At 37.9% G+C, this 135,784-nt stretch overlaps 7 protein-coding genes across 8 annotated transcripts in view; 4 read left to right on the forward strand and 3 right to left on the reverse strand.

Annotated features, from left to right (window-relative positions):
• LOC109041460 (sodium-independent sulfate anion transporter) overlaps positions 1-637 on the forward strand; it is a 57,944-nt gene extending 57,307 nt beyond the window's left edge. The window contains exon 12 of the mRNA XM_019057824.2: positions 365-637. Within this exon, the coding sequence (XP_018913369.2) occupies positions 365-408 (44 nt within the window). The 3' untranslated portion in view covers positions 409-637. The remainder of the gene's footprint in view (positions 1-364) is intronic.
• Positions 638-2,908: 2,271 nt separating this feature from the next.
• LOC109041468 (uncharacterized) lies at positions 2,909-87,304 on the reverse strand. 2 transcript variants are annotated; one of them, XM_019057831.2, is made up of 3 exons: positions 86,693-87,304; positions 9,748-9,927; positions 2,909-7,771 (listed from the first exon to the last, which is right to left on the reverse strand). In XM_019057831.2, the coding sequence occupies exons 1-3, from the start codon at positions 86,757-86,759 to the stop codon at positions 7,476-7,478; spliced, it is 543 nt and encodes a 180-aa protein (XP_018913376.1). In that variant the 5' UTR covers positions 86,760-87,304; the 3' UTR covers positions 2,909-7,475. The 2 variants fall into 2 exon arrangements, with proteins under 2 accessions (XP_018913376.1, XP_018913377.1); XM_019057832.2 differs by lacking the exon at positions 86,693-87,304 and adding an exon at positions 74,580-74,790.
• A 4,911-nt stretch (positions 87,305-92,215) lies between these two features.
• Lrr47 (Leucine-rich repeat 47) lies at positions 92,216-99,613 on the reverse strand. Its single transcript, XM_019057811.2, has 6 exons — positions 99,127-99,613; positions 96,773-97,063; positions 96,176-96,409; positions 95,548-95,660; positions 94,289-94,474; positions 92,216-93,245 (listed from the first exon to the last, which is right to left on the reverse strand). The coding sequence occupies exons 1-6, from the start codon at positions 99,292-99,294 to the stop codon at positions 93,002-93,004; spliced, it is 1,236 nt and encodes a 411-aa protein (XP_018913356.2). The 5' UTR covers positions 99,295-99,613; the 3' UTR covers positions 92,216-93,001.
• Positions 99,614-99,720: 107 nt separating this feature from the next.
• Positions 99,721-103,471, forward strand: Srp19 (signal recognition particle 19). The gene is made up of 3 exons (XM_019057813.2): positions 99,721-99,884; positions 101,008-101,264; positions 102,902-103,471. Exons 1-3 carry the CDS (start codon positions 99,838-99,840, stop codon positions 103,039-103,041), a joined length of 444 nt encoding a protein of 147 aa, XP_018913358.1. The 5' UTR covers positions 99,721-99,837; the 3' UTR covers positions 103,042-103,471.
• Positions 103,472-104,687: 1,216 nt separating this feature from the next.
• hoip (NHP2-like protein 1 hoip) lies at positions 104,688-110,922 on the forward strand. Its single transcript, XM_019057814.2, has 4 exons — positions 104,688-104,831; positions 105,807-105,924; positions 107,642-107,779; positions 108,534-110,922. Exons 1-4 carry the CDS (start codon positions 104,829-104,831, stop codon positions 108,656-108,658), a joined length of 384 nt encoding a protein of 127 aa, XP_018913359.1. The 5' UTR covers positions 104,688-104,828; the 3' UTR covers positions 108,659-110,922.
• A 704-nt stretch (positions 110,923-111,626) lies between these two features.
• Alg1 (ALG1, chitobiosyldiphosphodolichol beta-mannosyltransferase) lies at positions 111,627-118,166 on the reverse strand. The gene is made up of 6 exons (XM_019057812.2): positions 117,836-118,166; positions 116,998-117,340; positions 114,798-115,000; positions 114,155-114,310; positions 113,444-113,558; positions 111,627-112,922 (listed from the first exon to the last, which is right to left on the reverse strand). Exons 1-6 carry the CDS (start codon positions 118,035-118,037, stop codon positions 112,721-112,723), a joined length of 1,221 nt encoding a protein of 406 aa, XP_018913357.2. The 5' UTR covers positions 118,038-118,166; the 3' UTR covers positions 111,627-112,720.
• Positions 118,167-118,427: 261 nt separating this feature from the next.
• Positions 118,428-133,458, forward strand: MED16 (mediator complex subunit 16). Its single transcript, XM_019057830.2, has 14 exons — positions 118,428-118,746; positions 119,183-119,329; positions 119,811-120,009; positions 121,925-122,162; positions 122,554-122,709; positions 123,273-123,460; positions 124,353-124,514; positions 125,268-125,445; positions 126,443-126,790; positions 127,591-127,763; positions 128,076-128,274; positions 129,540-129,649; positions 130,410-130,558; positions 131,814-133,458. The coding sequence occupies exons 1-14, from the start codon at positions 118,676-118,678 to the stop codon at positions 131,947-131,949; spliced, it is 2,454 nt and encodes an 817-aa protein (XP_018913375.1). The 5' UTR covers positions 118,428-118,675; the 3' UTR covers positions 131,950-133,458.
• The last annotated feature ends 2,326 nt before the right edge of the window (positions 133,459-135,784 follow it).

Below are 135,784 nucleotides of genomic sequence, written 5' to 3' on the forward strand. Positions count from 1 at the left end.
TTTGCGAAGCACGATTTTCAAAAGATGAAGTGCCTTCAAAAACAGATGATACCAACACTCCCACTTCTGTAAATATTTTCCGTGGAGATCCGTCTTTCAAATTAGTCACTCCTGTTTCTGACATTGATCTCATCTTCCGACCAATGCCGCCTCTTTTTCATATACTTTTTTATTCGTAGGCAAAGGTTTACATGATAGTTACTCTCTGAAAATGCATCCTGTTGAAATCAATTTCTTCCAATAGGGAATTACAGTATACGGATACCTAAGTTCAAAATTCCTTCAATTTTATTTCCATTCATGCGCGATTTTTCTGCTGACACTATTCTCTCATAATTACCCCATTTCCTTTTGTTTGTTGCAGATTACTGCTCGAAGAGTCATATCAAGCCACACAACAGGGTGTAAAAAGTGTATCATAAGTGTACAGAAGAAGCTAAACTAACTTCTAGGCTAAGCCGATAGTTCTTGCGGACCTGATAACATAATATTAACTGACTTATGATTTTTGTGTAATTAGTGCGTAATTTTAAACGGTTTGATATTGTATTTAATTGTTTATGAAACTTGTTTTAGATATTTTAAATTATGACCGTGTATTTAAAAAGCAATAGAACAAGTTTTCAATTTTGTTTAACTCATGTTTTTTCTTTGGCTTCGCCTTCCAGACCTTTTCTTGCTATAACATTAATTCAATTCTCATTACAAACTTTAATGCAAGCACGTGCACAAGTATTTCTAACCACTCACGTGAATTCTGTCAACTTTTTATACAACTTGGAATCTAGTTTGAGTGTAAAGTTTTATTTTCTGAACTTACTTACTCTATCTCTGAATGAGGTTACTTAAACTCGAATTCCCAACCTACCTATTGTGACTAATTGTCGTAACTTTGAGCATCTTACCATATTTTTTTATGCTTTTTCAGACAAACTTCGACGATGAAAGTCAATTTGTAACGTAAATCCTTTGAACTTCTACTGCATAAAATGCACACATATATAATTTCAAAGGCAATCATTTCAGCCCGAATGGTGACATTTTGCCGTCATTTGTATTGAAAATACGTGAATGTAAATTAAATAATTGCTATCGAATAATTTTAAATCTTTTTTAACCTTTCCATGTCTACTTCATTTTTATGATGAACATCATGCATGACGGCACTATATTGACGATGAAACGTTCAAAACACGAATCTCGTTTGCGGTGCTTACAAAGTTTCGCTCCTGTTTCATTTTTTTAAAACAGAACAATTCAACATCACACCTTGTAGTTTCCTCAGAATTTGCCTCACACAGAGAGGAACATCTTGGAAGATTTTAAGAATTGACGTTACGTAGTTCTCCATTCAAAAATTTAAGGATGACAGGAAGTCTGCAACGTCGCGTCGCAAACCGAGATTCTGTTTGGTAGTTCCATCATCGACATGTGATGAACTCAGGCATAGTGTGCCTCAACGTGGAAATTTAAATTGTTCATCGGGCTCAGCGAAAAACCCATGTTGGGTGAGATACATAGGATTTCAGCTTCCAGGGCAACGTTCCTTAGCACGGCAGAGTGGGTCAATTTTTGGAATGTTGAGCGTGTGTGCTTTTTAATACTTTCAAGAATACCCGCTCAATTTCAAGCCATAATTTGCATTCATGTTATAAATGTTTGAAATGAATCGTTTCCAAAAGCAGCAACAGCGCAGACAAGCTGTAACTGCGTTCTTCTCCAATTCTCGATTTATTCTCATTCTTTGACTTCGAAATACTTGCAATGCTGCTAAGGAAGAACGCCGTATGAACCTTCAGGCGTCGCCAAATTGCCTTTCATAGAACGCGAATTTCCTGTTAAATTTATGAATATTTTCTTCCGAATTTTTCAGATAATTTAGTTCACAATTTTACCAAGATTTTGAAAATTTGAAGGAAAAATATTCACAAAAAATGAACGTTTTATCCGGGGCAATTTGGCAACTCTCGAATGTTCATACGGCGTTCTTCCTTAGCACGGCAGAATGGGTCAATTTTTGGAATGTTGAGCGTGTGTGCGTTGCGCCAATAGATGCGAAATTACCTCCTCTAAGCGGTGATATAGTTATTCCACTTTTATTTAATTTTGTTTCACCCGGAAGACCATTCACCTGTCCTCATCACAAACTTTACCAACGTTTATATTAACTTAGAAGTTGGGTCATCGAAACTGACAGGAACCATTATTGAGTCAACACACACGCACGCGCACTACAACACTGCCGTGCTAAGGAAGAACGCCGTATGAACATTCGAGAGTTGCCAAATTTCCTTCGATAAAATGTTTATTTTTGAGGAAAATTATGAATATTTTCCCTTGAAATTTTCAGACGTTGTAGATCAAATTACAAACAAAATTATCGGAGAAATTGGTAGACAAACATTCAACAATTTTCCTGTGAGTTAGTGATTTGCCAGGGGAAATTTGGCAACGCCTGAAGGCTCATACGGCGTTTTTCCTTAGCACGGCAGAACACACGAGGAAACACGAGGCCAGAGTATCGAAAAAGGTCAATAATGCTGTTAGTATCTCGACTGACGAATACTGCTCCGAGTTGGTTGTGGCGCCTTCATGCAACTATTCGTGTTCCGCGGGTGTGAGTGTTGCATGCTCATAAATTGAAGGCACTCGTGTTTCTCTCACTTTTTCAGAAATACACGGGAGATGCCGTATGCCGTTAGTTACAGCACTAGAATACCGCAGTGCCTATGCAGAGATGTTATTGCCTTCTCAGTCTATTTACAAAAAGAAAGTGTCGCTTCCTGATTAGTTGACAAATTTAGGTTTTTGTGAATTTTACAACTTCCAGCTTTTGAAATAAGTTTTGAACAACCTTTGAATGATATTTTCATTGAGGAGAAAAAGAAATATAATGAATGAGAAGAAGTTCATAAATAAACTATATATTTCTATTTATTTACACTAAAACAATAACAATTAGCAAATTTACACGATTAAAAGATAGTAGTTCTTTGTGTCCGAATGCACGCCATACTGGAGAAAAGGAACCGTTTAGCAAGAGGCTCCTCTTTACCAAATGACGTAAATTGTCTTGTTATAATTATCACAGATACAATTACTGGGCATATTCAGGATGCTCAGTTTTAAAAAGTACAAACTAATATTATAGTGTTACAAAAAACGAAATCACACGATGAAAAACAGAGTTTCAACAAAGCATATTTTCATGAGCAAAAAAGATTGTCTTAGTGAAAGTCAAAACCAAAAAGGCATGGAAAGTGTCCTACTACCTACTGTCGGTGATAGTACACCCAATAAAATGGGCTTTATTAATCAGAGAAAATGTATTTACGAAGATAGTTTTAAAAAATAGCGGATAGTTCGGACATAATGCTCCGCTCGATATGAGTTTTTTTTTTTTTTCAAAACTTCTTTTGAGGATAAATACTTTCTGCTTAATAACGTATTAATTTTAGTTAACAGCTGATTGATACGGGAATTAAAGCAGCGATTAACCAAGAGCACAGGTTCATCTTATCTAAATTGCTTGACTAAGCGCGATAAAACCGGTGGATAGTTAAACTTGCCATCGATGGTTCATTTCTCATATTTATCGGAGTCAGGATTTTTAATTTTTTGAGAGAGCTTACTTCTTCGGAGAATATAATACGGGTACTATTGTCCAGAAGAAACAGAGTTACTTTCACCTTTAACTGGCAGGGTGAGGAAATTTTAAAACATTATCCGAGTGTATGCAGTTAGCGCGACAAATATTTAAACCAGAAGCGAGGCGTGAGTGATTGACTATCGATATTTCCCCATTTAAAGCTGCGGTAAAGAATCGATTATTCAGGTGTTCGGTGCAAACACTCTGTTTATCGATCCTTTTTCATAGGTTTAAATGGCAGATCAATCGATGCATCGCAAAGCACGCCTCGCCACTGAGCAGGGTGTAAATTTGAAAGATGTGCGGTTCTTGCAGAAATCGAGTGCCGAATCCGGGATTGGCGGCAATGCGATAAATCATCCGCCAAAACGACCCCCCCCCCCCCCCCCCCTGGTTAGAGAGGAGAGGATGCGAAAAAGACCAACGATTAAATCATCAAGCAATGCAATACACAACAATAGGTTTTATGATTTTAGAACTGGACGCATGTCTGAGTCAGAATGGTCTCGAATCAGTAAAATACAACAAAGTTTGGAGTGTGTTAACTTGAGACTAAATATTTCATCTTGAAAAAGTACCGAGAAAGTTGACATTATTTTCCAGTCACACCAGCCTTAAATATTCATTCCGTTGGGTTTTCGACTGATGTGAGGTTAAAGTGATGAGTAGATGTTATGCCTTCGGGGAGCATGCACGCAAATGTGAAGTATAGCTAGTTGCCTTACGCTTATTTGAAGGAGTTTTTAGTCTTCGTTAACGCAGCCAATGCAAATTATCTGTGACTATGAGCCGATCTTTTGTGTGTGGATCACATCATTCACATCATCGGTATATTTAACTGATTTTCTTTTTGAACTGCTTTTTTAGTGAATTGTACATGAACAAAAAACAGAGCATTAGGTTCTTTTTTACAATTCATGTTCGGGCATAATTATTTGTAGGGTGTTTCTTTAAACCAGTAAGTGATGAATAGTTTTTGTCGTACATACAGTAGTTGATCACCTTAAACTTAGAGGTGCTTCAAAATTTCATTACATAAAAATTGATTCCTTTATTTTAGGAATAGTATTTTTTTTTAAAATAAAAACCAAATTATAATTTATATGTTCTTTTCAAATAAGAATAGAAATTCAAAGCATAATAAACACCATCAAATGTTTCACAGATTCTTCTTCCTCATTATACTTACAGGAGGGATTTTCTTCACGATATGTATTTCGCATTGGGAAATTAGGTCCCGATTTAAGTCTTGATTTTAAAGAAAAAGCCATGACACTTTGGCTGGAAAAATTTGTCAAATGAGCTGGGAGCTACTATTTGATGTGGGAGCTACTTAAAACTTGACAATGAAAAAAGTTTTGGATTTTCATTTTTAATTCAGGGATTAAAATATAGCCCTGCTGTTTCAAGGGTCATAATTTCCTTAATATCCTGAACTAGTGTTTTGACTTGAAAAGATTTCTTCAGGCAGTTTTTGTACACATAATCACTAACAAAATAATGACATAAAGATAAAAAAAAATCCAAAAGAATATGTCTCTCTCGAGATAGAGCATTCATTGTCATGACAAAAATAAGAGAGGAGAAGAGAACTTTCATTGCAGCATTAAGATTTTACGTAACTGTGAGACGAGTGTTTGAAGCGTAATTGAAGCATTAAAAGTCCTACATATTGGAATTTAATTGTACTTTACCGAAAAACACTATAAAGCAAATCGGAATTATTCACATTAATTATGGTGATCAGACTAAGAAATAGAGTTGTCGTTCCCCTGAATTTTACATTGTCGAAAATAAATTCATTTCGGGTCTAAACGCCAAATTGAGTGAGATTGCATCTTGCATAATTTAAATAGTAGAAAATAACTTTACAAGTGATAAAAAAGGATAGTATAAATACACGTTAAGGTGAGAAAGTTGATGAAAGGGTCACTCAAAGTCCTTCAATCTGGCTAATGATGAGTTGATAAAGAAAATTTCGAACTTTGACGTTTGCACAAAAATAAAAATAGCCCATTGCAAATCTGAATCCAGAGATTACGTCGTATGAGTAATCAAATGCTGCCAACATTTTCTCCACTTTTATTTTTCTGAGAAAAAAGTTATGGACATTTCATCTCTCAGTTTTTACGAACGCGATTGAATTCTTCACTGACTTACGAAGAAATTTGTATCATTCTCTCGGAAAATTCGTGATTAACATATCAAAAAAAGTCTGGGAGCGTTTGAATATCCATAAGGCGTTCTCTTTAAGCACCGTACAGCAAGTGACCTCTAACACGGATTTATGGAACAGTTTTCCTTAACACGCATTGCTACTTGTGACGCGAAAATGCATATCTGAGGCTCATCTGTTTTATTTTGTAAGTTACCCTCGCGTTATTTAATTACTAAGTAAGGTTTCTTTCTAATTTTGTTTTTCATTAATCTATTTTATTTACTTATTTTTGTTGGGGAGGGGGGATTTACGGGAGTCCTTCAATAGAACTTGCATACTGAAGATGCCATATTCTCATTGCATAATTTTCAAAATGAAGGAGACTTTAATTCTACACGTCAGTTGAGTGAAACAGAACAGAAATACAGAGCTAAATAATTGTGCAATCCAATAATTTCTCGCCTACTCTAGAATCAGAAGGAACTTTTTCTGTCATCCGCGGTTTCTAAGAAAATTGACTCAAGCCAAACTTTGCAGCTTTTAATGGCGCCTAAGTACGATCAACACGTGATTTTCAAGCAGGTAGTCGGTGTATTTTTCAGCCTTCCTATACGCAATCAGTATAATTTCCTCTGTGCATTTTGAGCATATTGAAAGACATTTCTAGCACTTGCCACTTTTCCCTCGAAAGGTTTGAAGTCTCAGACATATTTAGCAACCCTCACTATTACGCATCGTGAGTTTTTAAGCAGAGAAAAAATATTTCAGAAGCCCATTACTCTATGCTCCCAACATGTTTTTCGCTTGGTGACACCTGATGACTGATGAGTGACATGAGAGCAACGCGTTCGGTAAGAAGGATCTAGTTTGAAAAACTTGCCTCGCGAGCTTTTCGATCATTAGGCCAATACTGCCGTGCTAAGGAAGAACGCCGTATGAGCCATCGGGCGTTGCCAAATTTCTTTTGGTAAATCACGAATTCTCAGGAAAAGTACACATTTTTCTTCCACTTTTTCCACATAATTTTGTTAGCAATTTTACCTAAAGTTCCCGAACATTCCAAGGCAAAATATTCGTAGCTTTCCTCAAAAATAGACATTTTATCAAAGGAAATTTGGCAACTCTCGAAGGTTCATACGGCGTTTTTCCTTAGCACGGCAGTATAGTACGAATTCAGGGCGCAGGTCTATAAACTGCAGTTTTGTCTATGAATTTCAATAATCGGCCGGCTGCGGACTGATTGCTAACATTTGTAGACAAAACCATAGACAAAGAAGACAAAAAAGAAAATGGAGGGACCCTACTGGTAGAAGAAAATGCTTGCGATGGACAAAGGAGGTAAGTAATAGACTAACTAACGGAAACCTACAAGAGACCTTATAGTCAATCCATCATTTTCTCCCTTAGTCTATAAGAACCACCGTCGGATTGCTCCATAAATCTATGTCTTCTTTGTCCATCGCTTTGGCTATCGATTTCAACAATTAGCCCACGGGTCTTTCTACAAGGCGACTCAAACCTTGTCTAGTGGCCGGCCCAACAGCCTTTTCCATGGATGAAATCGCATGGAGAGATGGTGAGAGGTCTGTATAATATTTGGACTGTATTTTGAACACTGTGCGGTGGTCAACTAGGACCGAAAGACTTTGGTAGGATCTAGACCGGAGGCTATCTGAGGCTCCGGATGTACTTGACGGCGTTGAAGACTATGATGACGGCCATGGTGTCCGTGTGGTGGAAGCCGGTGCCATACTCCTGCGTGGATTTGGCGCTGTTGCAGAGGTTCGTCGGGCAGTAGCAGTACTCCGTCGTCGGGGTCTTCAGCCCCAGCTGCTCCGCGGGGTAGCAGCCCGGTCGGTAGACCTTGTCCTCCACCGCCTCTTCCGCGTGCCATTTCCCGTCGTAGAACGACTGATACTGGTACTTCTGAGAGGCGCAGCCCCGCTCCACTGCGTTCACCGTTTCTGAAAAATAAAAAAATAATAATCAAAGCTCCGGTAAATTAAACTCTTCAGGTGATACCAGGGTGATACCCTACCCAAGAAGCAGTGATCGAGATAAGAGGCCGCTCAAGTATTACGTAACGGACTTGGGGCGGGAGGGGGATCAAGCCCAGCGTTGCGTAACAAATCAGAACCGGGGGGAAAGTTCCTGAAAAAAAAACGAGCAAAAAGTTGAAAATCCGAATCCCGAGTAAATCTTTTGAAAATGGGGGGGGGGGAGAGGGAGTCAGGCAAGCGTGACGCAATTCAAAAGGGAGGGGTGTAGGGCTGCGTTACAAGGGGGAGGGGGTAAAAAAATCAGTGCGTTATGTAATACTTGAACGGTCCCTAAGTTGCGATTTGATTGGAGAATGTATTGCCATTTTACCGACGTCGATTGATTCCAATATTATCGGATAAAAAATTGCGATGATTTCATCGCATTTTGCAATAAAATCAGGATTTTATCGACGGCGTTTTATCGCAATATTATCGAGTAAAAATTGGGCAAAATTAAGATAAAACTTGGATTGTATGGAACGCGATTTCATAGAGATAATGTTGCGACAAGATTGAGGATAATCGCTCAGATGTTGATGACGTTGAATCTTTGCGGTTGCTTCTATATTTAGGCCGACTCCGTATAAGCCTCAATACCTATAATCGACAAAAAAAAAAACCAGGCACGAGTGGCATGGATCACCCTCCTAAATTTTAAGAGATCAACATATTAGCAGCAGTTTACCCTCGGTGCTTTATGACGACAATGCTACTCGTCGGAACAGTCAAGTTCCGAAAAATTGGGGGGAGGGGCCGGCAGGTGTTTGTAAGTTGCTACACAGTTTATTGTGATAACGAGAGCGGCATGTGTTCGAGGGGCCAAACATTGAGCAAAGATTGCGTACAGCCAGGTTATTTTCCAGCTGTTTGATCGATTTTCTCGATCAACCATATCCATATCATGGTTGAAAAACATGCATGCAGCAGTTGTTTCTTATTCCCATGAGGATCGCAACACGAGAGAATAATTGGACGTATTTCTGCCAAACAAAACTATGTGCATTATGACGTGAGCCCTGTTATGAATATATTCTTATGGGTCTCTGGGCTCATGCACATAGTTCTGTTTGGCATAAATACGTCGAATTCCATGTAATGCGTGAGTACGGAAGCAGACTTAATGACAAACACGCATAAACAAGACGACGCCCGATATCTATGAGACCCAGCGACCATTAGACAAAAATTACGCTCGGAATTCAGAACTGTCTGATGGGCAGCTACACGCATGTCATCTCTAAAAGTTGACATACACGTTCGAAACAGTCGATATAGAATATTGCTGTAGTATAAAGCCATTAGTGTTATTAGGATCCTTCTAATTGCTGTTTTCAGCACGGAAAATACGAGTGGAACTTAATGGTAAAAAGTTAGATTAAAGTCAATTATTGTTATTCACGGTGGAAAATTTTACAGAACATATACGAGTATAATCACGTCTTGATAATATATTCCTTTCCGGATTTCTTTCTGAGACAGCCAGAATCTCATAGAGACTACAGGAATTTCATCTTCCGGCCAAAGTATCACAAGGGACATGGGACGTTTCAAAATTTCCGCCGCCATTTCATTTTTTACAGAGAAATTGTTTGTTGAATCTGTTTGAAAATTTCACTGACTTTTATCGGCAGCACAAAGACAATGCAGTGAAATTTTAGGACAGCTTCATTGAACAATCTCTCTGTGAGAAAATAAAATGGTGGCGGAAATTTGGCGCAGGGCGCTTGTGATACTTTGGCCGGAAGGTGAAGAAATGTTACGAAAGAAAATGTTGCATGCCCGAGGGTGGCTTTTGCTTCAACCCTTTGAACTAAAGAACTAATGTGAATCTCAACAGGATTTTTATCTTCTCCAGCTAATACAGTACGGGAAAAAAGTGGTTGAGGAAGAATACTCACTGCCATCCTTAAGGTCCAGCTTGAAGGACCGCCTCATGCAGAAAGTTGAGTAAGGGCACTCGACTTGGAAATGGGCCGAGGCGTCGAATTTGGAACATAGTCTAGCAGTCTGATTGCTGTGAGAGCTCGGAGGATGCACTGTGCATTCGTAACAAACTAAGTAACTTTCAGTCAAGGAAGCTGAAACAAAACGAGAAAAGAAAGTCTGTTAAAACGAGAAAGTAAAAATGGTGTGATAAGAAATTTCAAATTTACGGGAAAAAAAGCTGGACCGCATTAACCAGAACTTTTTTTCAACAGAACTACAGAACTGTTTTCACTTTTCTACGCGAGCAACTCAGCCGAAGCAAAATGAGGGACATTGTCGAGCCTCCTTTTTAAAGCTTTTCTCCCGAAGAGCGGCACCTCATTGGCAGAGCATGCATCGCGAGTTCACGCCTCGCGGTATCGCGCCTTCAATTTTGCAGATGCAACACGGACATCCGTCAAGCGCGAATAGTTGTATCTCTGCGCCGTCATCAATGCGCATCCTTCCCCTCGCTCTAGTTCCATTGTAAGCTTTTGGTTAGCGTGTTTGCTGGGGAAAGAGGGAAGAGACGGTACGAAATGGACCGTGTTAAACAGAAAGGAACCAAACCACACCAGTTATTCTTAAATTTAACGGGGCAACTTAATTTTTTTCATGAAAACGGTTGTGCGGATTTTTGTGCGAATTTCCGTGAATAGTCTGCATAGTACAAAGCAAATTCATTAAAAATTTCAAAGGTACCCGCACAAACGTTCTTTTGTAAAAAAATAAATTTCCCAGTTAAATTTGGCAATAGCTGATGTGGCTTGGTTCCTTTCTGCTCAACGCGGTCCAACTGACAAAATAACATGAAAATAATCTTCCTTGAAAATTAATACCTCGGCTGATTAAAAACAGGCAACTCGTTATACAGACGAGAGGTTTTCCGATTTGAAAAACGCTTCCTCCACATCTTATACTTGCTTCATTTGCGATGGTTCATTCAACAATGGAAGATGCAAATTAGACATGATTTAGAAAAATTGACCTTGATCGCGGTATCCGTTTCGTCGACCCCTCAGACGTAAATTCAAATACATTTTAATGCCAAATTTGGCAAATTTCATTTTTGTTAAAATGTTTCCATTGTTTTCTGGTTGCACTAAAGAAGACCCTAGTCGTTTGGGTCGAGACGTCTGTTGTAAAGAAATGTTTTAGTGAATTGTATTTTCATCTTTTCCTTGTTGTGTTAACATCATGTAGGTAGTTGATTACGCTGAATTATTATTTTCTTTTTTGACTTTAAGCTCGTTTGATACATCATTTACTATGTCTTAACTTTAAACTGAGTCCGAATTAGTTTACTAAAAATGTACTCTGAACATAAGTAGTATGAATTGTCTTTAAACTCTGGTGATAAAACTAATTAACCAAGAAATCGGGATCATAGAGGTGAATGAATGACATATATTCTACGGATAGACTGTGATGAGCATGGCACACAATCAGTAGTTTTTGTGTTGACAATATAAGCTTCTTGGCTATTTAGGGGAAAAAATTAAAATAAAACTTAAGGTTAAATTTTCCTATTTTTATTCATGCTACTTCATGACAGAATGTAACTGAGATGAGCAATTTTCCGAGGCATGGCGCACAGTTGATCGAGTCGATCAAAGAGGGCGGACATGAAACTTTTAACTAAAACCGTAAATTTTGCTGTATAATTCGTCACATTTTAAATTTTAAGGGGTGCCGCTAACAGAAAATTTCACGAGGAAACCAATGGAACCACTTTTAAAACCTCTAAGTTTTGTACGAACGGAGTTATAAGCTTTAAATAAAGTTTCCGAATTTTGTCGGAGCTCTCCCATTGATTCGATCCACTGTGAGGCGCAGTCTTTTCATATTGGAGGGACTTATTTAAGGACGGTCATCATTTACTGAGCATGTGTAATGCGGTGAATGGAGTTCGCGAGAATTAATACGACTGGCTCAGGGCAAACACAGAATGACGATGAAACGAATTTACACTGTATATTTCCCTCGTTAAAAAGACAGCTCAGGCGTTGATTTTCGTCGGAAAGTTCAACGAACCCTGTGCGTAACTGTTTGACTGTGCCGCATGCGGCTACCGTCAACAACTTCACTCCGTGGTGCAGCGTGACCGGAATCAAGACGGAGCCGTCATTTGCCATCCGAGACAAAATATTCCAGGAACCTAGCGCCAACTATTTTCAATTCAGTCTTGAATAATGCACATCCATGGGATTTTAACAGTATAACTGTTGAGATTGGATTGGCGATTGATGTGCTTTAGGCATTAACGTAATTAATAAAAATCAACGGAAATTACATTTTTGAAAAGAGCTCACAAAAAGCAGCTAAACTGGCTTAAGCTCCACAAAAATTTAACCAAAAATAATCCATACCTAAACTGGAAAATGCAGAGACAAGAGACCCTCCACTGGCCTCCTAGCGACAGGTGGAAGCTTTTACTTTCGGGGTTTCAACAATTCCTTATGGACAATTATTAGGGAGCAACAGTCATCACCCTAGTTTCGGCTGTTGACTTACCTACATGGTCGATGATGAGCTTCGGATGACGTCATGAGCCAAACAACTTTCCCAAACGTCGGCCATTTTCGGCTTGTTTGCGAAACGAAACTGCCAACACGTTGTTGAACATCAACCATGTAGGTAAGTCAACAGTAGAATGATGAAGTCCCGAAAGTAAAAAGCTTCCACCATGGGCAAGATACTAGTGGAGGGTCTCTTGTCTCTGGGAAAATGGAGGCAGGGTCGTTCAAAGTTAAAGGAAAAAAAAAACAAACAAAAAACCACTCAGTTCAATAATGAGCATATCGATGGTAAAACTGCAGAAATGCGCATTTTGGTTTGCGGCGTTGCAAACTTCCTGTCACATATTTTCTACATGGAAAATCACTGAACGTCATTTTTCGAAAATTTCAGCAATTTTTCTTCTCTTTAGGTAGAGTTTTCTGTGAAAATTTCAAGCCATGATAATGGTTCGGTCTCCGTTTAAAAATGAAATGGTGGCGGAGGTTTCGAAACACCACAACCGAGACTTGCATTTTTGCAGTTTCACCGTCGACATATAGATTTGTCCGAAAGAGGGTGATTTGCGAATTTAAAATGGTAGCAAAACCCTCTAGAGCGGCTCGATAGTCCATCGACTAGTTGACAACTTCTAAATTTCAAGACTCTCTCCCAGAAATCCCCGAATGTCACGTCATATTGTGGTACGTCAAGTATTCATACCCCGCAAACAGATTTAAGTGATTCCAAAAAAAAAAAAAAAAAAAAAAAAAAAAAAAAAAAAAAAAAAAACCTAGATACGGAGTGAATACCGTAAATCGGAAGACGAAACTATTTGCAATATTCTATATGCACTTTCGGAGTAGTACGAAGTATTTTTCTATCCAACTTGCGTTTGCATTTACATGCACATGACGTACTACACTGTGATTTGGGAGCTCTAAAATGTTTTACACAATATCCGAAAATAAAAAAAAAAAAAAAAAATTATCAATCGGTTTATCGACTTCAGAATTTTTTTCGAAAGTGCTGTAAATTTATCTGCATAATTCTGACATCCCCCACCTTAAAGTCAAATGTTGTTTTTGGTTAAAATATTTATGAAACTTCCGGCTGCTGCTAATACTTGTATTTTTCTCAAAATAATTGATATTTGCTAACTTCTTTCTAAATGAAGTAGATGCACGTTGACCTAGCCCAAACAGCTACTGCGGTTGACTCCTCTTGAACAATTTTTATAACGCCTATTATGAATTTATTGGTCTTGAAAAAACGAAGATTCATTAAATTGAGCCCGGGATCATGTTTCAACGCGATGAAGCTCATCAGCTCGACTGACAAACTCAAATAAGAGAGAATCATAACAACGGAACATCAATTATACCCCTTCAAAGAAGAGTAAGTATAGCGATTAGCTACGAATCTACCTTCATTTGCACTCGTCGAACACGAACTGTTGTTACGGTTTTATTATCATTCATTACAGAAAAGTTTTCAAGGTCAGTGTAGAATTTAAAGAGCTGTAATTGGAGCCACGTAATGACCACTCTTATCGCTGCAAAAGTAACTAGACTAAGACAAGCGTACTGGAAAAATTCAAGCTTTCGACCGATTTTCGACTCATAAACTTGTCTTAATTTCGTAGTTCCTTTGGGCATCACACCCATTTGGAGTTTTCTCAACTCTTGAGAGTTCATTTTATGACTCCTTCTAAGGTCAATCTGCCTAAATATAAAAATGTTGGTCGTCCATTCCAACTCATGTTTCCTCCCTGATTCGAGTTTTGGAGCGTGGATGCTTCGAAGCGTCCTTTGACGTGACGATTAGATTCGCGAAGAATTTGTTATTTTTAACCTTCTATCTCTTGCCCCCACAAGTCAACTTTACATTAGAACCACGCCTCTCAGTGTTAAAAACTTTTTAACTGTTTTAAAATGCAGAGCGTTCCCCCATCGGAGGAAATCTTTTCCCTAAAATTCTAAAATGGAAATGAGTGGGAGAGACCGTAGATCAGCGGTGACCAAAGTATGCTCTGCGGAACAAAATTGAGATGGAGAGCAAAAAAGCGGTGACAAGTCACTTTTTCCGGATTTTCCCTTTTTGCCACAATTTGTCTCATTACTTTTCTCTGCTTAAATTTCATCTCAGAAAAATACAGTCTAAGATGAATATTCTACCGGTTCTTTCCCTATCCGGTCGTGCTGATTTTTTCCTTCATCCTGATTGGCAAAAAACCCCGCCAAGATGAAAAAAGGATTAAAAAAAAAAAAAAAAAAAAAAAAAAAAAAAAATACGCAACAAAAATAAGTAACAATGTAAAAGTCGAAAGCAACAAAAACGAAACGCCCTGAAATTCCTCTGCGGCAACCACAGATTCTGAGTGATAGTAAACGAACGCTTTTCCTACAATTTGCATAGATTTTGCTCACACAGAGAAGAAAAATCAGGGAGGTTTTCGAAAGATAACGTCATCTATTTTTCCATTCAAAAAGTATTGTATGACAGTAATTATGGAACGTTGCAAACCAAGATATCGTCACCTTCCGGTCATAGTATCACAAGCGCCATGCGACGTTTCAAAATTGCCGCCACCAATTTAATTTTTTTACAGAATTGTTGGTTGAATCTGTTTGAAAATTTCAGTGATCTTATCGGCAGCACAAAGAAAATTCAGTGACATTTTAGGACAGCTTCGTTGAATAGTTTCTCTGTGAAAAATAAAATGGCGGCGGTAATTTTTAAACGTCACATGACGCTTGTGATACTTTGGCCGGAAGGTGACAAAATGCTTTCCTGAAGTTTCACCCTTCGAAATGTGACAACCTACAAATTTTACCGGTTCGGTTTTTTATTTCTATTATTTGTTGACGGAAGAAACATTTAGCCCCTTTGCTTCCTCCGGCCAACCTGGCTGATTGTTGAAATTGATGGACAAAGCTATAGACAAAGAAGACAAAAGGTATATGGAGGGATTCTATTGGTTAAAGTGGGTGCTTGCAATGGACAAAGAATTAAGTATGATAGACTAACGAACGGCAACCAACGAGAGTTACAGTTAGTTCAATACTGCCGTGCTAAGGAAAAAACGTCATATATTGAGAGTTGTCTTTCCTTGAATAAAATATTTATTTTTGAAGAGAATTACGAATATTTTCTCTTGAAATTTTCAGATAATTTATATCTAAATACGAAGAAAATTTTCTAAAAAATAGAACAGAGAGTATTCAAAAGTTTTTCTAAAAATTCGTATTTAATCGAAGCAAATTTGGCAACATACGAAAGTTCATACGGCCCCCTTCCTTGGCACAGTAGAGTATTTCCCCCTTAGTCTATAAGAACCGCCAATTTCAAGCAATAAGATAGCTCCATACTCCCCATGTCTTCTTTGTCTGTAGCTTTGTCTATCAATTTCAAAAATCAGCCTGCAGTCACCTTCATGTGTTCCGCCAATGGCAAGACGATCGCCATGAAAAACCTATGACATTCCGTCTCAGGACCATCGCGCTCTGACGTTCGGGTGAGTTGTCGCTTGCTTAGCACCCCATAACTCAGGTCATTAAATGCAGTCCGGTGAATTTTTCGAATAAAAATGAGCCATGAATGAATGTCTAATAAGCTGTGCGACCGTAAAAGCACACTGCAGCTCATGCATGGGTAATTTGCCGACAAAAAAAGGCCTGGTCAGGTGTCGGACGATAACTATACATACCGCCATGCTGAGGAAAAACGCCGTATGAACATTCGAGACCTTGCCAAATTTCTCCCAACAAAACATGTATTTTTGAGGAAAGTTATGCAGATTTGTCCGTGAGATTTTCGATTTGTTGGATCATGTTGCGAGGAAATTCATCAGAAAAATTCGAAAAAAAATATTCAAAATTTTTCCAGTAAATACGATTATCAGTAAAGGCAATCCGGCGACGTCTAAAGGCCCATACGGTGTTTTTCCTCAGCACGGCAGCATAGTCGGACTGCGGACATAATGAGACTAGCTTTTAAAGCACTGTCTGGCGCTCTGCGATGCTCAATCGCCACAGGCCCCTAGCTTTCTGAGGGACAGTATCCTATCAATTAATCTTTTTGTTTAAGACCATGATGATAACTTTTCACTAGGCGTCCCTTCGCGTCAAGCGTATTTTTGGCAGTCTTCGTAAGTTCGTACGGCATTTTTTCTAACTGCCACTGTTAAAAAGAAAAAAAAATATTCCATACTAACTAAATACGAGGACTGGGTCAAATAATTTTTAAAACTCGAAGTTCGTGTAAAATTGCAGTTTGATAGTTGAGTGAATTTACGCATATTAAAAAAAGATACTCGAATACTCGTATAATGAAACATTACACACATTGTTGCTTGGGATCACCAATTGGTTTTACTCTATTTTTTCTTTTCTATTATTTAATAAATACAATAATATCTAAGCGGCTTGGGTTGAAAACTGTCCATTCTTTACATTTCAACCTCGTGAGAGTTTAAACTTGGGCCTGATTTTCAAAGAATTAACGCATGTAACATCTGAGGCTGACACATCAACGGGACAACTTTGTGACGGAGGGTCCCTGTGTAACATCAATGGGACGAAGAATGATATTAATTCAAGTTGGTGGCAAAACAGCTGACATCAGTTTTTGTATGGTGGGCATGCAGTGTTCTGTCGTTTTCGATGAGAGAGCCGTGAATCGATTGAATTGTGTCAAATTTTTTTGGTGAAACATTTTCTCGTATAAAAAAAAAGCACCGTTGGACATTTAATTCCTCTCACTGACTTCATCTTAAAAAATGAGGAGCTTACCTCAAATGTTATTATTAAAAAAAAAACCGTGTGATTCTTTCGTTGAAAAACGTATTGCATGATGGAAAACTGAAACACTGCATGGTGACTTATGACTCTCTTGCTGAAGATGGCAGATGTCAGCAAAAGTGACGATGTTATTGATTGAGCGCTAAAGATGAGGAATTGCATTGAGAATAAAAGCACGTTCAGCTTGATAAATTTGCATAAACCAAAAGAAACAAAGAGAGGGCGGTGCGTAGAGCATCATCGACTGAAGGTCTAAAATCGGACATTCTACAGTCTTTGATCTACAATGTTTCGTTGGAACTGTGGGAATTTCAAGAAAAATCACGAAAAGACTTCCGCCCTGGTTATTGTAAAAGTATTTATGATGAAGGGGGGCATTGCAATTTTTACAAAGGTCGTTTCATCATAGCCTTTAAATGTTCTCCTAGAAAAAGGCCAAATAGCTGGTTTGCCCACGTTGTTACTAACAAAATATTGTGTTAAAAAATGTGTGAAGTACTTTATTCATTTAAAATTTCAGTTTTTTCCTCGGGAGTATTCGCCGGAAAAAAGTGACTTTGATTTAAGATTCTGGATGCAAAAAAAAAAAAGAGTGCGGGAACTTATAAAATGCTAAATTACCCAGCAGTTAGTTTTACATCTTAGCAGTGCTGAAGTAACTACAATAGCGGATAATTCAGCATTTTATAAGTTCTCGCTTGCGAAAAATAATGAAAATCAACCCGGTATGTAATTAGAACGAACTGTGACAAAAAATGAATATTTAAATTGTTTAAATGGAAGGATACACAATTTTATCACACATTATAAAAATATCTAGGTCATACTTTCAAAACCTGAAAAGCGCAGGTTCACCTATAGAGACTATCACTCGCCGATCGCTGTAAAAATAAAGGAAAATCGGCTTAATAGAACGGTGGGACAAACAACTGTCACGAAAAATGAAAATTTGGGGGCTCAGAGAGCTTATAGTAGTGATAGAAGAATTGTTTTTAAAATATAAATTTTAATAAAAAATTAAATATTTTAAATTTTTATGAATTAAAATGTTTAAATACTCATACATTAAGTATGCTAAAGAGTTAAAAATTGAAATTTTAAATATCCATAAATTAAATAATATACAGTTTGTCAGGAGATTTCCAACGCTAGACATGAAAAGACTCTTTCTGCTGAGACTCTCTCATGAAAATGACTCTTTCTGGTTCAACAAGTCGATCAGAGGGGTCGGACATGAAATTTTTGTCTGAAAGAGCAAATTTTGATGATTGTGTCGTCACATTTTAAATTTTAAGGGATGCTCCCGGAAGGAAATTTCGCACGGAAACCAATGGAGCCACTTTGAAAACTTGAAAGTTTTGTATAAATGAAGTTATAAGCGTTGAAAGTTTCCAAATGTTGTCCGATCTCTCCTGTTGACTCGATTCACTGTGCAACGACCAAGCTCTTTTTTGCATGTTAAGATTCATTTGATAGTGAATCGATACGCGGCGCGGCGCCCGTCCGTGTGGCCGCATGTCCGGCTCCATTCAAGCTCAGCTGCCGCGGTACTTTTTAAATTCTCGAGTGGACATTCTTCGGACACACAACATCCACAACCACACAAAAGCTCAATTCCCTCTTCCAAGTGGCAACAGAGAACGAGGTCAGTGCATCGCGGGTGACGCGCGACTATGCACCCGGACGGACCTGACGATGAGTAATAGCGATGGTGCGAAAATGGGGGCACTAGCCCCCTCCTCCTCCCCCGATCCAAGGTCCACCCTCGATGCGCTGGACGGTGTTTTTGAATATCGTGAATACGGAGACGGGTTTAATGGCCGAGTAAAACCCTTGTTTATTCCCTCGAGTTGAGACAGGGGGTGAGCGGTGTAGGTGCATCTCGGCCATGTGTCGTGGTTTGCGGTAAATCGATGCATCTGATGTTTAAAACTATGAGAAAAGAGCGATTCTCGCGATCGGAGCGATCGGAAAATATCAATAGCCAATGATTTACATTTCGCCCTTGTTTTTCATATCGATGTTGAAACTAGAAAAACATGTGCTAAATTCTCTCTCTTACTTCTCAACAGAAAAAGGGTCGTACTCATAGTCTCCATATTTGGACCGCGTTAAGCAGAGAGGAACCAAGCCACATCAGCTATTGCCAAATTTAATTCGACAATTTAAGTTTTTACACCAGAACAGTCGTGCCGATTTCTGTGCAATTTTCAGTGAATTTTTTTTACTGCACGAAGCAAATTCTACAAAATTTTTAAATGAATCCGCACAAAAGTTCTCTCTTAAAAAATTAAACTGTCCGGTTAAATTTTGCAAGAGCGAATGTGGCTTGTTTTTTCTGCTAAGCGCGATTCAATTTAAAAAATAAGCGATTTCTTGAACCAGTGAGTTCTGGATATCTATCAAGCCGATTTTCATTGATTCTTCTTTCGAGTGGAGCGATGCGTCTGAAGGTTTGTCAAATTCGATCAGATTCGAGTCTTTGGAATGCCTCAATTTTTTTTTAAAAAAAAAAATAAGAAAGAAATCGTTTGCGTGCATGTGATACAGTCTGGGTTTCTCTTTGTTGCTTTGCGCGATCATTCGCTCTCTCGCCTCCGTTCCTGTCGAAGTCGTAAACATTTCTCGGGTCGCCTCCCCATACTGCCGTGCTAAGGAAAACCGCCGTATGAAAATTTGAGAGTTGCCAAATTTCTCCGTGTAAAACAAGTATTTTTGAGGAAAGTTATGCAGATTTGTCCGTGAAATTTTCGGATTTGTTAGATCATAGTTGCGAACAAAATCATCTAAAAAATTCGACAAAAAAAATATTCAAAATTTTTCCAGTAAATTCGGTTTTTAGTAAAGGCAACCTGACAACGTCTAAAGGCTCATACGGCGTTTTTCCTTAGCATTGCAGCATATTTTCGAGACCTTGTGAAATCCACTTGCGGCTTCAATGAATGATTCACATTCTCGATCGATCCTTTTTTCGAGGGAGGGCTTCCTCAGGCTTGGCTGTGGGGTAGGCCTTTACCTAGAATTTTATCCACGATTTTTAGGCCGGCTTCTTTTCAATATACTTCAACATTGATTCGTTTTTTTTTTTTTTTTTTTTTTTTTTTGAAGTAAGTCTACTGGTGCTCCGATTCGATGATCCTGTAGCAATCATTAAAGTTAAAAAGGAATGAAATTTCTCCTAAAAATACTGATTCATTTTAACAATTACGACATGTATACTGCCATGCTAGAACGCCGTATGAGCCCTCAGAGGTTGCTCGTAGCATAGTAGCGCCTTACGAGACCGCAGGATACTTCATGCGTTGCGTGTACAGCACGGTGCGCGCAGCGCATTGAAGCGCCTTACAAGTCTGCAGGATACTTCATGCACTGCACGTATGCCACGGTGCGCGACCAAGTCGATCGCACTATTTCCGAATAGTACACACCGCGAGTTTGCAATCTTAGGATTACAGGACTGTAGAGATTTTGCAACCTTGTAAGTTTTCGGGGTAAATATGATATACGAGTGATATAAAATTCTTTAAATTGGAATGCTGTTACGTTCTCTCGTCCTTGGCTAACTTCCAGGGAGAGAAAGTGGACATTTTTTATCACAAATGTGGTAATTTCCAGGGAGATATATTCTTGGTATCACATTCACGCAAAAATGAACTCTGGCAATCTGACTTATCTTCGGAAATTTGTGTGAAATAACGTAGGCACGCCTATGGCTGGTATAGAAAAATTGGGGGGGGGGGGGGGGGGGACCGCGGCACCGCGATGGGGCCGATCTGTTAGCAATTTCCCGGTTCGCTTTGAGGAGCCAGACCTGCATGGCGACAGGAATATTATACAAGTTGCTTTTTAGCACCTGGATACAACTTGTATAATATTCATGGATGCCCGTGTTGCATAGGCACGAAAGTGACGGCGTTTTGACTGCCCATGCACTCACCGCTTCACTCGCGGCCGGCGGCGCATGCCATCGACGGGTTTTACTGCGATCAAACATGAATTAAACATTCAGTGATGAGTTAAGTAAAATATGAAATATTTTGTGAAACTTCTTCAAAGAATTGGGGTTTTATATTTTTTAAATTAAAATATCTTGCTTTGAATTTCAGCAAAATGACAACGAGGAAGAGGAATATGCCCCCCATGAAAACTCTCTTGAGCAATTCAGACATGGCGACATTAGGGTTTTTGCTTCTGTCAAACGCGTTTCTAAATCGTGTTTGAGAGTGTGACTCTGCATATGTTCATGAGGGTGTATTTGTGTATGTGAGTTGGGTGTTTTAGCACAGAGGACAACGCATTTATTGCGGCCTTTAAATTACATTAGTCTGACTCCATATGGCGAATTATTGGCCGGCGCATGAAATATGCCGCTTCCTGTGACATAGCTCAGCCTCTAACTTGGCTGTCCATAGCTGCCGTAATGGCTAAGATACGGCTATAATAGTTCATATTCAAGCACACAAGTTTGCGAGAACCGTAGAAAAAAAAAAAAAAAAAAAAAAAAAAAAAAAAAAAAAAACAAAAAAACAGGAGGATATTAGTCTACCAATAATTTGATATTTTAGTTTCTCGAATATTTTGTAAATAAATTTTGTTATGGACTGTATTATGAGGGGACGTTCTAAGTGCCATAAAAAGTGATCGTCTATTTTTGACTAACCTCGGTAAAAGGAGCCTTGGTCCTTAGAAACTCAAAATTTAGGTAAAGAAACCAGAATACAAGTTTATTTAAGTTTTCTAGGAAAATCATGCGACAAAAAACGCCTAAAATGTCAAATCAAAGCGGATAAAGACGGTTCAAAGTTTACGTTTCAAAATTGTTTTTCCCGAGAAAATTATTAAAAATTTTACTGTGCCATATTTACGACACAAAATTGGCGGATTAAAGTGCAATTATACGTCCTCTATGAGGAAAAGAAGGACTTAAACTGCTCTCATTCTTTGTAAAATTCTGAGAGGACCTACAAACATCAAAATTATCGACTGTTAACTTTGTGCTTGAGTAAATTCGTTCACAAGGATGCACCTACAAAAACTAAGAAAGTACCTAATTTCGATGCCAAATACTACTTATTATAAGTAATTCAATTATAATTTGAGCCGAAGTCTTAAAATAATGAAGATGATTAATTGTATAATTTGACACGCAAAAACAATTTTCGAGAACAAATAACTTTTAACCAATTTCAATTGCCAAAGAAGGAACTTGCCCTCTTCGGGCACATGACCCAAATTCTCTTCTCTTGTAACGATTGGTAACATAGATTCCAATGCCCCCCCCCCCCCTCCCTTAAAGTGCGGTACCTACGAAAACACAACTTTTTGGCACTTGAGGCACGCAAGTAATTTTCGGACTGTCAGTTATTCATTCATGCCTATTATACTTCTGATTTTTTTTCTTCGTTTCCTGGTTGCAGTTTGACAACTCTGATAAGTGGTGAAAGCCGTGGAGGCTGGGAGACCTTTGAATGAGGTCTCTGTCAAGTTGATCAGATCCCAACGCGTTTCAAGGTCTGGGAAAGGACACAACATACAGATCATAGGATCATAGACTCTGAGTTACAGCGCAGTGGGTGTGAATGGGCTAAAAAAATCATTACATGAGTCCCTTCATAGTGGAAGTATTTAGTAAATTGCTTACGTTCCGCACAGAGAAACACATCCATATTGATGCGGACGATGAACATAGTTTTCAATTATTACTACTCGTATTATTTAGATACTCAACACATAAGAGGTGAAATGCATTTTGCTGGCTGTATCACAAATAACTGGGCACGTATACTTTGAAATAGAAAATAAATAATATAATAAATCAAGGAATCAACTTTATTGGAGTAGATAAAATAAAAAATCTAATTCATTCAAGTTTTCCACAAATTAAAATTAAATGATTATTAAAGAATATTAAATGACTATTAAGTATTAGTATGTATAAATTAGGACTCTTTTTCAGCGAATGGTGATTTACGCCTTTTTTTCCGGAGAGTGCTCATTCTGAATTAATGTTACGATGCTGCGTGTCCAAAAATAAATACATTTCAATGAGGGAAATTTTCGATGTAAGTACCAGTGAACGACGCTTACCGCATTTTTTGATTAAATAAACATCGGTAAGATTTTTTTTGTTTTTAAAGTACCTACAATCTTTTCTATCAAAAGAGTTAAATTGTTGTATAAGAACAGTTACACATTAAAAATTGCGTTATGCAATTTGAAGGTTGTTTAAACATTATTTTGAATTTTGGGTGTGTGATGAATGACTCCAAATACGACCGCTAAATGTCAATATTTAAGCAGACGACTAGGTGTCGATTTCAATCGGTCGGACAGATGAAAAAGAAGGTGACAAAAAATTGATATCTTGTCATCACTACATTTTTTAGTATCGAATGAAAGCCCGAAATTATGCAACTTAGGAATGAAATTAGAGTACTCATTTTTAAAAGTTCGATCGTGGAGATGAAGATGTTGAGAGTCTTATGACGGGAAAAGCTCCAATCAACATGTATCAACCGACTTGCACATTATGTAAGATCCGCATTTTTTCCTTCATTTTTATTCTCCTCTTAAATAAGTTAAAAGAGGTTTTTCACCTCACCCTCACCCTCTTTTTTCCTCTAATTTCACCAATTTTTTTTCCACTTTTCTCTTCTCCTTTTTTAGCCGAGATCCTTTACTCCACCATCAGAGCAAAACTCACAGGTCGCTTTCCCTTCAGCTCAATTTTGCTCATGTCACCTGCTCACAGAATGCATGGCTCCACTAACGAACGAATGAAGAGATTAATTACCTATGCGAAAACGATATTCGCCAGATGGGAAAAATCGGTGGAAACACCTAATGACGATGATGTCAATATTAAGGTGATTAGCGTTAATTGACCTTCGATGAGTTGACCAGGCAGTCCAGTTTACCAGCAGTGGTTGGCCGAAACGCCAGAGAATTGCCAGATCTCTGACAAACAGGGAATTCATATTTACATCTTTGATTTTTTAGAGCTGTGCCTTTTTTTGGAGCTATTATCTCTATTTTGTTCCGTTATGATCTCCTCCCCTCAAAAACATGAAATGATTAAACTGTCAAATCCGAATTTTGAGTTGATCTTGAAGTGTCTGGAAAAAGCTCAGCAGACCCATAACTCATTGACACGGTTTTTTTTTCTAAATCTAAGATTTTCACGTAAGCAGCGTTTAAATGAATGTTTGATACCCACGCTTATGATTTCATAAAATTCTGATTTCACTTCAAATTCTGACTAATTGTAAGTAATTTAAACCAGTTGCGCATTTTACATAATCGTGTTTTGTAGTGATTCCATGTTTTGTTGTGGTTTGGATATGTAGGTGGTGCATATGGCAAAAATTAACAGGATCTACTCAAACCCCAGATTCCAGTATCTATAATTATTACTATTTGAGCGATTGATTATCCATAGAAACGACATGTGCGGTTTGCAGCCGTTCCGATTGTAAAAATACGTACAGATTATTAGTACGGAAAAATTAGTTAAAGTACAAATTACATATTTTTTGGGGTGAACTTATGGTGGGATTTTTAATTTGTCACCTGTGAATGATACACCAAGTCGGGTGATCTGAGTGGCACCGAAGAGCTGATAAGTTGTTTCTACGAAGAATGCTTGATTCAGTTGTCACTTTTTTTTATCTTTTTACCGAGGAACGCAGGAAATCCTATGCAAATTATATTTTGCACGCATTTACGAGACTTTCGTAGGTAACATCGTAAGCACTAAAGTAATGAATGAAGTCATCCACTGCAGAGATTTTGATAGGTCACGGCTACACCTTGTTAAATTCGCATTATTTTTCACTAATCATGGAGCGTAATCATGAAAATCCAATTGTTTCACGCGCGCACCACCTCTGGAGCAGTGAAAATTTTGTGGCACTGAAGTCCATCATACAGCTCTATATCTGAAGAGGGTATAAGCGGCAGGTGCGGTGGCGTTGGTGACCTTGAGCCGAAAAATAGCAAGTAGAAAAAGGATGGCACCGGAGACATGCAGTTGGACCTCATGAAAATTCATGAACAATCGATTTCCAGATCAAGGTGACGATCTGAGAAGTGGACACAGTTTCGGATGCACCTGCCTAGGATCCATTCGGGTCGAATAAGGAATACAATCAGATTCGCCGAAGTGACCTCGGAATATATTCCGATATATTTTTAGCACTCATCAATTGAAGGAAAACATGAGATGCAATAATCTGCAGAGGTGCCATGATGGCAGTTCAACGAGAAAAATATACATATAGAGCTAATTGCTAGACATGGTAAGAAAAGAAGAGCAATATCCCCTTTGGAGTTTTCCTAAAAAAAATCTCACGATGAATACATTGAATATTTCTACGCGTAAGAGGTGATATTTTTTCCACCTACGCAAATTTGTAATGTCCTGTGGACTGAGTACTGAAATTGATGGACTAAGCGATGGACATAAAAGATAGAAGGAAAATGGAGCGATCCTATTAATGGAGGCAGGAAGCTCCAATGGACAAGAGGGGAAAGTATTGGACTAACGGTAACCGATAAGATGTCTCATAGTTGGTTCATCATTTTTCTCCCTAGTCTATCAGAGCCACCAACCTATAAGGTTCCTCCATACCCCTTTTGCCTTCTTTGTCTACAGTTTTGCCTATTAATTTCGACAATCAGCCCTCTGTCCATCAAGAGGTAGAGTTTACTTGAACCGAGCTACGAAAGTTAGGCACGAGTACTGACTTAATTTTACCTTCCATTCTCCCGATTCGGTGTTTTTTGGCAAATTATAAGGTATCTTGTTTTCAGGAGGGTCTTTCATTTCGAGAACATTCAGCTTAAAAAATAAACATTTACATGTACCTTGAATGACTTCAAAATTTTTAGCAGAATTATGCTTTCAAAATAAAAACTGAAATAATTTTAAGTACAGATTTTAGACTAACTTGACTCAAAATGATCAACATAGGTAATACTTTAAAAAATTCCACAAGCTATGTTCATGCAGTAGACCCTCAGTTAGACAGATAGCGAATACAGGAGGAAGGAACCAAATTATATGTGTTATAAAAGGAAATTTAAAAAAAGAAAAAAGAAACAAAGAAAAAACCCATAGGTTAATGTAATAATTTTAAGCTGGACCGTAGGTAGCTTACTTCCTCCCGCCCCCCCCCCCCAAAAAAAAAAAAAATATTAATAGTTGAAACGTCCACTTCTATTTGTAGTTCATTTTTCATTGCATTCCACTGGAAAGAGAAACTTCAAACCCCATAACTAACCAAGTCTTGGCTTTTTCACCGCTGTGATCAGCCCAATCGATGGCCCATATCACAGGTCTAAGTGTGGTGTGAATATGAGGGATTATTCACCCCATAGCCCATACACGGCCATTAAGGTTTCAGACTTCAAATCTTAATAGAGGGGGCATTCGCCTTCGGAAATCAATCTTGGACGGAAACTAGAGTATTAACCTCCTCTTAGCCCATTATAAATGATCGGATCGTAAATTATTCATGGTCATTGGGTAAGCGCTACGCACACACAATTGGTGAGCACCGAACCGTTCGAGTCGTTGATTGATGTATGTAGAGTAGTGGACTCCCGAACTGACCCTCGATCGCAACATATACTGTCATGCTAAGGAGGAACGCCGTATAACTCTCCAGTCGTTGCCATATCTCCTTCAATGAAAAATTAATTTACTGGGAAAATCGTGAATATTCTTATTCAAATTTTACAGAAAATTTTGCTTGTAATTCAATCTTAACGATCTGCAAATTGCAAGGGAAGTGATGGAAAACCTTCTTCAAAAATACATATTTTATCCGGTGAAATTTGGCAACTCTCAAATGTTCATACGGCGTTTTACCTTAGCATGGGAGTATACTGACTCCTTGTTCCACTGGATCTTTATTTCCTCGCTTTATAGCTTGCAATAATTGTCGATTCTATCGAACGTCTTGGCGAAATTCTATGCGAAAATAAAACTCCTGTCAACGGATCTGAAAGTAGGTTTATTGAGCGTGCCTTTTTGGTGAGTTTGGGCGAGATTCTCGATTTTATTGACCACGATAATGTCGAAAAAGAATCATACTTTTCGGCGCAACACGTTTTATCGCTCTTCGGGTACCGATCATTGAGAGCTTGAGGTAGGCAATTAGTCCAGCGTGCGAACTTCACGATTATTGGTATCGATTGTGCAGAATATTTTCGATTAATTAACATCCGCCGTGATGGACCAGTGGGCTTCTTTGCCGTCCTAAGGAAGAACGCCGTATGAGCCACCAACCATTTCCAAATTTCCTTTGATAAAACACGAAATTTCTGGTAAACTTATGAATATTTTCCTACCAATTTTTCAGATAATTTTGTTCGCAATTTCACCTAAAGTCCCTGAAGATTTCAGGGGATATCTTTCCTCCAAAATAAACATTTTATTGAAGGAAATTTTGCAACTATCAAATGTTCATACGGCGTTCTTCCTTAGCAAGGCAGTATGAGTCTCCAGGCGCTACAAAATTTCCTTTGATAAAACAACTTATTTTCAGGGAAACTTGTGTAAATGGTTTTCTCCAAATTTTTCAGAAAATTTCATCCTCAATTTAATCCAGAGTATCTGAAAATTTCAAGGAAAAATATTTGTAAAGTTTTTGAAAAATGCATTTTTAAAGGGGGGGGGGGGGGGGCAATCTGTGTGTTCGCACGGAGTTTTTCCTTAGCACGGCAACTAACTTGTGACAACTTTGAGGTAACTCGTAAATATTTTTCATTCAAATTATATGAAACATTATACATAAAACTGTACCGAGTTCATCAGAAGGGAACCAACCATATTGAGTTGAAACTGAGAAAAAGAGGTTCAAAGTTTTATTCCTCCATAAGGTTCAATGTAAAAAATAAACTTTAGCCCCTCTTCACAAGAGAATTTTTGTTTTTAGTCTTTTGTCATCATGGTAATATGATAATGCTTCAACTCAAGTGCCGCATTTTTTGGAATTATTCTAACAGTTGAGGAATATTAGAGCCTACTACAAATCATACTTAAATTTTGTAGTTTGTAAAAGCATTATGATGCCTTCTTAAGCGAAAGACGTAATTGCCAGCTACCATCCGAATTACATTTATTGATTCTGCGTAATAAAAGAAGATAGTTAATAATTATTTTTAGAAATTTAAAAAAGTGAAAAAACGAAATTACTAAACTCTTAAGAGGAAAAGATCGTTAAAAAGTTGTCTATTCTGAATTCAGTTATAGTGTTCCTGATCAAAATTTAATGCAGAGCCCACTGAACTCATTAAACATTACTAAAATTGTCTACGAAGTGAGATTTTAGCGTGTATCGTTCACATTAAAATCAGCCAATTCCAAATTCTCGGACCCAGAAAAGCAAGCAGCCCGCAGCCCCTCATTAAGACAAAGATGATCGAATTCTCTGAACCCACCAAGATGAGCGCACTTGAGACTTCATTACATCTTGGATTTGTTCTAATGGGAATTCCACGACATGATACTATCTCATCAAGAGGTTACTGCACTCAGACGGCATGGCACAGAATACCGGAGGGGTCTTCAAGAACACACTTGAGTTATTATTCATGCGGCTTACGGCTGAAGCGAGGAAGCAGGCATTTTCGTCTAACGCTCTCTTCAGTTGAATCGAAGCTATTTTGCGTTTGGCTGATCCGAGCAAAGACCAAGTCAGTCTAAAAACCTCGCAGTTCCTGTCAAACCAGTGTCAACAGATACCACTATTTTAACTTGCAGGAATGCGTGTTGCCTACAGCGTTTAATGAAGGCAAAAAGAGTTACTCTCTAAAAACCTGGCAGTCCCTTTCAAACTAGTGTCATCAGAAGGAAATACAAACAAGTACCACTTTTTTGAATTAAAGGAATGCGTGTTGCCTAAAGCGTTTAATGAAGGCAAAAAGAGTTACTTTTCAAGCATTGATTTTAATGAGTACTCTTAGAAACACTTAGTTATTTTTTGAACTGCGCGACCAATACAAATCATTAGGAAGGAGGCAAGAGGCAAAAGGACGTGACGGGTTCATTTATCTTATTTCTTAACAAAGGATCCAATCGTAAATCATTACTTTGAAATCAGCAATAGATTTAAAATTATCAAGATCAAATTACTCTGTGGGTAGGATTGCAGAATTTTTGTAAATTTTTTGAACTCTCATAAGTGCAACCGTTTATAGACATAGTTACGAACATTCAAAACTTGAAAGATAATTTTTTTCAACACTGTTCAAGTGCCCGACTTTTTTCGCTTTTCTCTGACTTCCAAAATTTCCATTTTGTATTACTTTCCCTAGCTTTCGATCAAAGGGGCCTCCTTTTAGATTTTTTTACTTAAACTACGTTAACGACACATGTTTAATGGTTAAAAAAGTTTATAATTGAAAAAAAAAAAATCATATAACACAAGTGAGCGGATATCGTTGTTTTCAAAAGATTAAAAACTTTAAACGGGGAATTTTAAGTCAATTCTCTCTATAAACGCGAGTCAACTACAAGAACTAATTTTAAAACAGGATTAATTAATATTTACGGCCACAATGATGAATGACAGTAACGATTGAGTTAACTAGACCTGCTGCACGCGCACGTATAGTATTATGTTTTGTTGTTTCGTGTGAAAAAGTGGGCCTCACCTGCAACAGAAAACAAAACAAAGAATTAATAATGAATGATCCATCCATACAGCCAAGCAAAATTTGTTGAAAATCCACCTTTTAGGCCACCCACAAAACACTTGGCGCCATTCATACCGTATCAAGTACATTTAGGTGCTGGTCGATTGATTCGATTTTGCGTCTCGGAGATACGTAGAATTGAATCCATACGATAGTTTATTCGAATGTTTGATCCTTTTAAGATTTTACCGCAACCCCCCCCCCCCCCCCCCCAGATTAAAGGACTCGAGACATTTACAATTTATGGTCAATAGATGTAACGTATTGTTAGACTGAGTAAATGATACCCTAAACCAAAACAAATTTAGGCCTTGGTAATACTAGAGATTCCGTTTTGGTGTCTATTCTAGAGTACTAACGAACCAGATGCGATCTTGGTAACAAACTTGGAATGTTTTTGGATGTTATGAATGACACATTACACGATTTCTAGTTGATAGAGCAGGGCGGCTGAATACCAAACTTTCCCGAAGTGATAAAGTTTAAAATCCAGCGACGTTAGCCGTTGCAGAAATGGGGCCTGTGAGTTGGTGTGGTGAGTTCGCCTTCAATTTCGAGTAATACTGTGCAACGCTCGGGTGGTCGAATAGTTGCATCGCGCTCTCGTGCGCTAATTATAGGTCGCGTTCGTTTTTATTGTCATTCTTTGAAATCCAGCGATTTTACCCGTTGGAAGGTTTATTGTTAGACTGAGTATCCTTCAAATTTTGAGCGTTCATGAAAGAAATGTCCTCAAAGTTTTTGAGCAAAATTCAATCCACTCCACATATACAGTAAAAGCTCGCTAAGTCCAATTGTGTAGGAACCGAAAATAAGATACGACTACAGCGGCTTTTTTTGTCATTTGTCTCAATCGATTCTCCTTTAACACGAATAATCTCGACTTAGGCGTAAGAACTGAGTTTTAATGTTTAATTCAAATAAAATTCAGCAAAATTAAAATTTAAAAAAGAATCATAAAAAATTAAGTTTTAAATTTCTTATCGTATTTCTTAATTCGTAAATTTCTTAATCGTATAGGATCAACTAATCAATGCAATCTTGCCAATCAATGTTTCTGATGGTGTTACAACATTTCACAAATTAAAAATTTCAATGATAGCGTAACAACTGAAACTATATGTTTCATATAATCCTGGAAATACTTTTCGGCAGTGATGCCACGAATCCCACCGGCACAGTCGTAGTTGCAAAGCTATGCAGAGGACACGTCAACCCAGTTTCTAAACTTGAATGAATGTAGTTTGCGAGCATCCGAAACGAATCTCTGCAGGTTCCGAGAAAATTGGGTCAGTGGTGTTTGATCGTAAGCACGGAATCACGACAAATCTTCGGAATCGGTTTCTAAACCGGATTTCCGACTTTGGCCAATCAAAGTATCGGACAATGATGAGAAAATTCCCCAAGGTCTCGTGCCTCAAAGAGACAGTTTTTTATTGATACTGCTCAATAATTTACGCCCTTATTTATTTTTTGCTCAGCTTTTTAACTGGCCTCGATTTAAAAATAATTTTATAAAACTTGAAACTTGAATCTTATGCCTATTTGCAACTAACATTAAATCTGACGAATAAGAATGTGTAAAAAATATATCTTAAATTATAATATAGGTACTCAAATAGAGTGATTAGCTGTTTCAGTCATGCGATTCGAATTAATTTTAACAATTCACCTGTAAGCATACGAGTATTACAGCAGCGTACAAAATCTTATTACATGATCGAAATCGTTTAACTACCTAAATCAAGTGAGCTAACCTTGATTTCGGAAAAAGTATCTCTGCAGAAGGATGGAAAAGATAATGCTTGAATAATACAATACATAAGAACTCAGTTTTTTTTAAGGTTTGGTTTTTGGCAAAATCATCTTTCGTAAGCGAATTTCTGTTTAAAACAGTTGGAAATCGTTTTATGTAATATTGTATTATCTAAAGTGAGCTTTCTTTACGCTTCGTGAGACGTTGTGTTTTTCACTAAAAGGGGAAAGGCACTATAAAAGAGTGTGTTCATGTACATGAGACTCCACGTGATATGCAAATGCACAATTTAGAATTTTAAAGTGATGGGAAAACAAAGCAATGACGTAAGGTCGAGGAGAGGTATTTCTCACTGCATGATGTGAGATTCGCTTCAAAACGCACTTTCTTTAAAACGTAATTTTAGCTCCATCATTTTCTTTCTACGGCTGCAATCGTAGCGAGATTCAACAAAATATAAACTTGAATGATAATAATGATAAAAATATGGTTTCGGGGGAGGGGCAAAAAATACAGAAACATATTTACGATGATTAAATTCCTGAATAATCTAGACTCCGAATATGAAGAAATAGGCTCTTGGAAACTTGATGCAGGTAGTTTAGGTAACTGCAGATTCTCATTTCAACTATTTGATCATCCGATGATGGGGATCTTATCCTGCGAGTGAATTTTAGTTTCTTTTGTGTAGAAGAGCTATTACTCTTGCATGAGCCACTTACAATTTACTCAATTCTTGGTTTCCTAAAAATTTCCTTCGACCTTCAATATCATCATCAATTAACCCGATTCTTCAGGTATGATGCAAGCTCATTAACCATTTTGAAGCCATACACCTTTTTAATTAAAGTAAAAATGAAACATTCGACCTTGTTCGACATAGACGCGAAGATACCATCCTGAGACTCTAGCTCGAATATCCTTTGTTGTGTTTTCTATTTCATAATGGGAACGTCGCCGTTAAAATTCATTTTTTGAATTAACCGCGGAAATAAATCTTAAATGTCTTTAATTAAATTTTATTTTTTTGAAGCTCTCGTATTGACGTCATTCATAGGTATTTCTTTCTCCAAAGGTTCTGTTCTTAAAATCATGACCTGTACTGCCGTGCTAAGGAAGAACGCCGTGTGAACTTCCGTGCGTTGCCAAACTTTTGGTAAAAATATGCATTTTCAGGAAAACTTGTGAACAATTTCCGCCCAATTTTCCAGAGAATTTTCTTCGCAATGTGATCTAAATTATCAGAAAAGTTCAAGTAGGAATATTTATTATTTGTCTCAAAAATTAATCTTTGAGGAGGGAAAATTTTTGCCTCGGATTTTCAAACGGAATTTTATTTTAGAAAGGCAGCGTACTCATCGGAGGAAAATGAGTGTTGCCGACCGATGCATTTTCTTGAGGAAATGCAATTGTACATGCCAAGGCCAACAAACCATAACAGCTTTCGCGTAATAACCATTATTGCAGAGGCGACGAAACGCAAGATCCATATCTTGCCTAATTTAGCTGTTCAATACTTGCGGGCGAAGACAACAGAATCGTCGAAAAAAGAATTTGTGACTCAACATGATAGTGACTTCACTCCGCATGCCGAAAAGTTTGCATTTTTTCTTCGTTTTCCCTCACGAACGAGCGATATGCTCGATAGATCACGGTTGGCAGAATATCCCATGGAATGTCATAAGAGATCACTCACACTCACCGTAACGAGAAGACGTGTTGTTTAATGGGATAAAATTCAAGGTTGTGCAATAAAGTCGTTGGTCGGACTACTTTTTTGCGTGAAAATTAACGGTAAATGAAGAGTCTTCAAGCTTTGAAGAACGAAAGGAATTCCCCCGCCCCCTCCACCCGCAAGTAGCAGTGTGTGGTCGAGATCTTGTGCTTTTTTTGTCAGTTCTAGATGATAACTGATTAATTACTCGCAATATTTCAGCGAGGGATGCCGCGAACTTAATGAAATATAATTTAATTGAGCTTGTTTATCGCTCACTGATGCCTCCGTTCGAGGAACTTTCAAGGTTGGTCAGAAGATAAACGCCTTGCGCAAATTTTACAGTCGCCTGATGTTTAAAGTCGACCGAAATATAGATCGCTGAATGAACTAATGCTGTCCAGATAGATTTTCAATTTATCTCTTAAATGTGATTCTATGCTTTACTTATTTTCCTACAAGTTTTCATCCGTGAACTGACCCTCCAATATTCACTTAGTTGTTTAATTTAACCGACTAACAAAGTCCATGATGTAGAATTATTTCCATTTTAGAGAGGTGCTTTTACATATAGACATGCGTGAATCTAAGTACATGGAGGTCATTTTTAGACAAAAAAGTTTATTCTCTCCCTCTTCTCCGTCTCACAAGAGAGTAGCTCACGAATTCATGAAGTTTCGTGTGATTTTATCTCGCAATTCAACATCATTTTCCGAAACTTCCACACGAGAATTTTTTCAGGTGATACTTTATTGAGAAAAATACTACGAGAGCGGATGTATTGGAGCAATCAAGGTAAATGCGTGCTCCTAGTTTCATTTCCCGAATCCCGATCAACGAGTCACAGATAGTCTCTTACATCTGAGTTTTTAGTCTCCAAAAATGTCGGGAGATGACAGTTTTCTTCGTCTGAATTTCATCTACTTCACTTAGAAATCGGGCTATTCATATTTTAAACTGATGCCTTTTTCATTTTTAGCAGCTCTGCGGGCTGATTGTTGAAATTCATAGACAAAACGATGGACAAAGAAGACATAGGCAGTATGGAGCGATCATCAAATCATTGGTTGAAATGGTTGGTTCTGAGACTGAGGGAGAAAATGATGGACTTGCCGTTGGGTAGTCCCAACCTTCTTGGGTGTCTACCTTCTTTGTCCATTGAAACCACCCACTTTCACCAATAAAATCCCTCCACACTCTTTTTGTCATCTTTATCTATAGCTTTGTCTATCAATTTCCACAAACAGCCTGCTGCGCGACTATGAAAATAATCACTACCTGGCATCACATCGTTCCTCTTGCGTTGAACTACTTCCAGACAAATTTTACGGACCGGTGACTGAGCTAAGCCAACCAACGCCCAAACAAATGGACAGTGTTAATAGACGGAATTTCATCTACATCTAATCATGAGCTTTGGTGATGTTTTACTCCTATAAGGCTGAGGATTCATATCAATGTAAGGTTAGTATTTTTTCGCCAAACCAAATGCATGTCTAAGTGTAATCAAAGACAACGACAACGACGAAGCATATTTCCGTGAGAAGACTGCCCGGTCTTCAACTATTGTTTTATTTGAAAGACTGATATAGTTCCCTTGTATGATGTTGCGTTGCAAACCAGCTCAATCGTGCTGAAATGATTCTTGCGAGACTTCCTTCGATTTTCATCTTATTAAGTTAGTATCTGTCGACACAGATCCCATTGTGAAGTTTCGTTTCCCAAAGTGGTTTGATTTCTGAAATAGTTTTCCACGTGGAAGGGTTCGGATGAGCGCGTGGTCATTAAATACCATAAAAATTAGACGAATGAGAGGACAAGGATTGTACGCGGCGAGCACTGGATCAGGGTAACGACCCATGGAAGATTATGAAAGAATTAGAGGGGCCATTACTGAGGCCAATTTGGCTATTTTCGCACAAAACAACAACTGGATATACATTCTGATCATGGGTGCGCATGTAATGAAACTGTGGAGGAATTTTCAGGCCTATTTTAAGGTTGAAAAGCGGTCAATGTTTTTTATGAAACTGGAGATTTCCTTTTTTATCGATGTATTCTTAGTCTAACTTCGTCAACACTTAACTAAGCGATTCCACCGCTGATTGTGAGAGAAAATAAGAAAATAGAGACTGCTCACTGTTCAACACTACTATATTTATATTTTAGAAATAAGGCATATTTTTGTAAACCTCTAATCTATTAAATTATTCAATAGATCTGCATGTTCATGACATGTATGATTTATGATACCTAAATTATGAACTTACTTCATAGAACATATTATTGAGAGAATATATATAGTATTAAAAAGTACAAGAATTGTCCTCAGAAGCTCTACGCAGACACAACCATACGCTTTTTCAATAAATAAAGTGAAATACAGCATAATAAGTTGAAATAAGTTCGTTAGTGAAGTGAGAGGGATTGGTAAAAGTAAATGACAGTAAGTGTGGCAACGGTAGACAATGCTCCATGATGATGTTAGATGATGCTCACAGGATGGCCTCCATTTTAGCAACTTTTAAACTCAAAGGGTCGCTCAGCCCAAGTCAATTCATCCATCACAAAGCGTAAAATTACACGGTGCCAAGGCCCTCTTCTCATTTTCTGATTGGAAATTTAGAAAATGCAGAATTGACGCCAAAGGATGCAAAGGTCACGCGCGGACAGCATCGCTGTTTCGCCTTCAATTTTTGATCTAGGCCAGAAAACACCCTAAACATGAATGTTTGCGATCACAACTAAATTCGGGGTCAGACCTATGATATGGGTCCATGGGCAATTACCGCACCAAAGGTGCCATATTTTTTGGACCACAAAATAAACGAATTGCACATAGCACACTGAATCCAACGCGATTACGGTCTTTTTAAAATCGTGCAACCTCTTCTTTGCTTTAGAAAATACTATATAAATGTGCAATAAAAAAATTGACACCATTTCCCTTAAAATTAACAATATTTCAGTAAAAAAAATAATAATTTGCTATTTTAGGCATTTTTCACGGATGCAGAAGAAGATGCACGATTGGTGCACGATGCATGATTAGAACAACCCTGCAGTGCTTGTACCTAATCGCGTTGCTTCTCCTCTGTTACAGTATTGAAGAAATTGGAGTGAAATTTGGTGCAAGGATCTATATACACCGAAAAAAAAGTGAAAATGATTTAACATACTGGATGTAAAAAAAAAATGTGTGAGAACTCATAAAATGCTGAATTACCCACCACAGCAGTTACTTTATCAATGCCAAGATGTAAGACTGACTGCTGTGACGAATAATTCAGCAGTTTATAAGTTCTCGCATGCATTTTTTACATCCAAAATGTTAAATCAACTTCACTTTTTTCTCGGTGTAGCGCCCAAAAACCCCCGAAAGATATGAACACGGAGCAGAACCTACTCTCCTTACGGAATGACACTATTACGGGACGGGATCTACCCTTTTTTCGGAGTGGCATGCGCTTTTATATAGTGCCAATTTCACTTCGCATTCATATCACTCGGAGTTTTTGGGCGCTATATGTAGAGACTCCCGCACCTTTCACTCCTCAAGTTAGAACAGTGTCCCTAAATGCGAGGCAAGTTACAGTTTGGGTCTTGAAAGGAGGCAGTAAGGACGTCATGGGAGGGTGGGAGAGCCCATGAACCGAGATCCCGAGAGAGTGCCTTCCCGTCCCGACGAGACGATCGCGATCAGACCTAAGATCAATTTATGGTAAATCAGTGGTGATTGGTGCCAGGCGGCTTGAGGCATGACTGGGGCATCATGCCGCGCCGGCGGCGCTGCACACACTTCTGACCGAGCCAAGAACAAGGTCAGGGACGTATCATGGCTCACCGTCATTGCCACGCTGCTTCTTTTCATTTCACCATCCATGGATCTTCTTGAGATGAATCCTCAGCTTAGGTGCAATCCATCCCGGGCAAAACCGATATATCGATGGCCAAGTGCGAAAAACGTGTATCTCCATTCCGAGCTTTCAAAATATCCGCTCCTATTTTATTTTTTCCAAGAGAAACAAGCCAACTTAATGGCTCCAAGGGAGGGGAATCGCTGAGGACCGTATTCGGGCCCACCCTGAATTTCCTCAACTCTACGATTTTTTGCTCATGAAGGTATGCATTTTTCGGAATGCATCATAATTTGGTCATTTTCGGTCTTTTTTCGGATCTAATAATTCCCAATAATGGGTCTGAAGGCCGATGTTGGCGAAAAGTGCGGGTTTGTACTGCCGTGCTAAGGAAGAACGCCGTATAATCATTCTGGAGTTCTCAAATCTCCGCTGATAAAATGTTTATTTTAGAGGATAGTTACGAATGTTTTCGTCTGAAATTTTTAGATAATTTAAATCTCATTGCAAATAAAATTATCTGAAAATCTGGCGGAAAGATATTCACAGATTTCTTTGAAAACCGTATTTTATCACAGGATCTTTGGCAACGTCTGAAGGCTCATACGGCGTTTTTCCTTAGCACGGCAGTGTGGCTGAATGAGGAAGAGAAACTAAAAAGTCCGATGACCAAGTGGTGTGGTATGGGGAGAAAGTCACGGCTAATATCATATTTGGAAAAAACCTCTCCACTCTGTATGCTACCCACAACCCAGTCTGCATTTAAAATCAGGCCGGCTCAGAACCTATAATTATCTAGAGTTCAGAAACCTTTCGACTCAGCACGCCTCCAAGCCTCATCAAACAGCGTATTCAGGGTACAACATGGATTCATGATTTTTGTGTGTTTCGATATAATTCATTAAAAAAGAAGAAAAAAAAAGAAGTTCAACCATGTCGTTGCTTTATTCATTCATGAATTGAAAGTAAGCAATCTACATCCCGAAAATCTACTGATTTGCCGTAAAAAATTGCAGAAACTTGATATACCAGGTCGATGCACCCACTCGTTGAATTTACCAACCAATTTCGTGAGTGCAAATGTGTAAGAATCAATATGCTATAGTCATTTTGGGTGCATTTATTTTTCATGAAACAATAATAATTTCAATCCCGAAAAACCATCAATTTTCCGTATAAAATCGAAAAAATCAAAATATGTCGACTCCCCGACGTGAAAATTAGATTCTACGTGTATGTAAATACTTATGTATCGATATGCTGAACAGAAACTATGTGTGGACACAGTCAGAAGCCCGCGGCAACATTAATTCAACAGAAAAACTGTAAAAATTAGATGATTTAGCCGCTTGCCCGCCTCTCCTCGTTACTTACAACAAACCGTTCTTATACTCATCTCAAAATTTTTCTCAGAGCTTTGGGTTATTATCAGCTTCCATTTAAACTCCGGTTCGATGGCCGAATCGGCTGCCAAAAAAGCAAGCCACTGTTGAAGGGTTCTATGAGAAATTCGTGATATTATCGGCTCTCAGGAAATCACCCCATGGCTAAAATTGGTGGTATAAATGTTTAAGTGCTTAAAATAATCGTATTCAAGAAACTAAGGAATTAAACTATGGAGTCAATTTCTTTTTAATAATATAACGAATTTACTACCGGTGATTTAGCTATTATAGCCCCAGAATACTTTTAAAGCGCCTTTGCGTTCCAGAATCTCGACGGAATTTTTTTTTTTTTTTTTTTTTTGCTTAAACGATTCAAGAGACATTGTAGTTAAAAATATAAAGATTTTTCGATTTGGACGTATGAAAAATGTTTAACTCGTTCAGGCACACCGTGTATTGTATGGAGTACTGCTGTTATTCGACCGTTGTCTTCAGGTCAAAATTCTTACAAAGAAGCCCCTTGCAAGAGGCAAATTTTTTGTAATTTCTCCCAGTTTTTTCAGCGTTAGGTATATAAATGAATTGTTTGTCAAATTTTGAGGTCAATTATATTTCATTGTAATTTATACTTTCTTTTTTTCCCCTTCATTTTATTTTTCGTATCGAGGAGTCGAGGTTTTGTTGATTTCTTCGGATTTCGATTACTGTAACGTAACTTCTCTTCTATTCGGCCGATTTTTATGAATGAGGTCTCTTTTTATTTGTGTTTTAACGGAGAGTAAGGAAAAAATTGCTAAATACACGCGAAACAATTTTTTTTGAAAATTGGATGAATCCTAGCGTGACGGTGAAATGGTTAATGAAGCGTGAGTAATTGGGGTACGGGTATCGGCCGCGTTGGGACCCAAGGGCCCAGCCATTGTTCTTCGTGACGCCGACGCAGTGATCAGGAGCGTGGGGACGAGAGGGCTTAGTGGACTCCTGTATGAGCCACGTTTAGCAAATGGTCTAATGAGTCTCGAGGCTCATCACAGATTGCACTTACCAGAAAAAAGAATACTGGGAAAAAAGAGGAAAAATGCGTCGTTGAACTTGATACCTGATCATCAGTTCAGCAGTACAATTTGTTGTTCCACATTTTCTTTGAGTACATATCAATTATGTAAAAAAAGAAGAGGAAAAATTTGAAAAATTATTTATGAGATTTTCTAAACCTGAAACAAACATAATTTAGGAAATACCTCCTGATAACAGTCCTATTTGCATTTTTTCGGATACCATGCAATCTTCGATTTATGCTGTTCGCTCACAAGAATTGACGATCAAATTATTAAACGAGAAAGGTAACTGACCTGGCGGTGTAATATTTTGAAAGAGCAATGAACTCTCTCGAAAAAAAAATCGGTACGGACAAGATATGATAGAGACAATATTTGTGCATTCATATTGACTCTGCCAATATATCAACGAGGAGTGACCCACTTATCGCCCGCCAATTTCCTGGGGGTCAAAACTTTCGTTTGATAAATGCTGATAAAATTTTGATAAAATTTCCGTCTGCTGTATGCTTAACTTCCGTTTTCAGTTAAATCCGCAGATAAAAATATTGTGCTCCCCGGAATTAGAGTTTGACCAGTGGTGGCACGACTGCGAGACTCTAGCGTGAAGTAAAATTGAGGCGTTGGGTGCAGAAAAAGCACTTCTCGGTTGTGGTTTTTCCGAAACTCAATTGCTGATTCAATGTTTAAAAAGGAAATAATTGGGTAAATTTTCAAGGGGGGGAAAAAAAATTAGAGCATTGTAAAATCATGGAGGACTACAGTAAAAGATTTAGCGAACGTACATCATTTGCTTTGACTGGATGGACGTTAGCGGGGACTCTGAGATATCAGAACGAAGAATAATGGAACCAACGCTTCAAGCGACAGATATACCTGCAAGTTACAAGCGCTTCTTGAAACTGAAACACCAATAGGAAACCAGGACTTCGATCGGTCGACGTCAAGCTGTCTAAATCCTTGTTGCTTATTGGTATTTCACTTTCAACAAGCGCTTGTAACTCGCAGGTGTACCTGGGCCTTTAATTTGGAAAACCCGAGCTAATGACGTTGATTCCGGATTTAAACGAATTCTTCATGACGTAAGTTCAAAATAGTGAGGTTAATCATTTCACCCTTCAAAAGTTTTCAACAATCAATGAGCGAGATCGAGCAAAGCATTCCGTCGGTGCGTTGGCATTGCATGACAACCCCGAATTCAAACTAGAATAAAAATGAGCAATCCGGGTTCAAAGTTGAATCTAACTTGGACTGTTACTAAACTCAGGAATCATTGCTTCCATCATAGAGGTTACTATTGCATTGGATTTTCTTACAGGTACGCCGCTTCCGTAACTTCAAGAAGGCATTGGCCTCCACATCACACCATTCTTTCAACACTGAAAATTTCACGCTGTTTTGTATTCTAATCACTCTCCCGGGCTATGAATTAATGAGCCGAGGCTGACAATAGAAAATGGTCATTCCTTGTGAACACTCGAACAGGTACCTCAATGTCGACTCATTGTTGCCCGGGCGTTTTTTGACCTCTGGGTAATTGGAAAGATACCCGCGAAGGGTATACCATCGAGAGCTACGTTAGATCTACATTTTCATCTTCTGTTTACAAGGTCGTGGCCGAAAACGATCAAGGAATTTGAACAGCAAGACGAAATTCACTCAAGGTTAAAATTGGTTTCCAATTGGGTGCCTCTCATTGCACGTACACCAAAAATATCAACTCCAGTGAAAGCACCTCATGACAGTTAAAATGATCCATTATTGCGGGATAAAAAGTGCTCTAAAAATATATAAGAATTTTAGCTCCAAAGGACTTTTACGGCGACAAAATTATAACACGCAGGACATAATACAATGAGAATTTCCGAAATTGATCCATACGCTAAGAAGTAAGTGCTGGAGTGCTCACTGCTCCGGTAACAACAAAATCAGCGTTCAGGTTGTTCAAACTTCGCCCTCGCAAAAAATCTAGACCAATGTAAAAGAAATTCGCTATTGGGGAGAAACGTGTCATTTGGTAAATAATTAGTTTCATGCCTGAAGTATCACACAAATTTTCTTCCTTCCCTGGTGCTGAAAACTTAAACTTGTCCAAAAAGTTTTAGCAGGACTGAACAAATGTTTCAACGTGCAGCAAAGTCCACAAGTCAATTTGATCGCATTTTTTTTTTTTTTTTTTTTTTTTTTTTTTTTTTTTTTTTTTGTGAGTGGGATATTGAAAAAACTTTTATTCTTAGGTCATTTGATACACATTGAATCGGGGAGATAAATGGGGTTGCATAGGATCGTGGGAACAGCGAATGACGCTTCCAAGGTTTTAAATTTTCACTTCTCATTTGTTCAAATCGCAAATTTTCTCCTTTCTTGCAGCAAATTCGCTGCTGAAAAATGTATATGAACTATGAATCCTGTATGTAAGTACGCACTCTATAAGAAAGTGTAAAAATGTTTCGGTGCTCTATATCAGGGGTGCAGAAACTTCCAAGGGTCTCCCCAAAAGAAAGTTGGGTTCCCCTATTTTAAGTTTTCGCAGAATTTTGCCCGACACGTAAAGTAACGCGGTCGACAGTTGGGTTCCCTCAAAACAGCGCGGTCAACAGTTTGGTTCCCCCAAAACAGCGCGCTTGACAGTTAGGTTCCCTCAAAGTAGCGCACTCAACAGTCAAGTTCCCCCTAACCCCTAAGAGAAAAAAAAAACCTCGCAAGGTTCCCCCAATTTTTGGGTCCTCACATGGGTTCCCCCATTTCACGCGAATGGCACGCGAACGACCGGAAGTTTCTGCACCCCTGCCTATACAATACCGGTGAAGGATTTAATAAGTTTTCTAAAACTCATAAAAAGGTTAAGGATGAGAAACTCTGTGGACTCTGAGCGGCATTTAAATTTGTACTTATGTAGTAAGAGGTCTCATAGAGGCTCCAAGGAGCCGTTCAGTCCTTTTTCCTGATGACCGTTACAAAGCCGAGCGGGACTCCTCATTCCGCGGTGGCCGCGCCGCGCCGCGCGGGTAGCGTGTCTGGGATCGGCCATCACGGGATCGACCCGCGTGCCCGCGTCCCGCAACCGGCAGAATGCCGCCAGACCTAATAACAGGTTCATGCACAAGTAAACACAGGTTAACCTTCAATTCACACCTTGTCGTAACGCTTATTCATAGATTTCCACCGTCACGTCTTAGTCGATGCGGACGAGATACGCTACAATAACTTAACGGGAAAACGATCTCTGCGCCCAGTTTTCCGCCCTGTCTCCCTCCTTACGAGAATTTTCTGAGAATGTCAAGAATGAGAGCTAATACGATAAATCAAAAAGTCTGCTCCTTATAGTTTATGATTAGCGCAAATGTCTCAGAGTATCAATGTCAATGGTGGTCAGTTCTGCCGTACTGAGGAAAAATGCCGTATGAACCTTTAGACGTTCTCAGATTTTCTTAACTAAAAACCGAATTCACTGGAAGAATTTGAATATATTTGTTCCGAATTTTTCAAATAAATTTGTTTGCAACTTGATCTAACAAATCCGAAAATTTCATGGAAAAATATGCATAATTTTTCTCAAAAATACATGTTTTTTCCGGAAAAATCTGGCGACTCTCGAATGTCCAAACGGTGTTCTTTCTTAGAACTGCAGAGTTGGTGGCAGTCATGGGGCCCGGACTTTATTAAAACTAGCACCAGGGCCCGAGATGGGATGTGGCGGGCCTGATCGCTGCTGCTGTTACAATGCTCACAGTAAATTTCAGGTTCTGCCCATGCTACAATTACCGGGATAATTATACTGTGTATTGATACGGAAACCATTCAATATGGTGCAAGAATAACGATGAAGAAAGGGAAAATTTACCAATAATTGAAGGTGCTCCGTATGATACGTTGAGTTTTAATGATGAGTACTAATTGATCTTGGTGTACAGCTTTTAATTGGATTTCTCCATTCTGCAATGACAAGCATCGCCTAGAGCTTTTACTTTACGCGTCAAAGGCAGTTAAATAGCTTGGTGGTCACTAGGAATTTCGCACAAGGAAATGCCAATAATGGGTCATTTTTTCCTTGACAAATTAGCACGAGTATGTGAAGCAACAACTTCTATATTGATTGGTCTCGATACTGAAAATTGTCACCATTTCCTAGTCGACTCGAAATTCCAAACCCAGCGTGAGGTTCTACATTGCTGTTCTTTGCATTGGGAACAAAAAGTATTCTGACTTAGACTCACGTTACTGGTGTCAGTTCTTTTCGACATTTTATGTCGTAAGTTGACCTCTCTTAGGATAGAGAAGAAAGAAGGAAAGCACGAAAAATTAACAAAGCAGATCTTAAGCAAGAGTATACTGGCATTTCTCTTGTCAAGAGGTACCTGTAACGCCTGCAATTTTGTGAATATGCAACAAGGATATCCCTAACGCACGAATAGTTGTATCAGGGCGTTGTGATTAGACCAACGTAGATACGAATGTAGGAAGCTGAGTCATCGGTCAAAGAGGCACACCTGATTGAATCGGATTGTAATGGTATCTAATAGAAGCAAAATATAACAAGATTTGTTCAACAAATTCTACGTCTGCCTTAATAGAAGTTACATATTTAGAAAAATGTGATTGATACTGCCATTCATTTCATTGATGCATTTTTGTTACCTGTCGTATATTTCTTAAAAAAATGTTTTTACTAACATAGAGGGTGAGTGCCTGGCGTTTTCACGAACCTTTTCATTTTTTGCTCACTATATTGAACCACATTGGTGATTCTGTGACACACACACACACACACACACAACTTACACATTGGCTCCCGGAGTCAGTTCATTTTTGGGAATTCGGAAATTCATCATCAAGCCATTACAGTAAACCAATCAGCTCAAATATTAACTCGCAGATTAACAAAGTAAATAGATTAGTTATATTGTCATTGTTAAATCTAACGATAAAAAGTGGCCAATTGGTAGCGTCGTTTCAGAATGATGGGAGAAAGGGCGTAAGTTGCTTTAGAGGACCTATTAGGAACCCCGATCCAGATGATCAGTGAAAACGCGTTCCTATTACGTATTCTCTCCATGCAAGAGAAAACTTATTTTAAAAATTAGGACTAATTTGCAAAAAAAAGGTTGATGCGAGACGTTTACAAAAAAAAAAAAAAAAAAAAAAAAAAAAAAAAAAAAAAAAAAAATTAGGAGAAAAACGGATAACGCAATGATGTAGACCGGTAAGTATAGGACTTTTGACCTGACGAAATGTTTTAATTTTATATTAGAAAGGGGGATTAAGATTTTAAAGGAACATTGGGTCTACTCGTTTAATTAATGTGAGCAACTTCGGCTGGCGAGCCGCGTAAATCCGTCACGCATTTTGACATTGCTCCTAAGCTGTCGACGTATCCGTGACTCCTACAATTTTGTGTATATGCTGCTCGGACATCCCTCAGGCACGAATAGTTGCATTAAGGCGTTAAGATAATTGATGTGTTGTCTTCTCCGGCTTGGATAATAGCAAGAGACATTTTGCCTCGTCTTACTTCTGTTTCAAACGCAATTACTTCTCTCGTCATGGATTTATCATACATAATTTTTCCTTGTTTTAGGAATTTAAGTACAGCTGTAATATTTATTATCACGGAAAAGAACAATCGCAACCAGACTTTTCAGAGATCTCCATCAGCTAACAGGACCAAAAAACGCAAGAAAAACATGGAATTACACCCAGGACTTAAAAATTGGTTAAATTTTTAGTATTTATTTGATCCGTAAGTGTATGATATGTCGTAGATGGATTTCCTTATCGACGCCCTGTGATGAGCGATAATTCTTTCGACTAGTGAGTTGTATCTTTGGTCCAAGTATCGCATTAGAGTGGCGTGGCGTGCTCTGCGATCAATCCATTGTTCTGCCATTTAAACCAATGGAAAAATGATGGATAAAGAGTGTGTTGGGAGTATTGAGTAATAATCGATTCTTCACCATAGGTCCAAGTGGGAAAATATCGATAATGAATCATTCACGCCTCGGCACTGAATCGCACTCGACCGTTTTGCTGGGATTTGACGCGACACTTTGATCGTCTGATCATCATCACAACATACCATGACGAAGGCGTGACAGTAACAGCTATGGTGATGTAGGATAAAACGGGATGAGAAAATCCGAGAGGAGATATTCGATCCCACGAATAATCGAAATAATAGCGGGACACCGGGCGACTCTACTGTGAGGACCATTAAGAGTCCTCCGCGTGAACTGGACTTGAACCGCTACGAGGAAAAACAAGAGCTAAAGAATGAGAATGATGACTCGAATGAATTGGCACGACCAATCCTTAAAACCGGGGGATATTAGCTATAAAATCTACCCGAGCTCACTTTTCTGGGACCCAAGTTTGTCGGCTCTTTCACACGGAGATGCAAAATCCGTCGACATTGGCGCATCCAGCAAATAGAGAATTTTCAGGTGTCTAAAATTCGATGAATTTCGTGTTTCAGTGGAAACTACTGAGTGAACTGAACACGAGGATACCCTTGGTTCATGAATTGAACAATTGTTGGAGAGGATATGACAAAATGATCTAATCTCCTAAAATACATAAGTTTAAATGCGGGAAATGCCGTCAGATGACGTCACTAGGCGGTGCATTTTCTCACTTTTAAATCTATTTTTATACTATTTCCCTTATTAGAAAAAGTTGATAAAAGATACTGTGAAAGCAGCTCTTACAGCTTTTACTTTCAGATGAAGCAATAAAAAAATTGCACGCAAATTCTCCATCGGCAACACTCTTTTCTCTCCACTTAAACCTATGGAAATGTATCGATTCCCGAAGGAGACAGGTGCTCCGACAAGAATCGATTATTTAACATAGGTTTAAATGGAGTAAATTCGGTGTTGCCAAATTGCTGGATCTGCCTATGCCTGCGATGAGTCTGAACCGCACCACCGACCGGCTCTAAACCGGACTTAAATATGGAGTAAGACTTGTCCTAAATATACTTGACCACCGGTGGAAGGACCGCCAAACTTCGGCCCCTGCGCTACGAATCACATTGAATTTACGATAATTTTACCGAATGATCATCTTACTTCGAAACCTGCTGCCAAACTCGGGAAAAAAATTGCAAATCCGTACAGTGGCGGAAAACTAGTTTTCAGGGAAACACGCATCTTTTTTCTCCCCCTCCTGCCCCACCAAATTTACGAATTTTGTTTTTTCCTGAAACTGCCCAATTCTAAGAACTAAGGGCCGAATGTCATAGAAAGTACATTGTTATTAGTATGTTATTATTGTATTTCTTAACTCGACTGCCGTGCTAAGGAAGAACGCCGTATAAATCTTTAGGCGTTGCCAAATTTCCATCGATAAATCACGAATTTTTGGGAAAGTTTGTTAATATTTTTCTTCCATTTTTTCAGACAATTTTGTTCTCAATTTTATCTAATTTAAAGTATCTAAAAATATCAATGTAAAATATGCACAAGTTTCCTCAAAACTACATATTTCTATCCGGAGAAATTTGGCAACTCTCGAATGTTCATACGGCGTTCTTCCTTAGCACGGCAGTCGACCTGTAGTACCACAGTCGGAGTCTTTCGACTAGGTTTGTATCAATATTGAAAAATAAAATGAAAATAAGGGCATTCACACTGCATCATTTAAGGACCCGAAAGTGTCATATTCATGGCTTTCTTGCGGGAACTAACCAACATTCGCCATAGACATTTCGTCGCCTCTCTGATATGGATTACATTTTGCAATAAAGAACGACTATCTCTGGCTCTCCCATAAAACCACATATCTGCCTGGGGAAACCCATGGCATGTATGTTGTTTCTAAAATGGGCCAGAAATAGTTGTTCCTTTATTGCAAAATGTAATCCATATAAGGGCTTGTCTGCATTTTCGCATGAGCCCCAGAAAGCATGGATTTGTATGTAAAGCAGGGCGCATGTGGAAACTAAGATACCTCCTTATGTCAGAGAAGCAATGATTTCCCATTCATTGAAAATGTTCGAATTTATCAAGTTTTTTTTCGTATTCTAGGCTTTTGTAACGAGTTTGGGCACGTTTTGAAATAAGGCGATTCACTAACCAGTCCACTCGCAATAAGCACGTAAAATCTAAATTTTGAAGGCAAAACTTGACACGATTGCGATTGGTTGGTTGGGAGGCGTCAGAAGATCGATCACCGTCGTCCACTGCCCATTAGCGCCCATTTTCTCCTCGTGCTTTCTATTTCTTCTTCTTCTTTTTTAGCTCGGTGCCTCGCTCCATTTTTATTTCCGGATGCTGCGGCTCCTGAGTTTGGCCTCGATATCATGAGAAATTCAACGCGTCTCCGACGGCAACTTTCGGCCACTCATCTCAAGAAAATATCTCATTTAATATAGTGGACTCGGGCCTACTGCCGTGCTAAGAAAAAACGCTGTATGAGCCTTCAGGCGTTGCAAAATTTCTTCTGACAAATCACTAGTTTTCAGGACAATTTTTGAATATTTTTCTGCCAACTTCTCAGATAACTTTGTTTGTAATTTTGCCTCAAGTTCCTCAACATTTCAAGGAAAAATATTCACAACTTTCCTCAAAAATAAACACTTTATTGAAGGAAATTTGGGAACTCTCGAATGTTCATACGGCATTTTCCCTTAGCACGGAAGCCTAGATTGGTCTCATCGGTGTTCCCCGAGACGAGGCAATGTCTCCATTCCTGTCTTGCAAAATTGACCCAAAACACTGAATTGGACCGCGCAAAGCAGAAAGAGACCGAGCAACATCAGCTCTTGCTGAATTTAATTGCGGGCAGTTTAATTTTTTACAAAACGGTTGTGCGGATTTTCGCGCAAATTTTAGTGAATATTCTGCACACTACGAAGCAAATTCCTCAAAATGTTCAAAGGAATCCGCACAAACGTTCTCTTGTAAAAAATTGAATCGTCTAGTTTTTGGCGATAGCTGATGTGTGGCTTCGTTCCTTCCTGCTAAACGCGGTCCAATTTTTTTAGGCATTTGACTATGCAATTTCTGTCTAATCTTTCGCCGATTTTTGTTTGGAATCGGAAGAAAATGTACATTTTTCAGTCAGTAACGACCAACAAATCTAGATACAATGCTATTTGAGTGTGGAAATTTCGAAATGATGAAATGTAAGTGTTTTCAGTGTATAGCCAGAGAACTCAACTGAACGATCACAAAAATTAATTTTATCTGTAGGCTGATTATTGAAATTGGTAGACAAAGCTATAGACAAAAAAGACAAAAGAGATGTAGAAGGATCCTATTGGTGGAAGCGGGTGGTTGCAATAGACAAAGGAGGTAGGTATAATAGACTAACTAACGGCAAGCCACGAGAGACCCTGTAGCCCTATACTCCCTGAAGTTGGTCCATCATTTTCTCCCTTAGTCTATAGGAACCACCCATTTCAGCCAATATGATCTCTCCATACTCCTTATGTCTTCTTTGTCTATAGCTTTGTCGATCAATTTCAATAATCAGCCCGCTGTAAAGCATAAGTTACAGATTAAGACGACGGACCATCAAAGTGACAAGAAACCAAAAACGCGTCGTGCCTTCTCATTTCAAGCCCCTGATCCTAACAGGATTCCCGCAAGAAAGGCCGGACCGGATTCTGCAGGTTGAATTTGCATCTTGTATTATGACTTGTAAACTCGCCGCGCCGCTAGGCCATGTTGTCAAATTTACTCGATTTCTGCACTTAAAATGTCATCGCTTATTCTATCAAACTACCGGCAAGTTTGATTATCCTCGCGTCAGATAAATGCACGACTATAGGCTCATGATTCTCACTCTTGTTTCGTTGACATTTAAACTGACCTTTAGTTTCCAATACAGGTCTTATGACGTCAAAATAGAACCGAGAAAAATTGGGTTCATCGTTGCGCGAGAAAACAGCTTTTCTTGGCGGCACCAGATCATGCTTGCGAAGGAAAATCCGTGTTGATGATGGTTGGAAAAGAAAAGTGATGCCAACGCCGCGCCGTGATGCAACTATTGCATGTGTCCGTATTGCATAGCCAAAAAATGAAGGCGTTCCGGCTATTCTTGTCCGAGGCGCAAAACACGCGGAAATGCCTTCACGAGTCACTGTCACTGACGAGATGTTTTACTTCAGAAAACTGAAGCTAAGGAGTGACAGTAGTTTCAGGGCCGTTCGGCATCGATCTTTGGTTGATTAATCACGCCAGGTAAAATTTCTGTTGTAATTGACTTTTCTAATGATTTTTTTTTTTTTATTATTTCTCGGTTTAAAAAAAGAAAAAAATCGAATTGACAAAGAGATTCTTGCTATTAGCACTAAAAGTTTATACATCTGGCGTAATAAACCACTTCCTAAACACGATGAATATTGTCCTCAGGGCAGACTTGTGTGGAAAGTAATTTTGCTAAGTGCGCTCAAAAATTCAGTCCAAGACTATGGTCGTACCTAGTGCTGCACAAGACAGAATTACTCTCTTGAGAGAAAATTTGTGCTCGCCGGAGGATCTTTTCCTCTTTATGATGAGTTCTCTGTCTTGGACTGAATTTTTGAGCTCACGTTGGCAAAATTGCCAAAACTTGAAACAATTCCGCCGTCGCTCATTCGGTCGTACTGACACAGTGACACATTCACAGCTTCACCATCGAGACGTCTCCTAAAAGTAAGGGCTTCTGGTCTGATGGCTCCTAAAATATTTTAGTAATGTCAGAAGAGAGGCCGCTGATTGGCTCCTCGATGCTCAACACGATGAAAACGAATCAGAGCTCTCACTAAACCTTGAACAGCATTCTCTCGCTTAACGTGCTTAAATCCAGCGCGGCCGGCGCACAGTGGATCGAGTCGATCAGAGAGGTCGCACGTAAGATTTTTCACTACAACTGCAAATTTTGATGTTTATTTCGTCAACATTTTAACTATCAGAGCTGCTTCTGGAAGAAAATTTAACGAGAAAACCAATGGAGCCACTTTCAGAACTTCAAGGTTTTGTATAAACGCAGTCATAAGCGTTTAAAGATTCCAAATTTCGTCCGACCTCTTCCATTGACTCGATTCACTGTGCGGCGGGCGGGCGGGCGGTTGCCGTGTCCGCGAAATCTCGCGAATCGAGGCGAGCGCGGGACACGCGAGCGAGCCGCTCGAAAAACCAGGAGACGAGCAATGCGGGTCAATGCACCTGGCAGGCGCCGAGCGGCAACCCGCAACGACTCGCTACGCTCCATTCACGCACCCGCGGAAGAGAGAGAGAGAGAGAGGGGGGGGGGCTGTAGAGAGAGAAGGAGGAGCACTCCGTTAATGGTCACGGAAAAGAGGGAGGAGTGACGTCACGCGACCGTGACTCGACTGGAAACCGAGTCGACCCGAACCAGTCCATTAAGCTCTCCTCGTCACACACTGACACAGACATCCTGCACTTGGTTGGCCCCGATTCTGGGCGCTGATTCGGCCCCCCCCCCCCCCCCCCACGGCCTTCCTCCCCAGGCGTCGCCGAATCAGCGGCTGGAAAGTTGTCGCCGGTTACTCTCGCTCGGGTTCAGCGGTGAAAAGAGAATGGAGAGAGAAAAAATTCAGTGAAACGAATCGTTTATTGCTGCGGCGACGCCTGACTTCAAGGAGAGGAAGGAAAGCGAGGGAAAGTTTGATTATCATTAGCTAAATGTTTGGTGGTATCACTAGAGTACCTATATTAAGAGAGTATGGCCACTGGGTCCCATGGAGAGGCTTAGGACCCAAAAATGGCGGTGCTTTGTTTTGGTTTTTGTGGATGGGAGGGGGGTCATTGCCAACTTTTGACGGATATCACCAACCGCACTCGCTGCCAACCTTACTACATCCAAGATAATTTTTCTCGAAAATTGCACACGATTAGTCTTAAAAATATGTAACGAGGTCGCAATAGTGCATTTTGGTAAATTTCTCGTTACGATAAGCAAAGACAACTACATTTTGAGTCATTTTGCATTACATTAACTTATGGCGTCCGCCATTTTTGGGTCCTAAGGGCTCCATTCAGCCTAAGATGGCTGAGCCAATCAGAGGTGGTAACTCAAGTGGCCATACTCTCTTAATATAGGTACTCTAGGTATCACCTGGGATACTGGGCCCGCGTTACCGGAAGTTCAGTTGGACTTTATTATCAAATTGGGAACTACAATATTTGGCTCAGTTCAGAAACAACGTATGTACCATTTATTTCCCTAGGCACATGCGAGTTTTTAAGGATGGGCTAGAAACTGTAGCTCCTAGTTCCAATTAGTGCAAGTGGACTTTTACCCTCAGCTCGAGGCGATGAAAAAGTTAAGGTTTGTTACATGAACCGAAAGTTCGGATGGATGGTCAAAACTTTGGGCGACATGAAATACTGGAAGTTCATAATTAACCATAATTTAGAATTTTACCATTCAGTATCTAGTGCCGTCATTATTCAATGCAGGAAATGACTGGTGAATCCTAACGGGCCGTCATCTCCTGTGTTTTGCCATCATTAGGGAGACTTTGGAGAAGGGGCTGCCTGCCCCCCTCCTTCTTGAAATGTTTAGCATCTTCAATTTTCTTTCACAAGTTCAGTCATTTGTTGTGGTTTTTTGGAAACTTTCAGCGCCCCCCTCCCTCTGGGAAGATTCACTTTTAACAGAGCTTCTCCTCTATGATAACGAGTCTGGTCCTTTTAGTATATTGTGCATTGCACTTTGAATGCAGCTGGTGGCAATTATCCCTGAATAAATGCAGTAATATCTTTTGAGACAAAAAAAAAAAAAAAATATTTTGTCCATCTTCCAAACTTTCCAAGGAAAATTATGTAAGATTTAGTTTGTGGAATTAGTGCGCCTAATTTCTACGCGTGTCGTTACAAGACATTAATTATAACGTAAGTTGAGTCCTCGGGAAAATGATTCTTTCTTTAGATGGACTAACTCGTAGTTTACCTTTCACAATGGTGGTGCTACATTATCTTGTTTTCACCTGCTTGGTTTCCTCTTATTGGTTCCCTCTTATTGGTTCATTGAAAAATGCTCCTACTACACGCAACGCCCGACAGAAAAGGACTTTCGAGGGAAAGTGCAAAAGCTAAACTTGTAAATTTCAAAATTAATGTTGAGGGTCAAAAAGGTGGCGTCTGGAGCGCATCGAGCAGATTGGACGAAAAAAGACGGGAATAGAAAGTGGAAGGAGCCAGAGCTCCATTCTGCATCATTAGACGTTTTCTGCGAGGGAAAAGCGGTCGCTGAGAAGTCCTAACCTCGGTTACTTTCACCTTCGTAATTACGACCAATTATCTTAGAATCTTGGAATACACAAAAGTTTACCGCTAAAAACTGTCCTGAAACTGGGCGACGATGACGAATACCAAGATCTCGCGGCGATTTTAAAGCAGCTTTCGTCCATCAAGTCACGCAAATTTTCACCTCTTGCCGTTCGTGAAAATCTACTAACCTGAATTGGTCTGCGTTAAGCAGAGAGGAGCCAAGCCACATCAGCTATTGCCAAATTTAATTGGATAATTTAATTTTTTACCAGGATCAGTTGTGCGGATTTTTGAGCAGATTTCAGTGAATTTTCTGCATGGTACAAGGAAAATGCCTTAATATTTTCTATGAAATCGGCTTTTTCTTGTAAAAAATTATGTTGACCACTTAAATTTTGCAGTAGCTAATGTGGTTTGGTTCCTTTCTGCTGAACGCGGTCCAATTGCTGACAGGGCCGGATTAAAGGGGTGGCCACATGGGCCGCGGCCCATGCCGGCAAATCTAGAGGGCGGCAGAGTTTGCAATTTTTTTAAATGTAGGTATAAAAAAAAATCGGATTTAGAAAAAAAAATTACAACGAGGAAAGGCGACAAAATCTCTCATTTCCTGAGAGTGTAGTAATTTTTAATTTTGTCGTTTTCAGTGATACAAGAGACAGCACCTTTAATTAGTCGAGTTAAGAGAGAAACCAATCACGCATTTTAGCCTGGAACGGCGCGGCGCAGAGAGCAATGATGACGAGGACTTGAGATGAAAAGGAGAAGCCATCGGCGCGGCGATCGGCATGTAACACATATCAGCGCCTACAAGACTGCACGAATACTTCACGCATTGCATCAAACACAGTGCGGTCATTGCGGTCAGCGTAAATCGGATAGCGCCTACAAGAATGCACGAATACTTCACGCATTGCGCCGAACACGGTGCGGTCTGCGCGGCGCGGCGCACAGTGCGGCACCCTTAGGGACGATGCGGACAAAAATCGGCAAAAGACACTTAACTTTAAATAATGAAGATAATAGCACCGACATAGGAAAACCCTTTGGCACTATCAAAGTAAAACACTCGAGGAATAAGAAAATGTTATACCTCAGGTTTTTTTGCCTATTTTTCAAGAAAAGTTCATTCAAAGTTGGCAACCTCGAATCAGCCCTGTGTTAACAATGTAAAAGCAACGTGAAACACCCAAACTTTAACTTCAAATATCTCTGATAGTCGCAAAAAGTCGCAATATCTTTTTCGTAGAATTGAAGTTGGATATCTGAGGATTAAGAAAATGTCAACCACTCAGAGCATTTTGCGTTTCAAGCGAGAAATCTCCATTTGAAGTTGACGTCTTTTTCCCGTGTATTTCTTACGAACCGCAGTGATTCCCGACCTATTTACTGCCCACTTTCTACCCACATTTGAGGTAGTTTTGAGCGGAAAATTTGAAAATGAACCATCATAGTGAGTCAGAAATATCTTTAGGATGACAAATTCCGAAAAAAATATTCAGATGTCGAGTTGTGAATTTTTGACTTTTGTCCACAGAGGGCCGCACTGTGCGGCGGCGGAAGTTAAAATCATTAAACCACATTCATGTTTGTTCTTTCATAATTTTTTCGTTCATTTTTTATGAATGGAAGGCCTTGTCCACACAGAGATAGGTTTACAAAACTTAACTTTTCCTAGTAATGTTGACAGGGCATCCCCAAAAATGTGTTCAACACGAGTAAACGCGTCTTATGCACCCCTCCCCCCCTGGCACGTTTGCTTGATGGTTTTTATTGATGTTTCAATACGAATGAGAAGGGGGCGGCAAAAGACAGGCGGCCCATGGGTGGCAAGTAGGCAAATCCGGCCCTGATTGCTGATGCAGTTTTGCTTAGCATTGAAACAAAAAGGATGGATTAATTATGTAGGTGAAAAATGATGCAATTAATGTCATTGCCTATTCTTTTCCTCTCTTTAAAAAAGAAAAATGGATTAGGATTTCTTTTTTAGAAAAACAGGTTCCCTCTCGGATCCTTTCAAGGCTCTGTTTCAGTTTCAAAATTGGTCTTTCTATAGGAAAGAAGCGTACTTACAGAATGAAGGTGCGTTGAGTATAAATGTATAATAAAAGACGATCAGATGCTTGCTTACCTGGAACAAAAATTAACACAGATAATGATTAGTATTGATTTAAAAGCACACTCAGCACAAGGAAATAGAATTCACGAGCTAAACACACTTTATGAAGCTTTGTATTCAGAAATGCATTTTCAAATTTGCAGAAGCCTCCAGTGTAAATATGTTACTCTGATCAATTTTTGACTGCTCAGTTTGTTTGTACTCAAGCTTGCATCAAGCTGGAGATGCAAACTTGAATTTTAATCCCACGAAACCTCAAGGGCAAAACAAGAAGGTGTTCGGAAGGTATTACGCAAGAAGGAGTTGAGCGACATTTTAAGTCATGAATCATGAATCATTCCGAACACTTAAAGCTCTCTCGCGGTAAACGTTACAGAAAAAGAAGAGTCGGAAAGTTCAGTTTTTATCTCGCGGTAAGCGGTGGAGTTCTTAAGTTCATTGTGCAAACCTGAGGGATTTTAATAAAATCTCAACGTTTGTTCCTCGAAATCGCACAAATTTTACTCAACTCCTTTAATAATGAACCTCTTAATTTGCTGTAATAATTAATATCGATGGCTACACTATTCCATATCTAGATTAAGGCCTTCCGAAGTTTTTGCTCCTGTTTTATTTGGTTGAGAGGAAACAAACTTTACTGCCTGGAATTTTGACAAAATATTTTGCTGATAGAAATAAAAGAGAAAATCATGAATATCGTCAAACAAATGATTAGTTTTTCAATTACTTAATGAATAGAATATGGTATGTGTTCTACATAATCTGTTAAAGCAAGATGGTTGATTGGTTGAGTTTAGCCATCTTGGATCACCGAACAATTTTCCGATAAATTTTTAGGATGGGAAATGTGGAGCAACGCCAAAAGGTAATAGCTAAGGGACGTGCTCCACAATTTTTGGGACCTTGATTTTTCACTACATTGGAGATGTCTGTAGGAATAATACAGAATTATTTCATCGAAATAATGTATCGTCTCGTCAATGGTCCATTATTGTTTGAATTTTGGTCAAAATAGCCAATATGTATGCTTATCAGAATTTTCTAAAGCCGATGGTAATAGTGTATACGGGTGGCAAATAGTCGCAGGCTTCCATGCTGATATTCATCTAAATTCAGCAGCTATCGTGCCTCCTTCTTCAGCTCTGCATCATAATTCACTCTATCGTTCGACGAATATACAGTTCGGAAAATTTTGTCGGGGAAGTACGACGAAAATATATTCATATACATATTCTACACAAGTAAAACCAGCTGCCTTTCGCAATCCTGGTCAAGAATGCTAAGGGAAATACAAGAAATAAATTCGAGAGATCGGTTTTTATCCTACAATATGCTTCTTTAACTTTGGATCAATATTTAACCTCGTACGTTTTGTCTCAGCGCTTTGAGCTCAGCTATTTTATCCAACCCTTGATTTTTTCTGATTAGGCTGAGCAAATCTAGTTTTCTAGGAATCATAAATCTTGTTACTTTGGCTTCTCATTCAATTTGTGAGGATTAATTCATACTGCAGAGCTCGGAAGCAGGCTATTTTCATGTATAAAATTTTTGAAAATTGGAAACAATTCTGAATTTGAACTGTTGGACCCCAAAAAATATCTCGAAATTCTTGAATTTCGTCATCGAGATGTACCTACTATTATCGGTTGAGAGGATTTTTTTGCTATTTGTTTATCATCCTTAAAAAATGTCGAATTTGAGATTGTTGTCAAGACACGTAAAATCTTTGCTAATCATATCAGAATAAAACATAATGATTTGTTTAGATTTTTAGCTAGTTCTTTATAGGAAAGTGGAAAAGCAATGAAGTAAAAAAAAAAAACATTCGTTGATTGCGCCTATGCGGTATCATAAACGAAAGAGTAAAGGGCGGCATTAAAATGTCTTTTGAACTTTCAACTTGTTAGAGCTTCACATGAATTTTTCAGATATTCTCTTATCATTACAAGTGCTCAGACTTCAGGTTTTCATTATTACTTTTAACAGCAGTTAAGAGCTATACAGGGTGAGCGAAAAGTCCCCGACCCCCCCTCTAACTTTTGAACGAATTGAGCTAAGGAAATGAAACTTTGGGAATGTTCCTATCTCAAAGGGGACCATCTTTTGAGGGGGTCAAAATTTTGGTCCCCCCCTCAGGGGGGGACAGGGGCCCCCCAACTTTTTTTTTTCAAATAGCAACCCCTATCTTGTGATACCTCATTCGAAAGAGCATAAAAAATTAAGAATTTTGGCGCAAACCGCAGATCAATATCTCAATTTTTGACCGAGTTATGATAGGTCAAAGGTCAAATTTGACCTATTTTCAAAAAATCATAACTCCGGTTCAAATTATCGTAAAGAAAAAAATAAAACGGGAAAATTTACCAAATTGTGTTCGCTTTTACGTAAAAATTGCAGAAATCACTTCGATTTAATTTTAAGGGGGGGCTCGGACCCCCAAATACGTCAATTCAAAGGTCATTCAATTTTCCTGCGAAATAAGCCAATTTCCTCTGGATTTGCCTCCACATTATCTCAGTAAGGTCAAAATCAGTTCAACATTACGTTGGCAAGTCCCCAAATTTCGGGATAAGTTAAAAAAACGAAATTTAAACGGTCAAATTTAATCACCTTAAATTTCGTTTTTTTAACTTATCCCGAAATTTGGGGACTTGCCAACGTAATGTTGAACTGATTTTGACCTTACTGAGATAATGTGGAGGCAAATCCAGAGGAAATTGGCTTATTTCGCAGGAAAATTGAATGACCTTTGAATTGACGTATTTGGGGGTCCGAGCCCCCCCTTAAAATTAAATCGAAGTGATTTCTGCAATTTTTACGTAAAAGCGAACACAATTTGGTAAATTTTCCCGTTTTATTTTTTTCTTTACGATAATTTGAACCGGAGTTATGATTTTTTGAAAATAGGTCAAATTTGACCTTTGACCTATCATAACTCGGTCAAAAATTGAGATATTGATCTGCGGTTTGCGCCAAAATTCTTAATTTTTTATGCTCTTTCGAATGAGGTATCACAAGATAGGGGTTGCTATTTGAAAAAAAAAAGTTGGGGGGCCCCTGTCCCCCCCTGAGGGGGGGACCAAAATTTTGACCCCCTCAAAAGATGGTCCCCTTTGAGATAGGAACATTCCCAAAGTTTCTGTTTTATTTGCTTCCACTGTTTATGACCCTCAAAGTCATGCATGCTCGTAAAATGTTTTAATGAGGAAAGTCAAATTTAAAAAAAGATTCGATAAAATTTAAAGGTTTGAATGATACATCAAAGAAAGGTCACTAAGCACCACCACTTGTTTGATAAAACAATCGTTTGATGGAATTTGGTGTAAAAATTCTCAGCGATGTTTTTTCGAATGAACTTTTAACGGCGAAAATGCATTTGTCTATTGGACTTGAATTCATTAGAGTAGGCCTAAAGCACAATTGACCATGAAAAACAAATAAATTGGAGTTTAATTTCAACCGTTCATTGTGATATCATCCTGAAAAATTTTAACTCGAGTTACGCAACTCGCCACACCTACGCCTACGTTTGCACTTACACTCATAGAATTTCTGGTAATCATAGAATTGGATGCCATATTTTGAGGATTATTTCTATTTGAGGTTTTGGTAGTCATTTTTTATTGGTTGGATCCAATACAATCGGAAGCGTTTGTTGTAGAGTACGTAGAGTCGTAATGTAAGTGGGAGAGCTGGCGCCATGTTCTGCTCGACGAGTTCCGAGCCCGGTGTGCGCCGAGTTCGGGTCACTTTTTCGATACATGTTCGATCCAAAATGGCGGTGTGGGATACGTGGTGATTCCTATCTTCTTTGTTTACATCGGATGGCCGGGTACCCGTGTATCGCAAACAATCGATTATGTATCGAAAAAGTGACCCGGCGTCACACAGGAGTCTCGGAATTCGGGATCTGGAAAATGCTTAAAAGAGGCGCCAGCTCACCCGCTTACATTATGACTCTATGTACTCTATGGCGATTGTGGCGACTGCATTGAATATGATCAATAAATTCACTCCCCCCCATGTCTTGTCATCATCTTCATAGAAAGCACCGGGTGGACACAAGACATCTTGGGGGTGAGGCGAATCTTCGTCTAGGATTTTTACATCCTCCTTTACAGGTATTAATACTCATCCACGTGTCATGACGCCCGCTAACGAGTACAGCCATAAAAATTTCACTATCAAGTTCCACTCTAGGTTTCGTTGTCTAACCTGCTAAGGAAGCTCTTCGCCTACAGATTTAGCCTCCATTTCACTCTGCTGCAACCCCGCGCTACTCTGACGATAAAATAGTTGTATTAAATCCCCTGTATCAACCTATGAGATTGAGTCGGAGTGTTTCCGAAGCGTTATTACTTATTAGTTTGTACTATTCCATTTGTTGTTGTTTTCTTTCAATCATTCGAGTCATTTTGTCGTGCGGGGGGTTTTAGCTAACACGAGGACTTTTATTACATGACTGCCATTGGCATAGCTCTGAAAGTAGTTGCTGGTAACAGACTCGTGTTTTGATGTTTCAAGCTCGTAGACTAGCCAAAAATAACGTGATCAGTTCAAACGCCAAGTTTCCACGTCCAATATTAATGGGGATATCGTCCAATCGAAAAACAAGGTGTATGACGTCATCAACCGTTCTTGTCAAATTACTGTCCTCTCCACCGCAGTTTCATAAATGGTAATATGTGCGCACAATACACATTTACACTGACTGCTCCATAACACACAAATCGTATAACACAAATGTGCTACATTTAATTCGCAATTCAGAACTATTTCTGGCCCAGTTTAGGAACGACGTATGTACCATTAGTTTTGCTGTGTACATAATTCTTTTTACGGATGAACCAGAGACTGTATTTCATTTAGTGAAACCAAAGAAGAAGAATCCAGTGTTTGCACTACCGAGGAGGGCGATGCCGCATGCCGTGCGCCGTGTTTTCCGATGAGGGACCGTTCAAGTATTACGTAACACACTCAGAAGGGGGGATTTGAGCCAGCGTGACGGTACGTTACAGTGGGGGAGGGGGGTCAAGCCAAATGTTACGTAACAAATCCGAGCCGGGGGGAGGGAGGGGAGACTTAGACAAAAACGTGCAAAAAGTTGAAAATTTCGCCCTTGCCGCCCCCGATTTTGTTTTAAAATCGGAGGGGGGGGGGGTGGTAAGGCCAGTTTTACGCAATTCAAAAGAGGAGAGGTGTAGGGTAGCGTTACAGGTGCATTACAAGAGGGGAGGGGGAGGGGTAAAAATTGGGAAAAGTGCGCTACGTGATACTTGAACTGGCCCTAATACTGGCGTATAAATTTGACGTCTGTACGGATCTGATTCATATTCGCTAAATTACACGATTAAATCATGAAAACGTAATTCTGTGATTATATAAAAACACCAATTATTATACGGGAAAAAATTATCACAATCCCAACAATAATCCTGAGGCTGATTCTGGCGCCAGTTATAAGAGAAGTTGCACCAGGCAGAGGTAAGGTTGAGTCAGCCGAGAGTGCGGTTGGATCAACCATGCCTCTGGTTGGTGCTACTTCTCTCATAACTGGCACCAAACTCAGCCAGGAGTATCGTTGGGATTGTCACACTTTTATCCGGTATAGCAATCAATCGATCGACTTCCCAATCTTCAGAATCACACTGAAAATAGAGTTATGGGCTACATAGACATAACGTCCGTTCCGGGTTCATAGGCCGAAAGTTCTGTGTGCTTGAGCCGTAGCTTCGACTGCTACGGGTGCTACGATCGAAACTTTCGGCCTCTGAGCCCGGAGTGCGGACAGAATGTCTATATTAGAGTCCCTTTATACTGAAAGTTAAGGCAATGTGAATCCATTTCTAATTGGTTCCCGTATTTTAGGCCTCCACAGTGTCACAAACGGGAATAATGATTACATTTTCACCAATTGCAAAGATTATAATCTGGAATGGACCGAGGAATTACGGGTTCGGCAAGGAACAAACGGAATGAGAGAAGGAACGGAGAAAGGAATTTGAGAATGAGCCGATCAAAGATTACGAAGAACTATTAATTTGTGTGATCTTTATTCCCGTTTGTGACTCCGTGAGGGGCGGTTGTCTTAACTCTCAGAAAAAGGGACTCTGGTCTATAAAAAGTCCGTACCCCCCCTCGTAACTTTTGAACGGTTAGAGATAGAAAAACGAAACTTTGGGAATGTTTCTATCTTAAAGGGGTCCATCTTCTAGGGGGGTCAAAATTTTTGTCCCCCCCTCAGGGGGGGCGCGGGGGCCCCCAACTTTTTTTTTTCAAATAGTGACCCCTATCTTGTGATACATCATTAGAAAGAGCATTAAAAACTAAGAATTTTGGCGCAAACCGCAAATCAATATCTTAATTTTTGACCGAGTTATGATAGGTCAAAGGTCAAATTTGACCTACTTTCAAAAAATCATATCTCCGGTTCAAATTATCGCAAAGAAAAAAATAAAACGGGAAAATTTACCAAATTGTAAGCACTTTCAAGTAATAATCACAGAAATTACTTCAAACTAATTTTAAGGGGGGTTTCGGACCCCCAAAAACGTCATTTTAAAGGTCATAAGATATTCTCGCGAAATGAGCCAATTTCTCCTTACTTTTCCTCAACATTATCTTAGTAAGTTCAAAATTAGTTCAAAATTGCGTTTTCAAGTCCCCAAATTTTGAACAAAGTTTTAAAAAAAAATGAAATTTAAATGGTTGAATTGAATTACCTTAAATTTCGTTTTTTGAACTTTGCTCGAAATTTGGGGACTTGAAAACGCAATTTTGAACTAATTTTGAACTTACTAAGATAATGTTGAGGAAAAGTAAGGAGAAATTGGCTCATTTCGCGAGAATATCTTATGACCTTTAAAATGACGTTTTTGGGGGTCCGAAACCCCCCTTAAAATTAGTTTGAAGTAATTTCTGTGATTATTACTTGAAAGTGCTTACAATTTGGTAAATTTTCCCGTTTTATTTTTTTCTTTGCGATAATTTGAACCGGAGATATGATTTTTTGAAAGTAGGTCAAATTTGACCTTTGACCTATCATAACTCGGTCAAAAATTAAGATATTGATTTGCGGTTTGCGCCAAAATTCTTAGTTTTTAATGCTCTTTCTAATGATGTATCACAAGATTAGCCCGTGAGTACGGGTTCCAGGGCCGGAGTTTTGAATTCGAAATAGGGATTTTTTCAGAGGATTCGACAATTGCGCGTTGAATAGCAACGGGCGGCGCCGACTGCATTTCCTGGGCGCCGAAGGAGCCTATGATTTTCAAGTGCGCGACGGACGGCACCGCCTCGAGGCAGGACATGGACGAAGCCGAGCAGAGGTCTTCTCGTACGTGATGCTAGGGAACCTTCCGAAGGGTCAACGATTATAAAAAAACCGTAGCAGAGCGCGAGGAGGAAATGCTTGGATTTCCGGCTCATGCGAAATGGGGTCGGGATCAACCGGTGCGAGTCTCATTGGCCGTGGTGCCCGGGTTCCATCGACCTCCGCGCGACGCCGCGCCGCGCCGCGACGCCTTTCAACGACGCCCGACGACACCGGATCAAGGCTGCTCACCTCCGCCGCCGCCGCCGCCGCAGCCGCCGGGATGGGAGAGTGCTCGTGTAACCGCCGTCACCACAGCTGGTCCTCCCGACTTTCAGAAATTCGGGTGATTTGCCAAGCTCTCAGACGTGGTCCAACTGCCATGCGATATATCGCATCGATAAGCTCAAAAATTTCGGCTGATTTTGAATTTTTACCCAATAGGGACAATACTGCCGTGCTAAGGAAGAACGCCGCGCGCCGTGCGAACATTTGAGAGTTGCCAAATTTCCCTCGATAAAACACGTATTTTTGACAACATCCATGCGCATATTCCCTCGAAATTGTCAGATATTTTGGAATGAATTGCGTACAAAATTGTCTGGAAATTTTGGGAAAAAATATTCAGAATTTTCCTAGAAAATTCAGTTTTTTGTGGAAGGATACGTGGCAACATCAAAAGGCTTATGCGGCGTTCTTTCTTAGCGCGGCAGAATAGCCCCTCCGACGCATGAGCCCGAAGAATCGCTCTAAACCAAGAAATTGGCAAAATATAGGGAAATGAAAGCAGAATCCTGTTCGGAGAAAAACCTCGCACCCGATACAGTTATCGATTTCTGTATCAAATGCGATGTTTTTTTTCAAACAGAATTCTGTTTTCAGTTCTCTAAATTTTGACAATTTCTTGGTTTAAAATGATTCTTTGGGCTCATGCGCAGGCCGCAGGGGCTATCGTCCTTTTATTGGCTAAAAATTCAAAATTTGCCGAGATTTTTGACCTAACCAATATGCGATATGTGGCATGCCAGCTCGACTACGTCAGAGGGCTGGACGGGTCACCTTAAGGTGAATTCTTGGCTTTGGCGCAATAATGCAATCTGGGTACGATCGATCGCGATATATAGATACATCGAAAAGCAAAACCACCAATCACCAGAGCCTTAGCTTCTATAATCTCACAAACAACTTCCAAGCATGAGAAAATTGGACGTTGTCTTTAGGAGCCTTGGAAAACAATCATTCGAGTGAAAAAAAAATAAAGTTGACAACGCTAAAGTGATCTTTAAGAAATAAGGGCAAAATTCGTGAATCGGTAAGTCACAGGAACAATGAGGACTTTTCCATAGGCTGGTAATTAAAATTAGTAGTAATAAGAAGACAGAAAATGGTATGCATTCCTCTTATCAGAAATTAGAGGAAACGCTAAAAAAGCGAGTGATAGTTAACCAAAGTGATCAACATAGAAACAACGTAACTTTAAGATAATCGTTATTGGAAAAACAAGTGCAAGAGCCCCTTGATTATAGGCAGTCAGACTGGATAACTTCTTGGAAAAAGAAAAAAACAGAATAAACTTTCCAAGTGAGGCGTCAACTGTTGTTTGTATTATTCTTTGTGGTATTTATAGCCAATAGATCAGCACAACCTGCGACTTCATTCAAGATCAATTAATATTCAAGGTCACAAAGCTCCGGCGCTCTTTTTCTTTTCAGTATGAGAAAAATACTAAACAAAAAAAAAAAAAAAACAACAGCAAAGCTTACTAATTCACTACGGTCAGTCGGAGAGTCAGAGAGGCCACGAAGCCTGCCCTAGGGGTCACAGAAACATATTAATACCGATATTTCCCTCAGTCAGTTTTTTTTCCCTTAAAAAAAATAAAAAAAAAAAAGACTTAGCGATGAAAATCTGTCACTGTGTTACTCGGTGATAAGGGGAATGCACAGGACTTAGTGTCCATTACCCATCCCTCAGGTTTGTGTCGGACGAGCACTTATTCTCTAATTTTCATCTGTAGAAGCAGGTATATTTGGCGATGACACTTCTTTTTTGCTTCGGCAATGTATGTTTTTTTTCTCTCTTAAAGCGAAGAAAAATGATGACGTAATGCTAAGACGAGTGAACGAACACGAAAACTAATTTACCTGAGTAATGGTTGCGTCACAGGTTTCAATATCAGACTCATTGTGACTGTGAGTTTCATTTTATTTTTGATTCAATTATTGAAAAGAGATAAGTCATAACATCACTGAAATATTTCAAATCTCGAAATATTCATTTTTACGGAAAAAAAAACAAGAAAAAACATTTAAAAATGAAAGCTTCGAAGAATGAAAGTGAACACTTTGTAAAGCTAAGTGATGATGTCTGTGTAAAATGTACTTTTTTTGTGATACCTATGATTTTCTTGTCTATTTAGAATTTAGACTTTTTTTTCCAGCTGGCAGAAACGTTGAAACATTCCGCTGGAGTTCCTGCAGCACTTCCGCTCCTGGTTATTTAGATATTTCAAGCGCGAATTTGTCGTAAAAAATTAATATGTGCACGTAATACCGATACGTCTTTCTTTATCTCTTGTACTTGCAATTAGCACATGAATTACGTAGCTGTGAGGAATAAACGGTAGAAATGATGTTATAATATTTCAATACGCCCATGGGAAAGAAACCCCCCGGCTTTTCAGTTTGTTATGCAAGTCATGTGAGTCATTCATTAGTTCCAGTGCCGGATTCATTCATTTTTCAAACTGTTTCGAGATATACTTAGGCACCCCGTGAGGGGCGGTTTGGAGGGCTCCCAAAAGTTAGAGAGGGACACTGGAAAGAACTCACAAAATTTTTTAAATATGTTGCGTAAATCTTTCATCTCCTGGCATTTTATTTACATTCAAGGATTACTTTCCATCCTTTTGTTGAATAAAAATAGCATGTTTTGTCTTGAAATCAATTTAATTGCTCTCAACTTCCTGATTTAAAGTATTAAATTAATTCTTCTTACCTCTCTATTTACTGATGTTTATTATATTACCATTTACATTATACACAACATCTACATTACATACATATATGTACATTATTATACAATGTATATTATTTACATTTTAATGGTCGCATTTGATCAACTTTATAAAGTTGACTAATTATCACTTTAAAGTATCTAGAATCATATTCATTGTGCGATAGAACCAATTTGTTATTGGAACAAATGTACCCAAAACAACGAATTAAGACAAAATAAAGGCTGCGTGAACTCGACTTCACGAGAAGATATTTTTCGGATTGCGATGTTTTTTAAGTTGAGTGATTATTACACCTGTATAAATATAAAATACAACTTCAAAAAAGACGTATGATGCCGGAAATTGGATAATAATAAGACACCCAAGGAACATATCTGCTTATCGGTTCACAACGTTGTTTATCAATTCAATGATAGCTCGCGGAACGATGAAATCGCGTGTTCCTCGAATAGATAACTATTCGCGCTCCCCGGTAAGTTTGTTGCCTATGTGGCGAAATTGAAGGCGAACTTCAAGAAGAAGACACCTGCCAATAGGTTTACGTATGGTCTATCAGTTCAGCAAAATTTACGGTTCGTGAATAATGTGTTTTCTGAATGCTAAATAATTTGTGCTCTCCGGTATGTTTACTACCTAAACAGAAAACTTGCGTTTCCTTACACTATTATTGGACCGCGCTAAGCAGAAAGAATCCAAGCCACATCAGCTATTGCCAAATTTAACTGGGAAATTTTTTTACATGAAAACGGTTGTGTGGATTTATGTGCAAATTTCAGTGAATTTTCTGCATGAAACAAATTCCTCAAAACTTTCAAATGAATCCGCACAAACGTTCTCTTGTAAAAAAAATAATTTGGAAATACCTGATGTGGCTTGGCTCTTTTCTGCTAAACACGGTCCGATTAAGAAGTAAACCAAATAAATATAACCGGGCGCGAAATTAAGGTGTGAAAAAAACTTACAAAATATGAATCGAGAGACTGTACATTCGAAGTAAATTTTCTAGACAAGGATACATCAATTTTTGACGGAATGAACTTAACAGGGTTGCCACAGAATTTGGAAAATGAAATTCCCTGATATTTCCCTGACACATTTTAGTGAATTTCCCTGACAATTGAAGACATGGCAAATGGTTACGAAGACATAATTGAAAATAGTTTTCAGGTATAATTTGTAGTTCAAAAGCCTCAAACCCATTTTAGAAAGCAAATAAAGAAGATTTAACAAATTTTCCCTGACATTTTCGACATTTTCCTCATTTTCCCTGACATTTCCCGGTTTTCCCTGACATTTTCGACATTTTCCTCATTTTCCCTGACATTTCCCGGTTTTCCCTGACATTTTCGACATTTTCCTCATTTTCCCTGACATTTCCCGGTTTTTCCTGACTTTGTAAAATTCCCTGACATTTCCCAGTTTTTGGTGACTGTGGCAACCCTGACTTAACGATGGTGAGAGAGGAAAGTATATACGTTGCACTGCATTTCTTTCGGAGGGAATCCAAGCTGCAACTCGATGACCGCTCTCTGAGTTGTAAAATTCTTTGCTCAGAGGAGCATTGACTCATTCATCTAATTAATTATCAACAATGGCCATACGTAAGTCCAACTGGCGCCGGGATCTTGACCCATATTCCCTAATTTTTGAGGGAGCAACCACACCGACGACCGACGAACAGAACCGGTCGAGTGGCCTCACTTGCCAAGAAAACTGGATCCAGCCATCCACTCGCGCTATCAAAATTAACTCCATCGCAGTTTTTGCTCCTCCGAATTTCAAGTCTCCGCAAAGAATTATTCAATGGATATAACAGATAGTTTGACAAGGGTGCTTTCATTTACTGCATCCTGTCACTTGCGCGGTCACCATTGCCGTAATACTAAAATCCTTAAAAATGTTTCCAAATTTATGCGTATCAAATTTTTACTTTGACATGACTTTTCCCAGAAAAAAAATGTCTCAGGTAATTTCCGAAAAAGTGTGCGATAACAGCATTATGAATGGTTACATCTATCAGAATATAGGGCTTATTTGTGATAGCATTTTTGAATATTTTGCTTCGGAAAAATATTTTAATTTATTAAAAGTAAGGAAGGTGTCTGCCACATTTGACTGAAAAGTTTCAAGAACATGAATTGAAACATTATTAGCTGTCAGCTGAGAACTTTCTAAAGGGGCCCAACGTCGTTAAAGATAGAGACTCTTTCATAGACATTGCTAAAGATTTTACATCACGGGAAGAGTGTCTATGGTTATTTAAAGGTGGGATTTTCTTTAAAAATCGAGGGAGATGAACTTAGGTAGGAGGAGGGTCAGAGCTCCCGGACTGTCTCCCTCGACAATGATTTTGACTTTGGTCTGCTATTTCAACAGATTTGCACACTACCTGTGTAGTAGAAAATTCAAGGAGCCACCTTTAAAATTCGGTTGAAAATTCTTTCTTTCGAACCTATCTTATGCGTGCCATGCATCATAAAAATGCAACTGAGGTTGGTAGTGGCCTCCGATAGGTGATCCTACATTTCTCTACGGATTTCCGCTGTCAAGCTATATCCCACAATAGACGTCATCATTATGAATGAATAGAGATAAGATAGGGCGTAGTTTTGTGTTGATAACGGTAACATTGCAGTATTTCTCCCAGATCCTCTTGTTGTTTGCGTCAGGACATTTAAACAAACTTGGGCTGTGACTTGAAAGTGCATTTTAGTAAGAGTTAAAAACAATTAAAAATATTGATTTCCTCGGACATGTTGTTGATTTTTAATTTATTTCAAGTTAAAATTAGTTTCGTCATTACCGATAACTGCAGTTTAAGGTTTGAGTTTGAAAAAGGCCTTTATGAGGAGAAGAGGAACGTCACAGTTTCACTTGAAACTTATTAAAATATGCAGCAGGTTAGCGTTAGAATGAACATAACCTTGAGGAATGTTCAACTTTTGGAAGAAATTGAATGAAATCGAAGAAAGATTGTTCATCCATAGAGTCGCAAATCGGCCAAAACCGTAGATAGATTGACCGCAGATGATCAAGATTCTACTTCCTTTGCGCACATGGAAAACATTTAGAGAAGCCAAAATCAGACTCCGAGAAACAAAGGCGGAATTCTAACTGATTTTCGTGTTTTTCATCAGTAAACATTCATCAGTAACCTTTTCAATCATCGTGTTAAGCGACATCAAAATTACGATTCAAAAACATTTTTCATCCCCATTGTAAACTTAGTTGCCCAAAAATACGGTGTACTTCGTTACTATGTTATAATTTGAAAATGTTCTCAAATACTAAAAGAAACCTCTCATGGTGAACACTAAATCGATTATTAGTTTTCTATTGAAGGCAATTTCAGTACTTGGTAAAAAATTAGCGAGGAAAAAGAAAAAGAAAAGATAATCTTGTGGACGTTAAAACTACAAGAATAAACGTGAAGTTATGTCATGAACAGATTTTCAAATATGAGTTTCAGTAATCACTCAACTCTGCCGCAGTCGTATCCAAGTCTATCACCACCTCATGACTTCATGAGGTGGCTACTTCAAAAAATGATTAAATCATTCGCTTCCCATACATCGATTTTTTTTCATTCATCTTTCGTTGGATCGCTAAAAATGAAAATCCAATAAACGAGTTTTCACGGATTCGAGCTACTCTGGATTTCCCGGACACTACGAATAATATCAGATGACATTTCTGCACAATCCTGAACTATCAGCTTCTTCAGCCGCATGCGCTCTGATTATGCAGGCGCTAATTGCTCACCCTCCGAGCAATGACTGCGAGGTGTCAAATATCGAAACCTTACCTGAAGCCAAAGTAAAAAATCGATTATTACGGTAACCGTTCCGAACACCACGATAGTCGATCCTTTTCCATAGGTTTAAATGACTTATCAATCGATTCATCGCAAAGCACAACACGCGACTGCTTCCGAGCTCCGATACCTGTTAATTTGCCTGAGCGAAAAAAGCACGTGCTTTTTCACGTTTTCGCGCCGTGGGGAGTTGTGGCGTAGTTCTGCCTGGCTCGAGAAAAGCGACCTATCTGCATGCGGTTCCCGTCGGACATGCGCGGTTTTTGCTGAGCGCAGCAGAGCGATGAGTCGCCAGTTATAGAGAAGCGCGCATTGTTTACGGATTTTATTAGCCGAGCGTCTTCTATTTGCGAATGGGGAATGACAACCATCAGAAAGGAAAATCGATGCCTCGCTAGGCCTTCGAGCGAGGTCTCTGGAGGGCATATTTGTGGTGTTGAGTCAAGCAAATTTGAATTTTGGGAACGTTGTCCCCTTTACCGATTCCTGGATGAGGAACTCCTTCACGTTCCAGAATTTTTTACACTTCAGAAACAACGTATGTGCTAGTAGTTTCTCTACACACCTAGGTGCCTTTATGGATGGGCGAGAACTTGTATTTTCTTAAATGAAAAGGCAAACTTTTAAAGATTGCTGAAGAGATATGAAAGCTTTTCAATCGCCTTTTCCCTGACGAGCGACGTAATTCCACTTCAATGTTGTAAAAATGAACTGGAAATAGATCGATATTTTCCAGAAATGCGCCTGTGAAATTGCAATAAAATACTATATTGATTTTGGACTCTGACCAGAGGAAAAGCTAGTGAAGTTCTCAGTTTGAAAACCTAGACAAGCTCCCAGATACCTGGTATAGGAAAGGACAACTTACGAGTTGAACTTTCGTGACGTTAAGATGTAGTTACGTCCTTTCGTCAAGGAAACAAAAACAAATGCTAATGTCTATTTAAAACCTCATTTATGAATTTTACAGAGAAATTTCTTTATCAGTCCTTATTGTCACTAAAAACTAGGCAGCCTAGTAAGTGGCCTGATGAGGGAGGGTCTATATGAACACGTAACGCTTTGCGGGGGAGGGATGTGTGAGTCTGCATTACGGGTGCGTTACCCCAAGGAAGGAGGGCGTTTAAAGCTGCATTACGTAACGCTATAATGTGTGCGCTGTGCCGATTTTTCGAATATCTATGATGAAAAATCAACGCAAGGTGGCAACATATCATACGAAATTCATCATACAACGCTGATTTGAGGGGGAGATGGACGAGGCTTTGTATTTTTAAAGGGGTAGCTAGGGGGTGCAGACCCATCTGGTTACAAATGCGTCACGAGGGGGAAGAAAGAGTGAACAATTTCGATCTACGGCGTAGACTACTTTACAAACGGACCCGAACCGCTACGGTGGCGAGTCGCGAATGATCGATTATCGATGTTTCCCCATTTGAAGCAATGGTAAAGAATCGATTATTGAGGTGTCCTTGGCCAACACCCTGGATACATGGATCCTTTTCCATAGTTTTCAATGACACCAATCCATAAATCACAATGATCGATTGTCGATATTTTCTCCTTTGAAGCTGCGGCAAAGAATCGATTATTAAGGTGTACTCTGCGATCACCCTGTATATCGATCCTTCTCGATAGGTTTAAATGGTGGACCAATGGGACTGCATTTTGCAATTTGGAACTATAAATTCTGGCCCGGTTTAAAAACAACGTATGTGCCATTAGTTTCCCTATGCACATAAAGGTTTTTTCAGATGACTCAGAATTTATAGTTCCAAATTGCAAAATGTAGTTCAATGGATACGTCGCAAAGCGCGCCACGATCATGGCGGGGGAGCGCGTTAAAATAGAATGTTGATTCTGGAGCGTGCGAGTGCGAGAATAAAGAACGGCCGCGGCAGAGGAAGAAATAAATCGAGTGAAAAATTAATTTTTGCGGCGACCGGAGTTTCACTCATTTTTCTGGTTTCCATGATGAGGCGGCGGCGGCGGCGGCGTCGCGGGAGTCAGGCGCCCCCGAGGGAATGTAACTGAACACGATCCTCCGTCTATTTTTAACGGCTTCCCATCCATGCGATGAGCTCTGCGTCTTACCGCAGTGTGTCAGTGGGTTGCGAAATGGGTTCCGACGGAATTAGCCTTCTAAAACGGGGATCGCCCTCCCAGGATTCCAGCCAATCATTCCTGGATTCCCTTTCGCGCCATGGATTTCCAGGAGGGAAATCTGGGATTCAACCGCCTGAAACGGGAATTAAGAGGCTTGGAGGACAAGACGCATAAAAGCCGTTTCTGCTATTACAAGAAATACGTGTTTAAAGTTTTGAAATTATATGGAGCCTCCTGGCAGAGAGGAAATTCAGAGTGTCTATTAAAACAGGCTGGCCAAAAGTCAGTACTTTTACAGTGCTTTTTCAGTACATTCCCATGAAATTCAGTAACTCCTCAGCGGAAAAATTCAGTACTTTTTAAGTACCTCCAATTGACGAAATTCGAAACAGACCAACAATTTGAATTTCTTGCTCAAATTACAATAAAAATGATAAAAATGAACACAAATTCCAGACCTTTTTGCGGAATTTCCGCACTTTTACAGTGCTTCCAGGCCGCCCTTAAAAATTCCGGACTTTCCGGAAATTCTGGACTTGTAGACACCCTGAAATTCAAACTCACTTTTTGATTATTTAAAGTTGGGTTGTAGTTGTGAATTTTTCACTATATGTATATAATTTCAAACCAGTTATATGAATATCTCAATTTTTTAGGAAAACTGCACTTACGCGCCTTGTCCTTTAAGCCCCTCTATATTAATTGAATACCTATAAGGATTCCAGGAAACCATTGCTTAGTGTCATGCATAAACCAAACTTGAAATTTTCACAGCAAGTGTTCGCATGATCGCTGGAATTTTCATGGTTTTGAAAAAACACTTCCTCTCCACACCCGCCAATTTTGCAGGGGGAAAATGAGGAAATGAGGGGGGGGGGGAGTGGGAGTGTGCAAATCGGGAAGCGGCCTTCCCAAATTCCTGTGAAACATTCCTTAATTTCATTCATTTTCTTGGCGTTACCAGTTTCAGGAATTGAGAGATCGGAGTCTGCACAGAAATCGATCGGACGATCGTCCAAAATTTTGAGGAAAATTTTGGAAAAAACCTCTTCTAACTCAACGAGGAAATTCAAATGGAATATTTTTTAGTTTTACTGCCCAAATTATTTTTATCCCTCTGGAAAAAGCAATCAGATGATCGCTGGAAAATTCTTATCCTGGATAACGAGCCTTGACGAGAAGCTACTTTTCCAGCTCAGTACCCAAACAAAATACGCGCCGTTAGTTTACTTATGCAGATAGGTGTTTTTACATATGAGCCAGGGATAGTGATTCCTCGTTGCAAAACAAAGTCGAATTAATCTATACTCTCATAGCAAGTGCCGGAGAGGTTTTCCGGAATAGGGAGACTTAGTATTTTGCAAATACGTGTGATAATTTGGTTATCGCCAATTGCGGCTGTGAATGTGTGAGTGTGTGCGCGTATGATTTTAGGATAAAATTCCATTGAAAAGCCAATAAAATGCGTACATGGGCGCGGAAAAATATGGGAAAAATACAGGGTGCATTTAAATGAAGGTTATGTTAATCATTGCGTAAGTCCATTAGTGTGTGGCTGACAACAGTACAGCGATCGAATACCAACAAACATTCTTCCTTCGTGCCTTTTCTTCGACCGCCAGAATTTCAAAGAATATAAAATTTCAGGTTCAATTTTTTTCTTGGTTTGACTCAAAAAAGTTGAGTAACAACAATCAGCCACAATGACACGGTTCTTATTTGAATTGCATTATTAACAAGTTATACAGGGTGTTTCAGACCACTCGTATATAGCGGGTTTATTTTCGGTGATTTCAGGTCGGATGAAACCGGAGCCTGAAGAGTCAAGTAGAGAATCGACTCCAAAGAATCCAAAATTCTTGGCACCGAAGCCCCACCGGCGCACCTAGGAGGATAGGGGTGTCAAATGGGGATCGTGACTTTGAAAGTTGGGGTTCCCGTCTAAATTTTGACTTAAAATTTAGAAAAATAGAAAATTTTGCCCCTAATCGATGTCAAGAAATCCAACATCGGACCACTCCTGCTCGAAATATTGACCCCAAAAAGTGGAGGACAGGGCCTCCATCCGCAGAAATCAATATCACTGAGTTGACGACGAGGTCCAGGAAAAAGATGTTTTACTCTGGATCTCTGGAATCAACCACAAGGAATCCAAATTTACAGGCCCGAAACCGTCCAAACATTTTCTAATGTGGCACAGAAGGTCCCCGGATCTTGGTAAATTTTCTAAGTTTAGGGCCCCCTTGTATCACATCAGAAAATTTTTCAAGGGCTTTACAACTGTGAAATTCGGATTTCTGCTGGCCTATTACCTATGAAAACATATTTTTCCTGAGCATTTAGGTACGTCAATCCGGCAATATTGAATTGTGGTGGGGGAGGGGAGGGGGGAGGAGCCTGGTCCTCCACCTCTGGTGGTTAATCTTTCGAAAAGGAGTGGTCTGATTTTGAATTTATTGGTAACCGCGATTTGAGGTAAATTTTACCGTATTTTCTGAATTTGATCGTATAATTCCAAAATTTTAACAGAAGTCCCAACTTTCTAAGTCATGACTCCCCCCCCCCCCTCTCCCTCGGGAAAGGCCGGAGGGGGCTTCAGGGTCACGAAATTTTGATTCCCTATCGACATTGTAGTCTCAGACTTCCTCTGATCTAAAATAACTAAGAGAAAAGCTAGGTACCGGTGGTCTGAAACACCCTCTATGATATACAGGGTATTTAGGTATTTTATTAGGTTTTACCGTGAAGATTAACTTTACGCTGCAGTGCGGTTAGCACTTCCCAGAGAGGGAAAAATAGGTAGATTTGAGATACATAGGTCAAAGACTTATCGAATTTGACATTTAATATGAATAATCATGGTAGCCCTTAATACATTTAGTCTTTTTTTTCTGTCTGACGCAAGGTCAACTTTCCTGTTTTCCTTCTCTAACAATAAATGCCTAGACTATAAGGCTTCAAGGAATAGATGTTCCATCCTGATATCAATCTTTGAGGGATATGAGTCTGCAGCACCTGAGGCATGATCATTGTCGGAGAATCAAACTTTCCGCAGCCGCTAATGGACACTTCTCAATAGGTTAGACTCTGAATTTGACCGAGACCTTTCATGGTCTTATTCCTAGGCAAGAAGTATTTTATTTCTCAGCTGTGAAAACTCCCTTTAAGGCGACTCAGAGTATGAACTGGTGAAATGCTGACATGAAAAGACATCTGGAGTGAGTAGGTAGGTAGACCACAACAACATGCCAATAAATCCCTGTAGTGATAACTAAGCAAAACTGATAATCAAACCAAAATGGAAGATTTGAAGCTTCCTGAAATTTGAGAGCTACCTACAATAATGTCGAGCTTTAAGATGCTAGTGAAACTACGAGGAGTTGAAGTAAACTATTAATGAGAACTTACAGATACTTAGAGAGCACATCTGGAGAGTCGTCGACCTGTGAGATTGAACAAGGGAACACCGAAATTGAACATTTTTCGGAGAGATTTGATTATGATAGGTAAGTAAAAACTACGTAGCACATACACAAAACATCTATAGCACCAAGCAACTTTAATTTTAAGGTCTTATTCAAAACACTCACGAGATGATAAAGCAAGAACCACGTTTGTTTACAACTTGTTATCACTAAAATAACGCGAATGTAAACAAGTTGAAACCTCCACTCCCATTGGTTCCCGCCAATTCCAGTGCCGCGTTCGGCAAAATATACAAATTGACGCGCCACTTTTCAAATTAGCGGGGACTACTCTGGTTGTCCGCACATCCTGATCGGCACCGTACCAAACGTTTTTATCGGTTGTTTCAAGTCGGACGAGGTCCGGGATCTCAGGGTTGAAGAGGGACTCGACCCCAAAGAATACGAATGTCATATTTCCGGACCCCCCCCCCCCCCCCCCAGCACCCTTGAGGGGTTCTGAGGGGATTATGATCCTAAAAGGCGTGGTTCTTGACCAAGCTGTGATTTAACTGCATCAGACATGAAAGATACGGAAAAAATTACTCAAAGTGCGTTGACGCCTAAGAATCTAAATTCGGCCCCAGGACGGAAAATGGCCTGTACTTTTCCGTACTTTTCAAGTCTGATGCAATTGAGTCACTGTTCAGTCAGGAACCCCAACTTACAAGATTATGACCCCCCTTTTACCTCTCACGGGGGCTGTGGGGATTTCGGGACCACGAAATTCGGATACTCTGGGGTCGACCTTTCTTCAAGACCGTGGCCCCTAGCCATGCACGAACACGACCTAGAAAAACGCATAGTACGGGTGGTCTAGAACACCCTATATAATCATAGTGAGCGCACTAAATACTAAATCTTCAAATGAAAGTCAGAGGGGGCGCTCTTACTCGTGGGCTGAGCTGTTTTTCCTGGAAGTTTTTTCCTTATTTCTCCTACACCCATGCAACACATTCACCTCCGATGTAGGTAAAGTCCGTAAGATAATATTTACCAAGTTGATGTATACAAATGACTCTCCTATACAAAATTAAGTCAAATAGTTCAATTTTTAACAAGTATCTTAACCTGAAAAATTCCAGCCCCCCTCCCCAAAATCCCCTTTTATCTTGAAATTTTTATATTTTTGAGCCATTGAAGAATGTAACGTTAAAGTTCAAAGAGGATCATTGTTTTACGAGTAACAGGTTCTGTCCATGGCTGTCGCCAAAATCTTACTCTAAAATATAGGAAATCGGAAGAATAAGGCGTAACGCCTAACATGTCGGGGGGTTTGACCACAAAGCGGTCAGGGGGCATAGCCTCCCAGTCTGACGAGGAAAACTATAATTTTTCCGAAATTTTTATTTGCTTCGTACCATGGAGAAAATTCACCGAGATTTGTACGAAAATCCGCACAACGGTTTTCATGTAAAAAATAAATTGCCCAATTCAATTTGACGATGGCTGATGTGGCTTAGTTCCTTTCTGTTTAACGCGGTCCGCATAATGCCCCTGCCAACGCTCACATCACGGGCGCGCCAATTTCTTTGTCCGTGCGGATGAAGTTCCCACCTGGAATACGTAATGAGGAGTCATCTTATCCGAGGATTTGGGTTCAGCGCAGATTTTCCTCTACAGCACTTCGAGCCACATTTAGCGGGGTCAATAAAATTATGGTGCTCATTCTAGGCCAGGCAGTGGGCCTCCCTTGGGGGGGGGGGGGGGGGGGGGGGCGGCATCGAACTCCCGCTGTGCGGTGCGGAACCGCTCGCGCCGCCACGGCCGCATCGTGTCGTCGCACCGCACAACAGCAGCAGCAGCAGGCATACAGTCATCCATCGATGCCAGATTTAACATAATGTATGAATAAACACGGAAAAAAGAATTGCTGATTTAAAAATTAAATTGTTAAAAAAATAAGTCCGACATGTTTCAAATGTACATTTTACAATAGTGGAAAGCTAATTTAACCACGGGGGCAGTTAATGTAGCATTTCTTTAATTGTAAAATCTACATTGAGATACGTTGGATACTTTTTTCATCTACAAAATTGGTAGATCAGCAATTTTTTTATCGCCGTGATAATTTTCTGCTGTAAACAGTGTAACAGATAGCGACCTCGTGAAATTGTGTACCTCAAATGTAATATTCCAAAATTTCCGTTCGTAGTTTAGTTTTCAGGAGCAGCAGTACGGTGATTTTCATAAAAAAAAAAAAAAAAAAAAAAAAAAAAAAAAAAAACATTGTAAAGAATTTTCCTGAGAAAGCAAAGAAAATTCAATCAATTTCGTCTCTTGACAAATTCGAATATGACTGGGAAACTGCACAGTCTCAAATGTAGAGGCACGCTCTTCCAGTTTCATAGTCGATGAGTGATTGGTGTTACTAACATTGCCAATTTTGGTTGAACGTGGAAACTTCAGTATGTGGTTCAAATTACCCTGCATTCCGCCTGAGGCTATCTAGATTTCTCCATGCGCGATTAAGGAAGAGGATTTTTAAAATAGATCCTGCAAGGTTCTGGAATTCATGGTTGTACCAATTAATCATTCTTAAAATTAACGGTTGTACCAAATAATCATTCTTAAAATTTTCTTGGAAAAAAAAAATTAGTGAAATTAATAATTCTCACAAAAAAATCCCTCCGAGGGGTATTCCAAACTCTTGACACCGAGGCCTCACATGGGTGCTACGTAAAAAGTATTTGACTCTCATTATCATCAAGGTGGAAACGGGGTCTAACTTGACTCAGAGAAGGGTCAATTGAAAGAGGGAAAATGAAGACTAAGTGTTGAGACTCCGATATTTCTAAATTTCGTTGTCTCGTGCGACGACGCTAGGCTTGCCGAAAACATGAAAGGAAGTGAGTGCAAAAGCTATTCAAATGAGATTGGCGAGAAAAATAAAACGCGGTAGCTGATTTGAATACTGGATTCAAATGTTCAAACTATTATTTTTCTTACGGGGTGTTATTTCATGTGGTTCGTCAATATTTTCCGGCACTGTGGCGTTGTTATATAGGAACTAGCGAAATGCCCGTGACTGGAGTCACGGGTCTAGGGGCCGCTAAAATATCTATAACCCCGAAAAAATGGTTGTAGGGGAGCAAGGCATGCCATAAAAAAATGATAAAATCGATAGAAAAATCAGTTGAGGGGAGAGGGTGATGGAGCTAGAGAAATGAGCTGGAGAGGGGGGAGGTAGAATAAATGCTAGCAAAAAAATTAGAACTAACCTAACAATGATTTATTAAAAAAAAGAAAGAAAAAAAATGAAAAAAAAAATGAAAAAATAAATTGAAATTAAACATCAGTTGATAGCAAACAAAGGTTACCCAGGAAACCAAGGCATGGAACTTTCATAAAAACAGATTAGTGGAAAACAGCGTAAGCAGGGCTCTTACGTTCATTACCGTTTATAAGTAAACGGTAAGTTCGATTTAACCAAAAATCTATACAGTTCTTTATAAGACCAAAATGGACAAAATTACAAAATTTGAATAGGCTAACGTAAATCTAACGATAGTTATTGTGAACGAAAGAATTGACGACGAGGTTGGGTAACTATTATAGGTGGGATGGGATGGGATTACAGGTGGGATGGGATGGGATTATAGGTGGATGGGATGGGATGCCCCATCTATCTGTTAGAATATCTATTGTCCTCATTGTCGCGACCAAAAGTAAAGTAATTTCTTCCTGATAAAATGATACAGTTTATTTAAGTCATGTGGGTGGATACAAGACATATTCTTGTAGTAGTTACGTTTTATTTAAACAAAATTTCGTTAAAAGGAAAAAAAATTTAAAAAAAACGTACACGAAAGAAAATGCGGCACAATAGCGTGAAAATACTCATTTCCATTCGACTACTTATCTGTTGCAAATCTGGGTCGATAACTACACGTGCTTCGCGTTTAAATTTTTGTATATACTGCTATTTGAAGGCGCTCCTTTTGATCGAGCGCCTCTTACTTTTTACGATTTTCAATTATTATCGATTAATCGATTATCTGAACTAGTCTCTCTTCATTCCTCACTTCAATTTTAGAATTGAAGTGAGGAAGTTTTCATTATAGTTTTTCAAATTATGAAACATTGCTCTATTGCTCTACGTTCTTTCTTTTTTACTTTTTTTTAACCAAAATTAGGACTAATGTCGCAAAATTCATCCTTCTCACCTTTCGAATTTTGATTCATTGTTTCTCTTTTCTCGGCAACAGTGCATAATTTGAAAAAAAACTAAAGTATGACCAAACAAATTCAATGGTCACTACATCTCCGGCTGTAGCGGGTAGTCAGCAACAGCTGCCACCTCCGCAATGTTGACCATGCGCCTGCGTGTGGTTATGTGTAAAACACGAATGGGTTAGCGATACCAGACATCCACTAATAGCTCCTAGATTTCCAGGTGACCACACTGCACAGCTAAGAATCTAGCAACCACATGCAATTTTTTTTTTTTTTTTTTTTTTTTTTTTTCCCCCACAGAGTAAAACAATAATATTGTAGGTGGAAGAAACGCACGGCAATCGTTTCCTGTAAAAAAAAATGAGTTTCTGTAAAATTAATGGGAAAATTTGATGTATTAATTCGTAAAGGATGACTCCCAAAATATTCAATGTCTTATTCATTTTGTAAACTCAGCAAAATATTTGAAAAAAATTGAAGGACGAACATTACCTATGGACCACATGTTCCAGTCGAAAACTACCACTTAACGCTCAATTCATAACAACAAATGTGTTTGTTTAGTTCCCCTTCGGAGATATAGGTGATTTTGTGAGTGAGCAAAAAATAGTAATCTCTATTATAAAATGAAGTCTATATACTTATTGACTGGCTCATGGCAAAGAAAGATAACATTTTTTGAGGAATTGGCAACATAGTTTGTTAATTTTACAAAACTCTGCGTACTTAGGTGATTCGAAAGATCAAACCCTTGAGTGCACATACGTGAATCTTTTTCGTTTTTCATTTTTGGGATTCCAAAATAAATGCGTAGTTCCTGATAGAGCTGGCAGAGCTGGAGACAGATGAATCATCCTGTTTTCTCATCTCAAGTCGGTCTGCAGAAGACGTAGGTAACAGTTTCCATGCACTACCGAGCATTCCCAATTCAAGGCGCGAATCAATTGTCGTCGCCCCACTGAAGTAAGGGCGTACCTCGATTTGCACATGAGCCCAGTTTTCCACGTAACTCTATGCTTTCTGGGGCTCATGTGGTAATCGAGGTACGCCCTTACGTCAGAGGGGCGACGCGACGTTGGTGTCCCGACGAGCGTGGCCGGCCGAAGTGGGCGTAAAAAACAATTCAAGACTTTTTTGCTGGTAAGTCTCAGTAACGGTTCAACTGAGGCAGAACAAAGATGGAAAAATGCGATTCTGCCTCGCCTTCAGGTTTTAAATGAGCCTTTGAGGACTTACAAGTGATGTAATTACATTTCAACGGCAAAAAATAATCGCCAATTTTTTCCTAGTGCGAAAGATACCCAAATCACTCATCTCTCTAAATATGTCGGAGACCCCACATGCTTTTTACAGGCTCCTCATTGTGTAATACTCTACTAGCAACGACTCTGATGAAAGAAAAAAAAAAACTTTAAAAAAAAAAACTCGTAAATTTTAAAAAGACAATTCTAGTATTTGTTGGGACAGGTGCTTTAGGAAAGCCTTTTGGGTATTTTTAAGTCATATTTATAAGAGGTGATTTAAATTAAGTGTTATACAAATTTTAAAAGATTTACTGCAATTTTTGACGCTGGAAATGTGTAAAAAAAACTGTTAAATAATTATTAGAGAAAATTATCTTTTTTTTGCGTAAAGTCATTTGAAAGAAAAATTCACTTTACAAAACATTGTTGCAAGGGTACTTATACTTCTATTCGGGGATCCACAACATAGCTCGCTGTACAATGATTAATAAGCGAAGCTTTGAGCATCTGTTTAGCATAACATGATGTGGTTTCAAAAACGTGTTGCGGAAATTACTCGACCTGACACTTATCAATCATCGCTAGATTAAAAAATGCCCGTGCAAGTCATTCATCATCATCACTAGGCGAAAAATAATACAGATCCTCATCCTCAAAATTAACTTTTTGCCTCGCCAACTTAATCTCATTGTTTGATTTTGTTTATTTTGTATGTTTTTTGTAGAAACATCTTATTAGGTCTACTTGAAATGGAACGAATCGCTAATTACTCCCTCCCCCTTTTCCGAGAAAGAAAACAACTTGAGCGTGCCCTTACAACGAATGAGAAGTTATGAATTTTCATAACTGACAGAGTTACTCAGTTTCCTCTTAACCGCTCACATATGTAAAAAAATGAGGAGGATGACATAATCCCCAGGTGTCTGCAGTAATGATTTAATTGGTTTTCCTCATTTTTTTCATACGTGAGTTGTTAGTAGAGGAAACTGTGTCACTCTGTCACTCGTGAAAGTAATGAACTTTCCGTCATCGTAGGAGAACGCTAACTCGTTTTTCCTCTGGACGAACAAGTGGGATGGATGAGGATGCATGAATTTCCAATTTTGTTCTATCTCAATGAGATCTACTGAGATACCTAAATAAAATGGAAAAAAGAAAGAGAAACAAACGGTTGTAGCTCTTTAGAGACAGAGAGGCTTCGCACAGACTTACCATGCAGTGTAAATAAACGGGCGGTACACAGAAGAATGAGCTAATAGAAGAGGTCGGACATGAATTTTTTTTTATAATTTCAAATTTTGAAGTTTATTTTGTCACAAATTCAATATGAATAAGGGGTGTCTCTGGAAGACAATTTTACGAAAAAACCAATGGAACCTTGCTTAAACTTTTTCGTTTCATATTTTCGAAAATGTAGGCTTTCAAAGTTTCCAGATTTTGTCCGACTTCTCCCATTAACTCGGTTCAGTGTGCAACACAAGTGTTAATTTAGATAATAAAAAGTGGTTTTTCATTGGTGAAAATTCATGAGCCATTTGAAGCATTTTTGGAACTTAGGATGAGTGATAAATACCAGGATGAGAAGTTTTCAAAGCAAGTTTCTCAAATCGCACATCACGTTAGTCAATAAGATTCTGTAATAATTATATGGCACATGACAGTAGTTTCATATGGAGGCAGCATCACACTGAGAATCGGGATCAGTAGAGGAGGAACTCTCCGCGCCTTCATTTGTTAGCTATGCAACCAACACTGCAACATCACGCTTCTCCATCTTATTTTCTAGGTTTTAATAGGGATTTTTGACTCGAGTCCACACCGAACTTTATCTTGACGATGAAAGGAATATTATGTCTAAATTTTAGATTAGGTCAGGGTTAACTGAAATTTGGACACAGTGTTATTTTCACAATATGCTTACTTAGGCCGACTCGCTGATAAAAAAAAAAAAAAAAATCCCCTCAAAACCCTTTTAATGAATAAAAGAAGCGTAATACGTGGTAAGCCCCATGATGGTTATAATGTTAATAAAAAGATTTGCAGACCTTGAAGTCACAATTTTTCCGACTATTTGCCCTATAATTTTCCGCATCCCTAGTCGACAAAAAGTTCTGCCTTAAAGTGATTTTATATACCGCTCCATTTTACTATTGGAGATTTACATACATGTAGACGGAAGATATCCTTTAATTGTAGGAAACTGGCGGTTGTTTTGCAAAGAACGAGAAAGGCACACTCCAAATACTTCCAGCCTACACTGTAAACTCTATAATTTCAGCATATTAGTAAGTAAGCATGATCCCAAATTCAAATAAAACGTTCGACACTTAGCGGTCCGTCTAGAATTTTACGTAACGTCTCCACACAGCAACACAATCAGTGGGTGAGAAATTTGTTCTACAATCACAAAGTCGACGCTTTATGTAAAGTGGGTTCATTTTCTTGCAAAATGCCAACACAATGGAAATTTTGGGCTTACGTCGGAGCGTCAAAGGTTATCCACTAGCCTTGGGTGCGATGATACGTGAGCATGATATAAAAATAAATAAAATATATTAATATATGAATTGAATAAGCGTAGTGGCCGGTCATGGGGAGTTGGGTAATTTATTTGAAAACGCCCGACGTGATGCGACAGTGCGTGGCGGTCGTTGACATGACCGAATCGCGTGTCCCGGGATATTATGCCAACTCCAACTCCACCCATGCACAAAAGAAAAATGACCCCAGGGGTCTGACAAGGGCGGAAAAACTGAAAATGTGATCTCGTTCCCGAATGGCAACCCATATCAACGACGAGGCGATAAACAGAGTGCGAATTACGAATTTTTTGGCCCTTTTTTCAAACTAACCCGCAACTGTAGTAGCAATGACCTTTAAAAATTACCTCTTTAAAACTATAATTTATTTTCTTTCTTTTTCCCCCTTTTTTTTCTAAAAAAAAATTAAAATCAAAGTCTGATAATATTTAACCACACAGATTACAATGAATGACTACTTTTTTTAAGGAGTTTAAACTTTTTTTGAAACACTTACTGTTGAAAAACTCCAAGCGATCTTTAAAGAAGTAACTGTTTTTTACTCAAATTTTGCCCTTCGTAAATTTTATACTGAAAAAAATACCCGAACAAAGTTTCCTTAGACATTATGATTTTAACAGATTTCTTTTATATAGTTGGGAAGGTATTTAAAATCAGAGTTTTTTCTCAAAATTTTCTTTGACAAATAATCGTTGCTACTATATAGGGTGCCGTGCATTTCGGTGGAATTCCGTTTGTGTGATCTACCTTAAGTCTTGGTAAAGTATTCAGTCTCCTATCGAAAAGTATCAAAAAGTATCAAAATACCTATTTAGGATTCAAATATAATCGATAGAAGGGGTTTTCCCCCTTTTCCCCCCTCCTTCAGGTAGCAAGAAACGGATGAATGAATAAACGCAGTGGTGTCAGTAAATATTGTGTTTTCACTCAATGAAGTCGCATCCTGTTTTATAAAAAAATTCCCAGAAATGGTGAGATTAAAAGCCAGATTGGCAACTTTCTCAAAAAACTTCATCATGTTTTTTTTTTACCATTCCCAATCATCGTTTTACTTGGTAGAAGATATTTGCGAATCACATCAATACTAAATATTTATTATTTATCATTTATATTCCATCGCGGGAGAAACCTCGACATCTTTGTTATGCATTTTCAAGAGATTCAAAATTACCTCAGCGAAGTGAGTTGGAACTTGAAACTCACTCATAATTTTGTTCGTTGCTCTGTGCGTATTAAACTTGTGTCCTTATTCAGAGAGAATATGATAAATGGAGGTGTTTATGATAAAATGAACTATGTACCAACGAATTACATCAAAATTTTAATTATGAGGGACGCAAATGCAATGCTCACAGTTCCTTTCAGCATAAATACGTCCAAATCGGAGCTACTCACATGTGATAACTCCGGTAAGGGGAAACCTAATTCGGAGCTAAGGTGGCTCTGACAACGTGGTGGTAAACACTCGAAAAGGTCTTTGTTTGGGGTTCAAACTCAACTTCCATTACAAGGGAAATAGCTAAGAATTTGGATCGAGTAGGTATAATAACACCGCCTCAAGATAATTAATGACATCAACCCCCCTCTGATCGCAAGGGCGCCAAAACCCTTATTTCTCATCAGAATTTTACCAAATTTTGTATCAAATTTTCATTATGCTTTGATCAAATGTGTGTTCATAATACTTTCTCTCATTTTAATCGATTAGTTTCAATTTTTTTAAATGATTATAAAAGCTTCCAGTTTATAGAGCAATGGGCCTTTAAACCGCAGGGTGTCTAGTAATTTTCAAAAATAAAATTCCCTGACACTTCCCTGATTTCCCTGACAAAAACGGCCAGAAAACCCGCGAAAAATTAAAATTCCTTGACATACCCAATTTTTTTTACCCAATTTTTACATTTTCCCTGATTTCCCTGACCCTAACACAAAAAAGAAATTCCTGACAGTTCGGTTTTCCACGTCGCTGAACATCCTGCTCTAAACATAGTATGAATTGAAAGAACAACGCCACGTGTATTCTCTTCAAAATTTCACAAGGAAAACGAATCACACGACGGAAAATTTGAAAATCAACTCCTGGACAAGATATACGTGTTTTTTATTAACATTGTGGTCTTATGGCAATTATACAAATGACGTCATTTGTATATTTGAACCTTCATTTGATCTGTGTACATGAAACTTAATGATGTCTCGTTCAGGAGTTACTTATAATTTTAAAACTCCCGTTGTGTGAATTTATTTCCTATGTGAGATTTCGCAGAGAAATCACGTTATGTTTTCTTCTACCTATACTTCAGACCTTGTCTAGCGGCCCATTAGAATATGAATTTTCGAGCGATCAGAAATCTCCTGTGTCACGTGACCTTTAAGTAAAGTGTAATTGGAGCATAATACCTCAGATGTTAAAAGAAAAAAGACGGAGAGAAGAGCAGAGAGAGGTGAGGAGGGGGGAGGGGGGGTTTCGGATCACGCTCCTCTCGAAATCAGCAAGCATGTGCAGGTCCGGTTCACGCCATGCACTCACCGGTTGAAATAGGTTAAGGTGAATTCGCGTGCATATATTTTTGACAAGAATCGTGTTTCCATTCGCAAATTATCATATCGATTTAAATCACCCGTAGGCTCCATCGGCTCCCGCATACCTATCTTGAGAGCTGGAGGAACATTAATAATCGTCCATTTCCGATTTTTTGGTTGTTTTTTGAGCTCGCGAGCACGTGTACAAGCAATCGCTAATGAGTGATAAAAAGCAAAGACATAGGTACTGGACCTCATTATGCACAAGGGAAATAAGTCACATCAACCATTGCCAAATTTCACGGAATGATTTTTTTTCAACGGGAGAACGGGTCTTAGGGTAGTTTCTTTTGAAAATTTCAAGGGATTCTCTCTGTAATGTGAGGTAAATTCCCTGACATTTTTGACAATCGTTTTCCTGTGGAAGATAGATTGTGCAACGAATTTTGGCAATGCCTGATGTGACTTGGTTCTTTTATGCTCAATCCGGTCCTATTAAATCCTAAATCATGCATCCCCAATGGAGATGTTGCATGTGTGAGGGATTTGCGATTTGACCATTGATTCTTATGTAAAAGTTCGCGAGAAACACGATGGTGCCACTGGTTTTCTCTGAAATCAACTCCCAAGCTCAAAAAAAGCTCTCAAAGTGAGGCCAAAATGGAGGGGATATCCCACCCTTCCCTGAGAGTCCACCTCTACATCTAAACAAATTCTCCATACAAAGATAGGGGCAGGGTTGCCACTTTATTTGGAGACTCCAAAACTGAAAACACGGCATCACTGCTAATGTATTTGCTCCCTATCTTTGCATGGAGAGTTTGTTTTGATGTAGAGGTGGACTCTCAGGGTAGGGTGGGATATCCCTCCATTTTGGCCTCACTTTGAGAGCTTTTTTTGAGCTTGGGAGATGATTTCAGAGAAAACCAGTGGCACCATCGTGTTTCTCGCGAACTTTTACATATGAATCAACAGTCAAATCGCAAATCCCTCATACATGCAACATCTCCATTGTTGTTATTTTAAAGGGTGGTCCTTTAGGTTCAAATGTAACTGGGATTTTTCGGGAGATGAACCCGAAACCCCCATAAAGGGAGACCGGCGGTGACAGTTTAAGAGGGAGGGTAAAGGATAAAGATACTTCTTCGTATTTTTACCTAATATATTTCTAAAATTTCTAAAATTTCTAAAATTCGAATATGTCTTCCCAGAATACGTAACTCATATGGAATGAGTTTTGGAGAGAAGAATTCTCCAGGCACTGAAAAACTGACACCCTGTTTTCCGGAAAAAAAAAAAAAAAAAAAAAAAAAAAAAAAAAAAAAAAAAAAATTGGTCTCCGTTTTTTCAACTCAATCCATGTGTTTAACTGTAAAAAATTTAGTTACCTACTTATATTACATTATGTTAAACGTACATTCCTGACTGGACACGTTTTTTAGAGAACATCGTGTTTAATGCGAACCAAATTTATAGTAGGTTAGCAGACACATTTAGGAGTGAAGAGGTCTCCTTAAATTATCCCGGAATTTTGCTAAAAAGTAAATGTATACTGATGACATCAAGCAACGTACCTAATTGAAGTAAGATGACCACAATAAATCCAAATTTCAGGACCAACGTGCCGTGTTTACACATCATAGAATAAGATTAATACACAAAATCCCCCCAAATATCACAAAAAGCTTTGGTTTTGACTTTAGAATACACAATCAAATCACATCATCACCAGAAATCAACTCATTTTCGAACAGAATCAGTGGCGGGGCAACGGCGACGTGAATATTCTCTCTTCACTCATTCACCGACACAATTAAAGGGTAGGTATCCCACGTGGTAAAGTATGAGCGCACCGGCAGAATCCCGCCAAAAATACGTTAAGCTGGGCGGAATACTCAAACGCCTGGATATGTTTTTTTTTTTTTAAAAATGAGTACAATATATGAAAAGCACTTTTAAATCGGGCACGAGCAGGTTAACACAGTTACGGTGAATTTTCAGGAAAAAACTGATTAGAAAATACGATGCTCGCGTAAAATATGAGACGCGGCCCCCGTGTGGTATTTAGACCGGTACAAGACTGTTACTGGCCGGTTGAAGGTAGCGCTCATCGCGCTTGCCGCGGGAACTGGTGGATAGATAGCAGCACCGTCGTCGTAATCGAAGCGCGGGAACCTGGCGCGAGAATGAATTGCCGGACTCATTCGTATTCGGTGCAACAAGTGGTGTCGGCGCGTATCGTTCTGTCTCACTTTCTCGCATGCAGCGATCGAAAGTTGCGGATTTAAGGTTATTGAAATTCAAATGCGGTCGCATGCGCGATGTGAGGGTGGGGGAGGGATGTTATTTCCTGAGGCCCTCGCACAGAGAGACATTACCTACTGTGGGGGCAGCAAGGGTAGCGGGCAGAAAGGGTAGGGGGCTGGGGCCTCACAGGTATACGGAAATATCTAACTTCCAAATTGGCGAAAGTTGCCAACAGTGAGTCTGGTCAATTGTATTACGTCCTCGATGAATGAAATACTTGCGCGAATTTTGTGGAATAGTATGATTTTGAGCGTCCGCGGTGAAAATGACCTCAGTTCTTTAGAAGATGATTGATCAAGAGTATTCTTAATGTTTATCGAATAAAAAAAGTCAGAATTTGAGTTTTCGACGTCTGATATAATCCCTCTTGCAATAGTCAGACGGTCTCTGCCGGCGAATTTGCTGTGGTTACGATAATTTTTTTTGGAATCGCGTCAACCTATTCCAATTTCTTTAATTTTGGGTCCTGTCGCACTGGGCTCTGTTACCGTAGGTTGATTTACATTTCTATGACTGGAATTTTTTCTAACTCTTGAGACAAAGTAAAAAAAAAAAAAAAAAAAAAAAAAAATTAGTACAAATGAGGTGGTAAGATGCGTTCTAGAATTTCTCCTGAAGTGAACATGGAAATGACTTTACCGCATATCGACGGTGAAACTACCAAACCACGTATCTCGTTTGCGGTGTTTAAAAATCTACGCTCACATTTTATTTTTTTGAAGTAGACCAAATCAATATCATTCCTTGAAAATTTTCACAGAATTTTTCCGGCACAAAGAGGAAAAATCACAGAAATTTTCGAGACTGGACGTTAAGTAGTTTTTCATTTAAAAAATAAAGTATGACAGGAAGTCTGCGACGTCGCAAACCGAGATACGTGGTTTGGTAGTTTCACCGTCGATATTCGTCGTTCTTAGATAAGAGGGTAGGAGTCGCAACCCACGTTGTTAAAAATATTTAATCAATCAAAGCGTTACTCGGAATATTGACAGTGAAGCTATCAAAATCGGTTGGATTAAGTTATGGTGTAAAATAACCAAGGAAAAAGAGCCTTTACTTGGTGTCGAATAGGACGAACACAATACAAATTTCATTTTGACTCTTGAATGCACCTATTCGGGCTCCATGGATTTCCGTACAATGATGCGATCCAAATCAGTAATACGTTAATTCATGAACACATTAGGCAACGCCGGACTAAGTTAAGGTGTAAAATCACCAAGCAAAAAGTGCCCTGCTTACAATTAATCGGTGTCCAATAGGACGAACACTGTTTTCATTTTGACTCTTGGATGCATCTATTCGGACTCATGGATTTCCGTGTTGCATACGTACGCAATGGAAGGCGTTTTGACTGTCCAAGCACTCACCACTCCCACCCGCGGCACCAATGGTGGGCTTTACTGGGAGTGGACCACTAGACAAGGTACGAATTCAAGCATTCTGATACATGTTTCTTAACCAAAATTCCACGCAAAACACGATTCGCGCAACAAAAATGACTGAAACCAACTCCTAACGAAGAAATTAATGTTTTTATTTCACATTGGTTACAAGGAATTTGAACTGCCCGCTCACAAGAAACTCAAAGCTCTACGTGAGTCAAATATCGCGCACTACAACGGTTTCAGCAATCTTCTCAATCGAGTAATGTTCATTTCCCACCATGTGTTGTTCCAAACTACATGCAATTTGCTATAGCTGAGCCAAAGCGTCAAGATTGAGGTTGCCAGATTTTTATATCGCAGAGACTGTCATGATAAAAGTTTAGCGCGCGATGTGAATCGCGCAGAGCATTGAGTTTTCATAAGCGGGTGGTTTGAATTCACGCATCAAGAATCATTAAATATCTTCGTGAGTAGTTAATTTCGGTAATTTTCGTTGTGCGTATCGTGTTCTACGTGAAATTTTGGTTCGGTAATATGTATCAGAATGCTGAAATTCGTACCTTGTCTAGTGGTCCATTCTTCATTCATGACTGGTACAAAGATATATCTTAGGCACAAATAGTTGGGTACAGGGCGAAGAATGTGAGTATTTTTTGTGGAGGGTATGGATTTGATCGACATGAATCGATCGAAAAATGAAAACGTGAATCGATCGGCATGAGCCGATTGACAAATTGTTCAAAAACTGGTGTCGATTCGATCGACATGGATCGATCGAAAAATGAAAACGTGAATCGATCGACATGAATCGATCGACACCGATTCGATCAACAAATTGTTAAAAAACCCGTGTCGATTCGATCGACATGAATCGATCGAAAAATGAAAACGTGAATCGATCGACATGAATCGATCGACACCGATTCGATCAACAAATTGTTAAAAAACCCGTGTCGATTTCATCGACATGAATCGATCGAAAAATGAAAACGTGAATCGATCGACACCGATTCGATCGACGCATTGTTCAAAAACCGGTGTCGATTCGATCGACATGAATCGATCGAAAAATGAAAACGTGAATCGATCAAAAAATGAAAACGTGAATCGATCGACAGTTAATTTAAAAACACCCGTATCGATTCGATCAACATGAATCGATCGAAAAATAAAAACGTGAATCGATCGACACCGATTCGATCGACAAACCCGGGAATCGATCAACAAACCCGAGAATCGATCGACAAACCCGTGAATCGATCGACAAACCCGTGAGTCGATCGACTTTTGTCGATCGAATCGATACGGGTGTTTTTAAATTAACTGTCGATCGAATCGATACGGGTGTTTTTAAATTAACTGTCGATCGAATCGACACCGGTTTTTTCAACAATTTGTCGATCGAATCGGTGTCGCTCGATTCACGTTTTCATTTTTCGATCCATTCATGTCCATTGAATCCATACCCTCGAGGTTGGAACCCAACCTAAGTTCGACGCTTTTCGAACGATAGCACGTAACAACATTACAACTTGAATTTCCACTCGTAAATTGTATTTTCACCGATAAACATAACAAGATTGAAAAATCTCTACAATTCTGTGATCCTAGGATTGCAAGCTCGCGGTGGGCACTGTTCGGAAATAGAGTATGTATTGTACACCGGGATAGGTTCGACATAAAAAAAATGTGATTTTTCAACGACTTGAGCGCGCTTCCGCTTCAGGGTACTACGTGCAGTGCATGAAGTATCCTACGGACTTGTAAGGCGCTTCTGTGCGCCCACCGTTCTGTACACGCACTGCATAAAGTATCCTGCGGTCTCGTAAGGCGCTACTATGCGTTTGACGTGATTATTCAAACTTGCCGCGTCTGCGGTTTTCAACTTATGATTTTGAAGTTTTTGTGCAGTTTGTTGGAATTATTGCCATTTCGAATAATAAAATATTACGTGAAACCCAACTAATTTTCTTCTCTTTATTTACATATTTTTATAAATAATTCTAAATAGAAGAATGCAAGTGAAATTACTTTTACATGTAAGCCCCCTCATTGCTCAGCGATGCAATAAGGCGTGATCACTTGGACTGCATTTTGCTGTGATCGGAACTACGATTTTTAGCTCATCATTAAAAAAACTTGTGTGCATAAAGAAACTAACGGGATATACATTGTTCCTAAACAAAGCCAGAAATTGTGGCTCCTAATTACAAAATTAAGTTAATTTGATCAATGAATCCTTTCGAAGCGTCGTTGAGCATGGATTCGACGAAGCGGCCGAGGGTGTGAATTAAATCGACATAAATGAACCGAAAAGTGAAACGTGAATCAATTGACAAATTGTTGAAACAACGATGTTCATTCGATATCTACATGAATCAATAGAAAAATAAAAACGAGAACTGGACGACGTGATTCGATCGATAACCGTGAATCGATCGACAAACCCGTGAGTTGATTGACAATATCCGTGAATCGATCGAATTAATTTCAGTTTTTTAATAATTTGTCAGTCAAAGTGGTGTTGATCGGTTCTCGGGCGTGGATTCATGTCGATCGATTCCATATCCTCCTTTCGAAGACTCCAGTTTTAAAGTAAGGGACATGTTAACTGAATCATGAAGACAGGCTTCTCATCGATAGTTATTCTCAATTGGGTAGGTAAGTTTAGGTATTTTGATGACGAACGCGGTCGCAAAAGTTTTCCTTCTTACGCGGATGTGGCATTTGCCGATGCTGCGATTAAGATCACCACATTATCAGTGCACAAACACTAAATCAGGCTTGGTCTCCCACTATTGGGGAGTTTGGGGGGCATTCGATATCCGCGGTCCAAAAGGAGGTCCGGGGGACCTTCCCTGGGAAATTTTAAATCTATTTGGACGCATTTTGAGGCTTCCACGACGGAGATTTTCGATCGACTTCTGCAGACAAAATTTTCTGTTCACTTAGTTCCAGTACAAAGTACTTTCAAATTGTTGCATACAACAGATCTGGAATTTTTTTATTTTAATTATACATATAATTTCGATCGCAGTCATGTTTTAATGATCTGTTTTTTGGTCACTCTGGAATTCTGGAGGGCATGGAGTGATTTCTGCCATCACTTATTGACGACTAATTGAATAAGGTAGGAAAAGTATCTACTAGAGTTTCAGTGGTCTGCAGAATATACTGTATTTCAGTGATTATTTATAAGGGCATTAAAAGGAGGAGTTAATGGATAAAAATATACCTGTATGTTTGTCTTCACTGAGACATGACAAGCTTTCTGCAGTTTTCTGTTAGTTTTTAAAAGACGAAAGATTTTGGGCTGGATATTAAATTGTTTGGCAGCAGCGCCTAGAGACCAGAAAATTTTAAGTCAACAACTACTGGTCCATAAAATAAGAACATTTTAGGTAAAAACATACAACAGAAATTTATTTGATACCTTAAGTAGACATTGTTTAAAAATAATGAGAAAAAATCGCATGGAATTTCAATAAAATTGATCAAGTAGAAGAATCATTTCAGCAAATGCAAAATTGTAAAAAAAAGAGCGATAGAAAAAATTAATCACATTTCTGGATCCATTAAAGGATTTTTTCAAGAGAATAGAGAAAATGGGCACAAAAAAAAAAAAAAAAAAAAAAAAAAAAAAAAAAAAAAAAAAAAAAAAAAAAAAACAAAAACAAAAAAAGTAATTAAACTGGAAGCTTATTTATGAAAAGACTTTGTCTCCAGCTTATGAATGGAACTTTATTCAGGGAAGGAGAGAATTTTTTTCAAAAAAGCTAACGATCCTAGTAAAGTGACAAACCTTAATATTTTAGCCTTATTTTTATAACTAAAATGACACTAAAATTTCCTCTAAACACAATCAATGATGCAAAATTATTAAAACAATCCATGTTTTGACCTCCTGCCCACATAGGAGATCTTCGTCATTTCAATATAATGATTCAAAAACATATAAATTTTGTGTTATCAACATCACATTAAGACATTGGCGATTCTAAAAAAGGGACGGCTAAACAATTAAGCATTGATATAAAAGAGGTTTTGATGATTAATATCACAGTTATCCACTTAAATGGAAGAGATAAAGAGACAGACAGACTTCAATGCAAGAGAATTAGAAAAGCATCCTAACAGCAAAAGAATCAACAAAATTGCAGTCATCAATTTTATGACAGCTGATCACCATCACAAAGCTGCAGCTATGTTGGTTAGTTTGGTGTAGCATGCAGATGAGCATACACCAAACCTGGTCGGGATCAAATGATCACTACTACTGTCATAGAAGAATTCACTGGAAATATTCCTTAGGCTGTAGAGGAGAACATATGTGCATTTCGAGTCAAAAACTGCTTTGCGACAAATGCAGTAGAACGCAGAACAAAGGTGGTATATTACATCGAGTGGCGTGTGTCCTTCATAGTGTGGAATCCTGAAACAAGGTGACAAACAATACATTAAAGGTGAAGAGGTTGAGATAAAAATACAATAATTCAAGTTGTGAGAAATTAACATTTACTTCCTTGATATGATGCATGGATCTGTAATTAAAGAGATAGAGTGGAGGAGAATTTTGGAGCAAGAGAATTTTGACCAATGGACCATTAGCCAAGTCAGAATTCAGGTATTCTGTTATAGACTTTCTCATTATGGTTTCACTGAGAAAATTATTATGAGCAAAGAAAATTTTGAGCACCAACTCTTGGAGGTGTAATTTTTTTTTTCTGCACAATTTGATAATTAGAAAATTGAACACTCTGTGCCAGGGGTATAGAAAGTTCTTGGTAATCCCATATTTCAGACTGGCCCATCACTTCTTTGACTAGACTTTCCATTTTAGAAACCCCATTTTTCCAAAAAATAAATTATGACACTTTTTTAACCTTTATTCACAGATTGCTGCAATTTTGTAAAAAATACATACATTTCACCGCAATATTAGAACAAAACTTGCAAATGAAACGCTTCAGCGATCTGCAGTAGCCACAGACTTCAGATTTTTACCGATGAGCTGCCTTGTCTTTATGGTCACTCGATTAGGAAGTTTGTGCACCCCTGCCCAGCATCTAATACCAAGTAAAATCTAGCTGAATGAATGTTTGATGAATCAGTTGAAACCAGGGGCAGCATTGGATACAGAATTTAACAGAGGTGCAAAACATTTTTTTCTTAATTTAATTCTTCTCCAATAATTTTCAAGAAGTTTCGCAAAAAGGTTAAAAGCATGTATTGACTGAAATCCTTCTGCGTGAATCACAGGATTTGAATCTAGTTTTGAGACTTTTAAAGATTAAAAAGTAAAATTTAGAAATCAGCTCTTTAATGAAGCAAGGGTCATGCACCAAAAAGAAATAAGAAAAAAGTTATACTTCCTTCTATACCTCATTCATGTCATATGTTTGATATCGAATTGAAAAAAAAAAAAAAAAATTACAGAAACAAATTAATAAGAAAAACTGAGAAAAAGAAACATACGATGCTTTAATGACTATCTTGCTGGCAGCATTCTTTAATGTAGGAACTTTTAGTAGTCGCGATGGATCAACGAAGTTCAATTCGGGGATCATAAATTGATTATCACAAAGATTCAATGTTGTCAAATTCAATTTGACAATACTGGATGGAAGTACGGTGAGTTGATTATTTGAGGCGCTGAAACACCTAAGACAGAGAAGAATTAATACTTACAATTCGTGATGAAATGAATACATTGTCCAAAAAAAAGAAGAAGAAAAAAAACAAAGATAATAACATGTACCAGAAGTCAACTACATAGTTATTCCGTTAAGCAGCCTTTGCATTACTGTCCACATTAGACTGCGTACATCACTATTTTTTACACATTAAAGAGCAGACTGTGCAGTTTTCTTTTCATATAAGAGTGCGTTACCCAGTTTCCTTTGCAAAAAATAATGCGTCTAATGGTTTCTTTCACCAAACACGTTCATGCAAAGAAATAATAGTAAAGTTGAGAAAAGGAAAGTCTCCCCATGTGCCTTCAAATTTTTTTTCCCCTTTTTGGATGCCTTTACATTTCTCCTACCCTTAGCTGATTCAGCACTTTATGAACCCCTGTTGTGCATACGATATTATGATTACATGAGAAATAAAAATGAAAAGCTTGTCTTATGTTTCCTTTCAAGACCCTTGCAAGAAAAAATTACACGATAATATCATATTGATCTTCTGGTTCAGTTTAATTTCAATCCCGCAATACATGGTAAGGATTTCTAATTTCGTTGAAAAGATTGATGTTTTGAGAAGAACAATAATTTTCACTGAGAAAAATGACCTAATATCCGGAAGAAAATCAATGAACTAAAATTTTCAGGAAGCCAAAACTTCAATATTAATCTGACTTTAATGAAAGTTCATCCTACTTAAAATCAAGGGTAGAAATGAAATATAAGAGAATGATCACTCTGGGCTTTAATATTACAAGCAATAGGAGTTAATGACACCATTCCACATGTGGACGGAGTTACATAGAAATGCACCAAGTTGGTGTGCTTCATGGAGAAAAATGAGTTAGTTTTAAATTCAACTGGTCCTCTTGTTAAGAATTCTAAGTTGAGAAAAATATCATGAATAAGAGAACAGTTATTAAACTTTGTCTTTAGCGTTGAGTCTTACGAAGGTAATTTCATACTTCTTTTTTTCCTTTCAAACTTGATGCAACTTAGTGCTTTATTTTTAAACTTGTCTCATGTTTCAAAACTGCATTTGTTGCTTACCTTAATTTACTTAGATAACCAATACTATTTGGAAGATTGGTGAGATAATTATCATCCACTTTCAGAGTGATCAGCTCAAAAAATCTGGTGACTTCACATGGAATATGCTCTAACTGAAAATGGGGAGGGAAGAGAAAAAAAAAAAAAAAAATTAGAACAAGACAGTCAGACACATCAATAAGCGCGAGGAAATTGCAATACATCTATTTTCAATGAGGGCATCCTTGACCATCTTTTGCAATAAGGAACTGATATTTCAAACTCGTTTTAGAAATTATAGTACGCTTCACAGATGAGCTATAAATAGTGGTTCCTCATTGCAAAATGTAGTCCATTTATTAAAAAAAGCAAATTTTCAAACACTGGAATTTTTCTGGAGGTTTTTGGTAAGGAATTGAAGGTCTTGTGAAACCTCTGAATGATGAATAAAATTGCAAAATTTTTCTACCAACGATTTGAAAATATTTTTACATATTTTAGACTATTTTGGCATGATCGGTAAGTAGTTAATTATAAAATGTATCATTTTAATTTTTCAAAATAAATTGCATTTTCTCATCTTAAAGTGCTTAGAAAAACTCTTGTCAAGGTGAAAGCAAAACTTAACTTGACCTTTAATGTTACTTACTTGATTTTTTCCTAGGTCTAAATACTTAAGGGATCTTCTTAGACTTCCTGGCTTCATCCATCGAAAGTTATTGGTGCAGCCGAGGTGATTTCCTCTGAGCCTCAGTTCGATAACATTCAGAGACGATAATTCCTCTGAGAGGGAGCTAAGTAAGTTGCCACTTAGATCTAAGACCTGTAAGAATTTCAGTCGACCAATCCTCGGATCAAATCTTAGCAGTGCATTATTTGTGATCTGAAAGTAACAAAGAGACAGTGGGTCAGGAAGAAAGAAGGGGGAAAATCTTTAACTTGAATGAAAGGCATAACTTAATTTACTGATCCACTTAAGTATGGAGGAGTCTTGACAAAATGTAGTTTTTCAATTTATAAACTTAGCCCTGTTTTCCTCAACAGGGAGGGGGGGGGGGATCGATCAGGCTTTCTAATTGTATTCGATTGAATGCCAATAATTACAATAGAAAAGAGGACTTTTCTTTATCATTACTGAACACTATCCAAGAAAAATGGTATGAAGGTACCCTTTTAAAAAATATTCTGTTGGAGAGAGAAGTCAGGGATTTACTTTAGATTCTGAGTTAATGAAAGAAGTGCTTACAGACAATTCTTTAGTTGCTAGTGGCAGACTAGTTGTTGCAGTAAACTGTCCCCTACCAGCGAATGCCAACCTCAAATTGGATGGGGGTAAGACATGCATGGTCTTGCGTGCAACAACTGTGGGCATTTTAACTTCTTCATTTTCCAAAGCAGACTTCAACAGTTTCAAAAATCCTTTGAGTTCCACAGGATCTCCACTTATGATTATATCATGTGCAGGAATCTTCAGTCGAATCGTAACTTTACCTTCACTCAAAAAGCGAGAGAAAATCTGCTCTATATTCTTTTCGATCTACAGAGGGGAAAAAAATTGTTGTATAGTTAAAATTTGAAGCACTGAAATAAATCATATCAACTGTGCCTGTGAAAATGAGAAATACATTGTTGAGATGAGTTATAACTTATTTCATATACAGCAATGGGGTATTGCTGTTTTTTTTCCTCTTGTTTTTTGCTTAATTTTGAACAGCCAATGGGAGAGAAACAATTAAGGATGAAGGAACATATAAATGCTGGCTACTCGCAGGTCAATTTGGTGAGCCCAATTGATCTAGAAAAAACAAGTGAACAAAATGAACGAGTACACAATTCTACAGTTGTCAATAGACATATAGAACCAGTTCAATGACCTGCTTGAAGGAGTCAGTTCTGTCCTTATTCGTCCAACTGGATGGAGCTATTCCTTACATACTGTAGAGAAAATGTGCTTATCGTTTGATTATGAAAAAAGGTCGACAAGCTGATCATCAAATTTAAAGGCAATGATCCCAAGCGTACGGATCAAAACCTTATGAGAAAATTTTTCCCTATCTTATTTAGTCCGTACGCTCGCCCGGCCCTGTCTGTGCGTCTATTTATCCGCTTTTCTTTGCAATATTTATTACTTTTGCGTAAGTTATTGATACAATTATGTTTAGTATGAAAGCCGGGTATCGTTCAGGAACAAATTAGATACTTTTTGCATTAATTATATTGTATTCTTATCAAAATTCAGTCATTTCATTTAAGGTCCGTCCCTGTTTTCTGTATTGTTGTGCTTTTGTGTTTGATCACTCTGACATTTTCTCTAATTTTTATTTCTCAATTTCGCCAATGTTACTGATATAAAGAAGCCACGAATAAAACCCAGGTATCATACAGGACCTGATTTAGTACTTTTTGCAATAATTTATGTGCTATTCAATCAGTTCAATGGGATGAATTTCATGAAAAGTCAACTCCTTTCTTTTGAATTAAATTGCTTTTTGATTTAGGTACCTATAATTGTTCCGATTATTTTTTCCTGCCAATGCTTTCTAGAGGACATAGGTACTTGAATGTCGCTATTCAAGCATGATTTGGTCACAGGTAGCTACAACAGTTTGTTCGCAGCATTCAAAAATCACTGCTAGGTATTTTTTAAAAGAGAACAAATCAACATCATTCCTTGAAATTTTCTCAGAATTTGCTTTGCCCAGAGAGGAAAAATCATGGAAGTTCTTATAGGAATTGATGTTTAGTAAGTATGGCTAAACGTTCACAATACTTTGAACAAGAATTCCCATTTATCAAGATCCACCACTATAGTTCATAATATTTAAAAATCGCGGGAGGCGATTCACGGAGCACGAAGCACGGAGCGGCACGGACGTACACGAGCCCATCCGGAGAGCGTACGGACTTTTCAAGATAGGAGCACCTGGGAACACTGTTTAAAGGTAACATGACATCAAATTGAGGCACTAGATGCGAAAAGGGCACTCCTCATTTGCGGTGTTTCAGAATCTCCATTGTTAATTAATCCCTTGGAGGAGAATTGAATGGGTGATTTTTCCCGAATTCTTTCCACAGAGAATTGTAGAATCATTAGAAATATTCGGTAAAATTGTTTAGTGACATGGATGCATTCACTTTCCGTACAATGAATGAAATAATAGAGGAGACTCTGAAACGCTGCAACCGAGAAGTGCCCTTTTTGCATCCAGTGCCTCAATTACAGAAGGGCTCCAGCAGACTTTGACGACTGGAGAGTCGGTATGAGGGTCTGCTCAAGGGTAGTTACGTGCCATACAATAAAATCAGCCACTGAAATTGCAGCTTTTGGGATATACATACGCATTTCCTATTGCGCATTCAGGAAAACGAAAGAAAATAGGTTAGTGAATTGGTCCATAGAGTCTGTAAAAAATATTCAGCCTAAATGGAGGCAGCAGGTCCATATGTTCTCCTTGAGAGATTACCAATAATAATTCTGCTGGAGCAAGGGTAGTGTGTAACCCCGATCTATTATTCTGAACTAAGACTTTCGGGCATGACTAAGTAAGTATACTTGGAAAAAGTAGAGGACGTACAAGAAACTGAACTAATATTATTTACCTTGTACTTCATCCCGGTTTTATTCTGAAGTGATTGCAAAAGTAAAATTTTCCCCTCCTTAGAGTTTGGACTTGTCCCAAGACTGAGAGCTGTTTTGGAGGCACGAAGTTGCGCAGTTCTTGACGGATCATCTCGTATTAGTAGTCTGACGATTGCGATGATACGCATTGTGAACTATGAAAAGTACGGTGTTAAGAAAAGGCTTTGAATAAAAAATAAGAATAGAAATGAAGATGCGACAACCAAATTGTGTGGTGGTTTAGGAACTATTCATTGCATGAAGATGAGACCTGAAAAGCACTACTTGGAAAACCGGCGGAGGAAACTACGGGAAAAAATAGATCGAGCACTATATTACGTGATTCTCATGAAGCACAAACTAGATTGATAATTATTAATTGTTTAATAGACGGTACGATTGTACATTGAATTCAACAAAATTCAGTCTCTGGCTCTACAAAAAGCAAAAACCGTTTATAATGTTATCACAGGGGTATTGGTTATCATCATTAGATTAGATTATATTCGGGGAAATGTTTGATGTTGAATCGCATCGTTTTCTTGGTGACGCGTCAAATTTAAGGTTAGGTAATAGGTTGATAAGAAAAGCTCAAGTAAACACAGTAAACATCAAAACCTCTGAAACAGTTTACATATTTACATATTTTAAAAATGCTTTTCCTGTAAGACTTAAAGTTAAAACGTGTAACCATGGCTTTCGTCACCATCACTGATCGTCCTTACAGCGATAAAGAAAGGTAATTTTAACATTACACTGTTTATTTTTGTAACTAAGTGGAAGCTTTGGTAGGTCAGCTGACATCTGCTTACTACTCAACGGATTCGTGCCTCATACTCCTTTTAATTCATTTGCAAGTGATTTTATCACTTGCAAATGAATGCAATCTTTATTTCTATATCTAACAGTAGAATTTAATTCTAAGAGTTAAGATTGCAGAGGAAGGCAATGGAACACCATACCTTGTCCGCTCATAATAGGCGATGATCAGCTCAGTGCTTTTGATGAGTTATTGCCTTCTTGTTATAAAATTTTTAAATCTAACATAAACTGTACAAGCAACTGCCGGTTTAAGTATGATTATTTTTATTTTGTAATAGTTAAACAAATAAAATTATATCTGCCCAAATTATCGGTTTAGTAAGAGATTGTAGCGCAGGTAAGTGCAGGATACAGTAGCACAGTAGTTTGTAGTAAGTTTAGGATTGTAGTCGGTGGTAATTCTCGGTTTAGTAATAGATTTGTACTTGAAGTGAAATTAACGTATTTGAATTTGATTTTAGATATTATTCTTAATAGCTCCTGTACAGCCTGGTCAGACGATGTCACTTTTAATTCTTTTTAGTCCAAAGTCAGGTACATCTGACATCTCAAAAATTCAATCAGGTCTGATATTGGATATTGTCACTCAAGACTTAAGCTTGTGTGCAGATCCATTGTCCGATATTTCCGACCCTGCCATTGTGTGGCAGCCTCTAGTTGACTCTCTGGGAACTAGCATCGGCCGATTTTCGGCATAAACACGCGAACCTGCTATGGCAGCCGGGACCAAATGGCTGCAGACCGGAGAGGTTTAAGAGTGGCCTTTAGACCAAGGAGCTGTGTACACTCAAGAAGTTTTGTTTCTGTGTAGTGAAGTGGTAATTCTGCACCATCCTCTCAGTTTGGCTGAAAATTTTTGCTTGAACTGAGTAATGATGAGATTTGGGACCTACCTGTTTTTTTGTTTTTTTTTTTAATTGTATTAATTTGCTAGTAAGTAAGAGCCCTGTGTAGGTATTATGATAGAACAGTATAAAACCAATGGCACCGAAATTTGTGCATGTATTCGTGGTTTTTTAATTCCTCCGTTTCCTTTGCAGATGGATTCGTATTTACCCTGCATACTTAAACCGAAAGAAGACTCTTGCAGAAGGACGTAGAGTTCCTAAGGAGAAAGCAGTGGACAATCCAACCCATCAAGAAATTCGTGATGTTCTTACCGCTGCAGGTTTCAGAGTAGGAGTTGAAAATAAATTGTATTGCCGAGAGAGGGGCAAAGAGCTGAATCAAAGAGGCTGCATTCGACTTCAGTTGAAAAATGATGATGGAACACCGTTCAAAGAGGAACTTGCTACAAGTGAGAAATGTCTTGTTTTTTTCTTCTTGATTGGCTTACAGCTTTACATAGCTAAATATACTGACCACTGTGCAGATATAATGAACAAGGTGTTTAGCATCAGGATTTTCCCGATTTTATCAGAATTTGAGGTCAATCAGGACTTAATCCCAATTTCATCAGGATTTGAAGAAAAATCGGTTGTAAAAGCAAGATGTGAGAAAAGTTGGCCGTCCAATCTGATTTTTTTATCAAGCTATTTTTGTGAAGTTACATTCACTCCACCAAAATCAGGATTTGGAAAAATTATGAAATCAAGATTTAGCCGCCAAAAATCAGGATTTACCAAAATGAATAAAAACCAAACATCTTGGAAAGGGTGCAGTAACTTTCAACCCTTTTCCTTGAGTAAATTGGCTCTCCCCCATTTATACCCAAATTCATGATCAAGCTCTTCCTAATGACCAAAAACAAAGAAAAATAACAAAAAGCGAACAGATTAAAGCTTCCCCCTTAAGAAGTCAAACTATTTCACCCTAGAGTCCCTTTATACTGAGAGTCAAGACAATTCGGCTTATGGATGTCACAAACGGGAATAAAGATTACAGAAATTGAACGTTTTTCGTAATCTTTGATCGGCCCATTCTCAAATGCCTTTCTCCGTTCCTCCTCTCATTCCGTTTGTTCCTTGCCGAACCAGTAATTCCCTGGTCCATTCCAGATTATAATCTTTGCAATTGGTGAAAATGTAATCTTTATTCCCGTTTGTGACACTGTGGAGGCCTAAAATACGGGAACCAATCAGAAATGGATTCAAATTGTCTTGACTCTCAGTATAAAGGGACTCTATTTCACCCTAGCTATCGATGACTAAACTGTGAAACCATGTTTCTTCATTGCCATGTTTCAAAATTTCTGTTCCAATTTTACTATCTCCAAGAAAAACAAGCTAACCTTTCAACTGAAAATTCATAGAGAGTATCCTGCTAACAGAGCAGAAAAATCAAGGAAGTTTTTAAGAATATATGGTGACTAGTTTTCCAAAAAAAGAACAAAGTATGATAGGACATCTGTAAAGTTGCCATCGGCCTGCACCCCTGCTGCAGTTCATTTGTGAGTCTACAAAATTAGCCCATGAGAAATACATGGGAGTATCCTCTGATCAAATATCTGAGACTTTGACTAATTCATTTCTTCAATACTGAGTAAAATTATCATTTTAGACCACTAAACACTACCCACAGCATTGCATCTCTTTAAATCGGACCGGATGTTGAAAGAATTCTGACCAAAAAATTCTGTTTAGCCTATTCGAACAAATGCAGTGCTACAGTTCATTTTTGATCATGGGAGTTCCTATTTTTTGTAGATACTTGACTGGCTCCATATAGTCGGGGGACGAAGTCACACCAATTGCGGAAGTTAAGGTAGTTGTTACGATCCTAATACAACAGGCTGATAAAATTAAAGTGACTGCAAATGCTTCCACTAAAGTCACTCTCAAAACCAAAGGAAATCAATGAATAAAATCTGTTATGATAGCAATTGAATTTTACAGAAACATTTTTAGGGTCAATTTTGTCTTTCTGCCATATGCATCAATGATTCTGATACTTTGTCACCATTTATTTACTCTTTTATCTTAATTATTTTTTCAGGAGACTCAGTATTACACCACCTCTGTGATATGATCCCCAAGTTAAAATCAAGAAATGTTAAAAGTGGAGGCAGCGAACAAGGAGGACAGCCTAGCACTAGTCAAGGTGGCGGGAAAAAGGCTAAAAAGAACAGAAGATAATTTGGTGGCAAGGTTCTCGCATTTTTTTTCTCTTTTATTGAATGTATTGAATCATGAAGGAACAAAGTGCATTGCATTGATTCAAAATCTCTTTCCCAATTTATTTTCTGCGGAGGAAAATTCTCATTGTTTCTCCCTAAAATTTAAGGGATCTTCCCTACAAGGTAATTTTTTACAGAAAAACGTACAGGGTGATGTTTGATGGTTTTGGTTTTCAAAGAATAAATGAAATCAGATACTTATTGCATCACTGTAATGCAGTTTGTTCACTTTTTGTATAAATTTCTTTAGAAACCCATGTTTTAGTGGATTTCTTGTGACATTGGATTTTAAGTTGTTGGTTTTTTTTCCTCTCTCTTCTCTCTCTTAAGTTTTTCACCTTTGTAAAAAAATTTATCTCTATAATAAAAAAGAAAACAATTACGATAAACCATATAGAATTTTTTCCTGATCTCTACCTGTCAGTTTGCCTTTGCCTCTTCATCAGAATCAATAACCAATGTTTCTCACATTACCTTTGTAAGCTTTATCACAGTTGGTAGCAGTGATGAAGTTTCAAGATATCTTGTGCTTAAAAACTTGAAATAAGTCGAATCATTGCATTCCAGCCTCGTTTCTGCAGTATGACTTTTAATTTCATGAAAAAAAGAAAATTTATAGAATAAACATTCAGAATGCTCTAAATCTGCACAATTCTGAAATGTTGATATATTTTAATACTCGGACGATAAATGTAACATCCTTGGGACAGTCAAGTAAGAACCACTTGCTTTATTATTATCTTTTCAGAGTTGTTATGTAAGATTCTCACAGTACAGATTCAAATTTTTTTCCTATGTTATGCAACTCATTGGAAACCCAACAAGTATCTTTATGGATATTGATTGAAGGGTTTGAAGGACAATTGGGATAAGAGCAGTTTTTGCTATTTCAACGAAGGCGTGATTAAAGTTTTAAAATTAAATGGAGCCTTATGGCAGCGGAAATTCCTCTTTTTGATGCTTAAACTTGGATTTTAGCAGTGCATTTCTCACAGAATATATTTTAAAAACTAGCTTTAGTTGAAATCACGAGAATGTCTCAATAATTTCAAAAATTGTTCTTATCTTACTTGTCCTCCTAGCCCCTCAAGTTAGCTTTTCAAGTTCCATATTTGCATTTATGATGAAGACATCAGGAATCCACGGATGGTTTTAATATTATTGTCATGCCAAGTACTCACCATAAATTGTGTAATAGTATACTTTCACATTATATTGGTCCATTATTTCGGAACCACTAGTCTATCTGAAGTTGAAAAATCAATTTGTCAAACGTAGGGTTGAGGGTTTTTTAATGCATCTTAAAAAGGAGAATCATACTGTACTTGGGTGGGTCTAATGAAAAACAGAAAAGTTAAAGGAATTGAAAATATTTTTACAGGACTTCCGATCCTTTATTTTATGCATTTCCTACACTTCCTGAGATAGGTCTTAGTGGGAAACACCTAATTTTCCAATCTGATTGAGCAAGACATTATTTCAAATCGAATATGTGGGGAATTAGAGTTGGCGGGCGCTTGCGCTATAACCGCTAATTTTAAATTTCCCGCCACCAGGATTTTTGTGGTTGCGCAACGATGAAATGTTTGCATTCAGAACATGATGGATGGTGTCTGTAGTTAATCAATTAATGTGTTGTTAATGTGTTGCGTTTTGAAACGTGCGTGCGGTGAAATCAACGCTGTAATTCAGTAAAAAAATATCATTTAAATACTGTGTTAGAGTGTCCGTTTTATTTAAATTACCATGGTAAGTTTTTGAATTTCTTATTTTCGCTTCCAAGTTTTGCTGTATCATACAAAAATGATAACCGGCTAACTTCAGACCCACATGGCAAACCTAACCTTAAGAGGTATCTCATATCTCAAGAAATAGGCATCTTTTTAATTTAAATGTATTTTTTAAGTCATCATAATGTCGAGTTTATGTATTAATTAATGTTGAGATACGCAAAATGACCGAGCATAAATGTAATTATTGCTTATCTCATAGGCATCACTTCTGAGAGTCACCACATGGTTAACGCTCATTCTGTCAGTGCCGCATTCCAGCCTGATGTGGATTTGGAAGATGTACTTGACAACTATGAGACTTATATTCAATATACATCAGAATTTGGCCATCCCAAAAGTTATGAGATACTGTCTTCTGTTCCCGGAAGTACTTCTAGAGGTGTCGCCAGATATATTAACATTTGTTTACCTTCAATTTGTAGGCGCAGGTAACGATTTTACACCTCTGCACTAGGTGTCCTTTGCTATTATCCGCCTTCGAAACATCCATCCCATGATCGTGTTGTAAAAGAACTGTGCATCAGCCATGATCTGCGACCATTCTGCGGGGTTAAGAATTCAGGTTTAAAAGGCTTGAAAATATTCAAAAATCGATCCAAACTTTTGTTCTCGCTTCTTCAAGATTTGGATGTCTTCGTGTGGATAGTAGTGATGTAGAAACGCCTGCCAATTGACGGTAAACAAATATCAACTTATCCGACCATACCCCTATTTAGTGTCATTAAGTTTTCTAGATTTGTTCACGTCCCTTTTCGTTTTCAAGCCTTGTTCCTTCTTTGTTAAGATGCAAATATTAAACCGAGATTAGTTCTAAGCCAGTACCACTCAACAGCATTTCCATAATATGGCATCTTGGAAATGTTCTCTAAGTAAGAGAGATTTGACTGCAGATTTGTGTTATTAATACGTAAAATTCTGTTTTTCTTTTTAGACGGAAGAAGTTAACCCGAAAGCATACCCTCTGGCTCAGCCAGCATTAGCTACAAAGATTTTAAACTTAGTGCAACAAGCAGAGAATTACAAACAGCTTCGGAAAGGAGCCAATGAAGGTGAGTAGCGTATCGACGGTGCAAGTCGGCAATCACATAACTCGGTTTGCGACGTTGTAGACTTCCTTTCATACTTTATTTTTTAAATGGCAAAACTACTCAACGGCAATTCTTTAAAACTGTCATGATTTTTCTTCTCAATGCGAAGAAAATTCTGCAAAAACTTCAAGAAATAATGTCAATTTGTTCTCCTTTAAGAAAGTGATGTAGAGGGGGCGATTTTCAGACACCGCAAACGAGTTATGTGATTGCCGACTTTCACCGTCGGTATGTTTGTTTTGCACTAGATTTTGACTTGGACACTATTCTCAGCCTATTTATCTGGCTCTCTTCCTATTTTGCCATCTCAGATAACATCTAATCATCTCAAAATCCCTTAACCCAATTTCTATCAGAAGTGAGCTTTTTAAAACTCCGAGTTTTTTTTTTGAACTTGGACTTACAAGACTATGCACGGAATTCCAAGACAATCAGTGCTGGCTAAATTTTGATACTATTTGATATGATGTTGCTGATGGCCAGCTTTTAAAATCTTATTCTCCATATCCAGCTCTGCTTTTCTCAAAATTGGCTCATGCTGAGCTTGATTTTGAAAGCTCATCGTGGTGAGGAGGCTGCAAGGAACAACATCTCATTAAACAACTTGAAAATCTAGCTGGTGTCAAATTTCTTGGTTTTCTATGCGTAGTTCTCGGTCATAACAGTTCAGAAAATGCCTGATTGTAGGATAGCAGGAAACAAGAAGGAATTTCTAAAAATTATGATTTCTTTTTTTTTTTTTTTTAAATACTTACAACTGATAAACCACTCTCAAGAAAGTTGAATAGCACTTTTGATCATAAAATTTGGCTTTTTGCCTTAATATAGGACAGTCAGCTGTGAGGTAAAAGAAGGAAATATTTGTGAGTGTGATCATGAGGCCAAAATGTCTGATTGCAGCAAACGGTCTGTGTCTTCAAACTCTTTGCAACTTTGATTTATCAGCGTGTCTCTGAAAAGCCGATATCTATAGATCACATTGATGCAGAGTAATTAAGCTCAAGGATGGACAGGAACTTTATTTAGCTGGAGGAAGCATGAAATTATCAAAGATATCCCAGCTAAAAAGCTCTGAATATACAGGGAATTTGAATACTTGTCAGTTACGGCAGGCGAATTTAGAAGTTTTACTGCTTGAAAAGTTTTCTTGCTGAATCCTGTTGTATCTATCCTTCCCAAGAAAGAATTTGAGTTTGAAAGGAATGATAACTGTAAAATTTGCAGTGTGAAAAGCATCATATTTCTCTAGTTTTTTTAATATATCGTCACCTTCTGGCCCAAATATCACTAGTGCTATGCAACGTTACAAAATTTCTGACGTCATTTTATTTTTTTACAGAAAAATTGTTTGAAAGAGAGAAATTGTTGAGTCTGTTTGAAAATTTCACTGAATTTTATCGGCAGCACAAAGAATGAATGGTGAAATTTTTGGAGAGCTTTGTTGAACAATTTCTCTGTAAAAAAAGTAAAATAGCAGTGGAAATTTTGAAGTGTCGCATGGCACCTGTGATATTTCGACTGAAAGGTGACAATATATTGTGGTTATATTTTCCGTGTTTTGTACTGTCAAAAAATTGTCTTGTTACACACCCTGTCTGTGTGCTTGTTTTAAACACAATTGCTAATCATTCAAATGAGATTTCCATTTAACTCATGTTCTTTTTTTTTTGTTTTTCAGCCACCAAAACCTTAAACCGAGGCTTGTCTGAGTTCATTGTGATGGCAGCAGATGCAGAACCTCTTGAAATCTTATTACATCTCCCTCTGCTCTGTGAAGACAAAAATGTTCCCTATGTATTTGTACGATCAAAACAAGGTATGATTTCTCCTTTTTTTAAATCATTTTACTTAGTTTACAGTTGAATCATAGCAGACTTTCCTTTAGCAAAAACCATCATGTACGTATGGATTTTTTCTAGATGATCTTTATCTTTAATAAGACTGCATCAGGCACAAAAATTCTGGTGCCTATCAAATTCCGTCACTTTTATCTATGGTGTTCTGTTCAACCCTCCACTCTCTATGTGCAGTTTTTAAGAAAATAGGGCTTGTACTTAAGATGAATTTTGTAGCTCTTTCGTTATAGCTTTTGTAAGGATGTAGGATCGTGTTAAACTGATTTGAATCTGCAGACACACAATGTCTGCTGTATCTCCATGGTAATTGTAAGAGCTCTCTTTGATCACAGATTAGACAGTGCTGCAATGTATCCATAAAAAAAAATGAATAATAGCTTGTCAAGTCCCTTCTCAGATAAGAATGCCCTCTTTGAGCGCCCCATGGTGTAATGAAAACATCAGTGTTGAATCACTGGGTGTAGCATCAGTGGCAAAGAGTTCAGATTTGTTATCGTTTACACTCTTGTGGAGTGACTTCAATGTTATCCTGTGGTTAATACAGTTGTGCAGAAATTAAGAAATCTCCCAAAAAAAAGTATAAAGGGCATTCTTCTTTGAAACAGGCTCTATGCTTACTTCTACAAGCAAAAGCTTTTAAAAGCTTTTGTCCTGCTGAAATACCAAAGATGCTGGAATTCTCGTCATTTCAATAACTCTTTTTTCTGATTTCAGCTCTTGGACGTGCTTGTGGAGTTTCCAGGCCTATTATTGCATGCTCAATAACTGTCAACGAAGGATCACAACTCAAGAGTCAAATTCAAGCCATTAAACTGGAAATTGAAAAGCTACTTGTTTAATTTAGGTCTTACGGTTCTCATATCATACAGAGAGTGTCTCATTCCTGTTGTCAAGACGTCTCCATGAGATGCTTGATGACGAAGAGCCAAGGCTCCTTTCAGTTTTGTATTATTCGATAAAATGACAGTCACAGCTGCTTTTCCCCATTACATTGACCACCAGTCTTGCCCTGAAGAAAGAAAGTAATTTGTATTCTCATTAGGACAAATATCTTAAGTGGAATCTACAGTTATAAATTTGCTCTTTCATGCTGATGGAAACTGTATGCTCAAATTCGCCGTCCTTGAGTCAAAGTAATTCTTGTCGTAAGTTCTGCCAGGCTCTACATGGATTTCAACTATATCGATGGTGAACTGCAGAGATGAGTATCTTGGTTTGCACTGTTGGATACTTCCTGTCCTACTTTATTTTGTACACTGAGTACCAACAAATGTCACATTTTAAATATGTTGGCGATTTTTCTTCTTTAGGTGGAGTATATTATAGTACCTTTATAGACAAGAGTATGGCCATTCGTATCTTTTTACCACAGGAAAACTGTTCCGCTTTTTGATTGGTCAACGAGTTTTTAGGCCTCATGATGCTCTTACGGCCTTAAATAAACAAACAAGATGGCGGCTCACCGTAACATCGATAAGAAGCTAAATTTGACAAAAATTTCGACTATTCGGCAGTAACAATTTAAACTAGCATATCTACGAATAACACACGAAAAAATTGTTTAATTGCCTTTCACCTTTATCACAGGAGGATGTAAGATGTGCATAACCTCAATCTTGCTTGCTGATGACAGCCTTCTTGTTTGTTTATTTACGGCTGTAAGAACATCGTCTCCACCTATTTTCACACGACCAATGAAAAATCGGAACAGAAATGGCCATACTCTGTCTATGAAGGTACTCTAGAGTATATTATTTGAAAATTTTAAGCTATGTTGTTAGTTCGGTCTCCTTTTAAGTATTAAAAATAGGAGCGGTGATTATGAAACATTGCAACCGAGATAAGAATTTTTGCAGTTTCACTGTCAGTATGTTAGCTAGTTTATGACAGGGTAAAATTAATTATGATTCATTTTTATCTGTTAGATCAACTCATGACTCATGGAATATTACGATTTAAAACAATAGAACGAAATAAATGATGGACATTGATTTTTTTGTTTCATCCTTTTTTCATGTCGGATTATGGGGAAAATCAGTTGTAAAGGGCTGGGTCCCGTGACAAAAGAAGCTGTGTCAAACTTCTCTTCTATATTTTGTAGTCTTTTTTCCCGAAACTAAAGACACATTTGTCTATCCCTGTGGCACTTTTTTTTTTTTACAAAACTGCACATTGGTTGCCTGCTCTATCATGAACTAACTTCCAAGAAAGCATTTTGGAAAAATAAGTACGCTATCCGCGAACTTCAGAATTCTTTAATTATTGATTATTTGAAGTGAGTCACTTTTAATTTTCTTTTATTTTTTCTTTAGAGTGTCTGACTGAAGTAAAATTAAAGCTATTCTGAATGGTTTTCTCTACATTTATATACGGTTTCTTACCATTTTTCAACTTAAAGAAGGTACTGTTGACTGTTGAGATGTTTTTTGTTTGTAATGTGGTGCGATTATTTTCATTTCTCTGTCTCAGTATCATTATATTGTAACATTTGTGACCAACAATAGGCTGCACACTGCAATATCTGCTCTCAGGAAAAACTTAGCAGTTGGAGCCAAGATTTGTAGTTGTGGTGACCAAAATTCGGTAGATCAGTCAAATTCTCAATAATTCCACTTCGAGCCTTTGGCAATGTCGCCAAATTTTAGCATCCAGAATCACAAAAATCTGACACCTGTTGCTGAGCTTTTTGATGTGCGGGTGTTGCCAAAAAAATTTTCGCTGTGCACATTAGCAAAAATGGCTATCTATTCTTCATTACCTATCTTTGTACAGAGAGAATTAAAATTGTATTTTATCAGGGCCAATTTACTTGCAAAAATTTTGCAGTTGAAGCATTACATCCGGAATCGAAGCTTTCATACTCATAAAAATTTTATAGCTCCAACTATCTGATGACTCACTCCTTTTTTTAAGAACTCGAGTTTAGTGTGTAAAACTGAAAACCAGTACAAAAGTTATATATTTTTAATTAATTATTTAAAGAAAGTCTCTCTAACTTCAATATGCAGTTTAAATTTCACCCCATTAAAAACTACCATCAACAGTTTTTACAATGTCTAGGTCTTACTTGGTGTAAATAAAATAAGTATTAATGAATAGATTATGTCTGAATTTTTCTTATTTCATATGTTACCAGCAGCAAGACCTAAAGGGCTGTTCCAACATACACTTGCCTTACTTTATGATTGACGTCCAAGTTTTTCGCAAACTGTCATTTCTATAGAAATGGTTATTGCATCTGTTAATATAGAATTTTTCAACTTTAAATTAAACTGAAGCAATGCTTGTTTTTGGAGAGAAACTTTACCAATCAGCTTTAATCTTCGCAACGACACTCAGCAATATTTTTTCTGGAGAGTTGTGGCTCTGTCATAACAGCTGCTAATGATGTAAATTCTATCAAAATGTTAGTTCCTTAAAAACTTGGACCCAGTAATTAAAGATTGACAGTAGTGGGCAGTAATACCGTACACAGCAGTCAGATATTTTTATCGTAACTGTTAGCTATTAAAGCAACCAGGGGTGCTGAAAGTTCCAAAACGCTGATCTTTTGTCGCAATTCGGAGTTTTTTTGGTATCCCAGTCAAATTTCCGACTTGCATCCTGGCGATATGACCAATATTATTAAAAGATGCCCAATTTTACTATGAAATCTGCAATATGCTAGAGTTCTTTTTCAGTATTATGCCAAAAAAAGTCATTATTTAAAGCTGCCTGACGACGTCCCTGAAATAAACTTCATTGAAAATTGATTAAAATTTAAATTTTTCACAATTTGACGGTATAAAGTAAAAATACAGACAGGAAAAGTGCACAACTTTCCTAAGTTAAATGTTTTTATTTTATTTTTCAGACAGTGGGAAAGAAAACAGATCAAGTTGTGAAATAAAGGTAGCACTCATCTTACCTCAATAGGTACAATTTGCAAAATACACATTTTTCAACCGAAGACTTGACAGTAATTTTCTTTCCACGGAACAATACAGATTCATCAGTCTTCTTTTAAACAAATATTTTTTAAAAGACTAGTGTTTTCATCGTACTATCATTTTGTTCATAGTAAGAGAACAGAAGGAAATGTCAAGAAGGGCGTGTAATACAATGTAAAATTGATGTTATCATGGTAGTTCGGCATGAAAGTTCCCTAGAATCGTAATTGAAAAAGCCAAAATACAAACTAACATTTATCAACCAGGTGACTAAGGCACACAATATTTATCAGCACCAGGTTTTAACTCATGGTTTTGAACTGCAGTGAATTGAATGTGGAAAACTGCTTCCTTCCCCAAGTGTAGAGTACCTCTTACAAAGAGTATCACCATCTTGCTCGTCCACTTCCTCCAAAAATGGTGGCAAAATTGGATGGAAAGCGGGCTGTTGCTTCGATGATTATCACCTCCTGTCAACCTTTCTACTAATCTGAACTACGGTAAAAGTAGTTATATAAAGTTTTAACGCCAAAATTTTTGATTAAACAAGGGTAGAAATTTTTGGATTCACGAAATTGAGGCTAAATTCATAGGGATTCTTTGGAAATAAAATCACATTTTCAGTTATTCTAGTATACATTTCCGAAATTCACCGTTTTTGGGTCCAAAGAGCTCCAAGAAAGCCTGAGATGGGGAGGCCAATTTAAACCGACCGCTTCATGGTGATTCTCTACTAATACAGGTACTACACTCAATTTGAGTTTTGTGACTTCTGGGAAATATTTGCTGGTTTGATTTGAAAAATCGAATAGATAGTTGAAAAAGAAAGGCAGACAAAGTGACAAGACAAGAGTTTTAAGCTTACTTATCAAATTTTTTGCTACACACATTCACTTACTGGGTGCGCAATGAATTTCAGTCTCTCATTAAATTCATTTCCAAGCTCTAATACTTGAGAAAAAAACTATTAATTTAAGAAAATAAAGGCTTAGCATTGCTGCACCAATTAGCATGCCACATTGTTTTTCTGAATGTTTTCACATTGTCTTTGATGAGCTGATTATCTTGGTGCAAAGATGGGAAGTTTCTAAACCAGTTTAGGATTTGGCGATGAAGATCAGAGGAATTCTTGAACACGAAACCATTTTCTCCGTGCCTCACCAGCTCGCCTAAACTGAGGGGAAAAGCAACAAAAGATGTATAAATTTGGCTGTTTGGCAGAATAATGAGGAAGGCATAAGTCATATACATGTTTTTGATATGGTCAAAATGGGAAAGTCAAAAGTTAAGAAAAACCACAATGTGCAATAATTGGCTTTTCAAGCACCTAGTTTTTGATAATTCATGAAGATGTTTGGTCAATTGTGTTCAATGCTCTCTCACACATCAATGGCTTGAATTGAAACAGTTGAATTCAATTATTTCCAAAGGGAAAAGAACTTGGAGCGATTTTTAGACTTTCTCACGACTTTCGTTGATTTAATTAATTTATCAACACAATACAGAATCTGTTCGACAGAACCTTATAGTTTCTCATGACTTACTGAGAGGGCATATTTGCACGAGACTTAAGAATAATTAATGAGAAATTATCAATACAGCTAGGAAAATATTGGATGACAAACATATGAGAACGAACGAAACATTTTTTTTGCTGTGAACACAGAGAAATAGGTAGGCAGAAATCATTCTTACCACTTAAAATCTAGGGCACATACTGGAAGACCACATCCAAACATGTCAACTACCTTCATAGGTAAATCTAAACCGCTAGAGGATGCATGCAGGCACACTCCTAGATCTGCAACGCCTGAAAAAATAGAAAATGTTATACTTACTAAGGGAAAACTGCTCATGTACCTAACAAATATGACACAAAACCTCGAAAATAGCACCTGTGGCAGGTTTAACCCCCTCTCCTTCATGTCCTGGTTTTAAAAGCTAACTAAGGTTTTTGGCTCACCGTAGTCATCATTTTAACCTTGTCCTTGCATGCAAGATTATTAGCTTTCCATGTGAGCAAAAATTACAGGAAGCTCCTAGCTGGGCTGCCGTATGGTTGTGCTTTAAATTATCCTACTATTTTGATTCTTAACGCTGTACATTGTCGCAAAATGTTTGATGATTGGTTATCCCTCGCATGAAAGAACATATCTGATCCGCACAGTTTCAGTATTTCTATAAACATGTTTTTTTCTTGGGAATGCTGTCACATGAATTGGTCTGAAAATGGGTAAGTGGCATACCATTTTAACGGTGTACCTGACGATTAATTTCAAAGTAAAATTACAAAAATAAAAAAAAAACCCATAAAAACCTTTTTGAGGGGACAAACTCTTTAAACTTGGTGGTAAAAATGATACACTTCTCTTGTTCATGATTGATTGATTGATCATTATGTTATACCTAACAATAAAGGATAATCTTCTGCGTCAAGCCATGGGGTGACGATACTGACTTTCTTCCACTGCCGATTTCTTATTTGTTCCTTGTAATAGTCTTTTTCTGGACCTTTCCCTGTGATAACACATAACATCTCTGACGGGCCATCTTCATCATAGGCTGGAATAGAAAAAATTCATCTTTTCCATTAAAAGTTCATCGATGCATAATCAGTCAAAAATGAGTGAGAGAAAAAAAAAGAGAATTTGCAAACTCCTGTGAAGCAAGAATTTGTGAGAAATTAAGAAGTTTTTACTCCAGCCCAGTAATGCAGACTGAGGCTACAAAAGAACAAAATTGATGCTAAAAATTATGAACTTAGATAACAGTAAAGGTACAATTTATTTGAAAATATTTGCTAAAATTTTTTTAAAAATAAATGCAATGTATAGATTTAAAGCATTGAATGTAAAAAAGAAAGAAAAAAATGCATGCCTCTTTTATAGTAGGTATCCTCACGATTCTTCTATTTAACTTTGACGGCTACTTACACTATTCCTACTAATCTATAGGATTTTCAATGTCTGTATTTTACATTGCCCGTAGCTAATAAAAGAATCTTGCTTTTTCTATATCCCTAGTATGATGGTAGAAAATTGAGGCAAACCTTGAAGTGCTTGAAGTAAAATGGAAAAGTCTTCATCTGGCGTCCAACTTGTGCTTGAAACCAAAACAGGGAGTTTCTCCTTCAGTTTTGCTAAGTCCATGTACTTGTCCCTTAACATGGATCGAACAGAAAATCTGTCAGATTTCCCTTCATCTGAGATAAGATTAAATGCATCATTTGGGCGATCATGCAGGACTGTTGCTCTGTGAAAAAAATGACCTAGTAAGTAGTGCATATAAAATGAATTAAAAAATTTTGCGTATTCATTTGCACTAGAATTTATTTTATTGGTACGCGTTTCTGAGCTATCCTCAGCTGAAAGCAAACACCATATTTTCTGCTCCGGCAGGTGTATGGCTGATCATAGAAAGTATTTGGTAAATAATTTAATAATTAATAATTGGTGCTATACATTGGCAGTGAGTTTATCTTTAACTTGCCCTGGTTGTTGATAGGTTGCATTTGCAACGTGACAAACCATCCTTCGGATTAAAAGGGTCAAAAAAATTATTTTTCAAACATCCCAGTAGAAGGCTGAATAGGTGGTATGATGGAACTGTGTGTGCAGCCAAATGGGTCAGCAAGGGCTAAGTATTTTTTAAATTCATTTTTTTAAAATACTGAATGACTTGAGATCCCAGTAATTTTTTTAATCTTTTTGCTTTGAATTAACAGAGAAAATCTATTTTGAAGTTGCCAAAATCTGGATCCATAAAAAACAATATTTTTGGATGTTTGTCATAAGGGGTTTTGTCGTAGGGAAGCAAGGAAGTCGACATTTGTTGACTGCCTGAAGCCTACCTGAAGACATGATGTATGTAGTTAAGTCATCACGACTGTCCATCAAATGTTAATCAGCTTTTTCTCCCACTTGAAGTGCTTTTTTGAACTTTTGAACAAATTTTGGGGTTTTTTCATGAGATCTAAGAGTAGGATCATATGGGTGATTTCACGATAACAGGAATAGTTAAAATGTGAAATACCTTAGAAATAAAAGTGCACCAATTTTAACAGGATTTCATTACCTCATTTTAAAGGTATTAAACTTCCTTTTTCCAGCTTTGGCACGCTCTATTTTGATTCAGTGCAAAGTTAAAGTGATTGATAAACAAGCCATTGAATCAGGTATCAGCGCTTCCCGCGGGACTGCTGGAGGTCCACGCAAACATGGCGGCCCTGCCAAATTGTGTCGGTTACGTAACAGACACAGCGTAACCGACACTCAAAAATGTGAGATTAAAGATGATACAACAGATGAAACTTGGCAATTCTTGAGTTATGAGGTGGAATTAATGCTGCCTTAAAAGTTTTCTAAGCTTTGGAGACTTCCTTTTAGTTTAATACTATTAAATTGAGGTTTTTGCGTAGTGAGGAATTAGTGCTACACACGTAAAAATCACTGGTTTTCATAATAATTAAAGTTTTCATTGTAAAAAAAAGTGACTTATTAGTAATAGCTTTGTCAAGAAGACTTCAGCGAACAATTTGATGGCAGTTCTGAAACTCCTGACTCCATCTGGCGAGATAAACACTGCACTTTATACAACTGCAAAAATTTGTTGCCAAATGTGGCGACACCTCTTTCTTATGACTTTTCTCGCTCAATAATAAACATTTCACTTCAAACTGGCAATTTTCTTGAACACTAGAGTCTCTTTTCAGCAAATATTGCCAAAGAGTTCATGATCAGTACTGATTTGTTACCGCAAATTGCTCTTTTGCTTCAAAATCGGGGTTGGCGACGCGTAACCGACCGGACATTTTCGGCCTTTAAAGTCTCATATTATTAAATATAATAATAATTCATCATATTTTTTAGCATGGATAGGTTCAGGGACATCATTCCTATTGATTAATTAATTTGGTTTTCAATCGTTTTGCCCGGTGTCGTTCAAAACCCACGGCGACACGACTATTCCTATTATCGTGAAATCACCCATATGTTGAATATTCTGTAAAAATGTTACCCTGCTGACCACAAAAGTACAGTAAAGATAAAGAATGGTAATTGAGCTGCTGTTTTTCGTAAAAGAATTCATTCAGCAATTTAACAAATAGAAAAAAAAGGAAAAACTGGTAGATGCTCCATACAGTTTTTATCAGCATAATACTTAATTTCTACATCTATTCTGTCAATGTTAAAATTTATAATTTTTCATTTAAGGTGTCAATGAGTTTAATGTAGGTGTAGAAAACTTACATGATTCCCCATTTCTCTGCTAGGTCCTCCTTCATGGCTTTAGTGACACATAGATTCGCATCTGCTTTTCTGCCAAAGTACTCTTCTGTCCACTTGGAAATCTTGACTAACTTGTGTTGCTGGCCGAGAGAAAGCGCCAGAATTGTATAAGCATAATTATGCCAATCAATAATGAAGCAGGACTGCATTAGACGACAAAAAAACCAGCAAACAGGCATGGTTGGAATGCATGGAGGATTTTGAACCAATACGAATGAGGTTCGACCGATCAGGAGCAGTGATAAAAATAAGACAAAGCTCTGCCAAAGCACTTTGATAGGATACGCGATCAGGAGAGGCAAGTCTGAAAATTTTTGAGAAGTTCAATCATTAGAAATTGCAAATATCTCGGACTCATACCTAAAACATGTTCATATTAATTATACTTACAGCTTGTACTTACAAACCTTGCCTACCAGCAGTAAATACTGATTGAAGTATATAGAAATACAAGAAAGGCAAAAATAAGCTGTACACAACAACATTCATGGGATGGTCCTGAGTGACTAATAACTGCTCTGTCTGAAGCGCAATTCAGACAGTTCAACTTTTTGGAGGTTCAGAGCATTTGAAAAAAGTAGGTTTGTGCAATATCTCCAGGGAATTAGGTAATGAAACTGAATGGTCACATACATGTAAAAAGATGCATAAGCTCACTTAAATGTTTTTAAGGGTCCAAAAAACAATACTTCTGATCAATTTTGATGAGTTCAATTTAGGTACCATGGCATTGATTTCCGAGGCATATATCTATATGATTTGGTAAGACACCGTAGGATAAATAAGGAGGAAAACTTACATGAACGGAAATCTGGACATGGAGCAAGATAATGGACAGTGATATTGTTAGAGTCTCCGATTGCTTTGGGTAAAGTTGATCCTGCAAAGCCAACGAGATGAACTTCAAAATTTTCTTTAGCGAGAGACTGAGCGTGGTATAACATCCTTGGGCTTCGCCCAAGATCTCCCAACACCACCACTGTTACTTTTTTACGAGCCATGATTATGTGTAGTGGTGTTGCAGTTAATTAATTGAAAAATAACTTATAAGAAAGCCACATGGCAGTGTACGACATTGACAACTGTGACAACACTTCGCACTTCGTGGTCGGTTCGGTGTTGTTGAACAAAATGTAAACACTGATAAGAAATCGACGTTGCCGGCTGACTATTTTCAAAATAGTTATTGGGCCCTGGTATAAAAATATCCGCTAGAGCCTTGGATTTAACTACTTCTTTCATCAGCTCCAGTACACAAAAGAAAATGAAAAAATTGCTAAATGACATGAAATTCAATTTTCCCTTTCTTGAAGTTAATTAATTAAAAAGGAGTGTTTGAGTTTCTAAGACATTTTGGCAGCAGCGCCAAAAACATAACCTGAAAGGCTTGACTGTTTGTAAATAAAACAAAAAATCAGCAAAATCGCCGCCGCTGCCCCTGGCTGCCCGTTCTTTTTGTGAATTTTCGATTGTATTGTCTCAAAGTAACTTAAATTTTAAAGAGGAATGTGCTCTTAGTCTATACTAATCTCGTCTGAAGTTGTAATGATACAGTGCTTCATTTAATATCATTGTTTTTCTTCTGATCCTAAGTTAGTGTTCAGCAGTCGCATTGGATCTCTTCTGGAATCGCAACACCATGGAGTTGGTGTATTCAATTTTTTCCAAGCCGACTCCAAAAGTAGAGGGTTTTGAGAACCGATGTTTAAGGTAATTCTTTCCAGTTCCTCACACCAACCACTTATCAATTGCATCCTGTTTTATAATAAACAAAAATGCTCACGTTGATACACAGCTTTAAGTGGTGAACTTTGCGAGATATGTGGAATTCTTTAAAAGTAACAACCCAAAAAGCGATCAAATGGGGAAATCATTGCATCTTGATGAGGCTCAAATCTCAGCCTCTAAGTTATTCAGTTAAGTTTGCCCCTTTTCGCATGTTATCCTAGCGCCACAAGAACGAATACCCATTGTTAAAACCTTGTGGCCTTTAATGTTAAATTTACCACAATGTTAGCACCAGCATAGTGGGAGGAAGAAGCTGTATTCAAAATCATTCTGTAAGGACAAATACTCTTCATTTTCATCTAAGTATGTTCTGTGCTTTTAGTTCCAACCAGTTACTTACCTTAATTTTTTTGCTCAGGTTCATCGAAGGAAAATCAATAGTTCGTTTATCAACCAGAAATGTCGTTGCATGGAGCACACATGTTGATCTAGACGATTCCAGTAACAAACCGTCTGAGTACAACGTTTATGTAGCAGATCTGAATGTCCCATGGCATCATCACAAGTAAGATGACTTTAGTTTGCTCTCTTTCACAGACTTTTTTTTAATGTACCTGCACTTCTAATTTTTGATAGACACAGTACAGTTTTTATAAATTTCGTTTTTATGAATTATATTTGATGCCTCTTGCGATTTGAAATTTTTTTTCAGGTTTACAGAAACTATTCTTTTTGATAATAGCAATAATGAAATTTTCCCGCTACCCAACTTATTTAAATTTTTACAATTGAAATCCCTCTCCTTAAAACCTTAAAACATTTTTAGTTATTCCTTTATCAATGATTTGACAAAGGTAAAAATAGTTTCCATTTTTGTATCACAGATCCTGCAATGGGAAATTCTTTAGTGTGCAAAAATTTAAGGTCTTTTTGTAAATTCAGGTAAGTAGATTCTTACTTTCTCAGTGCATGACCCAAGTTTCAATCATGATTTCTCCTTATACTTCAATATTTCCAAAATTAATATTGGCAGTCATTGATTTCAGGGTAACTTCTTGTGAAATGTTTGTGACTGCTTTGGAATGGGATTTTTGCGGACTTCTACTGTTGATTGCTGATGCATCTGGTCAAGTGGGTATCTGGGAATTCAAAGATTTTTCCCTAAATGAATGGGTTTGCGTTGGAACTGTGTCATTCCATGGAGAATACATTATTGGTGGAACATTTTTCCACAATGGCAAAAAAGTAAGATGAATACCTCTAAATTATAATCCAGATTAGGAATGCCACCATCACAATAATTTTTATCTACAAATCAATTTTTCGAAATGAAATGTGAAATGTATACTCACCATCAGAAAGTTTCCTTTTTGAAAGGAAATATAGAAAACCTGTCTGAAAAATTGTTAAATATTGAAATTTTACTCATGGAAAATGCAGGGTCATTGTAGTCTGGTATATTAGAAAATACAGAAAAAAGAAAAGTTCTAGTCTTTTCTTTTCCTGATGAAACCAGTTTTACTGAGTTTCTAGCATTTCTTTTAATTGGACTGAGTTAAGCAGAAAGGAACCAACCCACATTTTGGAAAAAATTGAGTTATGAGTGGTTTTGAACTCAACCACTGCTCTACTATCTATCACCAAAAATTCAAAGTTTTTGTTGGAGCAAATTTTGCAGAAATTGAACTTGAAATTTTTCTTTTACATTGAGTCTTATGCAGGAGCCAGACTTTCAACCTCTTTTTCTCGGTTCGATCCCGATGTGGCTTGGTTCCTTTCTGTTTAACTCCGTCCAATTAATGTTCAATAACTTTTTTTTGTATCTCAGGTTAAATCAATTTGAAAGCTTTTATTAGGATCCACTGGAAGTCAAAAGAAAAAAATGTTTTATATCTTGATTTGCGGAGGAAAATCTGTACCTACTTATCTTTCCCTCAGTATGTTTAGTAAATTGAGTCCACAAAATGTCACATGATTAAATTTTCTTGCCTGTCAAAGGCAAAGGCCATGTAAGACAAAGTCAAATCATAGGGATTATATATTATGTGTCTATGATATGTCGATGGCTGATGTGGGAAACCACATATCTCTGTTTGCAACTTTGCATAATAATAATAATTGGGCTCCCTATACCATAGTCCCTTTTCAGTTTTAAAACTATTCTAATTGCTTTTTTTTTTGCTGCAAAATTTTTTTTTTCTAGGTTTCTTTTGTTACAAAAGGACCAGCTGAGCAAATAGTAATTAATGTAAGACATCTTGAGTGCATGATAAATTGTTAGCATGATGTTGGTGTCACAGTATTTGGCAAGAGATCTGAAAGCAAAAATGGAGGCATTAAGCTTGCTACTTATTGTTTCAATATTAGATTTAAAAGAATGCACATGTCCAATAAAAGGCCAAGGTATTTCAGGGAATCCACCCTGTCAATTTCACTCTCACCGACAGATATGTTGAAAGTTGCACTACTTTTTATTGATTGCAGATTATAAAGTTGGTTTTACATAGGTTCATATCCATAAGATTTATTTGACACCATTGGAAGAAGAGATTTATTATGATATATGCATCAGGTTCTAGATCACTGAGGTCATGATTACAGGGTGCATACTTCCCGTCATACTTTTTTTTGTGGAAAACTAGTCAGAAGTGCAAAACGCTCTTCCTGACCTTACATTTTTGGAAGCAGCCTTCACATTTTTTGAGGTTGCCCTCTTATTGCTGTCCACATAAGACTTGCGCACCTTGCATAAAAGAGGGGCGCTTCACTATTTTCTTTGCACAAGAGAGCGTGTTATAAAGTTTTCTAAGCAACTAGCTAGTGCTTAGCTGGCTTATGCCTTCTGCCTTCACATTTTTTGCTCCTTTTTTCCAGGTGCCTTCACATTTTCGGCCTGTGATTGGCTGATTTAGCACTTTCTGCACCCTCAAAACTAGTCAGCATAATTTCTTGAAAACTCCTTTGGTTTTTCTTCTCTGATAGGCTAATATTCTGTCCCAATTTCAAGCTATAAAGTTGTCCTATTAATCTTATGAAAAATAAAGAGGGATCAGAAATGTTAAATGATTGCAATAGAGATCTGTGGTTTTGCCCTTTGGCCGTCAATATGTATTTCTGAGCTAAACTTTATGGTTGATTCCTACTCTATTTCATATTTCAGATGACATTGTTTGCAGACAAGAAAGATGCCGTGACGTATACAGACAAATTTGGATTTTTAAGGTTTTCACCATCAGTAAAACAGACAGGTGGCTGTTCAATGGTCGGTTGTTTGCTGATTAGCACAGCAGGAATAATTAGCGCAATTGTTTTTCACGAGAATGAATTGGTCAAGTCGTCAGAAATTCTCGGCCCAAACAAACTGAACATCTCTCTAGTAGATGTTTGCTATGGCAAGAGTAAGGACACATTTTAATACTTTACCACGTCAAGTTACACATCGTTGACGAAACTGCCGAAATCTTAGTTTGTGGGACTGCAAACCTCCTGTCATACTTTATTCTCTAAATGAAAAACTACTTAACGTCATCTTTTGAAAACTTTGGCAACTTTTTATTCTCTGTAAGAAGAATATTTTCTGAAAATTTCCGCTGAAATGGTGGTTCGATCTCTTTTGAAAAGAAAAGAATAGGAGCGGAGGTTTGGAAATACTGTAATCGATTTGCAGTTTCACTATCAACAAGTTGTTACTTTACAGTAACATTCAATAATATTTTAAATATGATTTTTTTTATTAAAGAAGTGGTAATCATGCCAAGATTTTAATCTATGATTCAATTTCTCTTCCAGATGGGCATTTCATCGTGGTGGTATCCAACGGGAGCGCTAATTGTGCCATCCAATGTTATCGTGTATCAGTTCAATTCATAGATGAAAAGTGTCACATTACAAGTCAAGCATTACCAAGTTTTCATCTCCGCGCTTCTTCCAGAGCTGATAATGTTTGTAAGTTTCCCATTGATATTAAGTATCCGAAAGGTTTCCTTTAAAATTACTTTTCTGAGATCTCTATTTTGCTCAGCAAGAAAGTTTTCATCCGTTATCTTTCAGTCTACTTCATGGTTCACACAGTTTTCAATCAAGAAGCGTGTTTATGTGAAGTACTTTATCTTTCAGTATAATGAGCCTCTAAAATGTCAGATATCAACCAAATAAAATTTGATAAAGTATCAAATTTTGAGGAGAAAGAGAAAAAAACAGAAATCCGGAAAATGGCAAGGAGATGTGAAGCGTGGATCAAAATGACAAAGTATCACAAAATAAAAGAATTTAAACCATAGTTTACTTAAAAATTAGTGTAATAAAGGAACAATTGAAGTGCGTAAATTCATAACTGTGAAGCGCTCAAGTGAGAGATATGTAGTGCCAAGAGTTAGATTTTGGATGAAAAATCTAAAAGGTCATTTTTAAATTTGCAGCAATGTCAGGGAGGTTGAAGTCTACTTTTGTAGTAATTTGTAATTTCTTCTCCATTTTTATAAAATTTACGTTTTCTTTATTCCTCTCAGATACAAACATTGAGTCGCTGAAATTTGTTGTCAGAGAGGATGCCGATTCTCTTGTTGTGGCAGCTAACGGTAAAACTGGCTCATTGTTTGAAATATGGGAATTATCGGAGAAAAAACTGAATATCCATTCCATGTTCTCGTCCACCTGCACATTGGATGAAACAACTGAGGAACCCAGTAAAACTTATGTATGTACTCATTTTTTGTTCAGAATATTTACAAGAAAAAATTTTGAGGAAGAATAAGAAGAATCCTCTCAGTCTGGTTTTCTCGACCGCTTCGCGACACAAACAGAAAATCAGGAGGCTGGGCTGCACTGATGATGTGTTTAATTAGACTTAAAATGTGTCTGCAGTTTCCTTCTTGATTGGTCACACTAGTGTTGTTCCAAACAGCATTTCTCTGCGGGGAACATTTTGCTTTTACCCTCTGTAATAAGATTTTCAATTCAATACTGAATTATAACTCAGGTTGGCAAAAATCTTCAACATTCATGTCAAAATGACTCGTGCATCCAACTACTCTCCGTCATGTTGAACAATCTTTTTGAAAATTCTCAAAACAAACACCATGCGGTCCTGTGGTAAATGTTTCCTCCTGTAAAATGCTCTTTTTGTTCAGAAAATGTTGACAGCTTATCAAAAAGACAACCTTCGATTCACATGATAAAACAAATTAGTTTAGGTAGATCTAAACACAAACTTTTTTTCGCACATCGAAACAGCAAGGATTGTATTGATCTATTTTTTAGTCAAACACGTTGTCTTTAGATGCCCATCTGGGCTGAGTTTGTAATTTCTATTTTGTTTATAATTTTTCATTCATTAAGTCTTTGTCTCTAAGTCATTTGCATAATTCATTTTATTTAGTCTTCAATCTATTTTCTGTTAAGAGGAGCGGCAAAAAGTCAGAGTATTAGCTGATGGTTGTGAACAGATAATTTTCAAATCTATTAAAGAAGTCACTCTTTACTCAACCGACTGTCTTACGTTTTTTTATTTCTTGATGCTTTTCTGCTCAACTGCAATAAGTAATGTGTCATGTTGCTCTTATGATTTTTTTCCTTGTTCACGCTTCTAGCTGTGGGATTACACTTCTTCATACCAATCAGACCTCGCAATTGAAAGTATCACAACATCTAAACTTTGCATGTCCAATTCATCATCATCAGCAAACATAATTGTAGCTTTCAGTGACCTGACAGTTCAGTGTTTCCAACGGGAGCCAAGAAAAATTAAAAAGGTCAGTGATGAGATTTTTCTGCTTGAAATTTTGTAATCAAGGCATTTTTTGTGTTCTTTCTCTTTTTTTGTTTTATATTTGTATGATTCCTGGCATATTGTCTGAGGCAGAAAAAAAGTTTGGTTCATCCCTTGTTTTGAGGAAAATACTTGAGGGGCATCGAAAACGAGGCGCATAAGTGCAGCTTTTGAAAAAATTGATGTATTCATGTTTTCAAATAAAACTAGTTTTTGATTATATTCCATGAAAAACTCACCACAAAAATCCAATTTCTAAATATAGGTATAAAATTGAGTCGAACTTTCTTTCCGCCATCACGTTCCATGGAATTTTGAAACTTTAAACTCATAGGTATTTCTTGAAATATCAGTAACTATACTTAAGTGCCTTGTCCTCCAAGCCCCTCAATTTTGTGATAAAAAATCTGATTTTCAGACCAGTTACAGATGTGATAGCTTGTGATGACTATACTAGTGAAAAATATATCCTATTGCAATCAGAATTTAGCAGTCTGAGCCTGAAAACTACATGGTAACAGTGGCCTAATTATCGGTCGATCCACAAGTTGCATTGTTTGTTAACTGATCTATCTCTTTTTAATTGTATTTTAAATTCTGCCTTTTTGAATTGATGCGTTTGGAAATCAAGAGCACTTGAGAATTGAAATTTTGGCTTTCATAGCAAGTTCGTCAACCAATTGTCAAAATGGTATTTTTTTGGGTTCGTCAGTAAAAATATTTTTTTCTTTTGCAGATCTCGCAAGGTAATTTAAATCGGCAGCCAGGCTCATGGGATCCGCTCAACTCAAAAAGGAGCCGACAAGACAATCGTGTAACTTCAATGGAGTTGAGTTGGCTAGGAAACTTACTCGTTGTTGTCGATTCCATGGGACAGCTCTCGCTGTTCCGCATAGTTCCTAATGCTGAATCAGGTCCGTCATCACTTTTGTCATTTTTAAAATGCTGAGGAACTGGGATTGGACAGCTTTCAAATTCGATAAAATATTAGAATTAATCACCTAATTTTTTTTCAAAAAATGGTTTAAACCAGTTACCTGTCACTAAAATAATTTGTCAATTTATAAATGAGATGATTTTCAGGGAAATCAATGCATAAAAAGAATTCTTTTAGAAGAGCGATTTTAGTCAAGCTCGGTAAAAAATCAGGATTTGAGTTTGCAATGAAATATCCTCTCTAGTATCTCAAAGATGAAGTGCAAGCGATTGAGTTCATTTTTTTGCAAAAGAAAAATGAAAAAAAATTTGGTGGTAAACATTTTTGGTGTAAATTTCAACGTCTCTACAGGTCTAAAAAACTGAAAATCAGGAAATAATTAGAGAATTTTATCAGGTCAGGGATAAATCAGGGAATTTTTTGGAAAATACTACAAATGTAAAACACCTTAATACTTAAAATCTGAACAAATATCAGTGCTTTCCTGTGAAATCGATACGAACAAGCTCCCTGATTCTTCATTCCGTCCCAGAACACCTAAGTAATAACCCACCATAATTTTATAATTTAGCTCTGTTCTGCCGCCTGATTGCTGAAATTTATGCTGGTACAACAAGAATCGAAAATCGATTTATTACACAGCGCAGATAGGGCCTTGGTTTTTCTTATCTTGCCGACAAAGCCAGATAAGTTTCACCAATCAGGCTGCTGACAAAAAATCAGTGCTACCCACATAATGGAACTGAGTCTTGGTCCAGTTCTTTCAGTAAAATTTCACTGAGAGAGATGTGCCGTTCGGTGCAAGTAATTTTCCTCGCATGAGTTTTTCCCTTTTTAATGAGAATTTTAGTTTTAAACTGAATTTCACCATACATATGCCGAAAAACTAACTGTTTCAGTCATAGTTTTGCTTTTTGCTAACAGCTCTTTCCTTGTAGCAACATCACTTATCAATTTTCATTTTATGTCCTCAGGTGGACCACTAACCGTAAATTCGGCAACAACACAGCTAGAGTTCTGTCTAGTCTCAGGCATCGATTGGTTCGACCTGTTGATCTCCCTCCCTCCAGTTCTTCTGGAGCCCATTTATGATAAGCTGACCGAGAATTTCAAAAGGCAGCCTCCTGCAATCCAGCAATACTACTTCTTAAGTCTTATCAGCTTTAAATCCTCATTGTGCCGTATGATGCTCAGCGGTCAGACGAAAGCTGGTGATTTATTGTCGTTACTCATGCTCTATTCGGTTTCGACTGCTTTCAAGTCACTTCTGAGGCCGTCAGATTTGTCATCACCTGATAGAGGACCTGCGGAGAGTGTAGCAGGTTTGTGTCATACGTTGATGCAGGTTAAAAATATAATTGCCTTGATTTGACTCCAATCATTTGGGCTCAAATGGAGCCCTTCGATGTGGCAAAGATTTGCAATTTAAGTACTTATCCTTCTGTAAAAGTTTGCAAAAAACACGATAGCACTAGTGGTTTTCTCTGAACCCAACTCGTCAGCTCAATGAAGCTCTCAAAGTTGAGGCCGTTATGGAGGGGACTGAAAATTCTGATAGCCAAGGGCAAGAGGCCTTTTACAGAGTTGCAACAAACAGGGAATACTGGGGAAACCAGGAAATGGCGGGGTATTTTGAAAAGTCAGGGAAAACCTGGGAATCTAGGGAAAAATTTAATTGTTAAGTCACCTTTATTTGTCATCTAGAATGGATGTGATGTTACAAACAATATTTTGTCTGAAAACTATTTCAAATTATGTCTTTTTAACCATCTGGCAACCCCTCAATTATCTGGGAATTTTACAAAAATGTGTCTGGGAAATCAGGGAAATATCTTGGAATTTTATCTCCCAAATTCTGTGGCAACCCTGCTCTCATCATTTCTACTTTTAAGGGGACTGTTTTAACAGCATATCAGATACCAATAGAGCATCCTTCGATGTGTACATTTAGAGTTTTGTGCGTTTTTACATCTAAAAAGTCTATTCATACATATGTATTTCTTATGTGCAATAGACTTCAATTCCAAGGCATGTTCCAGAGCTCACAACTCTTGAATTGAAGTTGTTTTAATATCTACACTGTGTAAAAATATAGTTTAAATTTCTTGGATGTTCTTTACAGCATTGATGTCGGAGCAATTGACAGACGTAGACAAAGTGCTTCTTCATCTGGAGCCAAAAGAGTTTACCGTTGAACCGTCCACACTTCAAGCATTGCAGCAGCTAATTCAGTGGGTGGCCGATCTGGCTCTAAGTCTCCTAGCACGATTACCTGAACATCATAAACTACCCGGAGTAAGAGTTGCTTCTTGATCTGTTGCTTTTGAATCAAATTTCACTCTTTGGTTTTGTTTTCGAGCAAACTATGGACTTCATTGAGCATGAGATAAACATTTTAAAATTTATTACATCATTTTTATTGCATATTTTCTTTTCAAACGAAAAAAAATTGGTCGTCTATGATCCACCAAAGTATGATATGCAAAGTTGGACTTTATTTTTGTCCCAATGCTCATTTATCTCATCAAGTGTATTTTGTATTATATTTTATCAATTTGATGAAGTTTGCTGTTTAGCTGTTTCTGACCGCAACTCTTCTTTTTTCAGCATGACCTGCTTTTATCGGATTTGAAAGCTCTGAACGTTTTAAGAGAACTGTTAGCTATAATAAGAATATGGGGTTTACTAAACCAGAGTTGTTTACCTATATTTTCAAAAACTGCAGAAAATCTTGATGTATTAGTCTTGATTTTCAAACTCCTCTCCCGCTATGTGCAGTGCTCAGAACCAGATGAACAGTTATTAGGTAAGAACATCTACATTTTTTTAGACATTTTCTCCTAAAGTCTAAATATCTTGGCAAATGTGTACATCATCTAGGTTCATGACATCTTAAAAAAGCTTTCGAATATCCTTAATTTTTTCCTTTCTAATATTTTAGTCCTTTATTATTCTTGAATTTTGAGACATTGCGTAGTTGTGTTTTAAAATTCTTTAAAGTCTATCGTCACTATAAATTTGTTTATTAAGGTAGCCAGTGCTATGAATATTTTCAAGGACCTCTTTGAATCCTCTAAAATTTTAATTTAGGTACATCATTTAAAATTCTCAAAAATTGTTTGTGAAATCTTGAAAGGTCTTACCAAGCCTCTGATTCTTAAAAACTGCTTATGAACTCCAAATACTCACTCAGAATTTTGAGTGATAACAGTTATGTGCTCTTATTCTAAATAATCAAGTATGGGAAGGGATTTGAAAACCCTGAACAAGATAGGGTGGCATTTAAGAACCCTGCAGGAATTTAGCGTTTTTATTTATTATGATGCTCTCTGCAATCTCCTGAGCAAGAAGAGCTTTTGCAATCGGATTTTTTTTGTGGCAGTGTAAACGAAAGCGGGACTGAAAAGTAAATTTTTCCATCTTCTTACATGCAATTTTTCTCAGGGAGATTTGAAACTGTTGTTATGTATGCCTAGACGTTGTGCCACAATTCGAAGGAATTTGATTTGCTACATCTGTCTTATCTTCTTGACGGGTGGGAAAACAAAAGCTCACTGCAATTATTAATCACCAATCATTTGGAATTGTTGAAAAATAAAACTTTTTGTAATATAACCTCTTTAATTTCTCAAAAAACTTAAAAAACATGTTTATTTATTGTACATATTTATTTATTCCTTTTTCTTTTGCTACTTTAAGAGGAGTTGAGATTCTTCAAGAAACACTTTCTCTCATGAACAATTTGCATGCAAATTTTTTATTGTTCCATCTGAAAATGTTTAAAAAGCTGATTTCACAGTATTTTTTATAATTTTTTTCTGCCATGGGGAATAGTATAAAAAATAAAAATAGATTTAAACATGAGTAAATGCCACCGCCTAGTGACGTCATCTGGCAGCATTTCCCATTTAAACACACGCATTTTAGCAGATTAGATAATTTTGTCATATCTTCTCTAATAATTGTTCAATTCATGAACCAATGGTATCCTCGAGTTAAGTTCACTCAGTAGTTTCTGAATTAAACACAAAATTCATCAAAGTTCTGTCACGTTCAAATTCTCTATTCCAGACGAATGCAGTGACTTACCATACTTAGTGAGTGTTTCGGAGATTCTTCGACCCAAGCCTGTGATAGCGATTGCAACGCCAATACTTTTTCAACGAAATCAACCCATTCAGGTAGAAATCATACTGTATCACTACACAATAAATTGTACTATAGAAAAATGGCGCATGAGCATATGAATTTTGCCCAATATCTCTCTTAAAACATCAGTTGTTGAAGAGAGTCATCAATATTTTCCTTTAAATTTTCAGACCCTTTAGATCAAATTACAAACAAAAAACAAAGACACCATTCAAACAGAGATTTTCAAATTTTCCGAAAATTCGTGATTTGTCTTAGGAACTTTGGTAACGTCTGAAGGCTCTTACCTCCCCTGCCGTGCTCTTCCTGAGCACGGCAGTTCATCGATTAGAACTTTTGGTTTATGTCAAATATCTGGCAAAATACTCCATCTTAGTCAGAGTTCTCTTCTTTTGAGACATCAGAAGTACATACTAAATTAGTTAATACCCAGGCTGCATGTATACCCATTTATTACAAGGGAGCAGACTTTTTTTAGGAGAAGTTTGCTTATTGGAATTAGTCAAGCAAACTCCACATTCAAACAAGAACATAGTCCAGGCAAAAACTCTTAAAACAGAGGACAGACATTGAATGAAAAACAAAGATGGTTTCAAAACGTAACAATTTCATTTTTAACATGTAAAATTAAAAAGAAAACCAAAAAAATAAAGCGTCAATCCGCTACTATATTGGGAAACCATGACTTGGTCGGTCTCTTGATTCCCAAAAATTTGGTGTGTTTCTATCAAACTTGGTCTATTTCACCTCAATATTTTGTAAGAATCTCGAATTTCGTTTTCATTTTTTCAGCTGGAGTTTGGAGTCGAACCTGAATTCCTGAAATTTGTACCGGAAGTCAAGAAAATCCAAGAAGAGGTTTCATCCTGTAATAAATATGCTGACCATATTCGACATTTATTCTTGGGCACCAAGCCTGTGACAGTGAAACAGTGTTGCAGGTATGAATGGATGTACATGGTTTTTCCTAACTTTTGAAGCAGGAAATCTGCCTTATTTCTTTGTTTGTTGATCACAAGTTTTTCCAATTGGTCAAGCCGCAGCATACCTTTTGACCAATATATCAACCATAATTTGAAAATCAATAAAGAAAAAAATCGGTAATTGATGTATCAAGAATAAATAGATTTCTGATACATTTCAAATTGATTCCCTAAAAATGAATCTATCAATAACTAATCTACAGAAAAATTATTCATCAAAAATGGAAAATGGATGTATTGAAAATTCATTTACAAAAAACATTTGCTAGCGTATTCTTTTTACGAGGGTAGCCCAAAAAGTAAGTTTATCTTTTCAATATCTTCTGAATTAAGATAGATAAAGAAAATCTGTAAGAAACTTTGAAGAGCCATTACTCTTAGCTTTCCAACGCGCTATGGATTTACCTGATTTAGAAAAGTGCTTCCACATATTTTACACGAAATTCCTCCATCATCCGTAAGCCACTTTCTTGCAATAAGCGATTGACACAGCAACTCATTTGCTGATGGCGCTCCATGAAATTTTGGATCCGCGAGGAGAGGAGTTGGGTTCAGAAAAATCCCGTTTTTCTAGAGTTCTACGGAACCAAATTGGAAAATTTATAGCACATTAGAAAGCTGAAAGTAGTGGCTTTTCAACGTTTTTACAGATTTTCTCTATCTAGGTATCTTAATTCAGGAGATATTGAATAGGTAAACTTACTTTCTGGATGACCCTCATACCTCCCGGTTTAATTTTATGCAACATCTTTCTTACTCTGTAATCCATACTTGCCAAAAGTCCGGTTCAGTTTGACTTCTCTGGGCTTTTTTGGGGGGCACAAAACGTCCGTATTACACTCCTCTTTGCTCTGATATCAAGAACTGCATAGATTTATCAAAAATCAGCTAAAGTGCACTTTGAATTGCGTAATTTTCCCTCATTTTTTCTTTTTTTAACAATAAGAATTATATTTAAGTGTGCCTTTTTAGTGCCTTTCAATTCTCTGTGCATTTACCCCAGATTATGAAGAATATACTACAAACTTTCAAGTCTCAGTGTTGTTTAGTTTTCTGTTGAAAAAAAAATAAAATATCGGAGAAAATTAAGGAACGGCTTATGTAGTTAGGCTAATTCTATTCACATCTTTTTGGCTCAATTTTCAGTTTTCCTGGGCTAAGATCCTTTTTATTCATAGATGGAATTGTAAGAATGCGTCTCTTTATCTTGCAGATGCGGTGGCAGAGCTCTAGTTCAAGTGCAAGTTATTCGAGTAGCAGCTCTCAGAGCATGGGACTCCAGATGGGCTCAGACATGTTTGTGTGGGGGGCGATGGATGATTCGAAAAATTGATGTTGATCTCTACTAAATCTTCTGAATCGTTCTCAACCATCATTTCCAGGGGTTGGAGCCAGAGCCAAAGCCTCAACATTGCAAAGTTTCATCTGACATCCTCTTTCTTCATTTGTTTCATTGTTCCCCTCGTGAAAGAATGTAAATACATTGCAGTGTGCAAAATTTCCCCTTGCTAATTACTTTTTTACCAGGAGATTCTCGAATATTTCTAAATGAAAATTTCACTTAGATTTCTTCTGATCTCTTCCAAAAATTAGAAATCTTTTTGGACGAAAATTGCGCTGGCACATTCTTGTAGAAATTGAATGGTTTGAGAATATGCAGCCTTTTACAAAACTTCCCTCCAAGAAGGAAAATCACGGAAGTTTTGAAGATTGACAGTTCTCCGTTTAAAATATTAAGCATGGCAGGAAGTCTGCAACATTGGAAACCAAATGAGATTGCTTCAGAGTTTCACTGTCGATATGCATGTTTCAAATTGAAAATTTTGTAGTATTTTCATCTGTAAAAAGTCATGAAGGAAATTCACAGAAGAAAATTAAAAGAAAATTATAGGTTACCATAGACCTGAAGGTAAATAAATAAAATGTCATCTGAAACTCCAGAATATTGCAAGACAAAGTTCCTTTGGCTCTAGTACGTACATTAGCTGTAAATTCATGTAATATTTTAATGAACATTAGACTCATCTCAATTTTCCATGTTTTTTAGTCATTTTTTAAGTATTTGTGATGTATTGAATCTTTCTAACGATGCGTCTCTTGGGGTTTTATGTCATCTTTTGTAGCTGAAAATAACCAAAAAAAAAACTAAGGAAAGAGAGGAAAGAAGAGAGTAGACTCTTGTCATTGTTCAATTAATGGTAGTGATCAATGAAATGATTCTAGGTGTATTTATTATCTTTTTCAGTATTAAAGCCTAAACTTTCCCAGTCGAATTCCTCAGATGAATCTTCACCTGGGGAGAGAATGTTTTGAAAATATTTTAAGAATGTTTCTAAGAAAATCCTAGAGCAAAATGACTATAACCTGATGAAAAGAATGCATGAATTAGTCGTAAGCAAAAAAAGTGTCAGTGCTCTGATAAATGAACATGTATGTGCATTGAATATACAAACTTGTGTAAATATCTATCAAATATCTCAAACTATTTGAGACTTGAATTTAAGTAGAAGTATATCTAAATGATATTTGAGTAACAAATTTGTTTCCTATGTTCTCAAGGTTAAAATTTTAGCAAAAGTAACTTACCTGATTTGCAAAGCAACTTTTGAAGGTTTTAAATCTTTGGTGTCCCACATACAGAGAGATCGAGGCCTCACATTACAAGATGCCTCCTGGGTATCCCAGGATCTAAGGGAGGATTTTTTTGGTAAAATTCTTTATTTGCATTTTATTAATTACTGACTCAATTGAAAGTCGTATGAATTTTTCAGTAGTTGTAAAATATTGTAAAATAACGTGTACATTTTGTAAATTCGCACCTCTGGTTGAATAAAAACTGTTTATTTTTCCAAAATGTATTGAATATTGACTCTTTTTTGTGTTGAATGTTAAATGCTAATTTTAATTTTTGGAACTTTTAGCAGTCATTTCCCTTCCTATAATAAAGTTGACCCAGCACTTTTCTTACAACTTGTTTATGGACAGAGCCCGGGCCTCTTTTTACCCCTAGCCCCCTCAATCTATCCCTCAGTTTACTTCTTCTTTGGTGTACGAGATCATTTTTTTGTAAAAAATATCTTCGCTTTGTGAATTTGTTCACTTTTTTTTGTCAAGAATTTAAAGAAATGAGTTAAAGTAGTTGCAGACGAAGCGTAAAAAAATGCCTTCAATCAGGCAGATAGGCAATTTGCGATCGGGAGAGTTAAAATGGTTGCTCGCGTAGCGCCTGATGGTCAATTTTTGAAGAAATCGCCGTTCAAAGGTGAAACATATGTAGATCAAAAGCATGGACTTAGTGCGACAAAGTGTCTTCAATAAGTCGGATGGGTAACCGGCGTTCGGGAGAGTTAAAATACTCGCTCGCGTAGCGCCTGATGGTCAGTGTCTGAAACTATCGCCGTTCAAAGAAAATAAGCGGGGTAAGAACATAGAATAGACGTAGCACGACAAAATGCCTTCATTTCGGTGGATAGGCAACATGCGTTCGGAAGAGTTAAAATAGTTGCGCGTATATAGTGCCTGATGATCAATTCCCACAATGATCGTCGTTCAATTCGAAGTGAAAATGAAGACACATTATAATTCCGTGATTTTCCACCTTAATCGCGTGATATATTAGAATTTTGAATAGCTTTTTCTGGAAACCACGTATCTGTGCTTTTTCAACTGCCAAGCATCGAACTTCCGCTTTGTTTCGAGATTTTTGGTAGTTGCTTGTTTCAAAATATTCATGTAGCTTCTCCATTTTTTATATCACTTTGTAACTCAATTTTGAGTGTTAGTGAAGTATGGGTCCCTTCTCGCGGGAGGTCACGTATTCTTGTCAATATATTAAGCCAAAAATGTGTATGGTCTACTACACTGCGGGCAAGGCCGGATTTACCTCCTTGCCGCCCATATTGGCCACCTGTATTTTTCCGCCCCCTTCTCATTCGTTGTGAAACATCATTAAAACCATCAATTGAACGTGCTGGTGGCAGGTCAGCACATTGCCATTAGGCTATGGCCACTTCGTGGGTAATGAGTGCAAATTGAAGCCTCCTAGGTGGATCGGCGCTTCGCAACATTACAACTTTTGTCATTGCGTAGACTGACACCGAGTTTTCATTTGATTTTTTTTTTTATTTTCCCTCCTCTGTATTTTATTTCATACCTTGAAGCACGGTTTGTAAAATAAGGTTCGATTGGTAATCTCATCATTCTGTCTCTGTAGAATTACCAATAATAGTGAGATGGCAAAGTTACCGATGGACCATGGTAAAAACGCCATATATAATATTTTTTATCGACTGTGGTAGAATTACCGAGATGAAATGGTAAAGTTACCGGGATTTGATTACCAATAAAAGTGGTATTCTTACCTGAATAAATCAGTAGAAATACCTGTTTATAATAAAAATATCGGTATAAAAATACCGGTGGTAACATTACCAATAATTGGTAAAAAAAAAGAGATGGTAAAGCCAGGGCCGGATTTACCTACTTGCCGCCCATGGGCCGCCTGTATTTTGCCGCCCCCTTCTTATTCGTTTTGAAACATCTATAAAAACCATCAAGTTAACGCGACGGAGGGGGAGGGGTGCATGAGACGCGTTTACCTACTCGTGTTGGATACATTTTTTGCGAAAGCTCTGTCAACACTACTAGCAAAATTTCACGGAACTTTGCGCGAAAGTTAAGTTCCGTAAACCTATCTCTACGTGGACAAGGTCCTCCATTTGTAAGAAATGAACCAAAAAATTATGAAAGAACAAACATAAATGTGGTTTAATAATTTTAACCTTCGCCGCTGCGCCGCGCTGATCGCACTGTGATTGGCGCAATACGTGGAGTATTCCTGCAGTCTTGTAGGCGCTATACGTTTCACGCCAACCGCTCCTGACCGCACTATGTTTGGCTCAATGGGTGAAGTATTCATGCAGTCTTGTAGGCGCTAATATGTGTTACATGCCGATCATCGCGCCGAGGGCTTGTCTTCTTCATCTCAAGTCCTCGTCATCATTCCTTCTCATGCGTTGAGCTCCAGGCCAAATTGCGTGCACAGTTCCTCTCTTCACTCTACTAATTAAAGCTGCTATTTCTTGTATCACCAAAAAAACGACAAAATTAGAAATGACCGTACTCTCAGGAAAGAGATATTTCTTCCCCTTTTCTCATTGATAATTTTTTTTCTGAATCCGATTT

This window comes from Bemisia tabaci, chromosome 8 (genome assembly GCF_918797505.1).
Source record: "Bemisia tabaci chromosome 8, PGI_BMITA_v3".
Taxonomy (NCBI): domain Eukaryota; kingdom Metazoa; phylum Arthropoda; class Insecta; order Hemiptera; family Aleyrodidae; genus Bemisia; species Bemisia tabaci.

Bases quoted from the DNA above. Each gene is read 5' to 3' on its own strand.
- Srp19 (XM_019057813.2), top strand. From the start codon at position 99,838: ATGGCTTTCGTCACCATCACTGATCGTCCTTACAGCGATAAAGAAAG. The intron at 99,885-101,007 runs GTAATTTTAACA...TTTCCTTTGCAG, and splicing joins CCTTACAGCGATAAAGAAAG to ATGGATTCGTATTTACCCTG. The intron at 101,265-102,901 runs GTGAGAAATGTC...TTATTTTTTCAG, and splicing joins CAAAGAGGAACTTGCTACAA to GAGACTCAGTATTACACCAC.
- Lrr47 (XM_019057811.2), bottom strand. From the start codon at position 99,294: ATGCGTATCATCGCAATCGTCAGACTACTAATACGAGATGATCCGTCA. The intron at 96,410-96,772 runs GTAAGCACTTCT...TGTTACTTTCAG, and splicing joins TAGCAACTAAAGAATTGTCT to ATCACAAATAATGCACTGCT. The intron at 95,661-96,175 runs GTAAGTAACATT...CCCCATTTTCAG, and splicing joins TAGACCTAGGAAAAAATCAA to TTAGAGCATATTCCATGTGA.
- Alg1 (XM_019057812.2), bottom strand. From the start codon at position 118,037: ATGGCTCGTAAAAAAGTAACAGTGGTGGTGTTGGGAGATCTTGGGCGA. The intron at 114,311-114,797 runs GTTTGCCTCAAT...TTTCTATTCCAG, and splicing joins TTTACTTCAAGCACTTCAAG to CCTATGATGAAGATGGCCCG. The intron at 113,559-114,154 runs GTATAACATAAT...CTATTTTTTCAG, and splicing joins AGATTATCCTTTATTGTTAG to GCGTTGCAGATCTAGGAGTG.
- MED16 (XM_019057830.2), top strand. From the start codon at position 118,676: ATGGAGTTGGTGTATTCAATTTTTTCCAAGCCGACTCCAAAAGTAGAG. The intron at 123,461-124,352 runs GTATGTACTCAT...TCACGCTTCTAG, and splicing joins AGGAACCCAGTAAAACTTAT to CTGTGGGATTACACTTCTTC. The intron at 125,446-126,442 runs GTCCGTCATCAC...TTATGTCCTCAG, and splicing joins AGTTCCTAATGCTGAATCAG to GTGGACCACTAACCGTAAAT.
- LOC109041468 (XM_019057831.2), bottom strand. From the start codon at position 86,759: ATGATGTGTAAACACGGCACGTTGGTCCTGAAATTTGGATTTATTGTG. The intron at 9,928-86,692 runs GTACGTTGCTTG...GTTTTGTTTCAG, and splicing joins GGTCATCTTACTTCAATTAG to CTTCCTTGACTGAAAGTTAC. The intron at 7,772-9,747 runs GTGAGTATTCTT...TTTATTTTTCAG, and splicing joins GCTGGACCTTAAGGATGGCA to AAACGGTGAACGCAGTGGAG.
- hoip (XM_019057814.2), top strand. The intron at 105,925-107,641 runs GTGAGTAGCGTA...TTTGTTTTTCAG, and splicing joins TCGGAAAGGAGCCAATGAAG to CCACCAAAACCTTAAACCGA. The intron at 107,780-108,533 runs GTATGATTTCTC...TTCTGATTTCAG, and splicing joins ATTTGTACGATCAAAACAAG to CTCTTGGACGTGCTTGTGGA.